General features: G+C 47.8%; 3 protein-coding genes and 1 non-coding gene across 12 annotated transcripts; 1 reads left to right on the top strand and 3 right to left on the bottom strand.

Annotated features, from left to right (window-relative positions):
• Positions 1-36057: 36057 nt before the first annotated feature.
• CWF19L1 (CWF19 like cell cycle control factor 1) lies at positions 36058-104818 on the bottom strand. 8 transcript variants are annotated; one of them, XM_077836349.1, is made up of 14 exons: positions 104713-104818; positions 103363-103447; positions 99592-99670; positions 90260-90361; positions 86517-86731; positions 84243-84361; positions 70155-70239; positions 67376-67516; positions 66506-66617; positions 47758-47837; positions 44873-45082; positions 43970-44089; positions 37626-37723; positions 36058-36368 (listed from the first exon to the last, which is right to left on the bottom strand). In XM_077836349.1, exons 2-14 carry the CDS (start codon positions 103411-103413, stop codon positions 36227-36229), a joined length of 1554 nt encoding a protein of 517 aa, XP_077692475.1. In that variant the 5' UTR covers positions 103414-103447; positions 104713-104818; the 3' UTR covers positions 36058-36226. The 8 variants fall into 8 exon arrangements, 7 of the variants coding, with proteins under 7 accessions (XP_077692475.1, XP_077692474.1, XP_077692477.1 ...); XM_077836348.1 differs by having other exon boundaries at positions 104652-104778; XM_077836351.1 differs by having other exon boundaries at positions 43974-44089; positions 104652-104778.
• Positions 44250-44386, bottom strand: LOC144276744 (small nucleolar RNA SNORA12). The gene has a single exon (XR_013348322.1). It is a non-coding gene; the product is annotated as a small nucleolar RNA SNORA12 (small nucleolar RNA).
• A 5596-nt stretch (positions 104819-110414) lies between the features above and the next one.
• LOC144276688 (fibrinogen-like protein 1-like protein) lies at positions 110415-132100 on the bottom strand. Its single transcript, XM_077836948.1, has 6 exons — positions 132080-132100; positions 131387-131432; positions 130607-130732; positions 112612-112755; positions 112098-112160; positions 110415-111191 (listed from the first exon to the last, which is right to left on the bottom strand). The coding sequence occupies exons 1-6, from the start codon at positions 132098-132100 to the stop codon at positions 110563-110565; spliced, it is 1029 nt and encodes a 342-aa protein (XP_077693074.1). The 3' UTR covers positions 110415-110562.
• On the top strand, positions 118374-124732 carry LOC144276553 (fibrinogen-like protein 1-like protein). Of its 2 annotated transcripts, none has more exons than XM_077836721.1 (3): positions 118374-118826; positions 122287-122397; positions 123852-124732. In XM_077836721.1, the coding sequence occupies exons 1-3, from the start codon at positions 118823-118825 to the stop codon at positions 124529-124531; spliced, it is 795 nt and encodes a 264-aa protein (XP_077692847.1). In that variant the 5' UTR covers positions 118374-118822; the 3' UTR covers positions 124532-124732. The 2 variants fall into 2 exon arrangements, with proteins under 2 accessions (XP_077692847.1, XP_077692846.1); XM_077836720.1 differs by having other exon boundaries at positions 122284-122397.
• Positions 132101-143325: the final 11225 nt, after the last annotated feature.

Below are 143325 nucleotides of genomic sequence, written 5' to 3'. Positions count from 1 at the left end.
ATGCTAAGGAACTTCCTCTGTTATCAGCCTTTGAAGCCCTCCTGGGGAGATATGCATCCACTAGTTCAAAGTGGATTCTCCAGTGATCCACAGACCAAAAAAAAAAATGCTTTTTGGATAAAAAGCATGAGTTTAGGCTGACTCAGGGCCTTGCTTCTTGATCCAACAAACGGACAGGAACCTGGTCCATGGAGGGCCCCAATCCTTAGGGGAGGATTGGAAGGACTTGGTCTACTGAGGTTCATAAGACTGGGTACTTGTTCTGAACTGAAGCTCTGATGAACCTCTAATCACAAGAATGCCCTAGGATGGGGTATTAAAAAGTTGCAGTTGCCAGGGCCCATGTGACAGCTGGTGGGACACTGAGCCAAAAAGCGTTAAGCAACTAACAGGCTAATTGACCCAGATTCAACCTTTAGAGACATATTAGTAGATAATGACTGTGGGGTTTGTGTGTTTATGTATATATTGTTAGAGGCTGACAATATCACTGAACGGATCCTGTCTGTCCCTGTATTCTGTTAATGCAAAGATCAAAAGGAGATGTTAACATTTAGATGAACGGTTGAACTGTAAATGTAGTAATATCATTGTCTTTATTTCTCTTTGAAGTTTGTAGTAAACTACATGTAAAGGGCGGGAGTGGGCAGTTACCTGATGCTAATCTATGCAGCTAATCACCAGTGGTACTTTGGAAATAGGTGGTTTTATTTCAAAGCCACAATGCTTCACCCAAGGAACACCTGCTTACTCTGTTTACTGTCATGAGCCTGCCAAAGAGAACTATAAAAAGAACTCCTGGGCCCTGATCCTGTATCTCAGATCTGCTTCAGCTTTGTCAGGGGAAGTTTGAGTCACAAGACTGAGGTCTCCAGGTCCAGTGTGGATCACCCTGATATTGGACATTAGACTATACTCTATGAAACTAATTCTGAAAGAACTGTTTGCAGCTCTGAAGCTCACTATCTCTCCTATGAAACTGACCTAAGAACTTTATTCATATTTGTGACCGGGATTCCGGGGGGGCCATGCTGAGATTGCTCAATTAGGCAAACTTCAAAGAATGGGGCAGACAATCCCCCAAACTGGTGGTTATTCTAATACTCAGATACACCAAGTGAGCAACAAAACAGCTTCTGTAATACCTTACGGGTTACCCAGAAGCCAGAAATACAGCTCCCTTAAAGCCACCCAGCCTTGAGCTCCCTCCCAGACACCCAAATCAAATATGATGAGGATTACTGAAAATCTTGTTAATCATATAAAAAGTTCTACCAGTCTCAAAGGATCAGACATATTACCCACCAGGTTAATGAATATCTCAGATCTTACCCAAATACACGCTTACAGCCAATTCTCATTAACTAAACTAAGATTTATTAGAAAAGAGAGAGAGTATTAGTTAAAAGATCATTATATATACAGTTATTGTGACACAGGACCAGAAAGGGTTACACAACTAACAGGCTAATTGACCCAGATTCAACTTCAGAGACATATTAGTAGATAATTATTCTATTTTTTGTATGTTTACATATATATTGTTAGAGGTTGACGATGTAACCAAACAGTTCCTGTCTATCGCTGTATTCTGTTCATTCAGAGAGCAAAAGGAGGTGTTAACATTTAGATGAACTGTGAATGTAGTAATATGTTTGTCTTCATTTTCTCTCTATACACTGGCCATAAAACTTGCCCAAAATAATTTTTAGAACAGATCTTTTAGAAAAACATCCAATATTGATTTTAAAATTGTCAGTGATGGAGAATCCACCATGATGCTTGGTAAAACGTTCCAAAGGTCAAGTACTCTCATAGTTTAAAATTATTCCTTATTTCCATTGTGAATTTGTCTAGCTTCAACTTCCTGCCATTGGATCATGTTAGACCTTCTCTGCCAGATTGAAGAGCCCAATATTTTCCCCCATATGTAGATACTATACTAAAGAGATAATCAAGTCACCTCTTTAACCTTCTCTTTGTTAAGCTAAATAGATTGAACTCCTTGAGTCTGTCACTGTAAGGCATGCTTTCTAACCCTTCAGTCACTCTTATGACTCTTCTCTGAACTGTCTCCAATTTATTAACATTTTTCTTGAATTGGGGGATCCAGAACTGGACACAGTATGCCAGCAGTGGTCACACCAATGTCAAATATAGAGGTCAAATAACCTCACTACTCTTACTCAAGATTCCCCCCATTTATGTCTTCCAGGATAGCATTAGCCCTAATGGTCACAGAGTCACATTGGGATCTCATATTCAGCTGATTATCCACCAGGACCTCCAAATCTTTTTCAGACTTACTGCTTCCCAGGGTAAAGTCTCCTATCTTGTAAGTATGGCCTACATTGTTCTTAGATGTATACATTTACATTTAGCCATATTAAAACACATATTTGCTTGCATCCAGTTTACCAAGTGATACACATTGCTCTGAATCAGTGATCTTCTTCATTATTACCATTCCCCCAATTTTTCTGACATCTGCAAACTTCATCAGTGATGACTTCATGTTTCTTCCAGCTCACTGATAAAAATGTGAAATAGCATAGGTCCAAGATAGCTGCCTTCAACTACCTGAACAGGGGCTCCAAAGACGATGGAGCTTGGCTGTCTCAATGGTGGCAGATGACAGAACAAAGAGCAATGGTCTCAGGTTGTAGTGGGGGAGCTCTAGGTTAGATATTAGGAAAACTATTTCACTAGGAGGCTGGTGAAGCACTGGAATGGGTTACCTAAGGAGGTGGTGGAATCTCAATCCGTAGAGGTTTTTAAGGCCCGGCTTGACAAAGCCCTGGCTGGGATGATTTAGTTGGGGATTGGTCCTGCTTTGAGCAGGGGGTTGGACTAGATGACCTCCTGAGGTCTCCTCCAGCTCTGAACTTCTATGATTCTAAGAACAGCTGCCTGTGGAACCCCATTGGACACACAGCTGCTCAATGATTCCCCATTTACAGTAACATTTTGAGACCTATCAAATTGCCAGTTTTTAATCCATTTAATGTATGCTTTGTTTATTTTATATTGTTCTAGCTTTTAAATCAAAATGTCATGTGGTAGTGTGTCAAACACCTTACGGGTATATTATGTCAACACTTTTAACTATATAGACCAAACTTGTAATAAAAAAAGGTATTAGGTTAGACAGGATGTATCTTCCATAAACCCATATTGATTTGAATTAGTTACATTACCCTCCTTTAATTCTTTATTAATCAAGTCCTCTATGAGTTGCTCCATTATCTTGCCCGGGATTAAGCTCAGGCTGACAGGCCTGTAATTATCCTGATCATCCCAATTACGTTTTTACAAATTGGCACATTAGCTTTCTTCCACTGTTCTGGAACTTCCCCAGTGCTCCAAGATATTTTGAAAATCAACATTAACACCTTAGCCAGCTCTTATAAAACTCTTGGATCTGCTGATTTTAAAAAGTCTAAATTTAGTAGCTTCTGTTTAACATCCTCCAGAGCTACTAGTGCAATGGAAAGAGTGTTATCATCTACTCCTGACAGAATTCTGTGCTCCCTCATATGGCCCCTGCACAGAAAAATGCAAAAAAAATCTGCTGGGGGACATGCACCTCTTCCCCAGCAGTCCAGGCAGCATGTCTGTTCCAGTGTGCGTGGATCAGCCTCAGAGATGGGGGATGGGGATTGGGCATGAGTGCCTGCATGGTTAATCATCGTCAAGGGGCTGGGCGTACATGCATGACAACAAACGAGAGAGAGAGAGAGAATCTGTCCCTCTCTCTTGCGACTGCAGCTTGCTGGCACAGAAGAGTAGGGCTTTTTATTATGCACTAGGCAGGCTAGAGGCAGAAGTGTAGCACCCTGCTTGAGTTAATTGATCTCATTCTCTGAGGCACAAATGTAGCAGCCTGACTGTGTAGTAAGGTTGTTAAAGTAGTCGTTGATGGTTAATTGATCTCATTCTCTGAGACAGAAATGCAGCATCTTGCCTACGTAGTAACATTGTTAATGTTCCTATTGTTAGTTAACTGTTTCCATTCTCAGTCATGCTCAGTTATGCTCTCCCAGGAGCATAACACCTGTGAAAGTTTTAAGGCCCCTACATTGCTAGAGTGAGGTAAAGGAGCCTTATTATAAATGACAGCTAGGAAGATAGGATATAAATCCTCAGCTAGGAAGATCTATGCGCTTTCTCACTTTTTTTCCCATGACGAAGTGGCACAATGGGGTTATATTACAGCTCCGGATTTATTTTACTTACTCATTAAAAAATAAGACTTTGAGGGCAAATAAAACATTTACCAAGCAGGCAATAAAATGTCAGGACAGTCAGAACCAAGCACTTCCCAAAGTGCCCAGCCAGATCCAGGACAATGATTAGCAAAACTGTATGACTTTCATGTGTGAAAGTCTGAGCAATTAAAAATGACATTCTACTTTTTTTTTCTGTTAAGTTTTCAGTAATGAAATTTAAATGAAAATCCAGGATTATAACTGGAATGCAGGGCATTAGTTACAAAGTGTTTGCAACTTAACTTTCAGGTGTTTAGGAAATGCTGAATAGTTATTGTGAATTTTTTCTATATTGTAGTTTAAATAAATTACCAAAACAATTGAAACTGGTGTGATTATACTGCATTATTTTGACAAATAAAATATGCAGAATTTTGAATTTTTTGATGCAGAATTTTTAATATTTTGGCACAGAATTTTGAATTTTATGGCACTGTATCATCTGTTTTCCCCCAAATATAGAACAGACATATTTATTGAATAAGTCTGCCTTTTCTGCATTATTATTGATAATTCTATGATTTCCATTTAATAATGGACCAATGCCATTGTCAGGATTCTTTTTGTTCCTAATATAGTTTTAAAAAAACCTCTGCCTTATTGTCCTCAACTCTTTTGGCAATTGTTTCCTCCTTATATCCCTTTGCATCCCTTATCAATTTTCTACAATTCCTAACTTTTGATTTATATTCATTATCCTCAACTTCCTCTTTCTTCCATTTGTTGTTTGTTTATTTATTTATTTATTACCGCTGCCTTCACTTCCCCTCTAAACCAGGCTGGTGTTTTTCCTGCATGGTCTTGTATCTTGGTTACAAGTTTGTGGCTTTTGGGGCATTTAGTAAGATGTTCTTAGATGATTCCCAGTTATAATTAATCTTTTTCCAATGAAATATAATTAATTATTATGAGTTATAATAGTCAACACTAACAAAAATATTGGAAGGGATATAAAACCTTATGCTTCATGGTTTAAACCAATCTCTAACTATTAGGGATTAGGATGAGGACTTCATGGGGGAAGATTATCTCATAATTACACGATAAAATATTTTCCACTTGAAAATGCAATTTCATCAAAACTAAAATGCTTCATGGAAATGTGTTGATTTTTGACTATACTGTTTCCAGAAAAATGTCAAAATTAATCCTTTTTATTTTCTTGTCTCAATTTGATAATGTTGAAACATTTAATTGCAATAAGGTAAAAGTATGTCATTTTGACTTTACTATTTTGATTTGCTTTGTTATTATATTAAAATATGAATGTCAATATATTTTATTTAATCTATGTTAGAGTTAATATTTTATATTATAGTGTTTTGACATTATCTAAATGAAACAATTCAAAATTATAAAAAAAATAGATATTTCCAAATACAATTTGTTCAGAATTTGTGTTCCAGGATGCAAAAGAAAAGGAATACTTGTGGCACCTTAGAGACTAACAAATTTATTTGAGCATAAGCTTTCATGAGCTAGCTTATGCTCAAATAAATTTGTTAGTCTCCAAGTGCCACAAGTACTCCTTTTCTTTTTGTGAATACAGACTAACACGGCTGCTACTCTGAAACCTGTTCCAGGACCACATTAGAAATCCCCATGTTATGTTCCAATTCAGAATGCAAACAAGTTTCAAAATGTCAGAATTTCTCATGGAGTGGAAATTCCATTTTCCAACCAGTTGTACTCATAACTACCTACTGCAGGGTTTCTTGTTCCTTCCTCTGAAGCCTTTGTTCATGGTCTCTGTCAGATATAGGGCCATGGACTAGATGGACCTTGAATCTGGTCCAGTATGGCAACTCCCATGTTTCTACAAATCAGCACAGATATTTTAACTTATTCTTAAACATTTAAATTGACATTTTGAGGGCAAACCGCGTAACTAAAAGCATAAACTGTGAAATGCACTAATTTTAGCAAAAAACAAATACATGCCAGTGCATTTATACTTTCCTTCTGCGTTTTTGCATCATTACACAGGAACATATGAAAAATTAAGAAAATCAAAAAGTAAAAGCCAATAAGTGAAATGTGTTTTACTAGACAAAGATCGCCTCTGTTTTTCTAAAGCTGAACAGAGCATTGTGCAGGAGCATTCTTTTGAAGAGAAGAACATTATGGGGCAGCGAGTAGCCAAACCAGAGTTAAGTTTTGCAACCCAGTTTTTGTTTATAGCTGAATTTTCAATCTGTCCTAAAATCAGCATTGGCAGAATGATTGGCCTAAAAGTTGATTTGCCAGTCCAGGGTCTGTGATAAAGTTTGTGATGTAAATTTCAGGTTGTTTGCTCAAGGAATTCCTAATACTCAACTTCCCCCCAAAAGAACCTGTTGTTAAAATGTCAAGGATTCTTATCACACTTGTTTTGCTGAGAAGTAGAGAAGAAATGTGGGATGAGAATCTACTTTAATGTTACTTCTCTGGAATACCCTCAAGTGACATCTAGTGTCCAATGTCAAGCTCAAAACCCAAAAATTACTCTGATTTTGGGTACACAAAGTGTCAGACTCAGTTGTTGGTGGCTGTCATAAATATAAAGGGAAGGGTAACCACCTTTCTGTATTCAGAACTATAAAATCCCTCCTGGCCAGAGGGAGGCCAGCTGTACAGGCCAACCTGTAAAGGGTTAAGAAGCTGAGATAACCTTGCTGGCACCTGACCAAAATGACCAATGAGGAGACAAGATACTTTCAGAGCTGGAGGGGGCGGGGACAAAGGGTCTGTCTGTGTGTTTGATGCTTTTGCCGGGAACAGAACAGGAATGGAGTATTAGAACTTGTTAGTAAGTAATCTAGCTAGAAATGCATTAGGTTTCCTTTTGTTTAAATGGCTGGTAAAATAGGTTGTGCTGAATGGAATGTATATTCCTGTTTTTGTGTCTTTTTGTAACTTAAGGTTTTACCTAGAGGGATTCTCTATGTTTTGAATCTGATTACCCTATAAGGTATTTACCATCCTGATTTTACAGAGGTGATTCTTTTACTTTTTCTTTAATTAAAATTCTTCTTTTAAGATCCTGATTGATTTTTCATTGTTCTTAAGATCCAAGGGTTTGGGTCTGTGTTCACCAGTACAAATTGGTGAGGATTTTTATCAAGCCTTCCCCAGGAAAGGGGGTGTAGGGCTTGGGGGGATATTTTGGGGGGAAGATGTCTCTAAGTGGCCTTTTTCCCTGTTCTTGGTTTAACATGGTTGGTGGTGGCAGCATAGGGTTCAGGGACAAGGCAAAGTTTGTACCTTGAGGAAGTTTTAACCTAAGCTGGTAAGAATAAGCTTAGGGGGTCTTTCATGCAGGTCCCCACATCTGTACCCTAGAGTTCAGAGTGGGGAAGGAACCTTGACAGTGGCATATCAGCACTATGCAGATTTCTGGCTCGAGCACTCTTGTAGATTACCTTTGTGTGTGACTGCAGCTTAGGTACACATACCCACGATAGCTTTAGCCATCCTACTATGGCTAAAAGTAGCATTGTATATTTGGCGGCACAGGCTTCAGTGCAGGCTGTATAAGCACACTGGGGACCCAGTCCCATTGCTGTTCTGTCACACAGCAGATTGCAGTATAGACATACCTCAAAAGTTGCTGGCAGACCAGGTTCCAGCTCTTGCCAAGGCTTTAGGCCTCAGCTGAGGATTGACAAATTCATTTCTGGAAACCACTCCATCTTACCTTTGTGTTAGTATGGTTAAGATGGGTATTGGACTTATAACAGTGTATTTAGTGTTAGCCTGTGAAATGCTTGTGAGTTGCTACATGTATTAATCCTACTTGTAATGTCTGTATCCTAGTTACACACCTGCCCTACTCTACACAAAACAACCAGTGGAGGAGGTGTTTGTGGTGCTCACCGTCTAACTTTTAGCCCAGTGGCTAGAGCACTTGCCTGAGACGTGGGAGACCCAGGTTCAGGTCTCCACTCTACCTTGGGGGGGAGACAGGATTTGAAGAGAGGTCTCCCACCTCTCAGATGAGTGCTCAAATCACTGACCTATGGAATAGTCTGATGTACGGCTGCCTCAGTCTCTCCCATTGAAACTGTTCCACTGTGGATAAAAACTTAGAGTCATTGAGCCAGTGAGAGTAAAAGTATGAAAATGGTGATATAGGTTGGTGGCTAGGGCACCTACCTAGTATATGAGAGACCCAGGGTTTGCTCCCTCTGCTCCAATCACTCTATTTACTTATACCACGTGGAACCTTAATTTGGCCCCAGTATGCATTATGGTACAGTCTGTAATTACATAATCACATCGTATTTTTTCCACAGGACCATGGCCTCACAGAAGACACACTGAAGAGGACAGCTACCAGATTGGACCCTGCAGGCAAGATAGCTGGAGGAATGCCTAGGATGTGAATCTCATAAGGCTTCATTGTCAGCTATGGTGCTGAGTAGTTCAGTGATATCAGGACTAAGATGGTTTTGTGCATTTTCTCCAGCAGAATTTAGGCACCTACAGGGCTGGATAGCAGGTGCACAGGAATTTTGAGGATCTAAAAGATGGATATAAATACTGTCGAGTAGGGATAGACATGTTTAACTCAGCAGACCCAAATAACTTGCACTGAAGAAGCCTAAAATAGTTGGCTGAAGAGAAGACCTGGGCATAAACTCATCCCATCAGCTTGGACTCTGAGGAGAAGGGGATAAAAATCCCTGGCAAGGAGAAACTAGGTTCTTTTTGCTGCTTGGGCTCTAACAGGGCAAGAATCACTAAGCTTAAGCAAAAGACCCCCAGCTGTTTTGCTTGGGTAGGCCTAAAGGACATATAAAGCTTGCATACTATAGCAGTTGCTATCATCTCTTTGAATCTAAGACTGTAACTCATTTGTGTGTCAGGAGAGTGAGTCTGTGTGTGTATGGGGGTGGGTTTTTGGAGGGGAGTGAGGGAGTGAGAGAACCTGGATTTGTGCAGGAAATGGCCTAACTTCATTATCATGCACATTGTGTAAAGAGTTGTCACTTTGGATGGGCTATCACCAGCAGGAGAGTGAATTTGTGTGAGGGGGTGGAGGGTGAGAAAACCTGGATTTGTGCTGGAAATGGCCTAACCTGACGATTACTTTAGATAAGCTATTACCAGCAGGACAGTGGGGTGGGAGGAGGTATTGTTTCATATTCTCTGTGTATATATAAAGTCTGCTGCAGTTTCCACGGTATGTATCTGATGAAGTGAGCTGTAGCTCACGAAAGCTCATGCTCAAATAAACTGGTTAGTCTCTAAGGTGCCACAAGTACTCCTTTTCTTTTTGCGAATACAGACTAACACGGCTGTTACTCTGAAACCTGTCATTATGCAAGGCACTGCATTTAGCCGTATGGAGTGGAAATCTATCAACTGCATGAAAAAACTTGCACAGATACAGACAGACATCATCTTCCTTTCCAAATGCAAACAGATGGACATCGTACCAAAAGGACTGAAGGTAAAAAATCCATTACAATCTACATACCACACAGACTATGCTGACAGCTTGTGCCACACGCTCTCAAAGAAACTGCGGAATCACCTGATCAACATCCTCTACAGCAAACAGGGAAAGATTAAGAATGAGCTCTCAGAACTGGATACTCTCATAAAAAACCAACCTTCCACACAAACTTCCTCGTGGCTGGATTTTACTAAAACTAGACAAGCCATTTACAACGCACACTTTGCTTCTCTACAAAAGAAAAAGGACACTAAACTTTCTAAACTACTACATGCTACAAGGGGCCACAGCAATGGTTCCCTCAACCCACCTAGCAATATTGTTAACCTATCCAACTATACTCTCAGCCCAGCAGAAGCAGCTGTTCTATCTCGGGGCCTCTCCTTCTGCCCCTCCACCCCCATGAACATGATACAGTTCTGTGGTGACCTAGAATCCTATTTTCGACGTCTCCGACTCAAGGAATATTTCCAAAATACCTCTGAATAACATACTAATCCACAGAGGTCTCCCTACCAACACTACAGAAAGAAGGATTCTAGGTGGACTCCTCCTGAAGGTCGAAACAGCAGACTGGACTTCTACATAGAGTGCTTCCGCCGACGTGCACGGGCTGAAATTGTGGAAAAGCAGCATCACTTGCCCCATAACCTCAGCCATGCGGAACGCAATGCCATCCACAGCCTCAGAAACAACTCTGACATCATAATCAAAAAGGCTGACAAAGGAGGTGCTGTTGTCATCATGAATAGGTCGGAATATGAACAAGAGGCTGCTCGGCAGCTCTCCAACACGAGTTTCTACAAGCCATTACCCTATGATCCCACTGAGAGTTACCAAAAGCAACTACAGCATATGCTCAAGAAACTTCCTGAAAAAGCACAAGATCAAATCCGCACAGACACACCCCTGGAACCCCGACCTGGGATATTCTATCTACTACCCAAGATCCATAAACCTGGAACTCCTGGGCGCCCCATCATTTCAGGCATTGGCACCCTGACAGCAGGATTGTCTGGCTATGTAGACTCCCTCCTCAGGCCCTACGCTACCAGCACTCCCAGCTACCTTCGAGACACCACTGACTTCCTGAGGAAACTTCAATCCATCGGTGATCTTCCTGATAACACCATCCTGGCCACTATGGATGTAGAAGCCCTCTACACCAACATTCCACACAAAGATGGACTACAAGCCGTCAGGAACACTATCCCCGATAATGTCACGGCTAACCTGGTGGCTGAACTTTGTGACTTTGTCCTTACCCATAACTATTTCACATTTGGGGACAATGTATACCTTCAGATCAGCGGCACTGCTATGGGTACCCGCATGGCCCCACAGTATGCCAACATTTTTATGGCTGATTTAGAACAACGCTTCCTCAGCTCTCGTCCCCTAAAGCCCCTACTCTACTTGCGCTATATTGATGACATCTTCATCATCTGGACCCATGGAAAAGAAGCCCTTGAGGAATTCCACCATGATTTCAACAATTTCCATCCCACCATCAACCTCAGCCTGGTCCAGTCCACACAAGAGATCCACTTCCTGGACACTACAGTGCTAATAAACAATGGTCACATAAACACCACCCTATACCGGAAACCTACTGACCGCTATTCCTACCTGCATGCCTCCAGCTTTCACCCTGACCACACCACACGATCCATCGTCTACAGCCAAGCTCTGCGATACAACCGCATTTGCTCCAACCCCTCAGACAGAGACAAACACCTACAAGATCTCTGTCAAGCTTTCTTACAACTACAATACCCACCTGCGGAAGTAAAGAAACAGATTGATAGAGCCAGAAGAGTTCCCAGAAGTTACCTACTACAGGACAGGCCTAACAAAGAAAATAACAGAACGCCACTAGCCGTCACCTTCAGCCCCCAACTAAAACCCCTCCAACGCATTATTAAGGATCTACAACCTATCCTAAAGGATGACCCAACACTCTCACAAATCTTGGGAGACAGGCCAGTCCTTGCCTACAGACAGCCCCGCAACCTGAAGCAAATACTCACCAACAACCACATACCACACAACAGAACCACTAACCCAGGAACTTATCCTTGCAACAAAGCCCGTTGCCAATTGTGCCCACATATCTATTCAGGGGACACCATCACAGGGCCTAATAACATCAGCCACACTATCAGAGGCTCGTTCACCTGCACATCCACCAATGTGATTTATGCCATCATGTGCCAGCAATGCCCCTCTGCCATGTACATTGGTCAAACTGGACAGTCTCTACGTAAAAGAATAAATGGACACAAATCAGATGTCAAGAATTATAACATTCATAAACCAGTCGGAGAACACTTCAATCTCTCTGGTCACGCAATCACAGACATGAAGGTCGCTATCTTAAAACAAAAAAACTTCAAATCCAGACTCCAGCGAGAAACTGCTGAATTGGAATTCATTTGCAAATTGGATACTATTAATTTAGGCTTAAATAGAGACTGGGAGTGGCTAAGTCATTATGCAAGGTAGCCTATTTCCTCTTGTTTTTTCCTCCCCCCCCCCCCCCAGATGCTCTGGTTTAACTTGGATTTAAACTTGGAGAGTGGTCAGTTTGGACGAGCTATTACCAGCAGGAGAGTGAGTCTGTGTGTGTATGGGGGTGGGTTTTTGGAGGGGAGTGAGGGAGTGAGAGAACCTGGATTTGTGCAGGAAATGGCCTAACTTCATTATCATGCACATTGTGTAAAGAGTTGTCACTTTGGATGGGCTATCACCAGCAGGAGAGTGAATTTGTGTGAGGGGGTGGAGGGTGAGAAAACCTGGATTTGTGCTGGAAATGGCCTAACCTGACGATTACTTTAGATAAGCTATTACCAGCAGGACAGTGGGGTGGGAGGAGGTATTGTTTCATATTCTCTGTGTATATATAAAGTCTGCTGCAGTTTCCACGGTATGTATCTGATGAAGTGAGCTGTAGCTCACGAAAGCTCATGCTCAAATAAACTGGTTAGTCTCTAAGGTGCCACAAGTACTCCTTTTCTTTTTGCGAATACAGACTAACACGGCTGTTACTCTGAAACCTGTCATTTGTGTGTGTATGTTATCTGCTTTAACCTTGTCAATAACTCTCATTTCTTTTCTTAGTTAATAAATATTTAGTTAGTTCATTACAGGATTGGCTACAAGCATTCTCTGTACTGACAGATCTGGGGTACAATTGACCTGGGGTAAGTGACTGGTCCTTTGGGTCTGGGAGTAACCTGAATATTGATGTGAGTTTCAGTGTAAGGGACTGTCATAAAAATAAAGGGAAGGGTAACCATCTGTCTGTATACAATACTATAAAATCCCTCCTGGCCAGAGGCACAAAAACCTCTTACCTACAAAGGGTTAAGAAGCTCAAGTAACCTGGCTAGCACCTGACCAAAAGGACCAATAAGGGGACAAGATACTTTCAGATCTGGGTGCGGGGGGGATTTGAACAGGCTTTGTCTTTTCCGTGTGGCTTTTGCCAGAGCCAGAACAAGAAAGCAAGCACTCCAACTCCTCAGTAAGTATTTAGCAAGGAAATGCATTAGATTATCTTTTGTTTTGGCTTGTGATTTTCTCTGTGCTAAGAGGAAGGTGTATTCCTGGTTTTTCTTTTTGTAACTTTAAGGTTTTGCCTAGAGGGAAATTCTCTATGTTTTAATCTAATTGCCCTGTGAGATTATCTCCCATTCTAATTTCACAGAGCTGCTTCTTTTACCTTTTTTCTTTCTAATAAAGTTATGGGGTTTTTTTAGAATCTGATTGTGTTTTTTAGTGTCCTAAAAAACCCAAGGCTGGTCTGTGCTCATCTTGTTTATTCTCAAGCCTCCCCAGGAAAGGTGGGTGTAGGGTTTGGGGGGACATTTTGGGGGAATAGGACTCCAAGTAGTCCTTTCCCTGATTCTTTGTTAAATCACTTGGTGGTGGCAGTATTTACCTAATCTGAGGTACAAGGGAGAATTTGTGCCTTGGGGAACTTTTAACCTAAGCTGGTAGAAATAAGCTTAGGGGGTCTTTCATGTGGGTCCCTACATCTGTACCCTAAAGTTCAGAGTGGGAAGGGAACCATGACAGGAACCATCTATCACAAAGACAAGCTTGCCTGGGTGGAAAGATAGACCACAGTGCCCAACAGGACTGTCTGTGACTCCATATTAAGGAGGGATAACTCAGTGGTTTGAGCATTGGCCTGCTAAACCCAGGGTTGTGAGTTCAATCCTTGAGGGGGCCATTTAGGGATCTGGGGCAAAAATTGGGGATTGGTCCTGCTTTGAGCAGGGGGTTGGACTAGATGACCTCCTGAGGTCCCTTCCAACCCTGTGATTCTGTTATAGTGCTTGTGGAGTTTATGCTTGTTGTTTGGCTGGTGAAATCTAATTGTAGAACAAACAACCAGTTTGGAGTTTGTGCCCTGTTCCTGGACAGTCTACCCTGAGGTTGGCACTCATGTTCATGAGCCACTCCAGACAGCATGACACTTTGAGCTGGAGGTATAAATTCCAACTCAAGGAGATGCACTTCCACTCGCTCCAATCAAACTTGCATACTAAAAATAAAAGTGAGGCCATGGCAGTGGAGGGGCTAGCCACTCTGAGTATTTGCCTAGCATCTTGGACGGGATCTGACTGAGGGTGGCTAATCCATTCTGCTGCTCACACTAATATGGCTATACTGTTTTGGGCACAGTAGCTCAGTCATGGGCATGTCTAGCTGGCCTGGAATTTATACCTGCAGTGTGAAACACAGACATATCCTCTGAAAAAGATACCGGGGTCACAGTGGACAAGCGACTCAACATGAGCTTCCTGTGTCTCGCTATAGCAAAAAGGGCTGTATAAATAGTGGAGTAGCAATTGGAGAACAGAGGTGATTTTACTGCTGTGTATGCAATTGGTGAGACACGTTGAATTACTTTAGATTAAAAAAAAGTCCCAAACAGTCAAAGGTACTAACATAACCCAGTCACTGTCCAAAAAGAAACAGTTTTCAACAAGGTTCAGGGTTTGGTATATAGAGAGCCCAGCCTGCTTAGTCCCATGGCAAGCACACCATTAGACTTTTCTGTATCTTTAATAAAAAATTATAACAAAGAAGGAAAATCAGTTAAAGCATTTGAAATAGAAAATATTAAATAAGGCTTTCATCCGATGAAGTGAGCTGTAGCTAATGAAAGTTTATGCTCTGATAAATTTGTTAGTCTCTAAGGTTCCACAAGTTCTCCTTTTCTTTTTAAAAATAGTTTAAGATCTGGAAAAATGCTTTCCAGATTGAGATTTAGGGCTGGTCTATACTTGAAAGTGTTACTGGTGTAACTATGTTGGTCATGGCTGTGATTCTTTGCTAAAATAATTATATGTATAGAAGCCCTAGAGTAAACACAGCTATAAAGATATAAAGATCCCTTATACCACCATAGCTTACTTCACTTCCTGAATGGGAACAAGCATTTTATACCAATAAAACAAAGAGCTCCCTAGACTAAGAAGTTTAGTTGCTTTAAGAATACCAAAACAGTTAGTGTGGCAAAACTTTTCAGTTAAGATAACCTTGAAAGAGATCAATCTTCTACGTTATGAGAATGAAGATTGAGGGGTAATGAGATTACAGTGGGGAAATATATTAGGTACCAAATAGCTATTTAATCCATTTGAGAATGGCATAAAAAAGAACCAATGTCTGCAAGTTAAAGCCAGACAAACTGAATTAGAAATAAGGCACCAAGTTTTAGCTATGACTACGGTTTTGAACTATGGCTCACAAACTACCAAGAGAAGTGATGAAGTCTACAAACTCTTGATGTCTTCAGATCAAGACTGGAAGTCTTTCTGGAAGATATACGCTAGACAAACACAAGTTTGGATGTTGGTAAATTGGAAAGGATTGAGAGAAGAACCATGAAAATGATTAAAGGATTGGAAAACATGCCTTCAGGTGATAGACTCCAGGAGCACAATCTGTTTAGCTTAATAAAGACAAGGCTAATGAGTGACTTGATCCTAATCTATAAATACCTCATGAGGAACAGAATTTTGATAATGGGCTCTTCAGTCTACTACACAAAGGTCTAACAAGATCCAAGGGCTGGACATTGAAGCTAAACAAATTTGGTCTGGAAATAACATGCAAATGTTTTAACGGTGAGGGTAATTAACCTTCAGAAAACTATTCAAGATTTGTGATGAATCTCCATTGCTGACCATTTTTATATCAAGATTGGATGTTTTTTAAATGATCTGCTCTAGTTCAAACAGGAATTAATTCAGGAAAGTCTTATGGCCTCTGTTATACTGGATGTTAGGCAGGGAGGGATAGCTCAGTGGTTTGAGCATTGGCCTGCTAAACCCAGGGTTGTGAGTTCAATCCTTGAGGGGGCCATTTAGGGATCTGGGGCAAAAATTGGGGATTGGTCCTGCTTTGAGCAGGGTTGGGTCCTGAGGTCCCTTCCAACCCTGATATTCTATTATTCTATGTTCACTGTGGTCCCCTCTGGCCTTATAATTTATGAATCCATGAGACTGAGTGAGGGGATATAGTGCCCTCCCCGAGGGACCTCTGAGAGAAGGGATCTAATGGCCTTAAAAATGTAAAATTTCTTCTGCATTGTCCCAGCTCTGCTGTTCTTCACCCTCCCTGCTGTCCTCCACACATCTCCGGGGAGAGACTGAGGCTCCCCTTATGATGGGGATCAAAGGGAGCAGAGTTCAGGTTCAACCTTCATGCTTCAGGGCATAAACCAACCCCTAATGCCCCTGTGACCAGTTTATTCTCTTATGGAGTTTCTTGTTCCTTCCCTTGAAGCAGTTGGTGCTGGCCAGCGTCAGAGACACGATACTGGACTAGATGAACCCTGGGTCTGACCCCGTCTGGCAATTCTCATTTGGTTCTGTGATTCTGGACAGTGACATTTTAATTTTGAGTCATAAGAAAATGTATAAAGTCTAAACACCAGGGAAGGGTTTCACTTTCTTCCACCCAGTATCCAGTAACGAGACAGGTTGGCAAGTAACCTGTATGTTCAGCATTGTTTGCCTTAGGCCTTTTAGAGTTATATGATCCAACTCTGTGTAAACAGGAAAGAGCAAAACTGTCATTGAGATAGAGTGTGATTGATGTGTGCTACTCTGAACTGATAAGCCAGGCTTTCCCAACCACCTACTAATCAAATACCCTTATTGATATGATGAAGTGAAGGAAATACAGAGAAATTAATGAGGAAGCGGATATAAGGAGTGAAGACAATAGGCTGGGCACCTCTGTTAAACCAGGGCAAATATTACGATGAGTCAAAGTACAGGTCGAGTTTTCAGAGCATGACCTTGTGCACATTTTTTGTTGGTGTTTTTCCAGAAATAATGATTGAATGGAAACTGGAAGTAAGCTTCAAACATTTAAGCTGCTTCTGAGCACCCACTCTATTACTAAATCTAGTCATTCTGGATCTTTTTATATTCTAATTGGATTTATTAATCACTTTTGCTCTAGGAATGTTGCTAATTAAAGAATGAATTTTATTGTGACTCTGAACAGTCAAAGGCAGCAGTGGGGTATTTCTATTTTCTTATATTTTTTAGTTTATTGTTTGTATTACGGTTGCACCTATGGGACAGCCTGCCGATATTGCACTAGGTGCTGTACAAACAAACAGCAACAGACAGTTTAGGTCCAGCTCAAGAAAGATATTTAGGTATGTAAGGTCACTATTTTGGTACCACTGACATTGTCAAAACCAGCATTTAGCTGCCACCTAACCCTATACATGCCTCGGACTCCACTGGCCTGAATTCACCAAGCGCTCCAAGCACTGGCTCTGCCCTATAGTTAGGAAAACTCTCAGTGCCCTAGCAGCCCTGACGCTGGATTCTCAAACTAGGCAGGGGAAAGCTTATCTCAGCAGCCGGGCCCAAGCCTACAGCCATGCTCTGAGCACCCGTTACACCTGTTACCTGTCAGACCCTGTGTCAGGATAGCCAAATGAAGGTCCCCTAATAGGTGAAGGGCAGCATAGCACCCAGGAGTGAGCAGGCAGGGTATATTTCAATGTGTGTGTCCCCCGGCGATTAGGGCATTCACCTGGGATGTGGGAGAGTCAAGTCCAAATCCCTCCTGTGCCTTGTTCAGACAAGGGAGGTGAGCCCAGGCCTCCCATGCCCGAGGTGTGCGCTCCAACCACCAGGGTTTGGGCTATTCTGGTTGCGCTCTCTCTCGGTATATTTTTGTGAAAAATGTCTACAGGTCTCAGTTTCATCCAAAAGAGCTTAAACTGCTGTAGCAGGAGCTAGCTAAGGAGTTGACCTGGCTTGGACAGCTAACTCCAGGAGGGTTCACAATTGAGGATCCCAAGTGGAGGGAGGTGTCTTTCTCTGGCCCAACAACCTCGTGCATCAAATCAGCTGCTTAGGTGCCTAGTCCCATCACTTCTCTCTGCCCCTCTCTTTGGCATTTCCTACTGGTTAGCTTAGGGAACTCCCCACTCCCCAGGCCTTGCGAGGGGCAGAGGGTCCACTGGGCAGCAGGCTGCTTAAGGGCTAGGTGTTGCAGTGCTGAGTGGAGCCGCACCTGTGCACCTTTGAGGATCTGAGCCTTACAGGCAGCATGGACAGCTTTGGGGAAAGGCAGTGTTGCTAATTCTTGTGATTTCTTCATGAGCCACGTGAGTTTGGTCAGGGCTGGAGCCTGTTTGGTAATGGCAGAAGAAACTCGAGCATTTTCATGAATTTTAACTCTGTCTCTGGGAAAACACCTTCTGATCGGTTGCTTTTCCTACTGATCCACCTTCTGAGTAAGAATAGCCAATCAGAGCTGCTGCAGGAGGCAGGACGCGTTCTCTCCGCTTTCCCTCAGCAACCTGCTACCATTCTCCCAGGTCGGGGTAAGGAAGAAGGGAGCTGAAGAGCCCAGTTGCTCAGGGTGGCTCCATTCTCTCCTTCCCCCTCCCCACCTGCTGCCAACCAAGAGGACAGGATTAAGAGGAAAGGATTAAGAGGAAAGAACGTGACCACCAGGACAAGGCAGAGGAAGAGACTAGCTAATGAAGGAGAAATAGGGATGAGGAACAGATTTGCTTCACTGGAGAATGAGGAGGAGAAGCCAGCAGAAGAGGTGATGGTAAGAAAGAATAAAAGGGAAGCTAGTCGCAGAAGAAAAGAGTTAACGGAGATAGCCAGGGAGCATAGCCCTAGAAAAGATGATGAAGATGTATAGGGGATGGCAAGGGAGAACAGAAGACAGATCTGTGTGCTGAAGAAAGAACAAATGGGAGGGAAGTTGAGTGTAATGCCAACAGCAGTAAGAGCCAAGTCTGTTTTACTGGGAACTCCTTATTAAGAAGACTTGACAGGTCTGTCACCAGAGTGAATCCAAAGAACAGAAGGGTGTTCTGTCTCTCATGGGCAAGGATAAAAGATGTGAACCTGAGTCTAAAAAGGATCCTAATGGGAACAGGAGCAAATCCTCTGAGTGTTCTTCATGTTGGGACAAATGATATTGTCAGACCCCCTTTGGGTCAAATCAAAAACGTTCTACACCAGACGGGAAGATGCTCAAAGAAGACAAAGTTCACATGATCTTCAGTGGAATTCTTCTGCTCCCTCGAGAAGGAGAGTGGAGATGGGACAAGATAATGAAAATCAACAGATAGCTCAAGGATTGGTGCTAAGTGGAAGGTTTCAGGATATTTGGAAACACGACTCTTCCCCCTGGATGGAATCCACCTGAGTACCTGGGATACTAACCCTTTGGTACTGAGGCTGACATGACTGATTAAGAAGAGCTTTAAACTAGGGGGAAATGTGGGGGAGAAGGTTGGCAAACATTAATGCAATCTGCATGCCTGGTTTTACTGCATAGGAAAAGGAAAATCAAGTAAACGAGGATGTAGTAATGGGTAAGAGAATACCAGAGGATAGGAGTGTGAACAGCTAAAGGAAACCAGATAAGATCAGAGACAAACCACTGAGAAACAACAGTCAACAGAATTCATCCTTTGCATCCAAATAGCTGGATCTGTCCTGTCTAAGTCAAAATTCTGCCCCACACTTTCAATAATGGAATTGCTTTCAGCATCCACATCTTTAACAGTTGCAATAGCAACCAAGGGCAACTTTCTGTCCCAGAATCAAAGACTCCGGCACCCAAAAAGCCTAACACACCCAAATCAATGTCCTCAGTAGTTAAGGAAGGCTCAGAAGTGAGAGTGACAGAATCATCCACAGATTGTTCACCGGGAACATAGTTGAACTTTGTATGTTTCAAGAAAATTTGTAGAACACTTGTTTTTCTGGCCTTTTTTCCCCACAGACCTGTTGCACCTTTCGTTTTTGAACACCACTCATTCTTTTCGATAATCATGGCGGAAATTATGGTTGACTGTAAGAAGTCATCCACTAAGCTAGTCATGAATGAATTGCTAGGTTTGGCATGACTGTGGTAGTGGGTGAAAGATCTAATTGATATCTGTGAAAGAGATGAAAAATTATGATCGGTCCCCATTAGGATAGATTGGAAAAGAGCTGCTGTCTCAAGTCTTAGCTGGACGTATTAGCTAATGAGCCTTATCTCCACGAAGGACATTCCTACCATCCTCTTTCACTACCCTTGCATCAGAGACAGGAAGTTGCATGCCTGAAGGTCACTTTAAGATCACTTTTGTCACCACAGTCTCTCGTCCATTCCTCCATCGATGCCACACCATTCTGTTTTGTTGTGAGCACGTCCTTTCCATTTCTGGCCAAAGAGTTTTGTCCTGGGATCGGCCCAGGGTGATCCCTCGGGATCCAGTCACTGATGCACGTTGTCCACCTATTTTCTTGTCTGCAGAATACATGACCCATCCTTCCCTGCTTTGTGTCGTACATCGCCTGCACTACATCGGTCACCTCTCTACGCCTTCTGATCGCTTCATTTAGTATATGATCACAGAGCGATATCTTGCATGTTCACCTTTCCATTCCTCTCTGGATGACAGCAAAGTTTTCTTTGTCCGTTTTCACTGCTGACCAGCTTTCCACTCCATATATTACTGCTGTCAGAACAGTGGAGTTAAACAGTTCTTTCCTTTCATCATGGGCAGTTCATCATCTGTTAGAGATGTCTTTATTTTGTTGAAACTTTCCCACCCCGCCTTTCTCCTCCTACTCCATTCCCTTCTAGTCCTACGATTCTAAGATTTCCAGGATTAATTCCATCCTGCTGTAATATTGCACCTTATTAACTGCTCCTCTTCCATGCCATTCCCTGGTAGTAATTACAAATGCACATTCTTACAATGCTGTGAAGTTCCCTCATTTTCACTGGTTGGTGGAAATTACCAATATCCTGCTCTAGCTTCCAGTGTCACAGCTCAGAAATCTCCTAGATTCATAAGTCTCCAAACTCCACCAACCGCATAAAAACTAAGCTCCTGCATTTGTTGCTGGGCAGCATAACTGTCCTGTTCCACAAGAGCCCTAGCTGTAAATTTGTCACTCTGATATTGCCTTATTTTACCTCAGGCTTCCTTCTCTTAATTTCATTTGTAACTTTAGTGCACATGTGGCCAAGATGGAATCCGCTCTCCAGGCATGTCTGGCCAAGAGCAGGCGCATTCAGGAATGTGGCAGGGAAAGTTCCTTTCATGCCAGTGGCACCGGTTCCAACCCCGTCCCCCGTCCGCACCAGAGTCAACACAAACACACCGGAAAAGTATAATCAATATAGGAAAGGGAAATATTTATTTACACAGGGGTGAAAGGAGAAAAACAACAGGGGGAAATAAAGGGGAAGTGGTAAAACAAGGTTGCTTTCAACACAGGGCCCCACAGGTCCCACTGGTAACACAGTCTGAAAGGGCAGACACCGAGCAATGTGCCTGCAAACAGCATTCAGGAATCCTGGGCAAAGTTCCAGTCAAGTGGTGAGTCTTGTAGGCCCCTGGCCATCTTCAGCATCAGTAAACTTTCCCCAACAAACTCCTCCTGTGCCTTCTTCTGATGCTGTCTGCAAAGCCACGGAGAGCGACCACCTCCCCACGTAACTAGCTAACAGCCTCCTCCTTATTCCCAATGCAAAGTCACAAGCCCCAGTACTCACAGGCCCATGCAGCTTTGGCAGCAGTGACACTGGGTCCAGCTCTGGTTTGTCCTTCTCGGTTGATTCCTCCCTGCCACAGTGCTCGTACTGGTTCCTGGTGAGGGGGTGTCCCCGGTCGGCCACCCTGTGCCTGCCAGGCTTCGGGCAGGTTCTTGGCTGCTTCACTCTGTGAGGGCCTGCTCTCTGCAGCCCTTCTGGCTGGAGTTCCAGACATACACCCCTATTGCTCTCCCCACTCTCTGTGCTTCCCCTCCCAACAGCACTTCCTCATTCTGGAACAATCAGCACGTCCCACCTGAGGAAAAATATCCTACTACGGTTAATTTTGCTGTCGTCTTGCAGTACATCAAAAGGTTATTATTAGTCTTTACAGTGAATTTGGCTCCATCGAGGTAGTCATGGAACCTCTTTGTCAGAGCCCACTTTAATACCAGAAACTCAACTTGATAGGCAGGGTAGTTTCTCTTAGGTTGCGTGAGGCCTCGACTTGCAAAAGCTACTGGTTGCCCTCACGTTCTTGGCTCCTACACCAGTGTAGCGTCCTTGACGTGAAGTTCATATGGCTCGGTGGGATCGGCATACACCAAAGCAGGTGCTTGAGTGAGATGTTGAATGACTTTAACGAAAGTTTCTTCACATTCAGCAGTCCACCGCTTTTCTAAAGGTGAACCCACAATAAAGTACTGATGCTGGGGTGGCTTTCCCTTTTTCTTATTTTTGGGGTGGGCTATCCATTGGTGAACTCTGTGAGTGCATGCATGATGTGTGAAAAATTCTTTATGAACCTGTGTTGATAGCTGTAGAAGCCCAGATATGACTGTAATTCCTTGAGACTTGTGGGCCTCGGAGAGGTGGTTAGCACCTTCACCCTCTCTGGGTCTGTAGTTATACCACCTGCAGACACTATGTGGTCCACATACCGCGTGGATGTCTGGCAGAAGATGCACTTGTCTAAGGATAACTTGAGGCCAGCCTCTTGTAAATGATCCAGGAATTTGCATAACTGAATCTCATGGTTTTTTAAAGTGCGCTCGAACGCCACAATGTCATCCAGGTACAGCAGACACTTTAACAGGTGGATGTCCGCTATCACCCACTCCAGGGGTCGCTGAAATCTGGCTGGAGCCCCAGACACTCCTTGGGGCATGCAATTAAATTGGTAAAACCCCAAAGGGCAGATGAACGCTGTCTTCTCCGGGTCCTTTTGTGCCATGGGTACTTGATAGTATTCACTGCGGAGATCAAGGACAGAGAACCGGCAGCTGCCATTCAGGCTATCCAAGTCATCATTCACCCAGAGCATTGTGTATTGGTTGGGGATCGTCCGCCGGTTCAGAGTGTGATAGTCGATGTACATTCTCACATTGCCACTTTTCTTTCGTACTACAAGGATCGGCGATGCGTAGGGGCTTGCACCAGCTGCTGTAGGTGCTGCCTCACATCTTCAATATCAGCAGGGACTAAACGTCATGACCTCTTCCAAAAAGGCCGAAAGGCCGACCATCCTGCATTTTGATATGGTTTGCCACATTGTGAGCACACCCAACTTCCCCCTTGTGTGTAGAGAAAACAGTCTTCCTCATGACTAACTTCTCATACGTCCTTCCACTCGGCAGGAATGGGGGACTCCCCAAACTGGAAACTATCCCTCCCAAAAGGTCTAGCCTTGGTCTCCTCTTGGGATGGGGGCCCGTCACTCACTGGTAGGAGGCTTTACAGAAAGCATACATTGGCAGCTCCTGCAGAAAGTTGTTCTCTGCCATCTCACATCACTGTTGTGCCAATCTCTGGAACAGCTGTGCATCTGGGGAGCGCACCGCCAACATTTTTAGTTTCTGGGTTACCCCTGCAACGTTCTTTGGAAACTGGACTTTCAACAGGATATATCCCCAATAAGGGCAGGAGTCAGCCAATTTCCCAGATGGACAGGGGACGCAGGGTAAATGGCGCAGGTGTTCTTCGATTTATAAAGTATGGTGACCTGCGATCTGCTGTCCAGCAATGCCTCACACAATCGTCCTTCTATACAAACGGATACTACAGCCTAGGGATCTACCAGGTGACCCCTGTTTGTGGTTCTTGTTGGGGAGCCTTGGAATTTTAGGGTCTTGGGTTGCTCCTTCCCCAAGCCCCCTTGATGGTTCCCTGAAGCTCCCAAATGGGTTGCTGCAAGGTCTGAGATACCCTTGCAAGGCTTGTCTTGTTTTGGCCGTCCAAGGAATAGTTTCCATCTCTCCTACAGTTGTACCAGAAACCTTCTCACAAGCTATCACCCCTCCTGCTACTCTGCCCTCTTGCAGAAGGCAGTCTGTCCCTAAGCCTTCATCGTGGCCACTTGGGCCAAATCTCTCAGCGCCGATGCCACTGACGGGGCCTTTTCCATCTCTCTGAGCACTGTGATAGTGTAACTCCCTGCCTTCTTTGGCTGCACCACTGGGTCTACTGCAAAAACTGCTCCTCCTTGTCATGTATCTCTTGAATGAGATCATGATATGGGGAGGGCTTTAGGCCCACTCCCTCAGCTGTAGTTGCTACTACATCAACCCATCTTCTTGGGTGCCCCCAAAGGATCTGGTTCAACCTAGCAGAATCAATGCACTTGGTGGGGATTTCTTCATTCCTCACTACCTGCTATAGCAAATCCTCAAGTCTCCTGATGAAATCTGACAACCATTCATGGGGCTCCTGATAGGTATGGCAGAAACGATAATACACGTTTTCACCTCGATCAATAGCACTGTAGACACTCTCAAGAGCAGCTAAATAGCAGCTGGTTGGGAGTCTTTCAGGGTTCAGACCATTCATACGGCAGTCCCCTCAGATTCTCGAGCAGGTTTCTGGTTCTTAGCATCAGAGCAGTCCCACTCTTGGACAAGAGGCACCGCAAAATTCCTCCAGGACTCATAATCATCCTTCCCGGAGGGTATGGGTGACACCTTCAAGAAAGACTGTAACCGTTTGTATGGTGCACTTTCATATGCTGGATACAATGCACGTTTGAGCTTTTTCCAGCTCTTTGGCCCACTCCACCAGGCTGGATGCTGCAGGTGATGGAGCCCCTCCTCATGCTAAAATTAATTCCTTTCATGTCCGCTTCTGATTCACCATCGGAACATGCAGTTTCTGCGCCAATGAATCCATCTCAAGTGACACTGGCAGACTAGTAGGGATGGGGTATCCAACCGTCTAATTGCACAAATCCAAACACCCTTGCCCCCCCAGCCCTTCCCCGGCCCCTCTTTTCCAAGGCACCCCCCCAGTTCACTCCAGCCCTCCTCCCTCCTTTGCTCACGCTCCCCCACCCTCACTCATTTTCACCAGGCTGGGGCAGGGGATTGGGTTGTGGGCTGGGCTGGGGAAGTGGGGACAAGGGGTTCAGAATGCGGAATCCAAGAGAGTGCGGGAGGGGGCTCAGGGCCTGGGGCAGGGCGTTGGGGTGCAGGAGGAGGCTTGGGGTGCTGGCTCTGGGAGGGAGTTTAGGTGTGGGAGGGGGCTGGGACAGGGGGTTGGCGGGGGGTAGAGGGGGTTGGGGATGCAGGCTCTGGCCAGGCGGTCAGCTCCCAGACTGCTGTGCTGGGCATCACAACATGGGGAATAGATGGCCAGCCCTCTGTGGAGAAAGAGGTGGTTAGGGACTATTTAGAAAAACTGGACGTGCACAAGTCCATGGGGCTGGATGAGTTGCATCCGAGAGTGCTAAAGGAACTGGCGGCTGTGATTGCAGAGCCATTGGCCATTATCTTTGAAAACTCGTGGCGAACGGGGGAAGTCCCGGATGACTGGAAAAAGGCTAATGTAGTGCCAATCTTTAAAAAAGGGAAGAAGGAGGATCCTGGGAACTACAGGCCAGTAAGCCTCACTTCAGTCCCCGGAAAAATCATGGAGCAGGTCCTCAAAGAATCAATCCTGAAGCACTTACATGAGAGGAAAGTGATCAGGAACAGTCAGCATGGATTCACCAAGGGAAGGTCATGCCTGACTAATCTAATCGCCTTCTATGATGAGATTACTGGTTCTGTGGATGAAGGGAAAGCAGTGGATGTATTGTATCTTGACTTTAGCAAAGCTTTTGACACAGTCTCCCACAGTATTCTTGTCAGCAAGTTAAGGAAGTATGGGCTGGATGAATGCACTATAAGGTGGGTAGAAAGTTGGCTAGATTGTCGGGCTCAACGGGTAGTGATCAATGGCTCCATGTCTAGTTGGCAGCCAGTGTCAAGTGGAGTGCCCCAGGGGTCGGTCCTGGGGCCGGTTTTGTTCAATATCTTCATAAATGATCTGAAGGATGGTGTGGATTGCACTCTCAGCAAATTTGCAGATGATACTAAACTGGGAGGAGTGGTAGATACGCTGGAGGGCAGGGATAGGATACAGAGGGACCTAGACAAATTGGAGGATTAGGCCAAAAGAAATCTGATGAGGTTCAATAAGGATAAGTGCAGGGTCCTGCACTTAAAGGACGGAAGAACCCAATGCACAACTACAGACTAGGGACCGAATGGCTAGGCAGCAGTTCTGCGGAAAAGGACCTAGGGGTGACAGTGGACGAGAAGCTGGATATGAGACAGCAGTGTGCCCTTGTTGCCAAGAAGGCCAATGGCATTTTGGGATGCATAAGTAGGGGCATAGCGAGCAGATCGAGGGACGTGATCGTCCCCCTCTATTCGACATTGGTGAGGCCTCATCTGGAGTACTGTGTCCAGTTTTGGGCCCCACACTACAAGAAGGATGTGGATAAATTGGAGAGAGTCCAGCGAAGGGCAACAAAAATGATTAGGGGTCTGGAACACATGAGTTATGAGGAGAGGCTGAGGGAACTGGGATTGTTTAGTCTGCAGAAGAGAAGAATGAGGGGGGATTTGATAGCTGCTTTCAACTACCTGAGAGGTAGTTCCAGAGAGGATGGTTCTAGACTATTCTCAGTGGTGGAAGAGGACAGGACAAGGAGTAATGGTCTCAAGTTGCAGTGGGGGAGGTTTAGGTTGGATATTAGGAAAAACTTTTTCACTAGGAGGGTGGTGAAACACTGGAATGCGTTGCCTAGGGAGGTGGTGGAATCTCCTTCCTTAGAAGTTTTTAAGGTCAGGCTTGACAAAGCCCTGGCTGGGATGATTTAATTGGGTATGGGTCCTGCTTTTGAGCAGGGGGTTGGACTAGATGACCTCCTGAGGTCCCTTCCAACCCTGATATTCTATGATTCTATGATTACCAGCTCCCGGAAGTGACAGCATGTCCAGCAGGAAGTCCTAGGCTCATGGGTGGCCAGGTGCCTCTGCACACTGCCCTTGCCTGCAAGCACCACCCCCTCAGCTCCCATTGGCTCCCAGGTCCCTATTCCCAGCCAATGGGAGATGCAGAGTTGTACTTGGGGTGGGGGCAGTGTGCAGAGCCTGCCTGCCTTAGCCCCGCTGCACCACCAGACTTTTAGTGGCATAAAATCTCCTGGATTGGTGTCAATAGCCTCTGAGAGATCGAGCCCGATTCCAGGAGACTCCCAGCCAATCCAGGAGGGTTCGCAGCCATAAGTAGGGGACCGCTCTGGCCCCAGAGTTGTTCAGGGAGTACCTCCCACTTGCATCTCTTTGGGCACCTTATCAATATTTGCTTCCTTGGAGTGAGTATGTAGTGCTACCATGCTCTTCACTTTGCAGCTGTAAATGCGGGTGTGGATCTTCACTCTCCCCAGTATTTCTGATTAATCTAGGCTCTTCTCAATTTCACTTGGTTCCAGCTCTTTCAGGAACCCCAGTACTAGTTGCAGCAACTAGTTCAGGCCTTCCCCACCATGTTATTGACCCCCTCCCCCCGGGACAAACTAGACGAGTATGTCACCACATCGCCACCCTCCCAGGCCAAAATGTCCGTGACAACCACTGGCCTCTGCCGAAGACGTGGGATGCTGTCCGAAAAGAGCCCTCTGATCTGCTGGACTTGGGAGGAGTAGAAGAATCACAGCGCAAGCGGAGAAGTCCGATTGTGCTGGTTCTGAAGGCAGATGAGACCATACGATTCTGCATAGACTTTTGAAAAGTGAATGTGATCCTTCGATTAGATGCTTATGCCATGCCATGGGTAGACAAGTTATTTGAGCGGCTGAGTATGCCAATTTCATCTCAACCCTGGACCTGACAAAGGGGTATTGGCAGATCCCTTTGATCCCGGCTCCCCATGAGAAGACAGCTTTTCCTACTCAATTTGGATTATACCACTTCATTACCATGCCTTTTGGTCTACCTGGGGCTGCTGCCACATTCCAATGACTCATGGGTCACCTATGGCAACCCCACCGCCAATATGCAGCAGCCTACATGGACGATATAGTAGTGTACAGGCATTCGTGCGAGGAACCCTTATGGCACCCCAAGGCCATGCTACAAGCCTCAGGAAAGCCGGACTCATGGTAAACAGGCCAAATGTCATCTCGGATGACCAGAAGTAATGTGCCTGGGATACACCATGGGGTGAGGAACCCTACATCCACTTGTGGACAATGTACAAGTTCTGCTGGGCTGCCCGATGCACATGACAAAGAGACAGGTACGCCAATTCTTGGGCGTGACAGGGTACTACCGCCTCTTTGTGCCAGATTTCGCAACACTCACTTCACCCTTGTCAGACCTAACTAAGAGCTCCCAACCCCCAAAGATCTGGTTAGCAGAATGTGAGAGAGCCTTCCAAGACCCAAAGAATTGACTAACTAGGTCACCAGTCCTATTTCACCCCTACTTTGCGAAGCCCTTTGTACTTCAGCCAGATGCATCTGAAGTGGGGCTGGGAGCAGTATTGTCCCAGGAGATCAAGGGAGAAGAACATCCAGTTCTCTTTTCAGACAAAAGTTGTTTCTCTACGAAAAAGACGTATTCAACCATAGAGAAGGAGGCCCTGATGGTAAAGTGGGCGATCAATGCACTAAGATACTACCTGCTGGGGAACGCTTTCCAGCTAGTCACAGATCGCGCACCACTCCGATGGTTCAACAGCATGAAAGATACCAATGCTCAAATTATGAGGTGGAACCTATCACTCCAGGCCTATGACTTCAAGGTCGCCCATCAACCAGGAAGGGCACAGGGAAACGTGGACTTTTCCTCCTGGCTGAGAGGTGAGGAAGGAAAACCAACAGCCACCCTCTTGAAGGGGTGCATGTGACGGGGCACATTTTCCCCACACTGGTACTGTGGGGGTTAACTCTACTCACTGGGCCAAGGACGCCACGCCATCACGGCCCTGCTCCAGCTGGAGATTAGGTATAAAAGGGAGCAGCTGCGCTCATTCAGGGCTGACCACCAGAGGGAGGACACACACTGAGAGCTTCAGCCTGGGAACTGTGGAAGTCCCACACGGCAGAAGCTGGGGATGCTGAGATTCCGGAGGATGCCCAAGGAGTGACGGAGCTGTTGGGAGCCGCACTGACTGAGGAGCCAGGAGATGCTGGAACCACTGCATCAGAAACAGAGTCGGAAGTAGCTCAGGGGGACTAGTTATTGTGCTGAGTGGCTCAGTGTGTTTCAGGCAGATTCCCAGCTGACCCAGTGGTAGGAATACTTGCCACTGATGGGACTGTGAGGTGGGATCCAGTGGAGCCTGGGTCCCCTTACTCGGCTGCTATCCACCCCAGGGTGGCGGCCCACTCCCATGGCAGGCCACTAGGCCAGGCAGCCCTACGGAAGGGGCAATAATACTGACTCTGGCCATTGGACCACACAGCCCTGACAGAAGGTGGCCCTACAGACTCAGGAGTGGACCGTTAGACTGACTATGGCCATTGGGTCATGCAGCCCTGAGAGTACAGCACTATGAATGCTTGTCGCTAGGCCATACCACCTTGCTGAGGCAGGCGGCCACACTGACTTCTAGGCTATACACCCCAGCCAAACCGGGCAGCCATACTGACTCGGGTCATTAGGTCCCACAGCCCTGGGGGAAGGGGCTGTCTCCTAATTCTGGCCATCAGACCACACAACCTTGAGAGAGTGAGAGGCCATATTGACTTTTACCAGTAGGCCACACTACCACAAGACAAGGGGTGGTCATAAATATGTGACCGCGGCGAAGTAATTACCCCAACCCACCCCAAGAGGTGCGCTTTCCCACAGCAGTACCCAAGGCACTTTGACAATAGCTGACACTTGCACCGTTGTCTGCGAGGAGATTTTGGCAAACCAGCAAAGTGCCTGAAACCACTGTTGCGTATTGCTAAAAGCAGCCAAGTCAGCAGGCCGTAAAGTGACCATGCAGCAGGCCTTAGCTTAACCAAGGAAGGAGGGGAGGGTGTTTTGGATGCCACAGAAAGGGCAGTTTGGCCCCGCTTCCTTCCTGATAAGAATTTTGTTGAAGTTGCTGATACATACATTTCAGAAGAGCAGGATGTGATCTTAGGAATGCTTCTAACAGGGTCTCAAGGCTGTAAACTCTGGGGAAAAACACACCTGGTTAATCAATAATCAGAAGGAAACCTCTTGCTTGACAGTTGAAATTGCTGGCTTAACAAGTTTTCTTTGAGGGACATGTCATTGTATTACTATGTATAAATAAAGGGGGAAAGTTTGAGGTAGTTGGACTGGTCTCTCCCTCTGGATACATCCTTTGGTCCGCACTGGCAGACGGGCTGCTGCTGTGCCACTCGAGAGCCACATTCAGCTTTGGTAATTTATCGAGGGTTGGGGGTGTTTTACTAAACTGTTGTGGACGTGTGTAAGTGCTTAAGACTAAGTAAAGTTTAGCTTTAAGTGAAAGCACTCTTGTGTTCTCCTGTTTGTGCCAGCCATCTATTGGTCGGACGGCCGTGTCTCCCCTGGTTTATTTCCTGACACCACCTCGTACCGAGTAAAAGATACCAAGAGCTTTGCGTTGAAAGAACCCCGGGTAACAGCCTCTGCCGAACTTCTGCAGATGGTCTCAAGACTGGTAGCACGGTGTACATAGCTGAACCTTGAGTTGCACTGATGTCCCAACTGCAGCTCCAACTCTGACCTGTGCCCTTCCTGATGCTGAATTATCAGGAGTGCAGCTGAGAGCTCAGCTAAGGCAGCTGTACACTGCAAGCCAGTTACCATAGCCATATTGGGACCCAGGAAGTGGGCTGCGAAGCCCACCCACTGCTAAAGGAAAAGATCTTTGGAGGATGATTCCATGAGGTACTAATTACTTGCACTTTTCAGTAATAACTGGCTCCTTTGTAGTAAGTTTCACTGACCAATATTCACCAAATCCTCAGGAGAGAATCATTATGGCTTTCTTGGATGACTCCATGAGAAATTTATTAGAAGCCCTGAGAAGGCATTACTTTCTCATTCTTCAGTAAATTTCATGAACAGAGCTGCACCTTTGACCGGAAGTGAATCCTACGGGCTCTCCAGACGATTTCTTGAGAAAGTTATCGGTCGCACACATTGATGATGAATTTCTCATGTTTTGAAATTTTCACGAACCCATTACTTCCAAATCATCATCAGAGACTGGAAAAGAGTGTTGTGTGAAAGTAGAATAAATTATATGGAAATTATAATTCATGAAAGAAATGCTGCTTGAAGGGTTTGTTGAAATATAGTTGTCAGGAAGAGAAACATTAAGGAGTGTGAGACAATGGGTCCTCAAACGAATTAACTTAGAGCTCCTACTGAGCTAGGAGATTGGTAAACGTTAGTATGCAAATAAGATATGTATGTATATTTGTCAGTTTCCGCTTCCTTTTCTCTCCTATGTTAAATTGGCTTTGGCTTATCTATATAAATAAGTTAGCTTGAGCTTTTGCAGGAGGCTCACATATATCTGGGTGCATTGGCAAAGCGTTTTGCTAATGAACAGAATGGTCTGACAAATTCAGTGAGTCTTGAATCTGACTTTGACAGCTGGAAGATGATTGCTGGAGTCTTTATAACTAGTACTTGTAAAGAATGATTTCCTCATTTTTAGTAATTTTCACGAAGCGAGCTTTACCAAATCCTGAAGAGATAATACAATTGGTTTTGGTGCATGATTGCATGAGAAATATATCAGGAGACCTGAGGAGGAATAACTTTCTGATATTAATTTTCACGAACTGATCTGTAACATAGCGTAAGAAGTGAATCCCCGGGCTTTCAGGAAGATTCCCTCTCAAATTTATCTGTCGCACAGCTTAAAGACGAATTTCTCATTTTTAGTATATTTCAAGGACCGATTTCTTCCAAATCACCAGCAGAGAATCGAAAAGCATTTTGGCGAATCATTCGAGGAGAAATTTATCGCTAGTACTTGTCAATAATGTATGTCTCATTATGAGTAATTTTCTTGAACAGATCTCTACCAAATGATCAGGCGAGAATCCGAATGGCTTTTCAAGGACGAGTGCATGAGACCTCAACGGCTACATCTGATTTGTAATGAATGTCTCATTTTTAGCAATGTACACTACCCATCTCTACCAAATGACCAGGAGAGTATCTAAAAGGTCTTTGGAGGATGATTCCATGAGGTACTAATTACTAGCAGTGATCAGTAATAAGTGTTTGATTTTTTAGTAATTTTCATGAACCAAGCTCTACAAACTCACCAGGAGAGAATCTGGATTGCTGGAGTCTTTACCACTAGGTACTTGTAAATAATGATTTTCTTACTTTGAGTAATTTGCACAAACCGATCTGTTCCAACGCACCAAGAGAGAATGCAATTGCTTTTCTGGTGGATGAGTCCATGGGAAATGTATCAGAAAACGGATGAGGAATGAATTTTCTCATTCCTAGGAATTTTCACAAACCGATTTTTATTCGAAATCACCAGGAGCTAATTATCAAAGGATTTCGGAGGATGATTCCATGTGTATTAATTACTAACATTGATCAGTAATAACTGTCTCATTTTTAGTAATTTCCACCAAATCATGAACTGATAGCTACCAAATCACAAGGAGCGAATCTGAAAGGCTTTTGGAGGATGATTCCATTTGTAATTGACTTATAGCATTGATCAGTTATAACTTTCTCATTTTAAGCAATTTTCACGATAAATCTCTACTAAATGCCTAAGAGATACTAGACTTGGTTTTTGGTGGATGGTTCCATGAGAAATAGATCAGGATACCTGATTACGAATGACTTTCTCATCTTGAGTAATTTTCACGAACTGCTCTGTAGCATATGACGAGAAGTGCATCCTCGGGGCTTTCAGGAAGATGCCTTCTCAAATTTATCTGTCACACACATCAAAGATGAATTTCTCATTTTTAGTATATTTCAGGAACTGATTTCTTCCAAGTCAACAGGAGCGAATTGGAATGTACTAAGGAGGAACATTATGTGAGGAATGAATGACTACCACTAAGCCGTTAAGAATTTCTCATTTTTCGGAATTTTCGAGACTCGATCTCTAACAAATCACCAGAAGCAAATCTGAAAGGATTCTGGAGGATAATTCCATATGGAGTTAATGACTAGCAGTGATCAGTAATAACTATCTCAATTTTAGTAATTTTCATGAACCGATCTCTACCAAAGGATCGGGAGAGAATCCGAATGGCTTTTCGATGAAGAGTGCATGAGACATCTATGGCTATAGCGGATTAGTAATGAATGTCTCATTTTTAGTAATTTACACAAACCTGTAAAACCACAGGACCTGTAAAACCAAACAATTACGGGGGACAACTAATGAATAACAGGGTCAGGAGTGTGGTCAAAGGGTCAAACGAAGGGAACCGGACAGGGACACCGAGCAGAGAACCCCACTGCTCCTCAAAGGCGTCAACGGAGTCAGTAGACGCCACCCAGAGGAACTCTGCCCGGAGGCGTGAACAGACGGAGGATCAGAAATAGACCCAAAGTTACCATAGCAGATGGAAAGTACTCTATCCCTCCAGGAAGGGCTAACGACTTTCCAAGTTTCAAATTAGAGACCTTCTTGTGCCCTGCATTACACCTCAGCCAGGGAGCTCAGCTATAGATAAGGTTCACTGTTACCCTCCCCATTGGACTTTTCCTTACCCGTGAGCAAGAATGTGCGAGAAGACTTTTAGAATCAGTTTGATTTCAAAATTTTCCCATAATCTACTTTTGTCTCAGCTTTCAAGCTGATCTGACTTTTTGGTGAACTTTAGAAGGGCTGCAAAATGCACAAACAGAACCTTCGCTGTCACCTTAACTATGGAGCAACTATTGGCACACCATAGTTCTACCAGGAATTTTGCAAAAGCAATTTCAGCAGCAACAGTAGCACCTCTAATCTAGGGATCTAACATGGCTCGTATTAATGTAAACAAACAATTATCATAGAATATCAGGGTTGGAAGGGACCTCAGGAGGTCATTAGTCCAACCCCCTGCTCAAAGCAGGACCGATCCCCAACTAAATAATCCCAGCCAGGGCTTTGTCAAGCCTGACCTTAAAAACCTCATAAGAAGGAGATTCCACCACCTCCCTAAGTAACCCATTCCAGTGCTTCATCACCCTCCAAGTGAAAAAGTTTTTCCTAATATCCAACCTAAACCTCCCCCACTGCAACTTGAGACCATTACTCCTTGTCCTGTCATCTGCTACCACTGAGAATAGTCTAGATGCATCCTCTTTCGAACCCCCTTTCAGGTAGTTGAAAGCAGCCATCAAATCCCCACTCATTCTTCTCTTCTGCAGACTAAACAATCCCAGTTCCCTCAGCCTCTCCTCATAAGTCATGTATTCCAGTACCCTAATAATTTTTATTATCCTCCGCTGGACGCTTTCCAATTTTTCCACATCCTTCTTGTAGCTTGGGGCCCAAAACTGGACACAGTACTCCAGATGAGGCCTCACCAATGTTGAACAGAGGGGAACAATCATGTCCCTCGATCTGCTGGCAATGCCCCTACATATACATCCCAAAATGCCATTGGCCTTCTTGACAACAAGAGCACACTGTTGACTCATATCCAGCTTCTCGTCCACTGTCACCCCTAGGTCCTTTTCTGCAGAACTGCTGCTGAGCCACTCAGTCCCTAGTCTGTAGCAGTGCATGGGATTCTTCCATCCTAAATGCAGGACTCTGCACTTGTCCTTGTTGAACCTCATCAGATTTCTTTTGGCCCAATCCTCTAATTTGTCTAGGGCCCTCTGGATCCTAGCCCTACCCTCCAGGGCATCTACCTCTCCTCCCAGTTTAGTATCTTGTGCAAACTTGCTGAGGGTGCAATCCACACCATCCTCCAGATAATTTATGAAGATATTGAACAAAACCGGCCGAAGGACCGACCCTTGGGGCACTCCACTTGATAGCGGCTGCCAACTAGACATGGAGCCATTGATCACTACCCGTTGAGCCCGACAATCTAGCCAGCTTTCTATCCACCTTATAGACCATTCATCCAGCCCATACTTCTTTAACTTGCTGGCAAGAATACTGTAGGAGACTGTCAAAAGCTTTGCTAAACTCAAGGAACAACACGTCCACTGCTTTCCCTTCATCCACAGAACCAGTTTTCTCACCATAGAAGGCCATTAGATTAGTCAGGCATGACTTGCCCTTGGCTGACTGTTCCTGATCACTTTCCTCTCCTCTAAGTGCTTCAGAATTGATTCCTTGAGGACCTGCTCCATGATTTTTCCAGGGACTGAGGTGAGGCTGACTGGCCTGTAGTTCCCAGGATCCTCCTTCTTCCCTTTTTTAAAGATGGGCACTACATTAGCCTTTTTCCAGTCGTCCGGGACTTCACCCAATCGCCATGAGTTTTCAAAGATAATGGCCCTCCCTGGAGGGCTGGGGGAAGGAGTGGGATGGGTTTAAAAGTGGGTCATGATACTGGAGATCACTATGATTTATCAGGGGCCTCTTTGGTCTGGGGGCAGTTATTAGGGGTTCAGAGGTGGTCAGAGTAGTCAGGGGTCACTGCAATCACAGAGATAGGGAATGCTGTGGGGGGGAGGGTGCACAATGGGAACTTACCAAGGAGGTATGTGTGGGGCCAGAATTAGGTCAATGGGGAGCTGTTAGCAGCAGTAGGGGGGTATCAAGACAACAGCATCGGGGTGCAGGGGAGTTTACCAGGCTGTTAGCAGTCGGGGTCTGGGGGATTATTGGGGGTTCTGGAGCTGTTTGCACTGGTGGTCAGGGTTACTGGAGTCCTTGGGAGTATTACTGGGGGCTGCTATCAGGGGTCGGGGTGTATTAGCAGTGGAGTGGGGTTGTCCCGCAGGGGTGTAGTGTGTGTTGGAACCAACAGCCCCGCTCCCACCATGCTTACTGCTTCCAGGCAGAGTTGCCCCCATTCAGACCAGTCCTTGCCCCCCACCTCCCTAAGACCAGGCTCTCCCTTGCAAAGCACTAAATCAGTGACACAGAAAAGTAGAAAGTTTATTGCAGGGGTAAAGTTGCATGCACCCTGCCTGGCCCCTTGCCCCAGCATGGATTGAGTTCAGCTGCGTGCCCAGCCCAGGGCAAGGGCAGCTGCGCTGACGAAGCAGGAAGAAGGGTCCGTGAGTCTGCAGGGTCCGCAGCATTACTACAGCTCAGAAAAATCAAAAGGCTGGAAGTCTTCCCTGAAGGCCTTGGCAGCGGCCTCTGCCTCATCCCGGCTGGCCGTACACTGTTGCCAGTCCGCTCGCCCTGGAACATTCAGAATGGCTTCGCTTGCCAACACTTCCCTGCCAGAAAATCAAAACACAGCATCCCCCGAGTCAATGCCTGGAATATTTTAAATTGCAAATAGATTACTTGAAATAATTAGGTTACAGATTTGGCATATAAACTCTGCTGTCACAGAGGCTTTGTTATATCAAAGCACAAGCTCTGTTCATGCTGAATACAGCAGGAAAACTCCCGTTGAGTTCAAAGGGAGTAGATCTACTAAGTCACACTCATAAATAACCTTGGATTTGATTTTTATTGGTAAATGTCAATTTCACGAATTACACACAAAGCTATGAAAAAACATTTCCATCAGTTATTATCAAAAATTACAGATAAGAAAAGAAAGAAAAATGCTGCTTGAGTTTTATTTCAGGATATTTACTTTGTATATTTTGACATGTGATGTTGACAATTTGTATTTTAATAGTTTTAAAGTACTTTTTGAATTTATATCTACTGGCATTAAACAACTGTCTGAACCCTCACCCTATAATTTCCTGAAACTAAAAATTTAAATAGATAAAAAATTACAAACATTTAAAAATAAACATTGATGTCTGTCATTACTAAAAAAAATAAAAATCAAATTTTACCACGCCTACTTATAAACAGACAGAATTCCTAGCCAAAAACTTCAGTAAGCTGCTACTCAGATGAACCACCCATCTTTCATGTTTTAAAAAGGCATTTTACTATGGAAAACGAAATGTAAACCACAGAGAATGCCTTTATAAGGGATATCATACATACATGATTTTGCATCACTACATTAACCTCTTCATTTGAAGTACTATGATTTTATGATCTGAAGGTGGGTAGGAATTTGGACACACTAGCTCTGGAGCTAGTAGCACATAACTAACTGGAGACACATGGAATTTTTACAAACAAGTATGAAACTCCAGACTCCATTCCTCAAATAGAGGAGAGAAAGGATGGTGGGCCATCTAAAGCACATTCTATTCTTTGTTCTGCCACCATGCTACTGCATGGCCTTACACAAATGACTTCATATCTCTGTCTCTCACTTTCCCCATCTTTAAATACTTATTCCTCTTTTGTAAGTGACTGAGCTCTACAGATGAAATAAGTTCTTAAGAAGTTTAGGGTTATTTCGTTTTACAATGGTAGTAATTCCCCACCTTTCTAGGTCATTAGCCTAAGTACCCTCAGCTCCCCTCTGAACTGCTGTAGGGCAGCATTTTTTATATTGTATAGTGTATATTTTATTCTACTAAACATGATAAAATTAAATAGGAGGAAAAACAAACCTTCCAAACTGCAAGGGAAATTTTTTCTTAATACGGTGAAAGAGCTTCTCTCCTGTATCCAGTTCAACGTAAAAATAAGGTGTCCCCGGCTGTGCAATCTAGAAGAGGGGGAATAAAGGTGATGCTGAAACATTAACCAGCATTTCACACAGTGGGAAAACCTGGATTCCCTGAGCCAAGTCTGAAAAGCACAATAATGTGACTATTAATCATTTGCAGAAAGTGAGCAGAGCAGCTGATTTCTAAATACATACAGTGTAAAATGTTCAGATATAAAATCCCCATAAAAGAACTGAAAACTTAGAAACAGCTTGTAACATAAGTGATTTTGTTGCAACTGCCAGCCAGCGGGGGGGGGTGGAGGGGGGGGATGGGACCAGCATAACTTTGCCAATGTGGGGTCAAGTGTCTTCTGCTGCTGGGATACACTGTGCACTCAAGATAACACTGATACAGACGTTATGTTTCTGTATGGCTAACGTTGTGAAATCGATCAACAAAAGCCAGCAAATTAAGTTCTGGGTTAACTCAACTTGTTATTGTAGAAAAAATGTTCAAGGGCAGAAGCATAGCTGCTTTTATCTTTGCTTTTGTCACCTCGTGCCACAGCATGGGGAATTAGTGACTAGGCTGGAAATTAGAAGTCCTACAAAACACACTGGGAGCAACAATCTCTGCCAGCCATCAGCACATGCGAAAAGAGACTTAACTGAAGTTTTTGATTGAAAATCTGTGATATTTGGTTTAACTTTAAACATCTGTCTGTTGATGTGTAACACAAGTCTAGTCTGTGTGCGTCCAGATTGAGGGAATATATATACCATAGTAGTAGCATGTGTTCTTTTCCCTTACAAAACCACACACCTGATTAGCAGCAGCTAAGGTAGTAACACAGGACAAAATGGAGTTTGCTTAGGCCAATTTGGGCCTGCATTCATAGCTTTCAACGTTTCTGTACAACCTTAGGTGTGCAGCAAGGTTTGTATTCTCACCACTGCACTACCCCGTCAAGCTATCAACTGGGAACAAGGACTTTGTGGCTCCACATGTCAGAATCAAGGTTGGTCAAGAGGTATTCACTGATAAAGAGTATGCCTATGACACTGTGGAGAAGCCAAAGATTTTTAGCCCTGCCCTTCAAAGTTTCCACAATGCACCCAAACAATGGGATTGAATGTCTCCTGGAAGAAGACCAAGGTCCAGAACCTTGAAGTTGGGTCACCAGAACCCTGGTGCAGGTAGGGATGAGCACTCTGGAGAGCACTGATGAATTCAAATGGTTGCAGCAAACTGGTCATCTTCTGAAGAATAGGTCTCGTTGTCTCCTGCATGAAGTCCATGTCTCTCCTATGGACGCAAAAACGTCTCTGTGCGAAGACAAAGTTCAGGATCTATCAGATCTGTGTACTGTCTACACTGCTATATGGGTCATAAACCTGGACCTTCCTACAAGCAGACTTGGAGCAACTGGAGGCATTCCACATGCGCCATCATCGCCAAATCCTGAGCATAAAACTGTTTGTGTGAAATGGCATAATCTTGCAGTGATTTGGCCTTCCTCCAATTGCTCACTACATTCAAAAGGGGCAGTGCGTGCTCTTCGGCCATGTCACTAGGAAGGACAAAAACACCCAGCTCACTGTGCTCGCAGACTGATGTGCAAAGGGTGCCACACTTGACCCAACCTGGCATTGCCTGAGGGTCTGCCTAGAGATTCAAAGATTTGCAGGACTGAGCCAGATCTGGGAACGTCACTCTGTGATGTCTGGTACGATGCCATCATCCATTGTCACTCTGGCTGGAGCAATGGTTCTTGGTACACTATGTGCATTTGATGATGAGGATGAAGATGATGAATTTATAGAACACTGAAGGGAAAACAGTGTACGTCTGAAATGTGTTACCAACTCATTGGGCCTGTTTTGCAGTACATTCACATGAATACTTTGCATGCACACCCCCACTTTCTGCACACACACAGCGAGACAGGCAGCTAGCGTACTATACATGTATGTCAAGTCCCAAGTTGGGTGGCTTCTGTCATGCAGGCCTTCATCATTTCAAGATTCATAGAATCATAGGACTGGAAGAGACCTCAAGAGGTCATCTAGTACAGTCCCCTGCACTCATGGCAGGACGAAGTATTATCTAGCCCAGGGGTGGGCAAACTTTTTGGGCCAAGGGCCACATCTGGGTGGGGAAATTGTATGCAGGGCCAGGGCAGGAGGTTGGGGTGTGGGAGGGAGTGTGGGGTGTGGGAGGGGTTGCGGTGTGCAGGAACAGGCTCAGGGCAAGGGACTGGGGCAGAGGAGGGGTGCGGAGTGTATGAGTGGGCTCAGGGAAGGGGGTTGGGGTCCAGGAGGGGGCTCAGGGCAGGGGTGCAGACTGTGGGAGGGAGTTCAGGGCAGGGGGTTGGGGTACATGGGGGTGCAGGGTGCAGCAGGGAGCTCAGGGCAGGGAGTTGGGGGGGCGGGGTGCAGAAGGGGTTCGGGCTCCGGCCCAACACTGCTTATCTAAAGCGGCTCTAGGGTGGCAGCGGCTCGCACTGGGGCCAGGACAGGCTCCCTGCCTGCCTGCCCGCCCTGGCCCCATGCCACAGCGCTCCGGGAAGCTGCCAGAACCACATCCCTGCGTGGCCCCTAGGGGAGGGGGAACACAGGGCTCTGCACGCTGCCCTTGCCACCCCTCCAGCTACCTCCCCCGAAGCTCCCACTGGCCACCGTTCCCTGTTCCTAGCAAATGGGAGCTGCAAGGGTGTGGTGCCTGGAGGCAAGGACAACGCAAGGAGCCCTCTGCCCACCCACCCACCCCACCCCCACAGGGCCCCAGGGACATGGTGCCGGCTGCTTCTGAGAGCGGTGTGGGGCCTGCAGCACCATGGGAGGCAATCCCACGGTCCAGATCCAAAGCCCTGATGGGCCGGATCCAGCCCATGGACCATAGTTTGCCCATCCCTGATCTAGCCCATAAGAACAGCCAAAGGTCTGTCAGGGTCAGGCGAAAGGTCCATTGAGTCCAATATCCTGTCCTCTAACAGTGGCCAAAGGCAGGTGCCCAAAGGGAATGAACAGACAGGTTATCATCAAGTGATCCATGCCCTGTCACCCAATCCCAGTTTCTGGCAATGAATCTATCTAGCTCCCTTTTGAACCCTGTTATAGTATTGGTCTCCACAACACCCTCTGGCAAGGAGTTCCAGAGGTTGACAGTGCGTTGCATGAAAAAATACTTTCTTGTGTTTGTTTTAAACCTGCTACCTATTGATTTCATTTGGTGGCCCCTTGTTCTTGTATTATGAGGAGTAAATAACACTTCCTTATTTACCTTCTCTATACCACTCATGATTTTATAGACCTCTATCATATCCTCCCTTAGTCTCCTCTTTTCCCAGCTGAAAAGTCCCAGTCTTAATAATCTCTCCTCATACAGAAGCCGTTCCATACCCCTAATCATTTTTGTTGCCCTTATCTGAACCTTTTCCAATTCCAATATATCTTTTTTGAGATGGGGCGACCACATCTGCATGAAGTATTCAAAGTGTGGGCATACCATGGATTTATATAGAGGCAATATGATATTTTCTGTCTTCTTGTCTATCCCTTTCTTGATGATTCCCAGGTGACAGATGTTTGTCTAACCTTTTCTTTAAAATCTCCAATGATGGAGATTCCACAACCTCCCTAAGCAATTTATTCCAGTGCTTAACCACCCTGACAGGAACTTTTTCCTAATGTCCAACCTAAACCTCCCTTGCTGCAATTTAAGCCCATTGCTTCTTGTCCTATCCCCAGAGGTTAGAAACAACAATTTTTCTCCCTCCTCCGTGTAACAACCTTTTATGTACTTGAAAACTGTTATCACGTCCCCTCTCGGTCTTCTCTTCTCCAGACTAAACAAACTAATTTTTTTCAATCTTCCATCATAGGGTCATGTTTTCTAGACCTTTAATCATTTTTGTTGCTCTTCTCTGGACTTTCTCCTATTTCTCCACATCTTTCCTGAAATGTGGCGCCCAGAACTGGACACAATACTCCAGCTGAGGCCTAATCGGCACGGAGTAGAGTGGACGAATTACTTTTTGTGTCTTGCTTACAACACTCCTGCTAATACATCCCAGAAGGATGTTTGTTTTTGCAACAGTGTTTCGCTGTTGACTCATATTTAGCTTGTGGTCCACTATGACCCCCAGATCCCTTTCCACAGTACTCCTTCCTAGGCAGTCATTTCCCATTTTGTATGTGTGCAACTTCCTTCCTTCCTAAGTGGAGTACTTTGCATTTGTCCTTATTGAATTTCATCCTATTTACTTCAGACCATTTCTCCAGTTTGTCCAGATCATTTTGATTTATAATCCTATCCTCCAAAGCACTTGCAACCCCTCCCAGCTTGGTATCGTCCACAAACTTTATGAGTGTACTCTCTATGCCATTATCTAAATCATTGATGAAGATCCTGAACAGAACTGGCCCCAGAACTGATCCCCGTGGGACCCCACTCGTTAAAATTACACTAGGGCAACATGGGGCTACAGTGCCGTAAGTCCATTTGGAAACTAAAGCTGCTGAAAAACAAATAGAGTATCTTGCCAGTAGCTCCTAATACTAATACTCTGATCTGCACTTGCGCTGCCCATTAGCTTGTGGGTGGAGGTTCAGCGCCTATTCTGACTTATGAAGCCCGACATGGCTTGGGGCTTGCCTGCTTGTGATGCCTCCCCCTTGCGAGATACTGACATAAGATCAATGGAAGTGCTCAAAGTGCAGCCTCTTTGGTTTACCAGAGAGGATGCTGATAGTAGGACAGGAGGCCTCAACTTAGAAATTCATTCCCTCTGCTCTGAAACCCCCCCAAATAAGCTCACCATTAGTGCATGGTGAAAAGCATTTGGAGGATGCTGAGATTTTTAAAGCACATGTTGTGTTTGGGGTTCTGCAGGACCCAAATCAGGAGACATTCACCTCATGCTGATGTCTGGTTTTGTGCACAGCAAGGCAGCTGGTTTGGCTAATGTTGCTTTTGTCTCAGTTTACCACTGTCATGCAGCAATTGCAGCCCAATCCTGTCTTACACCACTACCTGCAATGTCTGCCAACGAGCCTGTGCTCAAGGATCAGATTCCTCAGTCACCAAAGGAACCATGAAAAATAAAACCTGTGAAAGATCAACCTCGACTTCGAGAGATCACCGAAAACGAGTGTAGTTTTAATTTGTCAAGGCTCCTACAGACCAGCATAAAGCATCTTTATGTTTATATGTTGAAACCAAACTAAAATAATAATTAATTTCCACAGCCCAGCATGCTGAAAATCAAGGCCTTATACTTTTGGACATAGAGAGGGTATTATTAAACCTTTGCATTGCCTTACATAGTAATACAAACACATCTGTGTTATTTATTGAGCAGAAGCTAGCCAGTCAACTCCTCTGGAGCATGAAGAGCTATACAGAAGAGCTCGTAATACTCCTTGTGGAAAGTGATCTGGTTTTATTCATGGCATCTAGCGGCTTTACAAAGTTAAGTAGTTTTGTACCCATATCCTAACAGAAGCTTTCTCTGAGCAAGCCTGAGGAAAGCCTCAGCTTTGCTTGAGATGAATCTCCGTGTGTCAGAGTTAAAAGAAAAAGTTGGGACCTAATTTTTGGCTTGTTGCTACTTTGGCTGCAAATGTGGTTTCCAAGGGATAATGGGCCCAAAGGACACAGCAAGCTAGACTGCTGTTGGTTATTACTCACTGATCCAGCAAGAAGGGCAAGTGCTTTCTAAACTCTGGCCAGGCAAGTGCTCCAAGAGTCAACCACTTGGCATAAACTGGCACTTTTCCACTGAAGCAAATGGAGCCGCACCTGCTCTTGTCAGCAGTGAATTTGGCCAGCCATCTCCACATGACTAGCATGCCAGATGGAGACTTATTTCTTATATCCCCTCACCTCAGACATTTCTGGCTTCTGAGCTTTATTTACAGCCACTATAACAGAGAGAGGACTACTCTACAAAACGTAAAGGGTTTGGTTTTTTTATATAAATTCAATCATGCAGAAAACTGCAGTGAAAACTGCACTGACGTATGGGAACCTCAGGGGTTTTATTCAAATAAAAGGTCATATTAGGAATGTTTAATTAAAGGCTACCCCAGATAGTCAGCCTACAGCAATTATTCATACAGGGCTTAATGTTAGAGATGCAGACCACCTGCAACTCACAATATTTTCACCTCAAGAGGTAAATCAGGCCTGCAGTGTATCACAACTCCTGACTGCTTAATCTGGTCATGTGAGGCTACTGCTGGATGAAATGCCAAACCAGAAAGGATAAGTAAATGAGAGGTGACAGTCTTTTTTCATACTTGCTTGATATCCGAGTGCTCTGGGATTTCTAATAATTCAATCTCCTGTTCTTGTGCTTGTAAAATAAAGGACTCTTTAATGTCTTCAGTAGCACAACAGCTGAGTGGTACAGGAATCACCTGGAGATGATGGACACAAGAAAAAGACACAAACCATACTATTCACTTAGATAAGGCAATAAATCCGTCACGGGGGTTTGCACATCTCTCAGTACTGCTTGTCATCATGTGAGACACATGATACTTGTTTCTATAGACTTAAACATATGAGGCAGGTCTGTCTTGTAGGAGCGGGAAGAATAACTGAAAACTAAAAGTTCTTGAAATGTTTTCACGAGTGTCCTCCAATACTCTCTGTGGTAGATTAAGGCCACTCTGAAACTGTCACAGATCCACCAGGTAGAAAACCACCCAATGCACCCTTCCATAATCCATGCAGCAGAAACTGGTCACTGAGCATCAATGTTTTCAGACACTGACCAAAGCTTTGTATGTTACAGCACACATTTGTAAGCTTTCCTGCCTAGCTCAGTACCTTGAACAGTAACCCACTGCACATGCCAACGAGAGCTGTTAAAACCAAAGCAGGACGAAAGCCTTCTGGTCTTTATCAGTTGAAGATAATAAATGTTCCAGTCTATTGACACTGGCCTTCAGTAAACTCAACTCTCAGCACTTCCTGTAACAGGAAAAATTAAACATACTCAAATGGCCATTTAAGTGGTCACAGGGGTTTTACCTTTGTCCTGCTTCCCAGCGGCTGGTCGCACGATTATTTACAATTTGGGATGCCAAGATGGAAAAACAGAGAAGGGAGTTGGCCTGCACTTAGGTTGAAATGTGAGCTGTTCCCTTTCAAAGCAGCTTTGGTTGTGTTCTTCCACGGGTGTGTTATAACCCTACCTGCAACTGTAGGTGCTGACTCCTGTAATTTCTTTCAAACAACACATATCTTTTTCCTTTGCTTCTGAAAAACTTCTTCAGTGAAGATTTGTACTTGTCTATTTCTTCCATTGCCTCTGAAGAAAGTTCAACCACTGACTGGTAATGCCCAACAGGTAAAATCAGGACATGATCATCTGATAAGCCACCCTTGGCAAGGGCAAGATAGCACTAGAATGGAACAACAGGTCAGAAAATACATATGAAGCTATTCACAGCAAACTAACTCAGACCTTGCCATGATAACTCCCCCATGGCTAACCCGGCTCACAGCTGCAAGATTCAAAAGATAAAAATCAACAAAATACCCCAGGCTCTACTTCAAGAAGATTTTGTAGCAGGCTGTCAATTATCAGCTGACTTAGAAAAGGGTAAGAAACTGCAAAAAATTAATTTGGAGGCAGGGCAATGTGCCACCAGCAAGGAGACAGTTGAGCTGGGCTTCAGTCAGGGTGGCAATAAATGGGATTTCTGCATATGACGCAGCTTGAAAGAAAATCCACATGGGAATTTATGGTTGGGTTTAAAATAAAAAAATAATTAATTTGATCCTATAATAGTTCATAATCAGCTCAAATTTTGGGTTAAACTCCACAGCAGCAGCAGTTTTAGGCAAAGTGGAACAGCCAGCTATCAACACTGTTTAACCCACAGGAGGTCACTGAATCAGGGCTCAGGTGTTCTTACACAAGACATAATGGTCTCCAACTAGATAGAAAGTTATCCAGAGAAAAAGATCACCAAAGACTTATAAACAAGAACATTTAATCATTAAGAAATGCATTTGATTCTCATGATTTGAGCTGGAATTTTACTGAGAGCTGAAGTAAGTTCCCATCTCAGGACAGTCTTAGACCAGATCTGCACTAGAAAAGGTTTGTTAATGTAGCTTACGACAAACTGGGAATTTTAAAAAAATAAATAATTTTTTTTTTTTTTTTGGACACCTATGTGTGACGCAGTTTCCCCCATACTTTGTTCTGCTACCCGGGGTACGGGTGGGCGGAAATGGATTCCAAATTTGCTCTCAGGGCAAACTAAGAGACATAAGTGTGTGGGTGTGTAGACTAGCTGTCTGAGCAGACTGAACGGGTCATTAAAAAGATTGGCCAAGGCCAACCGTATCAGTGGAAAATCTGAGAAGACAATGGAAAATCCAGTCACCAGGACACTGACATCTAGCAACCAATGCCCCAAAGGGAGGAGAATTAAGCTGAGCAGAGACCTCCAGCTTGAGAGCAAAGGACTGAGAGGTATAAGGCAGGGGAATAAACATGGGCTCTTTCACCTGGGAACTGCCTAAGGAAGGAAGTCAGAGACACCGAGCCTGAAAATAGGAGTTCCCTACAGCTTGGCTAGTGAATTGCTCTGGGTTGACTAGCATGGACTACGCTTTAATGTTTATGGCTCTATGCTAACCTAAGGAATTCCAATGCTATATTCCAGCAGACTGAGACTAATACAGCCTACTGTTTTGAAAATGCTGCTTGACTGTCACTTCAAATACTGCGTGAAGTGCATTAGTCCCTGAAGAGTGTACAAGTCTCTAACCAAGAGTCTTGCTCAGCTGGACTTGGCAAGCAGAGCTCACAGTGTGAAGCCTGAGTGCTGAAGACCTAGAGGTTCAGTCTCAGGAGGCAGTGAGGCCATGTAGCCTACCCTGAAGGAAGAGTGAGATCCCTTTGGGACTCTGGCACATTGAAGGAATTCCTCCAAGAGACTATTCTAAAGCTGGGGCGTAGCACTGATTCTGTGGATTTGTGACACAGAATGGCAAACTCTCCTAATGCGGTCATGCCTTATACTAGCAAAAAACCCAACAATGTGATTTTGTCCATACAGCTACACTGATTTATCACACAGAATAAACGATACTGCTAGAAACACTTTTTTGCCAATATAACTGCATTCATACGAGGGCTTTTGAAGGTATAGAAATATCATTAAAGAAAAATCACCCTAACTGACATTACTATACTGGCAAATCTTTCTAGTGCAGAACTGGCCTTACCATTGTTCCCTGACCATAAAGAAAGATAAGAAAAGTTATCTAACTGCAGAGTAGAATAAACTGTCCTGCTGGGAGATCTTTTACCTACTTAGGGACATGATTTAAGTTTGATTCACATAATTCCTGGGTTAGTGGTTGTGGTTGCTGGGGAGTATTTGCTTCAGGTTGGGGGGCTGTCTGTAAGCAAGGTCTGGCCTGTCTCCCAAGATCTGTGAGAGTGATGGGTCGTCCTTCAGTAGGTTGTAGGTCCTTGATGATGCGTTGGAGAGGTTTTAGTTGGGGGCTGAAGGTGATGGCTAGGCTTCAGTAGAGACTGGGAGTAGATTGGTCATTACACAAAGTAAAACTATTTCCCCATGTTTATTCCTCTCCCTTCCCCTGCCGTTCCTCAGACGTTCTTGTCAACTGCTGGAAATGGCCCACCTTGATTATCACTACAAAAGGTTGCCCCCCACCCCCGCTCTCCTGCTGGTAATAGCTCACCTTACCTGATCACTCTCGTTACAGTGTGTATGGTAACACCCATTGTTTCATGTTCTGTGTGTATATAAATCTCCCCACTGTATTTTCCACTGAATGCATCCGATGAAGTGAGCTGTAGCTCATGAAAGCTTATGCTCAAATAAATTTGTTAGCCTCTAAGGTGCCACAAGTCCTCCTTTTCTTTTTGCGGATACAGACTAACATGGCTGCTACTCTGAAACTTTTCTGTATAGTTTAGGATATTTTTGATTGCAGTTTAAAGTCAAGTGTTAAAAAGAAAGTGGCTTTAAATTATAAGCATCAATACAACATTGCACTTTTCTATGAGAAGAATGTGCTAAGAAGTACTCACGTGTGTGCCGATACTAACAACCAAATGTTTCTCAACTTCAGGGCTGGAAAGACAGAACCAGCAAGGGCCAGTTGGCTGATCTTTATTGGGAGAAAAAAAACAACAAAAAAAACCCCTGTTACCATAAACATTCTTTTCACAGAGAAAACAGAATCACAGCTAAGCACTCAAAGGTCAGCATATGCATGTTAATGTAAATGTACTTATTTTTGGTGTAAGAACTGGTTGGAAGGCCAGGGCTATGTTTTCCAGTGCCCCGTCTCTTTAAGAATGTCAGAACAGCCATACTGGGTCTACCAATAGTCCATCTAGTGCACTATCCTGCCTTCTAACAGTGGCCACAACCAGATGCTTCAAATGGAATGAACAAAACGGGGCAATTTCAAATGATCTATCTTTGTCCAGTCCCAGCTTCTGGCAGGTTAAGGTTTAAGGTCACTCAGAACATGGGTTGTGTCCCCGGCCATTTTGGCTAAAAGCCATTGATGGACTTATCCTCTAGAAACGTACCCAATTCTTTTTTTTAACTCAGTTATACTTTTGGCCTTGGCAAGGAGTTCCAGGGGCTGACTGCACATTGTGTGACTATGTAATTGCTTTTGTTTTAAACCTGCTGCCTATTAATTTCATAGGTGACCCCTAGTTCGTGCGTGATGTGAGTGGATAAATGACATTTCCCTGTTCACTTTCTCTGCGCCAGCCAGGATTTTATAGCCCTCTAGCATATGCCCCCCTAGTCGTCGCTCTTCTAAGCTGAACAGTCTCCATCTTTTTAACCGCTTCTTGTGTGGAGCCTGTCCCAGGCCCCTCATCGTTTGTGTTGCCCTTCTCCGCACCTTCTCCAATTCTCATGTATCTTTTTTGAGATGGGATGACCAGAACTGCAACCAGTATTCAAGCTGTGGGTGAAACGTGGATTTATACAGCAGCACTATGATAGATAATAAAACAAAAAATAGCTCTTTCCTATTGGTTCCTAACATTCTGTTAGGACTGAAAGTGAATGGCATAACCATGTCTGATTACTTGAAGGACCCATCGTTTTCTGGTGCTTGCCATCCAAGCCTCCACGAAATAAGATAGATGGAAACCAAAGTGTGGAGTAAAAGGGTATATATTGATCACTGTAGACAAGCAGATCCTTGAACATCACATCAAAGCTTATATTTCTGTGTCTGACCCAATTGAGCAGCTACAGAATAGCATAGTGGAGTGGATTTCTTCTGAACTCTAGAGCTCTATATAAAATTGTTCAGGTGGTCTCTGGTGTTGATACTATGAAAAACAAGAGGAATACTGAACATTCCTATATCTGGACAATGACTATTGAGGATGGAGTTATTTCTTTTTGAAATAAGGGGAATATAAACCCAATGATCTGAGATTAATCAGTCTTATTACTGAGCAGATTCTGAACCTCAAATGGCAATTATTCAATAGTTGCTTGCTCTTCTTTTTGTAAACCTGAGGCAGATAACCATGAATGCTGCATCACAATATCTGTATTTTCAAATCAATTCAATTTTATTAAATCACATATGACATTGCCTTTTGTGAATGCAAAGAAAAACATACACAATCTAAAAGAAGAGCAGCATCCATATAATACATTAAAATATCCATCAGAACCTAATAAAACCTCTTATTTGGCACAATACTAAAAGGCCAAAAATTGCCACCAATTTAATTACAACAGGGGATTGAGACAATACCAAAACCATTATCTTTTGATATGGTGATATTCTTTTTTATAGAAAAAAGAGGTAAAATCCAGTGTGCTCTCAGAAGCTAGACAGTTCTACAATTGGGCAAAAACAAAGATGTGAAGGAACTTTTCTACATCTACCTTGAAGGACAGCAGTTTCCATGGTTTGGAATCTTAAGTGAGTATATGCCCTACATAAATGAGAATTTGATAACTCATTCAAATGCAGTTCAAAAACATGAGCTGTCTTCAAAGTAGAAAACCAAAAAGTAAATTTAGAATCACAGACAGAGCTTGTTGTTGGGTAACATCTCAGTTTCCGTCTGAGTAATTGATTATGTTGAGTAAAAAATATCAACAATAAGTAACAGAAAAACCCAGTGTTGCAATAATAAATTGAAGAGTTTTATACCATGGAAATAAGGAATACACAGGTTATTCTTCCATTTTCCTGAAGGCAAAGATGTGGCAATCTATCATTGGGAAGAGTGCAGATCTTAGACCCATATTTAAGAAAAGCAAGACAAGCTCTACTTCTTACCGAAAAAAACCCTCACCTTGGCATGTAAAAACAAGGCCAAGGGAAAACTTGAGAGAATTAAAAGTCTCCTCAAAAAATTATTTTGAACAATCTCTAAGGCTGAAATTTGGCCCCTAAACCAAACTTCGGCTAAAAATTATTAATGCTGGAGCAACTCTGTTCCCACCTCTGTTCTCACCTTAGCCATATTGCCCTGGTGTAGAGCAACCAAGACATGCAAAAGTCTTAGACCAAATACCCATCCTTAACTTTGCCCAACGACTGTCTCAGCTAATTGAATCAAATGCCATCTTTAGATCTATGAAAGGAGCATATGATCTAGTACCCTTAACCACAGTGTATTTATAAATTATATAGAATAAAACAATTATCAATTGTGGATCTTCCAGCCCTAAAGCTGGACTGATCTTCATGTAATAAAATAACCTCCAAAGCCCATTTTCAAGTTTAGATAGCAAAAATCTGGAATAATTTTTCCCTGCCACATCTAACATATTAATAGGTCTTTATGAAGCAGGATTCTTTGTCCCCCTTTTAAAAAAATAGGACCTATGATGCTAGACTTCCAGCCAGACAGAATGCATGCAGTATAATTAATAACAGTAAAATATTTTAGCCAAGACTGGGGACCACCAATTAAGTTTTTCCTGAAAAACTTCCCCTGGAGTTTTTTCTGTTGTTGAGCTAAAATAAATGACAGTATTTCACTGTCCATTACTGAAGACCAGAGAGGTAAATCAAAATGCATACCCTATCATTGTATCAACTATGGTTACAGTACCTGTAGCCACCAAACAAGCACCAGAATCAGAAGCATTTCATCCATCTTAAAGAGAAGCTTTAGCAATAAGCTTTCTTCGTATAGCCATTGGAACTGAAATGCTGGGTAGGTAAGTGGTGTAGGGGAAGACGAGGCTGTATATGGCCTCCACCTCAGGAAAAAGGAACCAGTTCCTTCACTATTGCAGAGTCCCATGACGGGAATGCCGAAGCAGAGGGGAAGAGGGCAGGTTATGTAGCACCATAGGGACACACATTGAGAAGAACCATCGTTACTACACAAGGGAGTAACTTCCTTTTCTTCTTCAAGTATAGGAACTCCTCACTTAACATCGTCCCGGTTAACGTTGTTTCGTTATGTTACTGATCACTTAGAGAACGTGCTCGTTTAAAGTTGCGCAATGCTCCCTTATAACGTTGTTTGGCAGTCACCTGCTTTGCCCACTACTTGCAGAAAGAGCAGCCTGTTGGAGCTCCCTGGTGGGGGCTTGGAACCAGGGTGGGCCAGCAGCCCCCAGGAGCTCCTCTAAGTTCCCTGTGTGGCAGCCGCCCAGCAGGCTATCAATTGCCGGACAGTTCAGGTGTCCTTTCCCCCACTGCCACGTACTGCTCTTGCCCACTGCCTTGGAACTGCTCCTAGTAGCCTCCTGCTTGCTGTGCAGGGGAGGGGGAGGAAGAGGGGTGCTGATGTCAGGGTATCCCCCTCCCCCAGCTCTACAGAGCAGGGCGCGACAGGACAGGGCGCAGGACAGAGGGAGCTTGCCAGCAGCAGCTGCTGGCTCAACTTGCTTATCTACAGTACTTAAAAAGGCAGTGTACTCAGAGTGGGGTCAGCATACTTAAAGGGGAAATGCGTCTCTATCTCTCTCACACACACACACACAATCTCCCTCTCTGTCTCTCATACACACTGTGTGCATGTGTCTATCTTGCACACACCCCCAGCACTTTGGAAAGTGGAGGGAGTGGTGCACTCCAGTGGGATAGTGTGGGTTCATCATCACGTTCAGTTTCCACAGAGAATGTTTGCAGCCATTGCCATGTTGGGTCTCCTCCCTCCATTTGTGCTGCCTTGTAGAGTGTGAGGCTACATTAACAACGTGCTATCCCTGGAGGGGTCAGCCGAGCGCTAGGTCATCATTTAGCAGTAAGGCATTCCCTGGGAAATAGCCCACCCTGTGACTCCACCACCTTTACCAAGCTTCACAATCATCATGGTTGTGTACAGTATTAAATAGTTTAAAACTTATACGGGTGTAGGTGTGTATGTGTGGTGTCTTATCTGGCGGAAAAAAATCCCCTAACCCCCCATTTACATTAATTCTTATGGGGAAATTGGATTCTCTTAACATCTTTTCGCTTGAAGTAGCATTTTTCAAGACCATAACTACAACGTTAAGCAAGGAGTTACTGTAGTGTCCCTATGGGTGCTCCACTGTAGAGGACTCCACAGCATTATGCCCCATGGAGAGCTGGGGCTTCAGAGTGGAGCCTATTACTGATAGCACAGTGGAGCTGAAGACAGCATCAGAATCTGAGTCTTGGGTAATTACATAGTGTTCTGTGAAAGTATGGGCAGAGGCCCATGCTGCTGCCCTGGAGATTTCAGAGATAGGGACTGTGACGGGATCCCCAAGGTACAACCTGGAACTGTAGGACCACTGTGCCCCCTTAGCTCTCCAGCCTGGGCTGTCTCTCACAATGGGTTTGCTAGTGACAAGCAGCAAACCCCTCCGGGCGCTGTGATCACTCAACACAACAGCATATGGAGCCCCACACCCAGCTAATTGCAAGAATGCTCCCTGAGCCACTCATGAATCGCCCAGAGAAAGGCACCAGCAAATCTCCCAAGGCCCCAGCCTTTGCACCCCAGGAATATACCATCTTGCACCACTCCAGACCCCTTCTTGAGCAATGCAAGTTTTTTAATTAGTTTACCACTTCATCAAAGGAAAGTGGACACGTACCAGCGTTTGTAAGATGTGCAGATTTCCTAAATACTTTAGACAAACTCACTGGTAAGGATAAAACATTAAAATAAGTTTAACTACTGAAAGATAGATTTTAAGTGATTATAAGTGGTAGGCACAAAAAGTACCAAAGAAAATAAAAGGTAAGTACGCAGTCTAAATCCTAAACCTTATTAGACTAAGCAATATTTGGATTCAGCAGCTTTTCTCACCCCACTGAATGTTGCAGGTAGACCATACTGACACCTTATGCGCCCTTAAGCATAGCATCTTCACACACACAACACCCACACACGCACACATACCCCGTCCACAGCTGGCTTTCGTGTTTTCCATTAAAAAAAATGAAACTTTTAACCCACTTTTAACTTTTAGGCACTCCTAGAATGCGAGCGCCCTTAGGTATGTGCCTACTGTGCCTAACTGGAAATCCGGCCCTGGTAGTAGGTAGGTTACAGTCCTTTATACACAGGCTTTCCCTTTAAGCCTGGGACCAGTCTCCTCAGTTTAGGTCTTAGTCTTCCCAGCATTCTTGTTGCTTCCAGCGTAGGTGGAGGAGGAGAAAGGTAAAAGCATGATGCCACTATCCCTTATTTTATACCCTCAGTTCATGTGCCTGGAAAATTCTAGCCCAGACATGCACTGGTGGGCCTTGCTGAGTTACAGAGTTGAGTAATCCTCCTATTGTGTGATGCTTGTGCAACTCTCTTATAGAACTGTATATCCCTTGTTTACAACTCCGCTACTGATTAATGGTCATTTAACGCCTGCCTGGGTGTTGGTCACCTCCTTTGTTGTCACTGGAGAACTAGCAATGGATGACTCCCAAACTTACAACATATTTCGATAATAGCCATACAGCAAAGCCTCATAACTTTATACACACTAATGAGAACACATTTTGACAGAACAATGGTTTTCAACAGGTCATAACTTTTCCTATGAGATCTTACATAGCATGCTTTGAATGAAATATCACAACCATACACGAATGATGAATATGGGGGTTACAATGTGCTACTTTGAGGTACAGTATGTCACAGGGACATCTTTAACAAACACAACCGAGGTGGAAACATATCTTGTAGAATGCATGCTACAGCAAGACACCTCCTTCATCTCGTCAGATTTAGCACTTCCTCCTCTGGTGGTGATGGGCCTGAGGTAAATCAGCCCTACTCTGGGCAGTGTTTGTCTCCCCTCTCTGTGCTCCTTTCATCATATTTTCAGGGTAGCTCTCGGTGTTGGCCTAAGGGGTGATCCTCCACTGAACAAAAAGGAAAGTCTCACAAACACACAAATAAAGGGGGATACTTTTCCCTGTCTCCTCGCTGGGTTGTCCTGTTATTTTTCCAGGGGTGTCAGTCCTTTCCCTAGCAGGCACTCAGGTTTGGCTGTTTCCCCTCTGGGAAGAAGCACAGCCTCTCAACCTGGATAAGCTTATTTCCCTGCTGCCACTAACCTGGCAGCAGCTTGTCTCTCTCTCCCCCCTTTCTCTCACCAGAGGAGGGGTTTTAAAAGATCTCAGCCAACCCTTAAAAAGATTCCAGTGTCCCCAATTGACCTGAGGTAACCTCTTCTCTACTTGTAGGAAAAAGGGCCTTTGACATTCTAGGACTAACATATCAGCCTTCCAGCACCCTCTTGAAGCCGTCCAGCCTGACTTTGTCACATATTCTCCCCCCTCTCAACACCATGGGCTTGGGCTACTTGGGTCAAAAAACAGTGCATCGTTGACAGGCCTCAGCATTGCCATGCTTGGTCCCTGACCGGTGTTGCACTCTGAAGTGGAAGGGTTGTAACAAGAACTCTCTCGTTATCATCCTGGCATTTCTTTCTTTGTTCCAGTGCATCCATTTCAGGGGAAGCATGGTCAGTGATGAGGGTACACCTCCGTCCAAGTAGGCAGTATCGGAGGACTTCCATGGCCCACTTTACCATAAGGCATTCCTTCTCTACCACAGAATACTTTTGTTCTCTGCGTAGGAGCTTCCTATTAAGGAACAGGACTGGGTATTCTTCCTTTCCTACGATTTGAGAAAGTACGGCTCCTAACCCAACCTTGGAGACATCGGTTTGTAGTATAAACTCTTTCTCAAAGTCTGGGGCTACTAGTACTGGATTACTGCAGAGGCCGGTCCTCAGATCGGCAAAAGCTTCTTCAGTTGCGCTGGTCCATTTCACTATGTCTGGGCCCTAAGCCTTTATCAGATCCGTCAAAGGGTACGCTCTGGTAGAAAAGTGGGGAATGATTCGCCTGTAGTACCCAACTAGCCCCAGGAATGCTCTGACCTGTTTCTTCCGGATCAGTCGGGGCCAACTTTGTATCACCTCTACCTTGTTCAGTTGGGGGCGGGCTTTACAATGCCCATCCCCATGATTTACCCAAGGTATTCGGTTTCTGATAGCCCTATTTCACATTTGGAGGGATTCACAGTGAAACCTGCCTTCCTCATTTTCCAATACTGCTTCCACCTTTTCTAGGTGAGTCTCCCAGTCTGGGCTACGTATGATGACATCAGCAAGGTAAGCAGTTGCATACTTGTCATGTCGATGTAACAGCTTATCTATGAGCTGCTGGAAGGTCGCAGGAGCCCCACGTAACCCAAAAGGGAGGACAGTGTACTGGTAAATCCTTCTGGTGTAGAAAAAGCAGTCTTCTCTTTGGCTTCCTTGGCCAGAGGAATGTGCCAATTACCTTTGGTCAGGTCAAGGACAAAAATAGAGTTTTTCCCAATCACTCAATTAGCTTGTCTAGCCGCGGTATAGGGTAAGCACTGAACTGGGACACCTCATTTTATTTTCAGAAGTCATTGCAGAATCTCATGCTGCCATCTGGCTTAGGTACCAGGACGACTGGACTGGACCATTAACTATGAGACTCCTCAATGACTCCTAGCTCTAGCATTCTCCTAACTTCGGTCCTGATCTCCTCTATTTTTGCCTCTAGGATTTTGTATGTCTTAACATTCACCTTTACTCCAGGATCTGTGATGATGGACTTCTGTAGTGCTGCTTGGCTTCTCCGAGAACACGTGGTGGTTTTGTTCAATCATATTGGTAACTTCTGCTTGTTGTTCAGGGGTCAATTCGGGGGATATTCCAGCCTGTCCCTAATGTTTATTTTCTTGGCGTGGTGTCTCTAGGATGACCAGATGAGCTTCCCTGTCTTGCCCAGGGCTTCAATAGGTTGACATGGTAGATCTCTTCAGGCGATCAGGCTGTCAAACCTTATAGTTGACCTCCCCAATGGATTCTATCACTTCATATGGTCCCTGCCATCTAGCCAGGAGTTTGCTCTTAGTTGTGGGAACCTGCACCACTACCCAATCTTCCACCTGGAATTTCCAGACCATTGCTTAGCGCTTGTAATAGGTCTTTTGGGCCCATATGTTCCTGCACTATGGGGGTGACTTGGACTATTCTGTCCCTCATCTGCATCACATGCTCAATGATGTTTCTTCCCTGGTTAGGCTGTTCTTTCTACCCCTCCTGGGCAATGTCCAGTATGCCACGGGGGTGGCAACCAACTAAGAGCTCAAAAGGGGAAAAGCCGGTTGAAGACTGGGGAACCTCCCTTATAGCAAACATCAGGTAAGGTAGTAAGATAACCCAATTTTTCCCATTCTGGCTCACCACTTTCCATATCGTGTTCTTCAATGTCCTATTAAGACGTTAGACAAGGCCATCAGTCTGTGACTGATAGACTGACATTTTTAGGTCCGTATGTGGAGCGTCACACACAAGTCCCTCATCAACTTTGACAAAAAGGGGATTCCTTGATCAGTCAAAATCTCTTTGGGTATCCCCACCCTGGAGAAAATTTGAATGAATTCCTTAGCTATCGTCTCGGACATGGTGTTTTGTAGGGGTACAGCTTCTAGGTATCAGGTGGCATAGTCCAGAACAACGAGCACACACTGATGGCCATGGGATACCTTCTCCAGTGGGCCTATCAAGTCCACGGCTATCCTCAAATGGGACTTCAATAATTGGCAGAGGTACTAAGTGTGGTCAGGGCCTTAAGTGTGTCAGGGCCATGTAACTGGCATTCTGGACAGAAGGCGCAATATCATCAGACCTCCATATAAATTCCTGGCCAAAAAAACCTCCCATAGGATTCGACTGAGGGTCTTATCTACCCCTAGATGTCCTCCAAACAAATGACTATGAGCTAGGTCCAGCACTGCCCTCTGGCGCCTTCAAGGTACCAAGAGCTGCTCCACTTCTTCCTCTTGCATTCGGACTACTCTATATAATAGGTCCCTTTTTATCACGAAGTATGGCCTTTGGTTTCCCCCTCCACTGGGACCTCATTCACCTCAACTATCTCTTTTCTAACATCATCATATAGTGGATCATTGGCCTGATCCTGCCCAAAAACTTCTCAAAGGAGGTTCCAATATGCCCAAATTCAAGGGGACCTATTTCTGTTTCCCTCCCAGAATTGGTCTCCATGGAATTGGATCCAGCTTCCGGCTCGTCAACTATCTGAGTGGCCCCCCTGCCAGCTGTACAAGATTTCTTCCCTACGAGTGCAGCCTTTTGGTTCTGGGCCAAGATCCTGGTTCCCAACTTTTTGTCTGCCTTCCTCGCTCATCTAGTTTTCCAGGGCTTCCTAGTTGTAGAGAATAAACCCTCTTGACCCAGCACAACTCTTCCGCAGTAGTCCGAGAAAGTTCTTTGGCCACTCTTTGGTCTCTACCCGAGGGCGGGGAACTTGTCATAGGAGGAGGGGTTATTTTGGTGGACCCATCCTCATAGGTCTGGCGGTAGTCCTCTCATGAACCTGTCCAACACTACGACTTCCATAATATTCTCCACACTGTGGATCTCGGGGTGCAGCCATTTCCGCATTAGATGCATCAGGTCGAACAACTGGGACCTCAGTGCTTTGCCATCCCGGTACCTCCACTTGTGGAACCTCTGGGCCCTTATCGCAGTCGTCACCCCAGACCTCACCAGGATCTCAGTCTTCAACTGGGGGTAGTCTGTAGCCGCTTCCGCAGCCATGTCATAGTAGGCCTTCTGGGCCTCCTGACACAGGAAAGGGGCGAGGATGCTGGCCCACTGGTCTTGGGCCAGGCCTCATGTCGGGCCATTCTCTCGAAGGCAAGAAGATATGTCTCCACATCATCTTCCACTGTCATCTTCTGTAGGTAACTCCTTGCCCTTAGGGATCATGTCCTGTCATGGCCATTTGTCAGAACTTCTGCTGGTTCACGACCTCCTGCAGGTTGGCTCGATCTGGGGTGCCTGGCTCACCAGTAGTTGATTCATTTCCTGCTGTAGCCGTACTGACTCCTGTTGGGTGGCCATCTGGACCGGATAGCCTCTTGTTGTGCTGCCGTAGCCTGTACCAGTGCCCTCACTATGGCGTCCATTTTGTGGGGAGGGCTGATTTACCTTGCAGCAGGTTGGTTTGCCACAAAGTCAAATCCCACTTCTCACACCATGTGTGGCAAGGCATTTCCTTTGTCTTGCCAGACTTAGCACCTTCCCCTCTGGCACGGACAGGCCTGGGGTAAATCAGCCCCACTCTGGGCAGTGTTTATCTCCCCTCTCTGTGCTCCTTTCATCATATTTTCAGGGTAGCCCTTGGGGCTTGCCTAAGGAGTGATCCTCCACCAAACAAAAAGGAAACAGTCTCACAAACGCAAAAATAAAGGGGGATACCTTTTCCTACCTCCTCGCTGTCCTGTTTGCACCGTGGTGTCAGTCCTTCCCCTAGCAGGCACTCAGGTTTGGCTGTTTCCCCTATGGAAAGGAGCACAGCCTCTCACCCTGGAAAAGCTTATTTCCCTGCTGCCACTAGCCTGGCAGCAGCTTGTCTCTTTCTTGTCCCTCTTTCTCTCACCAGAGGAAGGATTTTAAAAGATCTGAGGCAGCCCTTAAATAGCTTCAGGTGTCCCCAACTGACCTGAGGTAACCCCTTCTCGGCTTGTAAGAAAAAGGGCCTGTAACATTCTAGGGCTAACATATCGATCTTCCAGCGCTCTCTTGCAGCCGTCTGGCCTGACTTTGTCACAGTGCAAATTCCTGACAGGAGCAGCAGATTCTGAGCACAGTAACAGTGATAATGCAACTGGAGATCCATTTAAAGAGTCTTTAGAAAGTCTCCCACGCTCTTCCTTTCATTTGCGGACAGATTCAAAGGCTGCACAATATCAACTCTCAAGTCCTTAGTCATAGAATCATAGCATATCAGGGTTAGAAGGGACCTCAGGAGGTCATCTAGTCCAACCCCCTGCTCAAAGCAGGACTGTCATAAATATAAAGGGAAGGGTAAACACCTTTAAAATCCCTCCTGGCCAGAGGAAAAACCCTTTCACCTGTAAAGGGTTAAGAAGCTAGGATAACCTCGCTGACACCTGACCAAAATGACCAATGAGGAGACAAGATACTTTCAAAAGCTGGGGGCAGAGGAAAAAAAAAGCCTCTCTTTTTCTGTGTGATGCTTTTGCCGGGGACAGAACAGGAATGGAGTCTTAGAACTTAGTAAGTAATCTAGCTAGATATGCGTTAGATTCTGATTTCTTTAAATGGCTGAGAAAATAAGCTGTGCTGAATGGAATGGATATTCCTGTTTTTGTGTCTTTTTGTAACTTGAGGTTTTGCCTAGAGGGATTCTCTATGTTTTGAATCTGATTATCCTGCAAGATATTTACCATTCTGATTTTACAGAGGAGATTCTTTTACTTTTTCTTCTATTAAAATTCTTCTTTTAAGAAACTGAATGCTTTTTCATTGTTCTTAAGATCCAAGGGTTTGGGTCTGTGGTCACCTATGCAAATTGGTGAGGATTTTTATCAAACCTTCCCCAGGAAAGGGGGTGTAAGATAAGGGAGGATTTTGGGGGGAAAGACGTTTCCAAACAGACTTGTTCCCAGTAACCGGTGTTAGACGTTTGGTGTGGCAGCGTAAGTCCAAGGGCAAAAGGTAAAATAGTTTGTACCTTGGGGAAGTTTTAACCTAAGCTGGTAAAAGTAAGCTTAGGAGGTTTTCATGCAGGTCCCCACATCTGTACCCTAGAGTTCAGAGTGGGGAAGGAACCTTGACAAGGACCAATCCCCAACTAAATCATCCCAGCCGGGGCTTTGTCAAGCCTGATCTTAAAAACCTCAAAGGAAGGAGATTCCACCACCTCTCTAGGTAAGCCATTCCAGTGCTTCATCACCCTCCAAGTGAAGAAGTTTTTCCTAATATCCAACCTAAACCTCCCCCACTGCAACTTGAGACCATTACTCCTTATTCTGTTATCTGCTACCACCGAGAACAGTCTAGATACATCCTCTTTCGAACCCCCTTTCAGGTAGTTGAAAGCAGCCATCAAATCCCCACTCATTCTTCTCTTCTGCAGACTAAACAATCCCAGTTCCCTCAGCCTCTCCTAAGTCATGTATTCCAGTCCCCTAATAATTTTTATTACCCTCCACTGGACGCTTTCCAATTTTTCCACATCCTTCTTGTAGCGTGGGGCCCAAAACTGGACACAGTACTCCAGATAAGGCCTTACCAATGTTGAACAGAGGGGAACAATCACGTCCCTCGATCTGCTGGCAATGCCCCTACGTATACATCTCAAAATGCCATTAGCCTTCTTGGCAACAAGGGCACACTGTTGGCTCATATCCAGCTTCTCGTCCACTGGAAACACTAGGTCCTTCTCTGCAGGACTGCTGCCTAGCCATTTGGTCCCTAGTCTGTAGCGGTGCATTGGATTCTTCCATCCTAAGTGCAGGACTCTGCACTTGTCCTTGTTGAACCTCATCAGATTTCTTCTGGCCCAATCCTCCAATTTGTCTAGGTCCCTCTGTATCCTATCCCTACCCTCCAGCGTATCTACCACTCCTCCCAGTTTAGCGTCATCCGCAAACTTGCTGAGGGTGCAATCCTTAATGAAGACATTGAACAAAACCGGCCCCAGGACCGACCCTTAGGGCACTCCGCTTGATACCGGCTGCCAACTAGACATGGAGCCATGATCACTATCCTTTGAGCCTGACAATTTAGCCAGCTTTCTATCCACCTGAAAGTCCATTCATCCAGCCCATACTTCTTTAACTTGCTGGCAAGAATACTGTGGGAAACCATGCCAAAAGCTTTGCTAAAGTCAAGGAATAACATGGCCACTGCTTTCCCCTCATCCACAGAGCCAGTTATCTCGTCATAGAAGGCAATTAGATTAGTCAGGCATGACTTGCCCTTGGTGAATCCATGCTGACTGTTCCTGATCACTTTCCTCTCCTCTAAGTGCTTCAGAATTGATTCCTTGAGGACCTGCTCCATGATTTTTCCAGGGACTGCGGTGAGGCTGACTGGTCTTTAGTTCCCCAGATTCTCCCTCTTCCCTTTTTTAAAGATGGGCACTACATTAGTCTTTTTCCAGTCATCTCGGACCTCCCCCATCGCCATGAGTTTTCAAAGATAATGAACAATGGCTCTGCAATCACATCCGCCAACTCCTTGTGCTTGTGCTTGTCCAGCTTTTCTAAATAGTCCCGAACCACTTCTTTCTCCACAGAGGGCTAGTCACCTCCTTCCCATGCTGTGCTGCTCAGTGCAGTAGTCTGGGAGCTGACCTTGTTCGTGAAGACAGAGGCAAAAAAAGCATTGAGTACATTAGCTTTTTCCACATCCTCTGTCACTAGGTTGCCTCCCCCATTCCGTAAGGGGCCCACACTTGCCCTGATCTCCTTCCTGTTGCTAACATACCTGAAGAAACCCTTCTTGTTACTTTTAACATCTCTTGCTAGCTGCAAATCCAGGTGTGATTTGGCCTTCCTGATTTCACTCCTGCATGCCTGAGCAATATTTTTATACTCCTCCCTGGTCATTTGTCCAAATCTACCACTTCTTGTAAGCTTCTTTTTTGTGTTTAAGATCAGCAAGGATTTCACTGTTAAGCCAACCTGGTCGCCTGCCATATTTACTATTCTTTCTACACATCGGGATGGTTTGTCCCTGTAACCTCAATAAAGATTCTTTAAAATACAGCCAGCTCTCCTGGACTCCTTTCTCCCTCATGTTATTCTCCCAGGAGATCTTGCCCATCAGTTCCCTGAGGGAGTCAAAGTCTGCTTTTCTGAAGTCCAGGGTCCGTATTCTGCTGCTCTCCTTTCTTCTTTGTGTCAGGATCCTGAACTCGACCATCTCATGGTCACTGCCTCCCAGATTCCCATCCACTTTTGCTTCCCCTACTAATTCTTCTTGGTTTGTGAGCAGCAGGTCAAGAAGAGCTCTGCCCCCAGTTGGTTCTTCCAGCACTTGCACCAGGAAATTGTCCCCTACACTTTCCAACACCTTCCTGGATTGTCTGTGCAGTGCTGTATTGCTCTCCCAGCAGATATCAGGGTGATTGAAGTCTCCCATGAGAACCGTTAGTTGCCGGAAGAAAGCTTCGTCCACCTCATCCCCCTGGTCTGGTGGTCTATAGCAGACTCCCATCACAATATCACCCTTGATGCCCACGCTTCTAAACTTAATTCAGAGACTCAGGTTTTTCTGCAGTTTCATACCGGAGCTCTGGAGCAGTCATACTGCTCTCTTACATACAAAACAACTCCCCCACCTTTTCTGCCCTGCCTGTCCTTCCTGAATAGTTTATATCCATCCATGACAGTACTCCAGTCATGTGAGTTATCCCACTAAGTCTCTGTTATTCCAATCACATCATAATTCCTTGACTATGTCAGGACTTCCAGTTCTCCCTGCTTGTTTCCCAGGCTTCTTGCATTTGTGTATAGGCACTTGAGATAACTCGCTGATCATCCCTCTTTCTCAGTATGAGGCAGGAGCCCTCCCCTCTCACGGGCTCCTGCTTGTGCTTCCTCCCGGTATCCCACTTCCCCACTTACCTCAGGGCTTTGGTCTCCTTCCCCCGGTGAACCTAGTTTAAAGCCCTCCTCACTAGGTTAACCAGCCTGCTTGCGAAGATGCTCTTCCCTCTCTTCGTTAGGTGGAGCCCGTCTCTGCCTAGCACTCCTCCTTCTTAGAACACCACCCCATGGTCAAAGAATCCAAAGCCTTCTCTCCGACACCACCTGCGTAGCCATTCCTTGACTTCCACAATTCGATGGTCTCTACCGGGCCTTTTCCTTCCACAGGGAGGATGGACAAGAACACCACTTGTGCCTCATATTCCTTTAGTCCTAAGTAGAATGATAGGGCTCTCCTAACATCCAGCATATGTAGCATTGCCTCTCTATTGTTATTATGTGGTTTTGGAAAAAAACAGAGAGATGAATTAGCCGATTCATATGGAAGGACAAGGTCACCTTTGGAAGGAACTTATGGTGTGTCCTCAAGGTGACTTTGTCCCCAAATTAAGACCGTGAATGGCGGAGGTGCCTTGAATGCTGCTATCTCTCCTATCCTTTGAGGTGAAGTAATGGCCACCAGGAATGCCATCTTAATGGATAGGTGTAATAGGGAGCAAGCAGCCATCAGCTCAAAGCGTGATCTGGTCAGGGTTCTTAGAACTAGATTTAGGTCTCAGGCTGGAGTGGGTGATCTAATATGCAGGAATAGGATTCCCATGCCTTTAAACATGCCTTTAATGAATCTGCATGGTTGTTGGATGGTCGAACACTGAGTATCCGTCCATCGGATGGTGGAAGGCTGTTACAGTCACTAGATGAACTAAGTGAGCTAAGAAAAAGCCTGGACCATTTGAGGTCTAGAGAATATAGTCCAGAATCAACAGGAGGAAAATGACTGGCCCACTTGCTTGGAATCACACAAAACTTGGAATTGTTTCCACTTTTGAAGGTGGGTATGATGAGTTTCTGATTTCCTACTGTGCAGTAACATTTCTTTAACCCACTCAAAGCATTCACTCTCTAGGTGTTGGAATCAAAAAGGAGTCAGGCGTGAAGCCAGAGGATCTGCATATTGGGGAGAAGGACCCTTCCGTTGTTCTAAGAGAGCAGATGAGGAAGGGGCAGAAGAGGAATCGGAGGACATACTGGAACCAAACTTGTCTCGGCCAGGAGGGGGCAATCAAAGTAACTTTCACCTTCTCTCTCTGTATTTTCAGCAAGACCCTGGATAACAGAGGAAATGGAGGAAAGGTGTACAGTAGATCCCCACTCCATGGGAAGACAAGGGTGCTCTCCAGGGACCGTCTCCCCAATCCAGCTCTGGAGCAATAGCAAGGACTTTTCCTGTTACAGCAAGTGCTAAAAAGGTCTACTGTCAGGGTCCCCTATAGGTTGAATATGTTGTGAAGCACAGCAAGGTTCATTTCCCATTTGTGATCATGGGAGAAGTTTCAACTAGGGCTGTCAGCAGTCACACTCTGTCTCCATGGCAAGTAAGCAGCTGAGATGAGCATCAATTAAAAGTTGTAGTGCTTCTGCACAAAGGGAGAGTGGTCTGGTGCCCACTTGGTGCAGAACATGCAGGTCACATTGTCCATCATGACCTTTGCGTGAGTATCCCTGATGAATGGGACAAAGAGCACACAGGCATTTCTGACAGCTCTTAGTTCCAAGAGATTGCTGTGGAGGACCACTTCTGAGGGAGACCGCTTGCCCTAGACCTTGTGGTTGTTCAGATGGGCTCCCCGGCCTACCAGGGGGCGCCTGTTGTTAAGGTCAACATTGGTAGAGGTTTGACCCTGGAGAACATCAACAGGGGCTTGTCTAACCCATCCCTGTTCGGGGAGTAGACAGATCTGAACCACATCTGCAGACATCTCATGAATAGCCAGGCATTTAGCATCACGAATGTACATGCCACCATGTACCCAGGAGCTGGAGACAATCCCTGGCTGTTTGTGGGCCAGCTTGGACTGTCTCTATGAGGCTCAACAGAGTGTTGAATCCATGCAAGAGGAGGAATGCTCTCACTACACCAAGTCGAGTTCAGCCCCAGAGAAGCAAGTCATCCAGTTATGGGTAGATGACAATACCCAACATTTGTAGGTGTGCCGCTACAATGGCAAGGACCTTGGAGACCATCCTAGGTGTGGCTGAAAGGAAGCACCCTGTACTGGATAATGGTTTTGCCCAAAGGTGAATCAAAGAAATCTCCTGTGAGATGGTTAGATGGAAATATGTAAGTAGGCATCCTATAGGTGAAGGGCCAAAAACCAATTTCCTTGCTCCAGAGATGGAATAATAGCTGCTAGAGTGACCATCTTGAACTTCTGAGCTCTCACATATCTGTTTAGTGCCTGTAGATCTAGTATGGGTCTCCAATCTCCCTTTGACTTGGGTATCAGGAAATACCTGGAGTAAAAAAACCTTGCCCCTGAGGTGAGTGGGGACTGATTCTATGGCCCCTAGGAGGAGCAGGTGATCTATTTCCTGAGGCAATAGTGTCTCGTGAAAAGGGTCCCTGAACAGGGACGGGGAGGGAGGAGGCACATGAAGTAGATAGAGTAGCCCTTTGAAATTATCTCCAAAACCCATTTATTAGAGGTGATGTTCTTCCAATTCCATAAGAAATGAGTCAGGTAACTACCAAATGGGCATAGAAGCATTGTATCTGGCAGCTTATGGCATGGCAAGGAGTGGTCATTCACGGCCTCGACCAAGGAGTCAAAATTGGTGTTTAGAAGACAAGAGTTGAGAGATCGAGCGCTGGGAAGTTGACGACTTGCTCCTCTGCAGCCGGGTTCTCTTGTGCTGTGGTTTATAGTAGTGCTGTGATGGAGGGAACTGAGGTAATCAGGATCTGTGAGGTGGATGTGATGTAAATTTCCTCTTCTGTCTTGGTGTCCAGGACACTATCCAGGAAGCATAGTGTGGCCCTCAAGTCTTTCAGGATGACATGGTTGTCTTGTCAGCAAATAGTTTGGGCCCTTTGAAAAGGAGATCTTCAACCACTGCCTGCACCTCTTTGGGCAACCATGAGAGGTGTGACCAGGATGCCCGACTCACTACCACTGCCATCAAGACTGAGCAGGCTGCTGTGTCTGCCACATCCATTGCAGTTTGTAGCACTGTTCTTACTAGTAATTGGCCCTCTTTGATGATGGCCTGAAATTGTTCTTTTTGTGCTTCCAGTAAGTGGTCAATAAAAGTACTCAGTTTTCAGTAGTTCATGAAATCATATTTGGCCATTAGGGCCTCATGTCAGGCCCTGAATTGCAGTGTCACAGACAAGTATGCTTTTTCTCCAAGGAGGTCTAGCCTCTTCCAGTCTCTATCGTAAGGGGTGGATTTGGAGTGATATTGCTTTCCCCGAGCATTGACTGCATCCACCACAACAGAGTTTGGCTGAGGGTGGGTGAAGAGGAAGTCCACCTCCTTAGGGTGAACGTAATACTTTTTATCAGCCCTTTTGGATGTTGATGCAACAGAGGCTGGTGTCTGCCATATGACCTTAGCCAGGTCCAGAGGAACCTTGGTGACTGGGATGGTGATTCTAGAAGAGGAGGAAGTGTGTAATATATCCAATAGTTTATGCTAACACTATGATGCAGTGAAGTAGACAACAGAACTGCTGTACTTTCCGTTCAAGACCAAAGGCAGTTGAGAAGCAACTGAGCGCGGTTTGCTCGCACAGCGCTACATAGCCTTGAGGCAGACCATGAGGGAAGAAGAGCGCCTTTGGGGGCCGAACAGACACGGCTACCTATCATCTCTGATCAGAGACGCCGGGACACAGATACACCCACAGTGGTGCACCGATAGGGACACTACTCAAAGAACTACAACAACTACGCAGGAATATTTTGCTGTCTTATTTTTCTAGGGTAGCTTCCAGGGAGTTCACCAAAAGCACCAATGGCCTGGTACTCACGGATTTTCTTAGGCTGCTTGAGCTGGGAATGCTGTCCCCCCTTTCCATCTGATGGCCGCTTCTTTCCATGCCGTTTGCTCAAATCAAAGAAAAACTGACAAGCTGGTTCTTCCTGGTCAGAAAAATAAAACCAAAGTCAATTGTTCTCTGTCTATATGATGAAGCCCCACCTAATGTACAAAGAGGTTCTTCTGAAAAGGCTGTTTGTTACTCAGCAGATAAGTGACGTAATGGTTTGATGTTCTCTGCTACTAATGCAATGAAGCCCATCTGCCCAGTAACCACATCCCCAGCCTGGGAGACTTGTCTAAAACAGTTATCCCCCTTCCCTATTAAACTGTCCCTCTTACTTTCAGAGCTGTTGCGTTTTATGAATTATTCAGAAGGCACAGAAGCACTTATGGGAGAAGGAAAGAAAGAATGCATGGAGGAAATGGAACTGGTAGAGTGCAGGGCTGCACTGACAATTTACCAGGACTCTAAGGGCTATATCCTAACTGACATAAAACCCAAGCTAACCGCAGTCACTCTAGCTTAACTGTGGAGGCCTGCCCTACATGGCCTAGCATGCAAAGAAACCCATGGAGAATAGGTCCCAACAAGCAGCCTAGTCACTCCAATTGATTTGGAGCATGGCCTGAAGTATCTACACACTGTTAAAGGCAGGCAGCAGCTATGTCCTACACTACAGAATACCATTGGCCACACCAAGGCTGTTCCTGAGATTGTCCATCAACTCAAACCGTCCCTCAGAAATTCAAAGCACTGTGGATGGAAACACTCAAGGTTACAAACCCAAGGACTGTTTTATGCTGCAGAAGAAAGCAGCAGCTCTCACACACACACACACAAAGGCTGAACATATTGTACCTCTGCACCTGAGAGCATCTTTGGCTTATGTGCCTCTTTCCCAGATTTCTGATATGGGTTTTCAGTGACATCCTGTGGCTGTTTCACTAGCTCTGCAGGGTCCATTGAGCGCATCGGGAGAATACTAAATGCATAGAGATACTGGAAAAAACAAAAAGGACTCAATGACTCAGATTCAGCAACCCAAGAGGCACTGAGACGCTAACTCTGAAAATGAACAACTAGCTTCACAAGAATTCAATTCATTCTACATTTCCGTTTTTTAGGACCTTTTTGAAAAGCAGCAACATATCTGGAAGTAGTGCCCATTAAATGGATTAGAGAAAATAACAGGGAAAAGTGATAAATCTCTTTCTTCTATTATTCTGATGACACTTGTTCACAATTACACCCCTCACCCCCCTAAAATTTTCCCTCCCTAAGGTTCCTTGGACCCCAGGTCCCAACACCTCCAAAAGACCAACTACCCTTTCAGCAGCAATTTGTTCCCAGTAGCAAGTTTTAATTCACTCTTTTATGAAAACAATATTTGGAATATCAACCAGCTCCCCACTTAGCTTTGGCCACAGGAAAGATGAGGCTAATCTGGGAGGAAGACCAATATACAGCAGGTTGGTACTTTGGGCAGAAGGCAGTCTCAAACCACCACCTCTGCTGAAGGCCCTCACTCTTCCCACCCACTGCCTCTCTGCACTTCAGCCTCCACAATGAGCTTCATTAACAAAACTACAGAGGGTAGTTTGGAGAATTGGAGAATTATTTTTTAACTGGTGCCATTGTGGCACTCTGTACCTTAAAGCAGCATCCTGGAACCCTAGATTTACCCCATCATATAATGATGATCTATTTCATACAAAGCATGCCACGTAGGATATCATATGAAAGATCATGATCTGCTGAAACCCATTTTTCTATCAAAATATGTACATCATTAGTGTGTATGAAGTTGTGAGATGTTGCTGTATGGCTGAAATATGTTGTAAATTCTCCAATGACAACGACAAAGGAGGTGACCAACACCCGGGCAGGTGTTGAACAATCATCACCGGTCATTGACCAGTAGGGGAATAGTACACAAGGGATTTACAATTCAATGACAGTTGTGCAAGCGCCACACAATACAATAGGGACTGCTCAACTCTGACTCAGTTGCACTGAGCACTTCTGAAAAATCTGTCCAGACGCTTTTACTGCAGATGGTTTCATCAAATTTCTATTCTCTAGCTTTCCTCCTTCTGCCCCTCACAAACAACCAGAAAGCCCACAATATTTTCAGTGAATTGTAAGGGTTTCCATGACATTTCAGTTCATAAAGAAGCTGGACTTCAGGAGGGCAAAAGTGGAAAGTAGATGTGAGGAAGGCAGGGATGAGAGGCAATACGGCAGAGGAAGTAGGTTACAATTAACCGTCTTTCCCACTAAAATATTTAAGAATTTTTTTTAAAATTACTTTAACCTTGTGGGAGTGTGTGACAAACTGTACCCCTGTATTCACCCCAGCCCACTATTGTAATAATCTTTGTACAAAGTATGCTTTGTGAGATATCATTTCAAAACTCTATTTGCTGGTCATTATTGTCCTTGTAAAATATGTGTAGCAACATTGTTAAAGTTACAAGATTCCAGTATATGCTGTTACTAAAACTTGTTCCAAGTAGTCTGGGGAGTGGCCAAGCCAGTTTTTTAGAGACAAAGGGCAAGCTGCCACCTTAGCCAGGTGTAAACAAGGTCAATGGGTCATTTACCTGCCAAGTGGCTATTCTTTAGCAGTAAAGGGGGCAGGGGAGAAAAATCTACATTTTAGTAAAGAAATAGAAGGGAGTTCCCATCCACACCGTCTGCCTATCACCATGCTCCCAGCTGGAAATGCTTCTGAAAGGGAAGACAAGACTATAAAAAGAAGGGGCAGAAACACTCCCCTTCCCCCACAATCAATTCACTGCATGAAAAGGAACAAAGGAATCAGTCATTAAACAGAAAAATGGGTCCTGGCTAAGAAGTTTGGCCAGTAAGACTGTTGAGAGCATGTGGTGAGAAAAACTTTACTCTTGAGTTTACCATCGTTTGTTAAGTTTTATCTTTTTTTTTTCCCACTTACAAATTTATTAACTACAAAGAAATAGGTTTTCTTACGTCATTCAGTGTGTTTGAACTGAAGTGTTTGGGAAACTCCATTTGGGGTAGCAAGTTATGTGCATATCATTTCAATTCATCAAATGACATACTTTATATAAGCTGGTATTGCCCCGGAGAGGGCCAGGCAGTACAAGATATACATTTCTGGGGGGAAATCTAAGACTGGGAATAAGCTGGGTATAAACATGGCTGGTAAGAGCCTAGATGTGGCTGGCTGCAGCTCACACACAGACCAAACTGGGAGTGACCTACATGCTAAAGGCTGTTGTTGGTAAGCAGTTCAGGACTGCAGGCTACAGCAACAAAGCAATGTAAAGGGCACCCAGGTTAGAGGACAGGATGACAAAGGTACTCATTAATATGGATTGTACCCTGGATATGACACAGAGGGAAGCAGACATGATTTTAAAAAAAATTCTCTATTTTTACCTTCACCTATCAAACATTACGGGATATTACTTGAGTGATGAGATTCCAACTTTGCTCTGTTGTAAGTCTGTATGTAGCTGTGATATCAGAAAGGCCCCATAAGCCAATCAGTGACCCCAACCACACTCTAAAAGTAAATTAGGTGTCCTAAGACATGCTTGTTTCCACAATATCTATATTTGATAGAAGAAAATAACCAAGCATTTGTCATTACCTTTTTCTTGCTTGTATTGCCAACATTGGCAAGAGCTATAAATCTGCTCACATGCTGTGCATTCTCCTGTAGGACCACATGGTTTCTTTGGAAAAACAAAGATTTTAAATATATTTTTGACAAAGTTATTACAGCAGAAGCTACTGTTTGCTGACCACTACCACTAAGAACCAATACTCCTGAGGGAACACTGTGCATACACAGAATTTATGTCCCCCACAGATTTATTTGCTTCCCCACAGAAAAATGACTTTCTGATGGGGAAGCAAAGAGAAGCCACAAGAGCGGTCATGCAACCCTCCCCAGCACTACGTTTCAGGTGCCCAGGGCAGCCAGCAGAGAGGTAAATCACTGTGGGGCAGGAGGCAGGACTAGGGAAGACCCAGCCAGTGGCTCCTACCCTGCGCCAGGCTCATCTGCTAGTCCTGGGTGGCTAGGGGGAACAGGACTTCCTCTTTCCCAGCATGGCATCTGGGGCTGGGTCAGACCCACCCCCAGATTTCTCCCCCAGCTGCAGGAAGCACAGAAACCCGCCCCCCCCTTTCCACACCCATTGTTTCTTAACTGCAGGGGGAGGGATCTGCTCCCCCATCCACCCAACCCACCCCCATGCATCCAGACCCCCTCATACTCAGACCCTCCTGCCGAGCCTCCCCCACTTCCCCAGAAACCCTCTGATGAGCTCCACTCCCCTTGCATCTGGACCACCCAGACGAACCACCTGCACCTGGATCCCCACCCCACTCCCCCAGCATCTGGACCCCACACTTATCCCCCACACCCAGACCCCCCTGCACAGAGCCCCAACTACTTTCACCTGGACCCCCCTGCAGAGTCCCATTACCGTTGCACTCAGAAGCCCCCCGACAAGCCCCTGTGCATCCAGATCCTCCCTGCACCCCACCCAGATTACCCCACACAGAACCCTCTCAACCCACACATGGATTCCCACACATTAAGCCTCTCCACACTTGGATTCTGCCTTGCTGAGGCTGCCTGCCCACACAGAGGGGCAGGGCCCTGAGGTGTTTCTGGAGCAGGCCGGGTCCTTGTGCCGTGTCAGGGTTGGGTGCAGCCTCACAGCTAAGTCTGTGTCCTGGGGAGGAGCTGCACAGTGATCTCGCATCTCTGTGCAGCCAGTGGCCTGTGCTCCACAATGCCATGCTGGAGCCTCTGCATTTATTTGACAAATAAAATTTGCAGAATTTTAAAATACTGTGCGCAGAATTTTTAATCTTTTGGCACAGAATGCCCTCAGGAGTAAACCAGCCAGGGAATCAAATATACCGCTTGTTGCAACTGTTGCTGGATTTTCTTCAAAGTAAGTTGCCTGAGTAATGGCATAAAGATGTGGGTATGTGGAGCTCAATTCTACATAGTGTTGAATCAGAGTGAAAATGCTCAGCAAAGTACTTATGCCTTTGCTTAAAGTTAAGCATACTTCCACTGGAATGAATAAAATTACTCACATGGTTAAAGTTAAGCACATTCTTAAATGCTGTGCTGGATTAGGGCCAAAATGCTTAGCATGCTACAGAATTAAACCTGAGTCCACAGATGAGAAGTTCTGATGGCAGAAGCTAATCAGACCTGAACATTTTAATAAAAACCACTTTTGACTGCAGAAATAAAGGATATTTAAGTATTTTAAAACCTACAACTTGAGGATGCTTCCTGCTGGTTTGGCAATAACTCAATCCTGGGCAAACACACTGGCCTTAGACTTTGCTTCATTTTTATTTACAGGTCAAATTATTACACTGGAGACAGAAAACAGCCTCAAATATTGTTTCATTATTAATTATAATTATTAAAACAATTCTGACTCAGGGTTTCTGTAATGGTTCGTAGATATTAAGGCTAGGAAGGCCCATTGTGATCATCTAGTCTGACGTCCTGTGTCCAGGCCACAGAAAAATACCCAATTTTGATTTAAAAATTTTCAGTGACAGAGAATCCACCACGACCCTGGGTAAATTGTTCCAGTGATTGGTTACTCTCACCATGAAAAGTGTATGACTTATTCCAGTCTGAATTTGTTTAGATTCAGCTTCCAACCATTGCACTGTGTTATACCATTGTCTGCTAGATTGAAAAGCTCATTATTAAATATTTGTTCCCTCTTGTAGGTACTTATAGACTATAATCAAGTCACCCCTTAAACTTCTCTTCATTAAGCTAAATGAACTGAGCTCCTTGAGTCGATCACTACCTGGAATGTTTTCTAATCTTTAATCAGTCTTCTAGTTATTCTCTGAACCCTCACCAATTTATCAGCATCCCTCTTGAATTTTGGGCACCAAAACTGGACCTCTCTGCTCCTACTCAAGATTCCCTAGTTCATGTATCCCAGGATTGAATTCGTTCTTTTGGACACTGTCAAGGTTCCTCCCCCACTCTGAACTCTAGGGTACAGATGTGGGGACCTGCATGAAAAACCTCCTAAGCTTATCTTTACCAGCTTAAGTCAAAACTTCCCCACGGTACAAAGTATTCCACCCGTGGTCCTTGGAATGGCCGCTACCACCACCAAACTAATACTGGTTACTGGGGAAGAGCTGTTTGGACGCGTCTTTCCCCCCAAAATACTTCCCAAAACCCTGCACCCCACTTCCTGGACAAGGTTTGGTAAAAAGCCTCACCAATTTGCCTAGGTGACTACAGACCCAGACCCTTGGATCTTAAGAACAATGAACAATCCTCCCAACACTTGCACCCCCCCTTTCCTGGGAAATGTTGGATAAAAAGCCTCACCAATTTGCATAGGTGACCACAGACCCAAACCCTTGGATCTGAGAACAATGAAAAAGCATTCAGTCTTTTACAAGAAGACTTTTAATAGAAAATAGAAGTAAATAGAAATGAAGAAATCCCCCCTGTAAAATCAGGATGGTAGATATCTTACAGGGTAATTAGATTAGAAAACATAGAGAACCCCTCTAGGCAAAACCTTAAGTTACAAAAAAGATACACAGACAGAAATAGTTATTCTATTCAGCACAATTCTTTTCTCAGCCATTTAAAGAAATCATAACCTAACACATACCTAGCTAGATTACTTACTAAAAGTTCTAAGACTCCATTCCTGTTCTGTCCCTGGCAAAAGCAGCACACAGACAGACTCAGACCCTTTGTTTCTCTCCCTCCTCCCAGCTTTTGAAAGTATCTTGTCTCCTCATTGGTCATTTTGGTCAGGTGCCAGCGAGGTTACCTTTAGCTTCTTAACCCTTTACAGGTGAGAGGAGCTTTCCCCTGGCCAGGAGGAATTTCAAAGGGGTTTACCCTTCCCCTTATATTTATGACACGCCCCCCAAATCTCAGCTAGGGTGAAACACTGGCTGGGATTTCTTCCTGGAGCTCTAGGAAAAACAGAGTTAATAAGACACATGCATCTCTAAATATACTACCAAGTACATAAAGACTAACAATATTTTCCACATCTTAAGGACGATTTTAACCAGTTGATTCTGGGAAACTTTCACGGGAGAGTGCATCAGCCACTTTGTTAGAAGCTCCTGAGATGTGTTGGATGTCGAAATCAAAATCTTGGAGAGCTAAACTCCACCGAAGAAGTTTTTTGTTAGTTTCTTTGACGGTGTGAAGCCACTTCAGTGCAGCATGGTCGGTTTGCAGGTGGAAACGCCGTCCCCAAACATATGGGCGTAGCTTTTCCAGAGCGTAGACAATGGCATAACATTCTTTTTCAGTGACTGACCAGTTGCTTTCCCTCTCAGACAGTTTTTTGCTGAGAAACACTACAGGGTGGAATTCTTGATCAGGTCCTTTCTGCATTAAAACTGCTCCCACACCACGCTCGGATGCATCTGTGGTTACTAGGAACGGTTTGTCAAAGTCTGGGGCCCTTAGTACAGGGTCAGACATGAGTGTCGCTTTAAGCTTGTTAAAGGCCTTCTGACACTTTCCGGTCCACTGAACAGCATTTGGCTGTTTCTTTTTGGTTAGGTCTGTCAGTGGGGCAGCGATTTGGCTGTAGTGCGGTACAAATCGTCTGTAATAACCAGCCAAGCCTAAGAAGGATTGAACCTGTTTCTTTGACTTTGGGACAGGCCACTTTTGGATAGCATCCACTTTGGCCTGTAGGGGGCTGATAGTTCCTTGACCCACCTGGTGTCCAAGGTAAGTCACTCTGTTTAGGCCTATTTGACACTTCTTAGCCTTAACAGTTAGTCCTGCCTCCCTTATGCGCTCAAGGACTTTTTGTAGATGTTCCAGGTGGTCTGCCCAGGAATCCGAAAATATGGCCACATCATCAAGGTAGGCGACTGCATATTCTCCTAATCCCGCTAGGAGACCATCTACAAGTCTTTGGAAAGTGGCGGGTGCATTTCGCAGCCCGAAAGGGAGTACATTAAATTCATACAGCCCGAGATGTGTGATGAAGGCTGACCTTTCCTTGGCAGATTCATCTAGCGGTACCTGCCAGTACCCCTTTGTTAAGTCCAAGGTAGAGATGAACTGGGCCCGTCCCAGTTTCTCTAACAGTTCATCTGTGCGTGGCATTGGATAGTTGTCTGGGCGAGTTACAGCATTTAGCTTACGGTAGTCCACGCAAAAACGTATTTCCCCATCTGGTTTGGGAACTAGAATCACTGGAGATGCCCATGCACTTTCAGAGGGGCGGATTACACCCATCTGTAACATATCCTGGATCTCCCGTTCTATAGCAGTTTTAGCTTGAGGAGACACCCGGTAAGGTTGGACCCTAATTGGGTGAGCATTACCTGTGTCAATGGAGTGGTATGCCCGTTCAGTCAGTCCTGGGGTGGCTGAGAACGTTGGCGCGTAGCTAGTGCACAGCTCCTGGATCTGCTGTCGCTGCATACGCCCAAGGGTCATGGAGAGGTTCACCTCTTCCACACCACCAGCACATTTCCCTTCGTAGTAGACACCTTCAGGCCACTCAGCATCATCTTCTCCCTGGGCTGTAAACTGACAAACCTTTAATTCTCTGGAATAAAAGGGCTTTAGAGAATTAATATGGTACACCTTAGGCTTTCGGTTGGAGGTGGGGAATGCTATGAGATAATTAACAGCTCCCAGGCGCTCCTGGACCGTGAATGGCCCTTCCCACGATGCTTCCATTTTATGGGCCTGGAGCGCCCTTAAGACCATGACCTGGTCTCCTACTTTGAAGGAACGCTCTCTGGCATGTTTATCATACCAGGCTTTTTGCTCTTTTTGAGCATCCTGTAAGTTTTCTTTAGCAAGGGCTAAAGAGGTTCGGAGGGTGTTTTGTAGGTTGGTTACAAAGTCCAGAATGTTAGTTCCTGGAGAAGGTGTAAATCCCTCCCATTGCTGCTTCACCAACTGCAATGGCCCCTTAACCTCACGGCCATATACAAGTTCAAATGGGGAAAACCCTAAACTGGGATGTGGTACAGCTCTGTAGGCAAAGAGCAACTGCTGCAACACTAGGTCCCAATCATTGGAGTGCTCATTTACGAATTTACGTATCATGGCCCCCAAAGTTCCATTAAACTTCTCCACCATGCCATTTGTTTGATGGTGGTAAGGAGTGGCAACCAAGTGATTTACCCCATGAGCTTCCCAAAGGTTTTTCATAGTTCCTGCCAGGAAATTAGTCCCTGCATCTGTGAGGATGTCGGAGGGCCAACCTACCCTGGCAAAAATGTCTGCTAGTGCCTGGCATACACTTTTAGCCCTGGTGTTGCTTAGAGCTACTGCTTCCGGCCATCGGGTGGCAAAATCCATGAAAGTCAGTATGTACTGCTTTCCTCTGGCTGTCTTTTTCGGAAAAGGACCCAGAATATCCACAGCTACTCGCTGAAATGGAACTTCAATGATGGGGAGTGGTTGTAGAGGGGCTTTGACCTGGTCTTGGGGTTTTCCCACTCTTTGGCACACCTCACAAGACTGGACATAGGTAGAAACATCCTTGCCCATTCCCTCCCAGTGGAATGACCCCCCCAAACGGTCTTTGGTCCTGTTCACCCCAGCATGGCCACTAGGGTGATCGTGGGCTAAGCTCAAGAGCTTGGCCCGGTATTTAGTTGGAACTACCAACTGTCTCTGAGGATGCCAGTCTTCCTGGTGTCCACCAGAAAGAGTTTCCTTGTATAAAAGTCCTCTTTCTACAACAAACCTGGATCGATTAGAAGAGCTGAGAGGCGGTGGGTTGCTCCGTGCCGCTGTCCAAGCTCTCTGGAGGCTTTCATCTGCTTCCTGTTCGGTCTGGAACTGTTCCCTTGATGCTGGAGACATCAGTCCCTCATTGGATTGTGGACCTAGGCTTGGTCCCTCTGGAAGCAATATAGGGGATGGAGCTGTTTCTGTTGACTGTGAACCGCTCTCCGCTGGTGCACTATGTTGGGATTCAGGCTCCGGCTGAGCCTCTTGTGTAGGGTTATCGGCTGCTGCCAGTTCAGGTTCAGTGGGGCCCTCTGGTGTTGAGGTTGCAAGTACTGGATTCAGTGCTGACACAGGGTCTGGTGTTGGTTGTTCGGCTGGTTCCGGTTCTGGGACTGGTTCCGTCTGGGTCTCTGGGACTGGATCCACTACTGCTGTTGCAGACATTGGCCTAAGGTCCAGGTCCATCACCTCTGACTGGGTCCTGATAGCAGTTTCCGGAACAGAGCTAGGCCTCACGGCTTGTTTAGCCTGGCTGCGGGTGACCGTTCCCACCCTCTTGGCCTGCTTCACATGATTGGCCAAGTCTTCCCCCAACAGCATGGGGATGGGATAATCATCATAGACTGCAAAAGTCCACATTCCTGACCAGCCCTTGTACTGGACAGGCAACTTGGCTGTAGGCAAATTGAAAGAGTTGGACTTGAAGGGTTGAATCGTCACTTGGATCTCTGGGTTGATTAAATTGGGGTCCACTAAGGAAGCATGGATAGCTGACACTTGTGCTCCGGTGTCCCTCCACGCGGTGACCTTCTTCCCGCCCACACTCACAGTTTCCCTCCGCTCTAAGGGTATCTGGGAAGTATCTGGGCCTGTGGACCTCTGGTGTGATTCCGGTGCAATGAACTGTAATCTGTTGGGGTTCTTGGGGCAGTTGGCCTTTACATGCCCCAGCTCGTTACATTTAAAACATCGTCCAGCTGACGGGTCACTGGGGCGAGGAGGGTTGCTGGAGAACGGGGTGGCAGGACGATAAGGGGTCTGGAGGGTTCTTTGGGAGGTAGGTGGGGCCTTGGGCGGCCCCCGGTAATAGGGTGTGGTCTGGGGTGGTCCCTTCTGGTCTCCGCTCCAACTGCGACCAGTTTTCTTCTTCTCTGCCACCTCCACCCATCTGGCTCCAATCTCTCCTGCCTCGATTACAGTTTTGGGTTTCCCATCTAGGATGTATCTTTCTATTTCCTCAGGAACACCCTCTAAGAACTGTTCCATTTGCATTAGGAAGGGCAAATTTACTGGAGATTCAACACTTGCTCCTGATATCCAGGCATCCCAATGTTTCACAATGTGGTAGGCATGTCGGGTAAATGACATGTCTGGTTTCCACCTTAGGGCTCTGAACCTCCGACGAGACTGCTCGGGTGTTATCCCCATTCTGACTCTCGCCTTGGATTTAAACAGTTCATACTTGTTCATGTGTTCTTTAGGCATTTCAGCTGCCACCTCAGCTAAGGGTCCACTGAGCTGCGGCCTCAGCTCTACCATGTACTGGTCAGTAGAGATGTTGTACCCAAGGCAGGCCCTTTCGAAGTTTTCTAGGAAGGCCTCAGTATCATCGCCTGCCTTGTAGGTGGGGAACTTTCTGGGATGGGAAGTGGTACTTGGAGAAGGATTACTAGGGTTTGTTGGGATATTCTGCTGAGCCTTTATCTTCTCCATCTCCTCCACATACTTCCTCTCTTTTTCCTTCTCCTCCAGTTCTTTGTCCCTCGCTTCCATAGCTCTCCTGTGAGCAGCCGCTTGGTGTTGTTCTGCCTCCCTTTCTTGTTCCTTCTTCAGCCGCATGAGTTCTATCTGTCTTTCATGTTCCCTTTGTCTTTCCTCAGCCTGAAATTTGGCTAATTCCAGCTGTAGTCGAGCTGAGGATTTGGTCATTCTAACCTCTCTGTTTTTAACTAACTTTACACCCGAGGTTTAGAAATAAACAAACAAAACTTGGCTGTAAAATTTTGCTGTGCTGGAATAGAATACCTATTCTCTGATAGTGATTGTCAGCCTACAGAAAAAGACAATTCCCTTGTCTCTGTTCTGGGCCCAACTTAAAGCAAAAAACCTCCAAACTACTTGGAAACCTGCTTACCCAGCCCAAGAAAAAGCAAATGGGTAGAACACACACCCCCTATTTACTTTTAGGAAGAAAAGAAAAAAAAAAAAACCTCTGGGTTGGAAGACTGTGAATTTCCCTGCAGGAGTTAAGTACCCTGCCTCCAGGCAAAGAAAACCTGCAATTCACAAGATAATCCCCTTTTGTCTCTGCTTGGCCACAAAGCAGGGAAAACCCAAGATGCTTTCAGTTTCAAAGCTGCTTCAAAGCCACAGGAAAAAAAAATTCCTTTTTAAAATCTGTATTTCTAGTTCAAAAAATCTCAACTGGATCTCAAAATGATTTCAGGTTAATCCCACCACTATGCCACCATGTCAAGGTTCCTCCCCCACTCTGAACTCTAGGGTACAGATGTGGGGACCTGCATGAAAAACCTCCTAAGCTTATCTTTACCAGCTTAAGTCAAAACTTCCCCACGGTACAAAGTATTCCACCCGTGGTCCTTGGAATGGCCGCTACCACCACCAAACTAATACTGGTTACTGGGGAAGAGCTGTTTGGACGCGTCTTTCCCCCCAAAATACTTCCCAAAACCCTGCACCCCACTTCCTGGACAAGGTTTGGTAAAAAGCCTCACCAATTTGCCTAGGTGACTACAGACCCAGACCCTTGGATCTTAAGAACAATGAACAATCCTCCCAACACTTGCACCCCCCCTTTCCTGGGAAATGTTGGATAAAAAGCCTCACCAATTTGCATAGGTGACCACAGACCCAAACCCTTGGATCTGAGAACAATGAAAAAGCATTCAGTCTTTTACAAGAAGACTTTTAATAGAAAATAGAAGTAAATAGAAATGAAGAAATCCCCCCTGTAAAATCAGGATGGTAGATATCTTACAGGGTAATTAGATTAGAAAACATAGAGAACCCCTCTAGGCAAAACCTTAAGTTACAAAAAAGATACACAGACAGAAATAGTTATTCTATTCAGCACAATTCTTTTCTCAGCCATTTAAAGAAATCATAACCTAACACATACCTAGCTAGATTACTTACTAAAAGTTCTAAGACTCCATTCCTGTTCTGTCCCTGGCAAAAGCAGCACACAGACAGACTCAGACCCTTTGTTTCTCTCCCTCCTCCCAGCTTTTGAAAGTATCTTGTCTCCTCATTGGTCATTTTGGTCAGGTGCCAGCGAGGTTACCTTTAGCTTCTTAACCCTTTACAGGTGAGAGGAGCTTTCCCCTGGCCAGGAGGAATTTCAAAGGGGTTTACCCTTCCCCTTATATTTATGACAGACACCATCACATCAGGAGCTCATCTTGAGCTGATTGTCTCCCACAACCGCCAAATCATTTTCAGAGTCTTCTTCATTACGTGCCACTCCACCAATTTTTGTGCCATCCGCAAACTTGATCAGTAATGATTTTATGTTTTCTTCCAGGTCACTGACAAAAGTGTTAAATAGCATAGGGCGAAAACCCAATCTCTAGGGACTCTGTTGCACACAAACGTGCTCGATGACCATTCCCCATTTACTATTACATTCTGAGACCTTACCAGTTAAACAGTTTTTAATCCATTTAACGTGTGCCATATTAATTTTATATCATTCTAATTTTTTTAAATCAAAATGTAGTGCAGTACAAAGTCAAACACCCTAGAGAAGTGTAAAGTGTATGATGTCAACATTATCATCTTTAGCAACCAAATTTCTAAGGAGCATAAGAATGTTTAGCATATCTGGCATGTAAATACATTGCAATGCTGGCTACAAAAGTGCCATGCAAATGCCAGTTCTCACTTTTTGGTGACACTGTTAATAAGAAGTGGGCAGTATTATCTCCTGTAAATTTAAACAAACTTGTTTGTCTTAGTGATTTGCTGAACAAGAAGTAGGACTGAATGGGCTTGTAGGCTCTGAAGTTTTACATTGTTTTCTTTTTGAGTGCAGTTATGTAACAAAAAATATATATATATATATATATACACACACACACACCATTTGTAAGTTGGACTTTCACAACAAAGCGATTGCACTACAGTACTTGTATGAGGTGAATTGAAAAATACTATTTCTTTTGTTTATCATTTTTACAGTGCAAATATGTGTAATCAAAAATATACCTTTGATTTCAATTACACCACAGAATACAATACATGTGAAAATGTAAAAAACATCCAAAATATTTAATAAATTTCAATTGGTATTCTATTGTTTAACAGTGTGATTAAAACTGAGATTCATCACGATTAATTTTAAAAAATTAATCGTGTGAGTTAACAGAGATTAATCGACACGCTAGCTATTTGTAATATTTACAAAATCCAAGGACATTTTAGTATTGGTAGCATGAGACCTCCAGCATATGTCACTCAAACTGAAGTCCCCCATAATCACATATTTTTCTCTTCTCTTTACACATTATAGATTGGTCCATGAGGAAGCAATCATCTTATTCCATGTGTGATTTGGTGGCCTGTACCAGAGACGAACTAGTACCCCGTCTTGTTCTTTATCTATTAGGACATAGATCCATAAGCAATCAAGATCTTTTCCTTCTGAGTGATCAGTGATGCAGACAATGGTTATACCATTCCCACCTCCCGACCCCCCAGAGTGCTACTCGCATTCCCCTTTTGTTCGCACGATCCTCCCAAATAGGTTACAACCACTGGTTTTAACATTCCATTTTGGGAATCATCCAACCAGGTTTCATTTATATCAGCTAGATCAAATTTATGCTCATAAATGAGCAATCCCAGTTCCTCTTGTGTGTTACTCAGGCTCCAAGAATTAGAAGAATTTCAAGAATTCAACTCAAAAATTTCTCCTCTTCATGTCATTTGGCTCCTTCCCTAATTTTGCTCTCAACATCTCAGTTTTTAAGCACTCATATCTTCCATCTTTTTACCATCCCCTTTTACTATTAGTTTAACTCCCTCCTGGCTACTTAGCCAACCCAACCCTCCAGGAGATTGGAGGTGAAGGCTATACAAAATACACAGATCCCTCTACCTGTAGAACATGGACCAACATTCCACAAAACCAAAGCTCTCCTACCCAGCAATTCACATCCAGACTCTTCTGCCTTCCTTTGCTCATGGGACATGAAGTATCTCAAAGAAGATTGTTTGGACACTTCTTCAGCATGCTTCAAGTTCACTGAGTTCATCTACCATCTCCGAGATATCTCCCAACACTGTGCTGTTACTGCCAATTTGAATCATCACCAATGGATCCTTCCCCATAGACTTAAAAAGCTTATTCAATCTTGGATTAACATCTCATGTCTTAAAAAGAAAAGGAGTACTTGTGGCACCTTAGAGACTAACAAATGTATTTGAGCATAAGCTTTCGTGAGCTACAGCTCACTTCATCGGATGCGTACTGTGGAAAGTGTAGAAGATCTTTTTATAAACACACAAAGCATGAAAAAATACTTCCTCCAACCCCACTCTCCTGCTGCTAATAGCTTATCTAAAGTGGGGAAATAATTTTACTTTGTGTAATGACCCATGCACTCCCAGTCTCTATTCAAGCCTAAGTTAATAGTATCCAGTTTGCAAATTAATTCCAATTCAGTAGTCTCTCGTTGGAGTCTGTTTTTGAAGTTTTTTTGTTGAAGAATTGCCACTTTTAGGACTATAATCGAGTGACCAGAGAGATTGAAGTGTCCTCCGACTGGTTTTTTAATGTTCTAATTCTTGATGTCTGACTTGTGTCCATTTATTCTTTTACGTAGAGACTGTCCAGTCTGACCAACGTACATGGCAGAGGGGCATTGCTGGCACATGATGGCATATATCACATTGGTAGATGTGCAGGTGAACGAGCCTCTGATAGTGTGGCTGATGTGATTAGGCCCTATGATGGTGTCCCCTGAATAGATATGTGGACACAGCTGGCAACAGGATTTGTTGCAAGGATAGGTTCCTGGGTTAGTGTTTTTGTTGTGTGGTTGCTGGTGAGTATTTGCTTCAGGTTGGGGGGCTGTCTGTAAGCAAGGACTGGCCTGTCTCCCAAGATTTGTGAGAGTGATGGGTCGTCCTTCAGGATAGGTTGTAGACCTTTGATGATGCGTTGGAGAGGTTTTAGTTGGGGGCTGAAGGTGATGGCTAGTGGCGTTCTGTTATTTTCTTTGTTGGGCCTGTCCTGTAGTAGGTGACTTCTGGGGACTCTTCTGGCTCTGTCAATCTGTTTCTTCACTTCAGCAGGTGGGTATTGTAGTTGTAAGAATGCTTGATAGAGATCTTGTAGACGTTTGTCTCTGTCTGAGGGGTTGGAGCAAATGCGGTTGTATCGTAGAGCTTGGCTGTAGACAATGGATCGTGTGGTGTGGTCTGGGTGAAAGCTGGAGGCATGTAGGTAGGAATAGGGGTCAGCAGGTTTCCAATATAGGGTGGTGTTTATGTGACCCCCCCGCCACTCTCCTGCTGGTAATAGCTCACCTTAAGTGACTGCTGTTGTTACAGCGTGTATAGTAACACCCATTGTTTCATGTTCTCTATGTATATAAATCTCCCCACTGTATTTTCCACTGCATGCATCCGATGAAGTGAGCTGTAGCTCACGAAAGCTCATGCTCAAATACATTTGTTAGTCTCTAAGGTGCCACTAGTCCTCCTTTTCTTTTTGCGAATACAGACTAACACGGCTGCTCCTCTGAAACATCTCATGTCTTGGCTCTGGAAAAGTAGCACACATTTTGGTTGTCCTCCTGTCCTTTGCAGAACACTATTTCAGTTCTTCTTAGTATTGAATCCCCAACAAGGACTGTCTGTCTTCCTTGGAAAACTGGAGAACACTCTGCCGGTAAGCTTGATTTTCTCATAGGTTGGGCCAAGCTGCCACCCATACATATGTCCCATACACAGAATCATAGAAGATTAGAGTTGGAAGAGACCTCAGGAGGTCATCTAGTCCAACCCCCTGCTCAAAGCAGGACCAACACCAACTAAATCATCCCAGCCAGGGCTTTGTCAAGCTGGGCCTTAAAAACCGCTAAGGATGGAGATTCCACCACCTCCCTAGGTAACGCATTCCAGTGTTTCACCACCTTCCTAGTGAAATAGTTTTTTCCTAATATCCAACATAGACCTCCCCCACTGCAACTTGAGATCATTACTCCTTGTTTTGTCATCTGCCACCACTTTGAACAGCCTAGCTCCAACCTCTTTGGAACCCCACTTCAGGTAGTTGAAGGCTACTCTCAAATCCCCCCTCACTCTTCTCTTCTGCAGACTAAATAAGCCCAGTTCCCTCAGCGTCTCCTAATAAGTCATGTGCCCCATCCCCCTAATCATTTTCATTGCCCTCCACTAGACTCTCTCCAATTTGTCCACATCCTTTCTGTAGTGGGGGGCCCAAAACTGGATGCAATACTCCAGATATGGCCTCACCAGTGCTGAATACATCTCTCCCTTTCCTTTGTGGAAATTCCAGCAGGTCCAATGAGGACCTGGTATCGATAGGAAACTTCCAGGTGTGTGGAATTCCTCCTGCTTCTCTTCCCTGTAGTGGCCAGTCTACCTAACTTCATCTGTCTCCAACCATGTAGAATACTGCCGTGACCTCTTGGTGAGGAAATGTGTTTTGTGAAATCCACAGTAGCAGTTATTCTACTTGCAACATAAGTTTGTGGGGATGTATTGCTGACATCTATTATCAGCAATGGGTCAACTTCCTAGTGCAGATGGCAGTTATGGCCACAAAATATGCTTGAGATGAAGTCAGGGAGTACACTGGAATAAATTAAGGTATTTACAAACTATAATGTGGGTTTAGTACATTATAATTTTAGAATTCCTTCCCATATGCACTAGAAAACCAAACTTTCTTATAAAATAAGAGTGGTTACTCAAGGTCCTACATACCTATAAGGAAGTCTTTCATAATAGGTCTTCTCCAATGCAGCAAAGTGATATCTTGGCTTCAGACTTGTGGCTAGATTAGATATTAACACAGATCCACATCTCTTAGTATCCATTTCTCCCTATGAAATGCAAATAAAGCATTATTCTAAAATCCTGTGGGTTTGCAATGCAGAGAAAAATGGTTCAGCACAGAGTTTCTTTGTTCCGTGTATTTTAGCAATGTAGTGCTTTGTACCTCTGCTGAACAGCAGCACGTTCAAGCCAGAGTTCTCCCATAGATATGGCTTGCAGTGGGGCTTCAAAAGCTCAGCTACTGAGCCAGCTCTTCCCGCTACCAGAGATCGTACTTTTTAAACACAGGGAAAGCTCTGGCACAGAGCTCAGAAGCCCTGGCAGTGAGTGGCTAGATATAATCTCCAGATACACACACTCTTCCATATCCCCCCCTAGTTAGCTGCCCCCCAGCCCCTCCTCTCTTCCCCCACTCAGCCCTGTTCTCCAGGACACCCTCCATGAACAAACAAGAGACTGGGGAATATCTATGCTCCCCCTTCTTATCCCCATCCATGAGAGCTCCCCAGCCCCCACAAATGTCCTCGCCCCATGCCCTCCCCATCACTCCCACAAGCACCAGCCCAAATAACCATCTAGGTAAGTCAGGCTGGGACTCTCTGCCAGCAAACCATTTGTGGGGCCACAGATTAAAAATGCAAACCTTTAAAAATAGTAAATCAAACTATTTCTTCAAACCTTGATTACTTTGTTAATATAAACGAGATCTCCAAATACAACAAGTACAAAGTTTCTGGTTTTAGACTTTAAGTGTTCAGAGAGAAAAATCTGTGTTTAGAACATATGGGGGAAATTATTTTCCCCATGTTCACTTAATACAAATCTGAACACTTTTGCTCAAATGTTCGTCCTCCACTTCCAATAGCCTCCATCACCACACCCATTCTTTAACCAACACCAACCATGAAATTTCCCCCACCAAAATGTGTTTGAAAACAAGAACAGGAACTGAAAATGGGAGCTTGACTGGAAGTTGGAACTCAACTCTATAGTGGATGCTTCCTGCATTGACTACAGACATGTAACGGAAAAGTCAGCAGGGCAGGAAAAACGTGTTGAGTGACAATTAATGACCTTTACTCAGGGTAAGAGGTATATAAACTTCAGTAGCATCACAGGGTGAGCTAGCCCTTTAAGAGTCTTTGTGTCCAGCCTCACCTGTGCCTAGTTTACCACCCAGATCATTGCACAGTGTCCGGAGACCATGTGATTGACAGCCAGGCCTGCTGGGACTTATAAAAAGCAGTTTGTGCTCAGCGAAAAGAAAGCTAGCAGGAGCAGCACTATGCTAGCTGGTTCTCCAGGAAGTGGGGCCTGGGAAAGGACCAACAGAGACTCCACTGACCTCCACACAGCAGAGAAGAGACCATGGGAGCAGGAGGTGCTGAGAGAGAGCAGAGTGAGACTCTCCAGAGGCAGCAGACTGACAAACAACAGGTCATGCAGGAAACGGCTGAGGGAAAGTGAAGCAGGTGGTTAGGGCCACAACCCAGAGCAGAAGAGTCCTACCTGTGGGTGGCGGGTATATACTCCTGCACTGACGACAAAAAGTCAAAAGTGCCCTAAGAAGGATAAGGGACTATTGAGCTCTTGGAGGAGGCAAAGAACTATTCAGAGCCCAGAGAGGTCTGGAAGGTCTTATTTGTTTAGTTGGACTTTTGGCTGTCCCCAGAAGAGAGACTAACTTTTAACCAGAGGGTCAAGAGCACCACAGCAATGTTGCCCATAGAAGACCACTGATAGTGGAGAAACTGAGGTAGCAGATGTGCCTCATCACTAGGGAAAGGTAAGCTGCTGTTACAAGGAGTCTGAAAGAGGCCTGTGGGTGAAATCAGATTATTCAGCACATTTCAGACACATGAAACTAAAGAAATTACAAGATCTGCAAGTCAGCTAGTAAAAGATTCAAAGGATTAATTGGAATTAAAAATGGCTCAAATTTGTACCACAAACAATCCTAGTGTGGAAAACAATCAGTCAACGGGAAAGATAGACAGCTTATTGTCTGAACTCAAGAACACACTATGGGCCCTACTTACCCAATTCAAGAGTCAAGATAAGCATCCTAAGAACAGAAACCAGTCAGACAAACCATTTTTAAAGTTGTTTTTTTTTTCAGTCTACAAACAGCTACAATGAGTGGAAGTCAGAGTATTAGTTAACTGCACATTTAATCCATTTCAACTGAATTTGAATACTTACAGGTTTATTTCCAAAATTCCCTACACCTCTGGACCAGGGGGATGTCAGCAAGATATCAACACCTTTGAATTTTGGAGTAGATAATAAAGATATTTTCAGTTCTGACACATCCTTGGAGCTGAAACTGTAGGCAGGAGCTGGCTCACTCAGGGATTCTGTACCACTCAAGTAGGCAATCTGCAGTCCTGAGGTGCCACTGAAAATACCCTTACGACCTGTAGTAAAACACAAATGAAATTAAGTATTGTAAGAAACTACTAAAATGTGTCATGCTAACAGGAGGCCAAGTTTTGCAGTCCTTGCTTATTTATTCAGTCTTTTGTTTATGAGGAAACTGACTGGCTCTGGTAATGCATTAATTGCAGTCAGGACTCCAGGATTTGGCTCAATGACTAGAAACCCTTCCCATTTAAAATGTTCAGGGGGATTAAAGAGGTGACAAAAATAGAAAACACAATAACAATGGGGGATTCCAACAACCCCCATACCCATGTAGTATATGTCAGCTTAGGGTGGGATGCAGAGATAAAATTTCTAGACACCATCAATGACTGCTTCTTGGAGCAGCTAGTTCTGGAACCCACAAGGGGAGAGGCAATTCATGATACAGTCCTAAGAAGCACATGGGATCTGATCCAAGAGGTTTTGGAACGAATGATAAATTCAGCAGTAATAAGTCACCAGGACCAAAAGGTATTCACCCAAGAGTTCTGAAGAAACTCAAATATGAAACGGTAGAACTACAATATTAGCTCTGGTATGTAACCTATTGCTTAAATCATCCTCTGTACAAGATGACTGGAGAGTAGCTAACGTAATGCCAACTGTTTTTAAAAGGCTCCAGAGGTGGATCCTTGCAGTTACATAGACCAGTAAGCCTAACTTCAGTACTGGACAAATTGATTGAAATTATACTAAAACAACAGAAATGTCAGTCACACAGATGAACATGATTTGTTGGGGAAAGTCAACCCAGCTTTTGTAAAGGAAAATCATGCCTCACCAATCTATTAGAATTGTTTGAGGGGGTCAAACATGTGGAGAAAGGTAATCCAGTGGATATAGTATACTTGGCTTAGAAAAAGCCTTTGACAAGATCCCTCAACAAAGGCTCATAAGCAAAGCAAGCAGTCTTGGGATAAGAGGGAAGGTCCTCTCCTGGATTGGTTAAAAGACAGGAAACAAAAGAGTAGCAATAATCAGTTTTCACAGTGGCAAGAGATAAATAGAGGGGTTCCCAAGGGTCTGTACTGAGACCAGTGCTGTTCAACATATTCATAAATGATCTGGAACAAGAGGTAAACATAAGGTGGCAAAGTTTGCAGAGGATACAAAATTACCCAAGGTAATCAGGTCCAAAGCAGACAGTGAAGAATTACAAAGGGATCACATAAGACTGGGTGACTGGGCAACAAAATGGCAGATGAACTTCAGTGTTGATAAATACAAACTAATGCACTTTGGAAAACATAATCCCAACTATGCAAACAAAATGATGGGGTATAAATTAGCTGTTACCCCTGAGGAAAGAGATATTGGAGTCACTGTGCATAGTTCTCTGAAAACATTTGCTCAATGCGCAGCCTCAGTTAAAAAAAGCTAACAGAATGTTTGGAAACGTTAGGAAATGGATAGATAAGAAGACAGAAAATGTCATACCACCACTATATAAAGCCATGGAACACCCATACCCTGAATACTGCATACAGTTCTGGTTGTCCCCTCTCAAAAAATATATATTAGAATTGGAAACGGTACATAGAAAAGGAACAAAAATGATTAAGGGTGTGGAATGGCTTCCATATAAGCAGAGATTAAAAAAACTGGTATTGTTCAGATTGGAAAAGAGACAACTAAGGGGTGATATTATAGAGGTTTATTCAATCATGAGTGGTGCGGAGAAAGTGAAAAAGGAAATGTTATTTACCCCTTCTGTCAAGGTTCCTCCCCCACTCTGAACTCTAGGGTACAGATGTGGGGACCTGCATGAAAACCTCCTAAGCTTACTTTCACCAGCTTAGGTTAAAACTTCCCCAAGGCACAAATTAATTTTATCCTTTGTCCCTGGATCTCCACTGCCACCACCAAACTTGAACTGGATTTACTGGGAAATGTAGTTTGGACACATCTTTCCCCCCAAAATCCTCCCAACCCTTGCACCCCACTTCCTGGGGAAGGTTTGGTAAAAATCCGCACCGATTTGCATAGGTGACTACAGACCCAAACCCTTGGATCTAAGAACAACGAAAAAGCATTCAGTTTTCTTACAAGAAGACTTTTAATAGAAGTAAAGGAATCCCCTCTGTAAAATCAGGATGGTAGATACCTTACAGGGTAATTAGATTCAAAACATAGAGAATCCCTCTAGGCAAAACCTTAAGTTACAAAAATAGTCAAACAGACAGGAATAGTCATTCTATTCAGCACAGTTCTTTTCTCAGCCATTTAAAGAAATCATAATCTAACACATACCTAGCTAGATTACTTACTAAAGTTCTAAGACTCCATTCCTGGTCTATCCCCAGCAAAAGCAGCATACAGACAGACACAGACCCTTTGTTTCTCTCCCTCCTCCCAGCTTTTGAAAGTATCTTGTCTCCTCATTGGTCATTTTGGTCAGGTGCCAGCGAGGTTACCTTTAGCTTCTTAACCCTTTACAGGTGAGAGGAGTTTTCCTCTGGCCAGGAGGGATTTTAAAGGGGCTTACTCTTCCCTTTATATTTATGACACCTTCACATAACACAAGAACAGGGGTCAGAGGATGTTGAGAAAGCCAAAAGTATAACTCGGTTCAAAAAAGAATTAGGTAAATTCACGGATGATAAATCCGCCAATGGCTATTAGCCAAGACGATCAGGGACGCAACCCCATGTTCTGGGTATCACTAAGCCTCTGACTGCTAGATGCTTGAACTGGACAACAGTGGACGGATCACTCAATAATTGTCCTGTTCTGTTCATTCCCTCTAAAGCATCTGGCACTGGCCACCGTATTACCCAGTATGGCCATTCTTATCTTCTGTATATGGACTAGCCTACCTGAACTAGCTTGAATCCAGCTAGCCTGGGTAACAACAGCAGTGAAAACAGTGCAGGGCAAGCTCCAGTAGAGATAGTACAAGCCCAGTTTGGCCCGAGGTAAGTAGCCTGACTGGTAGCCCACTCTGAAGTCTATGCTGCATTGTCTTCACAGGTGTTGTAGTTCACACTAGCTGGATTCATGCTAGCTGTGGTAGACTAACTCTTGCACAGTTCTGTTGCATGAACATACAATAAATGCATAGCTGAATTAGGAAGGAAAATTCATACTGCATAAATGCAATGCATACTGTTCTTTTGCCATTAACTTGTTTCCCAACAATTTTTTCCCCAAAGTTGACGACTTCATTGAAACTTGCCCAACAAGCTCAGGTTGACAACCCAAACAGCTCTGTTGAGCTCATAAAAAGTTGAAAATGTTGTAAAAGTACAAAAGATGTCTTTTTATGTTGCTCATCTAAAAAAAAAGCAGAATAGATTTTACTAAGGTTTCAAAAACAATTCATCTTGGGCCTGAGACTCAGTACGAGAGATTCGCTGAAATGATTTCTGAAGGAAGGTATCAACAAGTGAAGAAATGATCAAGTGAAGTTTGGAATGAAAGGGCCATCACAACCTAAATTAAGGTACTACTAAGCAACATTTTAATACTCTCATAAAGAGCACATCGGATTCACAACACAGAAATAAAATCTATACCATTACCTAAGTATGTAATGTTCTCAGCTAGTTCACAGCCATTGACATCTGGAAAATAATGTACGGTTTCCGGGTTATTGGCACCCAAGACATACGTTGGAATAGGAGCTGGAGAAGAAACACACAATTAGTTCACTTGTTTCAGAACTGTGACATTTATTCAATTCTGTATTTACTATTATGAAGTAAAGACTCACTACAGAGGAAATGTACTATAGTTTTGGACCCAGAAATTGAGTTTATTAGGTCCTGCCCGTTTCACTGAAATTTATTAATCACCGGTTAAAAAAACAAACAAAAAAGCAAACACCTAAATTGAACATTATAGTACAGACTAGTAGAGTATATTTAAGTACAGATTTTTTTTTTAAATTGGGTAGATTTCAAGTTGACTGTGTCCCTTAAGAACATTTTCACGGATAATGCCAACAAGATTAAATGATTCTCAAATCCCTTACCCCATCAACTGTAATCTCCCCCATCAAGAAAAGCCAGTGTAAATAATCAAGACTTGCATGACACCTAGGAGCTCATTAAGCTTTGGCCCTGAAGAACTAAAAGCTTGCCTATACACACACAACTTGCACCAGTTTCACCTACATGTGTTTAGTTAAAACAGTGCAATTTGTGTGTGGACTCATCAGTTTAGCTTTCACCTACAAAAATGTACCGCCATAAGCTAAACAGATAAACCAGGTTTAAACCACTGTAAATGTCCAGAGTGAACAAAGTTGCGTCACTTCACCTACTGAAAATAAAATGACACCTTTACTTATATCCACACAACTGTGTGTGTTGGCCAGGTCTAACAGTGAATGGGGGTAAGTCAGTCCAGATCTGAGGTTCCTCTGCTGAGATCTCCCTGCCCTCAGAAGACTGAGTTTAACCTCTCCATAACACGTGAATGGTGAAGACTCAATCTCTTCCAATACTGCTGCTAACCTCTTTAGCAAGGTTTGATGTGAAAAGGGTCAATCACCATCTTTCCCAGCTTAGAAAAAATGATCAATATATTATGGAAGCACCCAGGAAATCCAATCAAGAACAAACCCCTCTGTGATTGTTACTTGCCTGTACAAGCCTTAAGAAGAGAGTTCCTACTCCAGAGACTACAACTTACACACTAGAGAGGACAGAGAGATGAAGCAGAACAGAGTGGGGCTGGATCAAGGAAATGAGGTAACAACAGAACAAAGTTTAGCTGGAAGGCAAAACTCTCAGCTGTCTCAGCCAATGGGAGCAGCGGAGCCAGCACTTGGGGCGGGGGCAGCACACAAAGCCATCTGCCGTGCCTCCTCCGAGGATTACCCCGGACAGGTCGCCCCTGCCCCCCCCTCCCGGATGCAGCACCCCGAAACTCCTGCCCAACCCCTTGCCCTGAGCCCCCTCCCACACCCAAACTCCCTCCCCCTTAGTTAACCGGCATTTTTCACTTACTGGCATGCCCCATTCCTGCAACATCCTAGATAAAAAAGCTTATACTGTACATGCCTAACAAAGTGGATAGCCACTTTAAAAAAATAAACTGGATTTTATTTAAATCAGATTAAAATTAAATCTGAAACTGACAGCCTATGTTAAGGTCAAAATTTATCAATCTATTAAAATAATTTAAATTAAATACCAAAAATAAGCAGTGCATAATTTCTCCCAAGTTATAAAGAACATTAAACTACTGAACTGGTGGGAGTCACTGGCTAAGCACCTGGAACTTGCTAAAATGCTAAATCAGCTTCTCACAGCAGTAGCCACTTCTGCAGGTGCAGAGGTTCTTCATTTCAGTTCATTCAAATAGCTCAATTCAATGACAAGTTCAATGAAACCTACTGGGAGATGAAAAAGCGGGAAAGCTTGTTTCCCCTCTTCCAATCTATTAATAAAAACTACCTAGGTGTGAGAGGATGAGAACTACCAGTTCCAAAACCTTGAAGGACAAACTGACCAGAAATAATCAGTTCCATTCAATAACTACTTATAATTCTTCCTTTGTATAATCAGTTTTGAATCCAAAACATGTTCTGACAATTTTTGTACATATTCAGCAAGTTTCAGGTAGTTTTATTTAATAAAAAAAAATGCAGTTTTTGTGAATTTCTAATTTAATCTGAATTTCAATCCAAACAGATTGACAAATCACAAGTTAAAAAAAATCACCATCTTCTAACAAAACAAACAAAAAAAATGTAAAAACTTGAATAAATGTAAGTTAGGCTATACAATTGCATAGGTGTGACACCCTACTATTCACCACTGCCATGTAATTAGGATATGCCTTATACAAAGTATGCCTTGGGAGGTGTCATTCTAAAAGTCTTGATCTGCTAGACAGTAATCTCATTGGATTGTGTGTGCTACCGCTGTATGTGAAGTTATTAAGTTTGGCTAGTATGTGTTACTGGAACATGTCATGAGGTTGAAAACACCAACAAGCAGCCTTTCAGATACGACAGTAAAAAGGCCAAACAATGTTAATGGCTTATTGAGGAAATGCACACAAGCACACGGATTACCCTAGGAACTGTGTACAATAGAAACCTCTCAAGAGACAGCACTACACAATGGAAACTGTTTGACCCAGGGAACAGCAAGAGAGCTTTCCAGGAAGTGGGAAGAAGATATAGAAGGGGGTAAATGACATCACAGGGGGACCTCACTCTCCCCGCAACCACACACCTGGAAACACCTGAGGAACAAAGACTGAACTGTGGGAAGCGATGGTCCCAAGCTAGAAGGATTTTTAGCCTGTGTGTGAAAACCCGGGAAAGCCAAGGCAACTTGTACCTTAAGAATCTGCCAGTCTGTTTATCACTCAGGGTGAAAATTTGCTAATTTATATCCTACCTATCTAATGTGTTAAACTCAGTTTGCGTTTTTTGTTAATTTACTAAGGTAATCTGCTTTGATCTGTTTGCTATCACTTCTAATCACTTAAAATATATCTTTTGTATTTAGTAAATTTGTTTTGTCTCTTAAACCAGTGTGGAACTCATATTTGGGGCGGAAAGCTGTTAATCATAGAATCATAGACTTTAAGGTCAGAAGGGACCATTATGACCATCTAGTCTGACCTCCTGCTCAACGCAAGTCATGGAATCTCATCCACTAACTCCTGTAACAAACCCCTAACGTATGTCTGAGCTACTGAAGTCCTCAAATCGTGGTTTCAAGGTGCAGAGAATCCTCCAGCAAGTGACCCATGCCCCATGCTGCAGAGGAAGGCAAAAAACCCCCAGGGCCTCTGCCAATCTGCCCTGGGGGGAAATTTCTTCCCGACCTCCAATATGGTGGTTCAGCTAAACCCTAAGCATGTGGGCAAGACTCACCAGCCAGACACCCAGGAAAGAATTCTCTGTAGTAATTCAGATCCCACCCCATCTAACATCCATCACAGGCCATTGGGCATATCTACTGCTTGTAGTCAAAGATCAATTAATTGCCAAAATTAGGCTATCCCATCATATCACCTTCTCCATAAACTTATCAAGCTTTGTCTTGAAGCCAGATATGTTGTTTGCCCCCACTGCTTCCCTTGGAAGGCTGTTCCAGAACGTCACTCCTCCGATGGTTAGAAACCTTTGTCTAATTTCAAGTCTAAACTTCCTGATGGCCAGTTTATATCCATTTGTTCTTGTGTCCACATTGGTACTGAGTTTAAATAATTCTTCTCCCTCCATGGTATTTATCCCTCTGATATATTTATAGATAGCAATCATATCTCCCCTCAACCTTCTTTTAGTTAGGCTAAACAAGCCAAGTCCCTTGAGTCTCCTTTCATAAGACAGGTTTTCCATTCCTTGGATGATCCTAGTAGCCCTTCTCTGTACCAGTTCCAGTTTGAATTCATCCTTCTTAAACATGGGAGACCAGAACTGCACATAGTATTCCAGTTGAGGTCTCACCAGTGCCTTGTATAAAGGTACTAACACCTCCTTATCTCTACTGGAAATACCTCGCCTAATGCATCCCAAGGCCGCATTAGCTTTTTCGACAGCCATATCACATTGGCGGCTCATAGTCATCCTGTGATCGACCAATACTCCAAGGTCCTTCTCCTCCTCTGTTACTTCCAAGTAATGCATCCCCAGTTTATAACAGAAATTCTTGTTATAAATCACTAAATGCATGACCTTGCATTTTTCACTATTAAATTTCATCCTATTACTATTACTCCAGTTTACAAGGTCATCCAGACCTTCCTGTATGATATCCCGGTCCTTCTCTGAAGTTGGCAATACTGCCCAGCTTTCTGTCATCCGCAAACTTCATTAGCACATTCCCACTTTTTGTGCCAAGGTCAGTAATAAAAAGTTCCTTATCCACCTTTCAATTTTCATATTGAACCCCATCTTTTCCAATTTAGCTAATAATTCTCCATGTGGAACCGTATCAAATGCCTTACTGAAATCGATCTACTGCGTTCTCTTTTTGTCTAACAAATCTGTTACCTTCTCAAAGAAAGAGATCAGGTTGGTTTGACACAATCTACCTTTTGTAAAGTCATGTTGTATTTTGTCCCAATTACCATTGACCTCAATGTCCTTAACTACTTTCTCCTTCAAAATTTTTTCCAAGACCTTTCATGCTATAGATGTCAAACTAACAGGCCTGTAGTTACCTGGATCGCTTTTTTTACTTTTCTTAAAAATAGGAACTATGTTAGCAATTCTCCAGTCATACAGTACAACCCCTGAGTTTACAGATTCATTAAAAATTCTTGCTAACAGGCTTGCAATTTCTTGTTCCAGTTCCATTAATATTCTTGGATGAAGATTATCCGGGCCCCCTGATTTAGTCCCATTAAACTGTTTGAGTTCGGTTTCTACCTCAGATGTGGTAATATCTACCTCCATTTCCTCATTCCCATTTGTCATCCTACCATTATCCCTAAGCTCCTCATTAGCCTCGTTAAAGACTGAGGCAAAGTATTTGTTTAGATATTGGCCCATGCCTAGATTATCCTTAACCTCCACTCCATCCTCAGTGTTAAGCAGTCCCACTTCTTTCTTTGTTTTCTTCTTATTTATATGGCTATAGAACCTTTTACTATTGCTTTTAATTCCCTTTGCAAGGTCCAACTCTGCATGGCTTTTGTCCTTTCTCACTTTGTCCCTACATGTTCTGACCTCAGTAAGGTAGCTTTCCTTGCTAATCCCTCCCATATTCCACTCCTTGTAGGCTTTCTGCTTTTTCTTAATCACCTCTCTGAGATGCTTGCTCATCCAGCTTGGTCTACAACTCCTGCCTATGAATTTTTTCCCCTTTCTTGGGATGCAGGCTTCTGATAGTTTCTGCAACTTTGACTTGAAGTAATTCCAGGCCTCCTCCGCCTTTAGATCTACAAGTTTTTCAATCCAATCCACTTCCCTAACTAATTTCCTTAATTTTTTAAAGTTAGCCTTTTTGAAATAAAAAACCCTAGACACAGATCTATTTTTCTTTATCCTTCTATTTAGTTTGAACTGAATTAGCTCATGATCGCTGGAATCAAGGTTGTCCCCCTACAATCATTTCTTCTATGAGGTCCCCACTGCTCACCAAAACCAAATCAAAAAATGGCATCCCCTCTTGTTGATTCAGCAACTACTTGGTGAAGGAATCCATCAGCTATCGCATCCAGAAAAATCTGAGCCCTATTATTATTACTAGCACTTGTCCTCCAGTCTATATCTGGGAAGTTAATGTTTTTAAAGAAGTAAATACTAATGGCAATTGTGTGCTCATGGGAGACTTTAAAGAGGTCTCTATCTATATCCACATTGGATCCTGGTGGTCTATAGCACACCCCAAGCACTATCCCAGGGCAGGCTCTAGTAGCTTTCTTCCCCAATGTGATTTTTGCCCAGACAGGCTCGGTCTTATCCATTCCATCACTTCTTATTTATTTACAGTCTACCTCATCATTGATATACAATGCTACTCCACCACCTTTGCCTTTATTTCTATCTTTCCTAATATCCTTCAATACCTAATACTAATATCCTTCCTGCACCAGTAGCTCTAGTTCCTCCATTTTATTACCTAGGCTCCTCGCATTAGTGTACAAACATCTTAATTTTTGCCGTTTGCTCACATTCTTTACCCAATTGGGCACAGACATTCTACCGCCAATATTACCTATTAGATTGGTATGTACACTGCCCTTCCTTCTTATGTCCATTCTCCTACCCACGGCTGTATATCCTTTCTTACTTCATTTTCTTCCCTCTCAAAGAGAATAACTGGCATGGAGATAACCCGGACATCTCCCAACCATCTCCCCCGAACTCCTAGTTTAAAGCTCTTGATCAGTTGTGCCATCCTCCACCCTAGAAGTCTATTTCCCTCCTTACTCAGGTGAAGTCCATCCCGAGAGAACAGTCCTCTGTCCAAGAATGCTTCCCAGTGGCCATACATCTCAAAGCCCTCCTTATAGCACCACTGCCTAAGTCATCTGTTGAGCATCATAATCTTGTCACACCTTTGTTGCCCTTCTCTAAGAACAGGCAGAATCCCACAGAAGATCACCTGAGCCTCGATTTCCTTTAGCGTCTTCCCTAGCCTGGCATAATCTCCCTTGATACGTTCCAGCAAGAATCTAACCGTATCATTTGTTCCCACATGAAGGATAATCAATGGATTCTTTCCCGCTCCTGTTAGGATCCTCTTCAGCCTCAGGTCCACATCCCATATCTTAGCACCCGGCAGACAGCACACCCTTCTGTTCTCTGGATCAGCTCTTGTTACAGACCAGTCTATTCTGCTCAGTAATGAGTCCCCAATCACGTAGACCTGCCTTTTCCTGGCGATGGTGCGATCTCCAGTCTATCCCCTGTTCCATCTGGCCACGATTCCTGTTGTCCCTTGAAATCCTCTACAACCCATCCCATATCCTCCTGGGGCTCATCTTTGGTGTTATCTCCATTGACTCTTGCCCTCTTCCAATAGGACTAGCTGCTCTTCTTTTTTTCCTTGCCCTCTCACCTTCAGTGATCACCTGCTGTGCCCCTTCTTCGTTTTCCAACTCTGCAAACCTGTTCCTGAGCTCTATTTCTTCTTCACTGCCCTGTCTTTTCCTCTGCCTGGTTCTCCTAGTCATATGCTTCCACTGTCCACTTTCCTCACCGAGCAGCATCCCCTCAGAGTTCTTCGGTCCTGCTTCCATCTGCAAGTCTGAGCTTTTCCCTTCAGCCTCCTCACGTCTTTGCTCCATCATCCACTCGAACCCCCTTCTAAACTCGACTAGAGTCTCCACCTGCATCTCCAATCCTAGGATCTTCTCTTCCATCAGCTCTACCAGGCGGCACTTCATGCAGACGAAATTCTTTACAGGTACCCCCTCTAGGATCATGTTCATGCCACAGCTTCTACATCCAGTCATCTTCATAGTGTCTTCCACTACTTGGGTCACAGTAGGCTGCCTCTGTGTCTGTCATAGCCTTCTCACCTAAGTCCTGTCAGTCTGGGAAAAACAAAACAAACAAAAACCCCCACCCACAGCAAAACAAACCCCCAACGAGCACGAAAACACTACCAGAACACCACAGACTCCCTTCACTAGCCTGTCTGTTCCTCTGCCGGGCTTAGTCTTCCCCACAAACTCCCCTGTTTACAGCTGTTTGCTGGCTCCTGTGCCGCTTCCTGACTGGCTGGCTACCTTTATAGGTAGCATATGTTGCATATCTCTCTCCACATTGAGGGAGAGGGTGAATTTTATGAGCTTCGGCTGTATAGTTCTCTGTGCAGCACAAAACAATACAGTTTGGGGTTTACACTCCAGAGGGGTTGTGCACTGGTGTGCTGGGCAATTCTTTAGCTGAGCTCTCCCATGCAGAGCTGGCCTCAGTATCTGTGTGAATATAGCTGCAGCTGGGTATGTCTCTACCTGCGTGTGTGCTTGAAGGGAGCTTGAGAGCCTGTCACAGCAGCACAGAGTAAAGGGAACACAGGCTAGTGGGACAGGCAGGCTCAGTGGTATCCCAGTTCCAAGTGGCATCCTGGGGGGGGGGAACCCATCACAATAGGCTATACTTAGTTGAAAGTCAACATGTTTTAATAGTTACCAACCACTGGGAATCAATGTTTCTTTTGGAAAATAACTAAAAAGTACAAATGTAAAACACCATTAAAATCCATGATTTAAATCAAGATTTCCTGTTTGCTGACAAAAAATTGGTGATTTTAAATCAATACACCCTGGTGCCCAACGTCTCAAGCAGGTACATAGCCCCTCCTGTCAGTCACATTACATCATCTATATTTTTAGTGAGCTTGCTTAATCAGAGCTAATGCAGATTGTGTCTACAAGCCGGGAATTGCACCCTCAGCCTGAAGTAGACACACTCGAAGAAAAAACAAAGGTGGCAGCTTTACAGATTTTCACAGATAAGCTTCTCTCATAAATGTGGTGATGGGACCTGAGAGGAGCAGGGAGAGGGACCAGGGAATAAGGGAACGGATAATTTCTCTTACACAGGTGGAGAAGGGGTCTATGCTGGAGTAATGAGAGGCTCAAAGAGAAGCCCATGCTCAGTAAATCACAAGGCATACTTCGAAATATTTTGGTAGAACAGCTGCATGGAAACAGAATCCTCTTGTGCCTCTGTTCTGGGCACAGAGCATTCAAAGCGCTCTTGGCCCTTTATTATGCACTCCTGGCCATGACAGAAACCTGTGCAAGTGAAATACACCAATGAACACATCTCAAGATTGGAAGGCCAAGAGAAAAAGGCTTTAACACTAATTCTTTTCACTGCTTGTTCATTAATTTTCAAAGGACAGATCACTGTTGCTGTCTGGTGCAGCTTCCAGAGGGAAAAGATGGGGCAACAGGGAATAGATGTGACCAACTACATGAGTTGATAATTAACAGCTTGAGCTGCCCCCAGATCAATGGCAGAGAGGAGACAACCCAGTATTGTATACTACTGGAGAAATTACACAGATAGCAGCAAGCTACACATCATACAGACCTAACACTCCATTGAGTGCTAAGCAGCAGGGCCTAGTTAATATAATATTACACATTGCAATCCACAGACAGCTTACAAGCTCTTTCCATACACACAGACATTTGCAGCAGGCACCAAAGGCACACACTGATCCTTTCTGTACCAGCAGCAGCAAGCAGTGCTGAGCACATTGCCTTCAGCTTCCATAAAACATAGCTGAATGGATCCGACGCTCACCACAGCCCTTGCCCTAGCCATCCCTCTGTTTAGTTCAGGGTCGTACGCTGAAAAATTTAATAAAGCAACACAGGAATGATGTATGGTGAAGATATTGTTCATCAAATTCAAAGCCACGTGTGCAGCCACATCCCACTGGGTTATAGTCATCTAATATACAGGCCCTTTCCTTACCTTTCTTGGCACATGTCCGGTATTCCTCCCACTCTGTCTCTGAAGTAGAGCCAAAGAAGTTCCCAACACACAAAAGCAGCTAAAATCATTAAAAAAAAAAAAAACACAAGAGAACCATTGTAAGAAGGGGGAAAGGTTTACGATGTAAAAATACCTAGGCTGTCCTTTTCATTACTTTCTTACTGTCACAGCATTAACAGTGATTTGGGTTCAGTGGTTTATTGCCTGAGATTTAGTTTCATTTGATGTATGTAAAACGAGAAATTCCTTAGCAGTTATTAAGCGCACACACAAAAAAAATCCAGGGGAAAACAGCTGAAATTACAAGATCAAGTACATCTTCATTGTGAGAAACTCCCTTATTCCTTCTCTATGTACAGAGTCTTTTCCAGGAGAAAACACTTCCTAGCAACCTCTCCAATAGCATCCCACCATTGTTGCAAGCATCCTTTTAAGTCATGATGTGCAGAGACCAATATCTCAAGATGCACAGAGTGGGAGAAAGGTTTTCAGAACTTTACCATGACCTGTTACATGAAATTAAGTGAAAGCTAGAATCAAAGAGAGTGGTACAAACTGAGTGTGTTTAATCGAACTGTGATAAGGAGTCTCAAAAGACTCCTGGAGTGTGCATAAAGTTGTTATAACAACAAATTAAAAGTTGCTAGGACACCATGAAGTGCTGATAACTGCAATCCACCAGAAGTGTATTTGTTTGGTTCATTTTGATGGGGGCAAGGCGTTCCTTTTCTGGAGGGGCAATATCACTTGGTTACTGGCTTGAGCTTGCAGCCTGGACAGCTTGCAGGGGAGGGACAGAAGGAGCTTCACCATCAGAGCTACCACCACCCACTGGGACCTCAGGATCTACTATCATTTTTTCAACAATTTCCTGGTGTATTTTAATGGTGGTTGTTACAACAGAAGAAAGGGCCAGAACCTATTCTACCTGAACTCCAGACCACATTTAACGGTTTACTGTTACAACACTAATTAAGGGTTTTAAAACACCTTAGACTCCTTTATAACAGCATCAGTCTGAGCTCTCAGGTTCTTTTAAAATCTCATACTGTGTTTCCCCAAGACAGTCACATAAAAGAAGAGTGAAAAGAACAGCGAGAGAGATAGGAAAAGGCAGCTTTTGTCTCTTGTCCAGCAACTGAACTGCAGTCAACTGAAGGCAAAGCATACATCTTAAGCGCCTGACTTCAATCCTCTGGTTTCAACTTTCCACTCTCCAAAGCAAAACTAGCAAAAGCTGTGGGAGGCAAAAATGCAGCCAAGGATCAGATGCATTGGCAGAGGCAACTTAAACTTTCTCAGATTTCTATCACAACTTCAACAACCACCGTTAAACTCTCTCTGGAGAACTCCCACAGTAGCATGAACTTCCTAGACACCCCAAGCAGCTTCAGCAATGAACCCCTACAGACTATATACAAGAAACCCAGGGATCAGCACACCTACCTTCACAGATCCTGTAGCCATCACAAACACACCAAGACATCTGTTATCTACAACCAGGCACTCAGATACGACAGAATACTCTCCAAAGAGAAAGTCCAGAATAAACACTATTATACACTTAAAAACCACCTTCACCAAACAAGGACACTCCATCAGAGAAGTAGATCACATAATGGAACGAGTCACCCAAATACCCCAAGAAAACCTGCTTCAGTACAGAAGTAAACCCACACCAACTAAACACTCCTAGTTGTCACCTATCACCCAACACTGCTACCTATACAGAGTATCATCAAACAAGCACAACCCATATAGAATGGGGACCCCATTGTGAAAAGTCTTTCCTGACTTCTGGCCTTCAAATAACCCCCCAGCCTCTCCAAGCACATCATCAGAAGCAAGCTCCTCATAGACCAGGACACCTCAACTCGAAGCAGCACCAGACCCTGCCAGAACAGAAGATGCAAAACATGCAGACATATCTCCACTGCTACAATGATCAATACCCACCCACAACACATCTTTCAAGATCCATGGGTCCTACACATGATTATCACAACATGTGGCGGACCTCATCCAGTGCATTAAATGCTCCAGTAACAACTATGTAGATGAAACCAGATCATCACGATGCTCTTGAATGAACTCACAGGAAAACGATGAAAAACAAAATCACCATATCACCAGTGGGTGAACACTTTTCACAGAGCGATCACTCCATATCTGACCTATCAGTCCTCAATCTCATAGGAGACCTCCACGACACTTTCAAAAGACAAAGCTGAAAGCGTAAATTCATAACTTTGCTAGACACTAGATTCGTGGCTTATTACAACAATCAATAACGCACTAACAACTTCCCCCTCAGCTGCTTCTCCATCCTTTCCTATGACTGGAGAGGAGTTAACTGGCCACTTCACTTTGTTTAACGTAAGTAGTTAACATATATTTGAAGGGATCATTCAATCGGTCACACCTTGTATTTAGATGTGACACACTGAATAAGGGCAGGTCTACACTACAAACCTCTGGTGAAGATGCTCTAAGTCCATGGCAGACAGCTCTCCTGTCAGCTTAATAACTCCACCTCTGCAAGAGTTGACAGCTATGTTGGTGGAAGCTCTCCCACCAACACAGCACGGTCTACACGGGGTTTAAGGTCGGTATAACTAAGTTGCTCAGTGATGTGGATTTTTCACACCCTGAGCAACACAGCTATACCTAAGTACGTACGTAGTGAACACCTGGCCTAAGTTTCCCAGGCCTGAAGAAAGGGTCTGTGTAAGCTTGAAAGCTTGTTTCTCTCACCAACAGAAGTTGGTCCAATAAAAGATATTACCTCCCCTACCTTCTCTCTCTAACATCCTGGGACCAAAACGGCTCTAACGCTGCAGGGAACACCACTCGTCAGTTAGCTCACTTTTTTAAATAACAAATGTAACTTATAAAATGTTTTCCAGTAAAGACCGGCTTGCTTTCACCCTCTTCAATTCAGAGAATTTTTTAAAAACTCAGAAATGTCTAGGTTTTAAGAAAAATAGTTTCCCCGGTATCTTTGTATCAATTTTCAGTCAGAAATCAAAAATCAATTTTGGCAAAATAATCCAAGTTCTACATTTTGATTAATGTACAATGATCATGGGGCTAAAAGCAAAATTCCTGGTTTTATTTCTGGCTCTGCCACTCATTGAGGCCTGGTCTACACTTAAAATTTAGGTTGACATAGCTATGTCACTCAGGGGTGCAAAAAATCCACCCCTACCCCCTGAGTGCCATAGCTATGCCAACCTAATCCCCGGTGTAGATGTTGCTTGGGGAGATAGTTTTCTTACAACAAAGGAAATACCCTTACGCCAGCATAGGCTAGGTCTATACTACAGGGTTATGCCAGCATAGCAACAGTGCCATAGCTATGCTGGGATAGTCTCCGTAGTGTAGACATACCCTCAGTGAGAGACTTTGAGCAAGTCACTGCATCTCTTTGCTTCAGTTTTCCACCTGTAAATATAAGGATAAGACGACTTATCTGTGGTACCAACTTTAAAGAGGTGCTGTGAGTATTAGTATTTGTTCAATGTTTTAAAGACGCAAAGCACTATGTAAATACTAAACACTGTGCTTCTAATTCACATTATGTACAAATATTCTTTTCACATAACATTTAGAGGAGTCTAACAATGAGCATTTGGCTTCATGTAGCATTATTATAGGTCAATTTTTTTCACTTGCCAATGGCAGGCATTATACAATGGAACACTTCTAATCTAACAGACCACGGTGCAGAAGCAGAAACATAAATCTTACATCAAATTCTCCACTTTTCTTCTGAACAGCTTGCACTCTATTGAACAACATATCAAATTTTCCTTCAACATCCCCACAGGCCAGTCTAGGGAGAGAAATAAGGACATGACAACACCCATAATGAGTTTGTGTATCTTTAGTATTTGAATTGGTAACATGAAAAATTGTAAGAAAGACAGGGTCCCAGCCAAGGATTCATACACACACTTCACCCATGATGTTGTGGAAAATCCTGCCTAAAATATAACTACTGTCTAAATACTGTTTAACTCAGATTCCTGTTCTGGGAAAATGTGTTTTAGGACTTACCAGGAGACAGATGGCCTGCAACCTCTAAGGACTGGGAAAAAACAAGTGCTGCCTTATGCACATCTCTCCATAACTGACAGTATTTTTCTACAGCCTTCATTATATTGTACTATATGATACATAAGACCATGTAATTAAAACTTGTATTGAAATGCACACACAAAAGGCTGAGTTAGGATTGCACAGGCAGCTAAAGCAAGCATTTATTGACTTTTATTTGTTTAAACCATGGAATACTAATGCTCTCTTTACCATTTTTTTCTGAAATGTCCTACATTTTTAGTCTTATTTTAAAAAATAGAAAAAAGTGTGAGAGACCACTTCTGCACACCATTTCCACTACAAGCTATGGAGCCCTTAAAACACCTTCACGCTTGGTCCAGAGCTAAGAACCTAACAGCCCTAAAAACAGTAGAATTACATTAGCAATGCACACTGCAATTTTCTAAGAGCTATTAAAAAACAAAACACTGAACGAGCTTTTCAGACACCAAAATCAGGGTTAAGATTGGAAGCACTCAGACAACTTTAGCTCTTGACAGAGGTCATTACCACTCTAGTTATTGTCCTAGAGGAGCACGGTGGAAATCGCAACGCTATTTCCACTAAAACCCCTGCTTCCACGCAACTGTCCTGCAGCGCGCGGGCCAGCTCTCGAGCCCCTCGAGCCCAGGGCCTCAGCCACTCGCGTGAGAAGAAAACGCGTCACAACGCGCGAAGACTGGGGCCGCCTGGCTCGGCAGCAGGCAGCACAAGCGGGGCCCGAGCCACGGCCCAGCTCCCCCCGTCCCGCCCAGACAGGCCCGGCCCCAGCGGCGACGTTGCAGCTCGATCGAGGGCCCGGCGCCGGCCTGGAGCACGGGCCCCACAGGCCCAGAGACCCCCCGAGTCCGGCCCCGCCGCGGCGCCCGGCAGACACCCGCCCGCCGGCCCGCCCGCTCCCCCCGCAGCGCGACAGCAGGGCCGCGCCCCCGCCTCACACTCTCAGAGGTTTTCCAGCCATTTCAACGCCGGAGAAGGGAACAAAACTCCCCAACTTGCCGTGCGGCCCCTAACCCCGCCCCGGCCGGAAACGAGAGCCGCGCTCGCTCGGTACGACACCCAAACCCTCCCCGGCCGGAAACGAGAGCCCTGCTCGCTCGGTAGTCACCCAACCCCGCCCCGGCCGGAAACGAGAGCCCTGCTCGCTCGGTACGTCACCCAAACCCTCCCCGGCCGGAAACGAGAGCCCTGCTCGCTCGGTACGTCACCCAAACCCTCCCCGGCCGGAAACGAGAGCCCTGCTCGCTCGGTTGTCACCCAACCCCGCCCCGACCGGAAACAAGAGCCCTGCTCGCTCGGTACGACACCCAAACCCTCCCCGGCCGGAAACGAGAGCCCTGCTCGCTCGGTACGTCACCCAAACCCTCCCCGGCCGGAAACGAGAGCCCTGCTCGCTCGGTAGTCACCCAACCCCTCCCCGACCGGAAACGAGTTCCCTGCTCGCTCGGTACGTCACCCAAACCCTCCCCGGCCGGAAACGAGAGCCGCGCTCGCTCGGTACGACACCCAACCCCTTCCCGGCCGGAAACGAGAGCCCTGCTCGCTCGGTACGTCACCCAACCCCTCCCCGGCCGGAAATGAGAGCCCTGCTCGCTCGGTACGTCACCCAAACCCTCCCCGGCCGGAAACGAGAGCGCTGCTCGCTCGGTAGTCACCCAACCCCTCCCCGACCGGAAACGAGAGCGCTGCTCGCTCGGTAGTCACCCAACCCCTCCCCGACCGGAAACGAGAGCCCTGCTCGCTCGGTACGTCACCCAACCCCTCCCCGGCCGGAAAGGAGAGCGCTGCTCGCTCGGTAGTCACCCAACCCCTCCCCGGCCGGAAAGGAGAGCCGCGCTCGCTCGGTACGTCACCCAACCCCTCCCCGGCCGGAAACGAGAGCCCTGCTCGCTCGGTACGTCACCCAACCCCTCCCCGGCCGGAAACGAGAGCCCTGCTCGCTCGGTACGTCGCCCAAACCCTCCCCGGCCGGAAACGAGAGCCCTGCTCGCTCGGTACGTCACCCAAACCCTCCCCGGCCGGAAACGAGAGCCGCGCTCGCTCGGTACGTCACCCAACCCCTCCCCGGCCGGAAACGAGTGCCCTGCTCGCTCTGTAGTCACCCAACCCCTCCCCGACCGGAAACGAGTTCCCTGCTCGCTCGGTACGTCACCCAACCCCTCCCCGGCCGGAAACGAGAGCGCTGCTCGCTCGGTACGTCACCCGAGCCCGGCGTGACGCACGCTGCATGCCCTTCTCGTCAGCAAGCCAGGGCGGGGCGCCTAGGTGAAGTGTCCGAAAGGCGGGCCCCGGTTTCGCAGACCGGACGCCAGGAATCGCTGTCAGGGGCTTGCAGTCTCGCTGGGGCCTGTAGCGAGGGTCCCGCGCGGGCCCGCGTGTCTCCCGTGCCCCACCCTGGGCAGTGGCGGGCTGAGTCTGGGGTTACGCCGGCTCGCGGAGTGGATATGCGCCAGCGGTGTCCGGCAGCTGCGGAAAAGGCTAATATCCTTCTGGGGCGGAAGATCCAAGGCGTGGGAGTTAATTGTCCCGCTCTTCTATTTCGGGAGCCCGGGAACTGATACAGTGCGAACCATCGCAACCATTTCCTGCCCCCCACCCCCTTCTTCTGACGCTCGTTTATAAAGCCACAGCAATTCTCGGCGGGGAGGTTGTTACCCAGCAACGCCGCCTGGGGCCGGAGACAGAGGAGGAGCTCCGTTGCCAGTACCAGGGTGAACGTTCAGGCGCCAGGCCAGCCCTGCCCTGCTCAGGGTTTTCCAGGGGGGATGGGACGCAGCAGCGGGGGCAGAGAGAGGGCTCAGAGTGGCAGTTTGTGGTTAGCGAGAGAGAAACCCAGGCTGCAAACTCTGTTAGTGCCTGCGACTGGAGTTCCCAGAGTGGCGTGTGGAACCAGCGGGAGCTGGGCTGAGGCAAGGCCTGCTGAATGCATCGGGCATCAAGAGGATCCTTCTGCTTGGCCAGGGCCCATTCGCACATGCGCGGGGCAGCTCCCTGGGTCAAGCTCCCAGCCCTGAGGTCGGGCTCCCCTGGGCCCTGCTGTGTCCCTGCGGGGCAGCACATGTCTCCCCAACAGCCCCTTCTCGAAGGGTGGGAGAAGGGGTGGCAGCAGCTGGCAGAGGCAGGATTTCCTGCCAGCTCTCCAGCCAGCCAGGGCTCTGGGGGACAGGGCAGGAGGTCAGCTTCTGTGTGCCCACCCCCGGCTAATCAGGGCTATGAAGGCAGGGCCAGCCTCAAAGTACTGTTGTTGGTCTGTCTACTAGGGTGTCACACCTTAGACTAACCCAGGCTCCCCCTGGCTGCTCTACCTGTCTCCTGGCTCACCCCTCTGCAGCCCAGGCTCCCTGGGCAGCTCTTACCATGGGCCAGCTTCTGGCCAGGTCAGGGGTGGTGCCTTGGGGGAAGGGGAGGAACAGGGGACGGGGGCCCCTGGCTAGGAGAGTGGGGAGACCAAATGTTCTTAGAAAGGCACATCGGAGGCAGGAGCCTGGAGGGACGAGGGAAGGGTAGTGCACAGAAGGAGGGGTTGTGTGGGCATAAATACAGAACAGTTTAGTTAACGGCCCCTAAATGCACTTTGTGCAATTTGGGGCTTGGGAAGCTGCAGTAGTTCTGTGCAGAAAGTCTGGAAATGGACAATTCAGGGATTCGCTCAGTTCTCCCTGGTCATATCACCGCTGTCACTCCACAGGCTTAGCCTGACTGCTCTGCCTCAGCTCTGCCCCTGGCCAGACTGCCCATTGGCCTGTGAACAGCCCTGGAAACGGGGTGGGATGCAAGGTTGGACAAGGGACGTCTTTAAGAAGATCTGCAGGGCAGGTTGCAGTGCAATGGGAGTTGAGGCAAGGTGCCGTTCTACGTCTGGAAACTAGCTGGACGTGTTGTCAGTTTCAGGGGACAAAGTTGAGTGGCCAGCCTCAGACTGTTGGAGTGGAAGGTCCTAGACCAGTGGGGCAGTGCCGGGTTCCTTTCATTGACAGAACAAGGAGTAATGGTCTCAAGTTGCAGTGGGGGAGGTTTAGGTTGGATATTAGGAAAAACTTTTTCACTAGGAGGGTGGTGAAGCACTGGAATGAGTTACCTAGGGAGGTGGTGGAATCTCCTTCCTTAGAGGTTTTTAAGGCCTGGCTTGAGAAAGCCCTGGCTGGGATGATTTAGTTGGGGATTGGTCCTGCTTTGAGCAGGGGGTTGGACTAGATGACTTCCTGTGGTCCCTGCCAACCTTGATATTCTATGATTCTATGATTGTCCATCTCCAGACTTCCTCACGTTCGGTGTCTAAAGGTCTCATTGTTTTGTACAGAAAATGTAGCAATTGCTTTGGACAGTAGATCGATCCCCTGACACACTTTCCGCATTAACTCTTCTTATGGGTTGTGGTGAGGGATTGCCGAACAGTTTAGATTCCCTTCTCTAGAGAACAAACAAGACAATCCCCAGAGCAGAGCAGCTCCATTCTCCTGTGTTTCTCTGTTGTGCTGTGTGTACATGAGCAAACGGCTTGTTCATCTCTTGTGCTGTCCCCTCTCCTGCAGTATTTGCCATTTCAACAAAGCTGACTTTTTCCCACAGAAAATTTTGCTTTCCCTGAAACCATATTTCTGATGAGAAAAGTTTTGCCCAGCTGGAGCAATTTCCTTGGTTCACCTGGTCACTCCTGGAAATAAGAAATAAACATTCTTGGGTGACAGAAAGCTTATGCTCAAATAAATTGGTTAATCTCTAAGGTGCCACAAGTACTCCTTTTATTCTTGGCATTAGGGAAAATGGCGCCCTCGGCGAATTTAGCAGGGCGTGGGGCGGGTCCAAGAGATTGACAATGACCCTCGTCCCCACCCGACCCCAAAGGGCTGTTATCCTACAGCACTCAGGGTGCTGTGACGGGGTGAGGGGCTGGTTAGCATGGAGAGGCTGGATTAGGGGGGCAGCTCAGGGAGGTGCGAGGCCCCAGCACTCACCTCCAGAAAGGTTCCCTTCATGTACATCATGCACAGAGATGTTTTCCTGCAATCTCCATCCCCCAGGATCAAGACCTTCAGCTCTGGGCTCTCGCTCTCCTTGGTGGTCCGGGGGCTCACGCTGGGGATGGACTCGTTTGCTACCGCCATGTGTGAGGTGGGCAGACAGACCCCGGCGTGGGGGCGGGGGTGTGAGCTCCCTCTACAGCAGCAGCAGCAGCCCTGGGGGAGCAGGCAGCATCTCTGTCAGGTCAACTCCCGCTGAGGCTCCTGCTGTGGCTGGGGGTTGCTGCTCTCTGGGGCACAGGGCTGAGGAGGGCAGGAAAGGGGCCAAACTGGTCTGGCTCCCAGCTCAGCCGGAGATTGGCTGAGGTGAACATGCTTGAGCTGCCTTCCGCAGCTGCCCCAGCTCCGCTCCCTGCAGAAGGGTGACAAGACACCCTACCATGCCACCCTTCCTTCTGCGCTGCTGCTGGTGGCGGCTCTGCCTTCAGAACTGGGTGCCTGGCCAGCAGCCGCCACCCTCCGAGTGCCCAATCCTCCTCCCCACACATGGATCCCATGGGCATGGACAGCCCCCTGACCATGGAGCCACCCTGACCACTGCACCCTGGGTTGTTGCCCACCCACAAATCCAGCCCTGCTCACTGACTTTCAATGAGTTCTGTGCTCCTATGAAACTTGTGACCTTCGGAAAATCCCTTCCCCACATTTTTGCTTATTTCCATGTGAGTGTCTGACTCCAGTCCAGCAAGCAACAGCCCTTAAAGGAGACAGCCCTGGGTCTGTGTCCTCTTCACCGAAGCACGTGGCCAGGGAGAGCTGCGGGCAGAGCCCTGATTCTCAGGCTGAGGAGTGGCTTCGCCTGCTGTGGGAGCGGAATAGACCCCTGCCTCACAGGCTCTCTCTCTGGGTATTGTATCAATAGCAGGTAGCCCATAGTCTCCTCTCCCAGCATCCCAGCCTCTCCGCCACGAAACATGAGAAAGGACTGGTGGCCCAAAGAGTTATTTTTGGTGCAATTGACAGCAATGGGCCCATGCCAACAACCCTATGCTAGGGCCCTGATCCAGCACCCACTGAAGTCAATGGAAGATTGTCTGTTATCAACTGGCTTTGGACTAGGACCTACTTGCACATGTGGACAGTAATCCAAGGTACTGATTAAAGGGCCCCTCAGGCCACTGCTGCAGCTACCCAGGTGTCTTCAGACATACAGGCCTGGCTTTTAAATCCTGCTAGGCCATTGCCGAAAATTCCCTCATAGGAACCTGCAGACCCCTAAGACTGTGGGGCAATGAACCAGGCCAGGTCTGGCAGCCCAACTCCCCAAGGCAGGAAGGCTGAGAATACTGGGAATGGATCTACACAGTACGGTGCCCATGGGAGCACAGCAGAGAGTAAGTGGCACAGAACAGAAAGATACCAACTGTGGCCACCACTTTTTAATATGCCTTTTTACTCCAAAGCTTTAATCCCTGCTAATGAGCAGTAGAGTGGGTGTTTATAAAAATCCTTCTGGATTTCTCCAACTCTCTGACCTCTGGAACTGTGCATGAGTCTAAGAGTAAAACACACTGAAAAGTTAATACGGATCTGAGGCATTTATTCTCCCCGGAGCTGCTACATCTGGATACTGCAGATTTTGCAAATGATTGTTCTATTATGAATATAACTAAATAAAGTCAACACAAAGCATGAGTGCCTAGCAGAGATTAGCTCAGAAAGTGCATGGAAAAAAAGAAAAGAGGAAGTTGTCCTATTTTGGATAAACATGATACTTCCCCCTCCGAGCTGGGTGTGAAGTTTGGCCATGACACACTCAGACCCTTTTCCCTCCCTTTGTGGAGCAGGGGTTGGCCTCACTGCAGACGGGAGGGTGGGGAAGGGGTGACTAACAGTAAGTTGCTGGTTTGATGAGGATGGCAGAGGCTTGGCAGTTTCCATTACAGAAACTACCCCAAGTGATGCTCCCTTTGACGTTCAGTCGAGCAGAATAACAAGCCGAGTACCACCAGCCCCCACCATAGCTAGATGCACAATTCCCACCATAAGTGTCTTGATCCAGGTCTTTAGCCGTGAACTTCATGTTGTCATGCACAGTGCTAGGATTGTTTGAAGTCATGGCATCCCCTGCAGTCCCAGTGTAAGAGCCCAGCCTCAGCCTGTAGCCTTTGGACTCGTCTTCCAGACCGAAGAGGTTGTAGTCTGCGTATTTCATGGTGCCGGATGAATCATGGATGACAAACCTGACCTGGTAGACCTTCTGCTTGGCGATCTGATAGATGTACTCCGTCCCCAGCCAGTACTCATTGTGCACGTTGCCAAAGCCATACTTGTAGGTGCTCCAGGACTCAGCCCAGGTGATCTGTGTGTCATGCCGGTTCCGCTGGAGGACTGTCCAGCCCTCGCTGGTGCTGTTCAAGTCACAGTAAACGACAATCTGGTGGAGTCCTGTGGGCTGGATGACGAAGATGCCGCTGACCCTGTTCCAGGTTATCTCGCTGCAGTCCTTGGGCCAGGCTGTGCACAAGAGAGAGAGAGATTGCTTTCAGTGAACCCCGTGGCACAGACCCCTGCTCAGCTCTTCCCACCCTGGGTCAGTAAGAAAGGGCCCCTCCGGTGTGTCAGACATCAGCGTCTGCACTGATCCCCGCATGCTTTGCCAGCCCATTGTCAAAGAGGCTTCAACTCTGGATGCAGACACTGAGTCCGAATCTGCTGGCACAGCCCTGGCGTTAGGTCCTGCCACACGCTCCTGGGCACTTTACTCTCTAACTAGCTACTTTACACGTGCACACATAGGTTTCCCAGGAGACAAACACAGGCCCCTGTTCATACTCTGCAGGGGCTTTTGGGGAGGTGTTTAACACGGCAGCCACGATGTGTGGGACACTGCAAGCTAACAGCACCGTGTGTCCTGTGGGGTGACTGTGTCTTACAGCAGCGGGTTCTGTACCCCTCAGCTCTCAGCAAACTGCTGTGCCAAGGGCTCTTCAACACGGCCTGTGTGCTGAGGCCACGGACACCAGCTGCCAGGGAAAGGAGGGGTCTGCGGCGTCAAGGGATCTTGACTTCAAATTTTGGCTGTAAACTCCCCACACCTGTAGTAGTGAGGGACACAACCCAATGGGTCACAGCCCTCGGTCCTGGATCCCCCACAGTGGTGCCGCTTTTCCTGCAGAAAGATCATGATCCAAAGCTTCTCCTCTGCAGGACACGTTACAGCCTGTGTGTATCAAGCCCTTCCCCCACCCCCCACGCTGAAATCTGCCACCAGAGTTTCTGCCCCTAGGGGCCTGTATAATCCCTCAGACAGTGCATCCCCATGCCTTGGTATGCCCTGCAGGTAGAAGCTGTGTGAATAACTCTTGTTCTTGCATCTCATTTCTGCAGGGCGTGGACAGGTAAAGTGGGGGATACTCTTACCGTGGGCCTCTGGTAACTGCGGGTCACTGTCTCGGCTGTGCCGCAGGCTCCCTTTCCCCTGATCTGTAGGGACAGGAATTGCGAGATCTGAGTGACATGAGGGGTTTTCAGAGACTCTCCTGAGCACCAGCTCCACAGCGGAGAGTGTTACCAGTGCATTTGGCTCCCCTTCTCATCCCACCCGCCCCCTGCCCCGCTCGGGCCCGCGCTGCACCAGTTCCACTCCTCCATGCCCCTCAGCTGCCCAAGGCAACCAGCACCTCCTGGCTTTGTCCTGCTGCTCCCTGCACTGCAATGGCCCAGCCCCTGCGCGCCCCCCAACCACCCTCCCCCCTCCAACTGCCAAAGAGCTCAGCGTGGTTTGAATGTAGAGCTACGGCTGGATGTAATTTCTCCCAGTGGCTTCAGGCCTCCATAATCCCCAGGCAGCCAGTGAGTGAAGTTCTGGGGCCCCAGGGCTGGCAGGACCCCTAGGGCCAGGGGTGAGAGCTTTAAAAGCAGACACATGACACACCTGCCTTCAGATTCTTTGGGTGGATGTTCCGGATTGCACGGGTGGGTCCCTTTAAGATGTTCAGATTGTGTATTTCCAGGGTGAAAACTGGGGCTGACAGGGCCAGCAGGCCAGTGAGGAGCAGGAGACGAGGGCACCGGGCAGCTGCAAAAGGGAAGAGTCGGCGAGAAGCTGGGAACACAATCCCGACGTTCAGGAGCCGCGACTCCCAGTTCCTTCTGCCAGGGAACGGCACAACCCAGAGCTGGGACTGCTGGAACCTCCTGCCTCGCCCAGCACAGACTGGCACCTCCGCCCTCGCCTGTCAGTCTGGCTGGGCAGCCGGCCATTGGCCAGGCATGCATGGGGCAGAGAGGTGGCACTAGGAACTGGCCCCATTGGGACAGAAACACCCAGGAGAGGGGCGGATCCAAGGGAGCTTGGGATTCGCCCTGGAGAAATGTTCCCACTCTGCTTGCCGCACAGAGACACCCCTGTACCATGGAAATGACTGGGAGAGTAGGTGAGAAAAAGGGAAAATGGGGATCAGGGTGGGGGGGGGGAGCCCTATAGGGTGGGCACTGGGGAGGCACTGAGCGTCCCAGGGAGGGGGATCATGGGGGTGGGGGCGCTAGGTGGATACTCACCGCCCTGGGAGGTGGGGCTGAGGGGGGGAGACTGGCCAGGGGCACTCAGAGCCCCAGGAGGTGGGTGGGGGAAGGGCGCACAGGATTTCAGGAATTCCCTGGCAGTGAAGAGCTGTTGGCGGCAGGGAGGAGCCAGCCATGACATTCACCAGTTGGGATCCCTGGCTGGGCTAGTGGCTAGGGGGGCCCATGGCCAAGCTGCAGTGGAAGGTGACCTGCAGGAAATGCCTTGGCCTCTGCCTCCTGCTCGGAAGGGCCTGGGCCAGACAACGACCCCCAGCGCAGTGTCCCAGCTCCCTGCCCCGCACCTGCACGGCATGGCCCCTCCTCTATAGGGCGGTCGGCATGGACGTTAGTGCTGCTTCCTCCATCCCCAAAGGCCTCTAACCCAGCTGGCAACCCCTGCCGTTCAGTAGGCCACATTGCCCTGCTGTGACATACCGGGGGGGGGGGCCTGTCACACAGCTGGGGAGTTTAACCCGGCTGCCATAGACTCTGTCTCCCTGGAGTCTCTGCTCCTCTGAGTCTCAGCCCAGGTGTCTCTCTGCCCTTCCCCCTAGTCGCCCCCAGGCGAGGTGGGAGCGCCCCGCGTTGAGTTCCAGCCCCACATTCGGACCCACAAGTGCTGGTGGGTTCCAATCCCAGCTGAACACGTCCACTCAGCCCGAGGGCGGAGCAGAAGGGCCCTGTGCTGCCCCACAGACCCTCTGGCTCTCTGAGCCCACTCTCACCCATCGCCTCCCCGCAGCACGGCTGTCCCAGGCTGAAAGCTGCTGCTCTGTGCAGATGGGCCGTCTAGATGGAGGCAGCACATGGCTGGCACTTATAGCTCCTGCCGAAGGAGGGGCAGGTGCTGCTACGGACTGCTCCCCCAAGCCCTGTCCTGCTGCGCGCTGGGGATGCTGCCTGCTGTGGAGCTGTCAGGTGTCTTGAACTGGAATTTGTTTGGAGAGAAACTGTGCTAAGGAGCCTTATCAGCCGAGCAGAGAGTACCTGGGAGCCTGCCTGGTCGGGCGGGTCTGGTACAGCCTCTCCCCAGATAAGGCTCTTCCCTGGACCTGGAACGATTCCCTCCGAGGTAACACACGGGGCAGCCAGGGCAGGGCACGGCCTGCTCCCCTGGAGCGTTAGGGCTTTCAGGAGTCAGAGGTGCCAGGGGAGCAGGTTGTGGTTGTACGTTAAAGCAGCAAAGAAAGTTGGGGGGCAGAGGAATTGGGTGCTGTGGTCCCCTCACGTCTTGGGCCTGTTTGGAGGCAGAAGTCACTGTCCCTTTTATCCATGGAGTGCTCAATACCCCCTTCTCATGTAGTCCTTGGCGTTGGGAGAGGGAGCATGTTCCCAGCTGTAGGGTGTTCAGCCAGGACTCATGGACCCCTATTCCAGGATGGGGGAGTGAGCTGGGAGAGAGGTCTCCATGTAGCCTGCAATTGTCAGTGGCTTCTAGATTCCTCTGGGAAAGGGTTAACCAGGGGGTTAGTTTCGTCCACACTTGGCTTTCTTGGCAGTGCTGGACTCTGCTGGCGGGGAGGAGTCCAGCTCGCACCCTTTCACCTGGCAGGGAAAGTGCCCCAAAGGTTAGGATGTTCTCACAGGCTGTCGTAGTTACTGTGACCTTGGCAGGGAGGATTGGTGGCTTGTGGGGCATCGGATACCCCCCTTCCTCCTAGAGCTGTGCCGTAACCAGAACATCGCCCCGGGGGAGAGGGCTTTGGGAGCCCTGGACGCCTTGGAGCCAGGGCTTCTCTCAGCAGCCTGGAAGCCCAGGTGACCCATCAGCCTGTTGGAGAGGTGGGCAGGCGGGTGAGCTGGCCTAATCCCCAAATTGTCCAAATCGACGTGTTCCCGCGAAACGTTTGGATTTTGACACGCTGCCAACTTCTGAGGCAGAAACGGCTCCACTGGCACATTCTGACCAGCGCTTCTCCCGACCGCAGAGCTGCCCCTGCATGTTTGCTGAGTGTGGAATCAGAACGGACTTGACACAGGCGTTTGTACTCTGGGACGCCATCTCAGGCCAGCTCCCCCAGTGTCCCCACGCTCACATTCTCCTCGTGGTGACGTCTGACCCTGGGGAAATGAAAGGCCTCTGCGGGTTGTTTCCAGCAGCGTGAGCTTTAGCTGCAGGCTTCTGTCCCCAGCCATGCCACGAAGGAATCTGTCTAGCTAGGCTGGGCGTCCTCCCTCGTATGTGGCCAGAGGTCACACAGGCCCTGCCAGTGACTAGGTGGCAGTATCTTGCCCTGGGAAAAAACAGACACCTACCGTGTGCTGACCCCAGAGATGTCTTTCTTTCTGCAAACTGAAGAGGCCTCTCTCCTGTAGCCGCAGCAGAGGCTGTGAGGAGGCCAGCAGGCCCTGTGGTCCCTCTCAGATTGGGGGAGGGCCTGACCAGTAGCTCTAAAGGCCAGAAGACCCCACAGAACAGGTGGGGAACAGGACTGGGACGCTCCGTTGCTGTTCCATGGTTCCTTTGTCCTCAGCTGAAGAAGAAACTAAGCTCTGAAGCAAGGCTGCAGACTGCCCTGGCCATGGGGCTGACCCAGTGTTCACCAGAGGGGGGAGAAGGAACAGTCACACTGGTGGGCTCCTTCTTCTAAAAAGAAAAAAATCAGAGCATGTTTTCACATTTGACTTTTGACTCCCCAGCCAATGGGTGTAAAAAGTCAGCCTAGAATGCCCGGCTCCTGCTGGCTGCTCCGATGGAGACTCCACTTCCCCTCTCCTCCCCGTAAGGCAGGGGAACTGCCAGCCACTGCCTGTTACTCTCTGCATCCAGCAGCAACACTCCTCTGCTTCCTGCTGCCCTCTCCTCTGCTGAGGTCCCACATCCCCTGCTCTGGGATCCTCTCTGCTATGGGGCCAGATATGAGGGGAGGTCTGTGCCCTCAGACCCTGGGGCTCTCACACAGAGCTGGGGGAGCTGCCATGATTCCCCCCATCTGCCAGCCCCAGCACTGTCCCCTGTGCACAAACCCCAGCCTCCAACATCTCCCTGAGCCTCCCTCCTGCCCCTCTTAGCCTCCTTCCTGTTCCCATCCCCTGTACCGCCCTCAGCCGCCCTTGGCCCCCCATACTCCCTGCCCCCTCAACCTTCCCCCACATTCTCCTGCCGCCGGCCCCCACATGCCCCTGCAACTCCCTAAGCCACTCTCATGTCCCACATGATCACCTGCCAACCCCTCAGTCTCCCCCCGGCCACATCCCCTCCCAGTTCCCAGTCCCCATGCGCCGTCCAGCCCCCTGAACCATGGCGTCAGCCAGGCTGCCTGTGGGCTCAGCTTCAGCCTCCTCGAGCCCCGCGTGAGGTGGCAGCCAGCGTCAGGAGGGTAGCCTGCCTGCCTCGTGCAGACAGAGCATGGGCATGTGGCGGCCCTCGCACAGGCCTCAGCCCCCTGGCAGCAGTGGGAGATGGCGGCCGTTTTGATGAAGGGACAATTGGTGAGTTGGTGCCTTTGGCCATGTTTCCATGGGACAGGTGAGAAGCCCCCACAATCCCGAGTCACCATCAGAGCGCGAGGGCGGCCGCTGCTGCCCCTGCTGTGCATGCGGTCGGCCCAGCACGCCCAGCTCACCCCCCATCTCCTGGCCCCTCCTGGCCCAGGGCTCTGTCTCCATGCCCCAAGGGGCAGGCGTGGAGGGCCCAGGAGCCCAGCAGCAGCAGCAGGCGTGTGTCCCCTGCTCAGCCAACTGCAATCAGCCAGGGCAATCAGCCAGAATCCATTGGAAGCTGCTTTACTTGTTTGTTGGGGCAGCCAGAGTTAATGGGGCAGGCTGCAGCTGGCATTCGGGGTGTGCGGGAAGGGGGCAGCATGAATTGCACGCGGGAGAGTCGTTTGTTGTTTGCTTGAGGGCACAAACTCCCCTTCACCCCAAAACCTGGTCCCCAAATGATCAGACTGGAGCACATCGCACTAAGCAAACTGGTGCGACATGCAACGAAATAAAGGTGTCCCATCTCGTGTCCGTTGTCACACTTTTCAATGGATTGTGCCCTGTGCTGGCAGGTTGCAAGGTCGAGAGGCGTGCATCCAGGTGAACCGTCTGGGTGCTTTTTTCCAGAACTATATGGACATGGAGCTGCTCCCTCCAATGCACCAGTTCCTGCCCCCTGCATCCCAGCCAGAGAGCTGGGACACAGAAAGCAACTGCCTTGACAGTCACTGAACGAATCCAGTTTGATCCTCTTCCCTGTGGTCCAGATGCAGCAACAGCACAGTCTCGCTCCAGCCTACCCCACTCAGGTATCTTCTCACCTGGCTGTGACCTGTAGGGACAATTGCGGGGGTGGGGGGGCAGGGGAGGGAGTGTGTTCAGTCTCTGTAACCCCACGTGCAAAGCAGGGGGTTAGTGATACCAAATGGAACTGAAAGTCCGAGGGGGGCGGGGAGAGGGGTTCCCACCTGGTGTGTGGGTTTGCTGAAAGGCGCCTACAAAACATTGGACCTACCCAGGGCTTAAAGACAGAGCTGGAAGTCCTGGGTTCTTCTCCCTAGAGCTGAAAACACTGTGAAACTGGCATCGGTGGGCACCATAGAGCTGGTGCTGTGGGTGGTGAAAGACAGCGTACAGGGTGCAGCAGCCCCCTAGCCAGTGAAGTCACTAAGAGCTGGACTCACTCCGGGCTGGAGGCCCCTCAGAGCATGGCATCGCAGAGCATGGAACAGCAGCGGTGCTGAGCAGAGGCAGAGGCATCCCTGGCCTGCCCCTTCTTTCCCTGGCGAACCCCCCCCCTTCCCCCACAACACTCCCTGGATTCTCGAACTCTGCAGAGCTTGGCCAGTAAACCGGGTGTGGGGACAGCAGAGGGAAAATGGAAGGGGTGCGCCAAAGGGGCATTTGTCCATTGGACTCTCACCCCAAGGTGGGAAACTGAGGCAAGGGGCTGCTGCCCAATGTATTGTAGGGCAGGCGTTTCACTCAGTTCACAGACTGCTGAGTCATTCTTGTGGTGATTTCGCCAATTCATGCTGCGTTTCTTTCTCCTCTAAATAAAAGTTCTCATGTGTTAGACACAGACTCAGATCTTGCGATGCGGGAAGAGCTGCCTGTTAGGGGCGTGGTGGTCAGTTTCCCAGATTTCTGGGTGGGGTGGTCCAGCTGGTTCTGGTTTGCAATGCTAAGAGGAGCCCCGAGATCCTGACTCCAGTCCTTGTCGCTGCCAATACCACCTGGCACAAGCGTTACACCCCCATCACGTTCTGCACAACCCCCGTTCCTGCCATTTCCTCTGGTTTGATCCTCTCCATTTAGTGCGTCCTTTGTCTGGAAGGCCGATGCAGAGTCGTGCTGATAAATTAAATCCCTGGCTCACACCTGCCCAACTTCAGAAACATTGGCGTCCTCAGGAAGGAGGGAGGGAGCCCAAGAAGTCTGGTATCTGCAGTAAATAAAGAATGGGCAGACGTTCCGTTGGGGCTCCCTCCCTGCCCACAGGCCAGGCTTGAGGCCAGCAGCTGAAAAAGCAAGATAAGCTGGGGTGTGGAGTGGCTCTTTCTCCATAAAGGGATGGAGCCCTGGCTCTGGTTTCTGATGTGGAAGTGGGATGCTTCAGGTTGCTAACTCGTCCGCTCAGCTGCAGCCTCGGGATGGGTGAGTTTTATTGAAATGCCCAGCATTTCACGCAGCCTGGAGATATAGGGCCAGAGCCCGGTGGCGGGCACCAGAGGGCCAGGCGGTGCGGGTACGTGGGGGAGGTGCAGTGGGCAGGGCATTCTGTCCTGCCCCTGTGGGACACCATGTGCCCTGAGTGCCTGGGCACAGGAAGGAACGTACCCATACAGACGCAGTAACTACCGCACAGAAAGGGGCAGCCTGCACTCCTCTCAGTGCCGCCCCTGAGCCCGGGCAGGTGCACAACGGGGAGGGGAGTCCTGGTGCATCCTCTGCTTTCCTGATCCTGGCTGGCCGAGGCACAAGGGACGGGGCACAGTGAAGTACACGCTGCTTTTCTTTTGAAACGGAGCAGCATTTCCCCCAGCAAGTGCATGCTGCAGCATGAGCCTGGCTAGCTAGGAGTCTGGCAGTGCCTCCTGGTTGGTAAAGAGTGCCCCTGGGGTTATGGGGTACCAGGAGCCTGGCAGGGATCCCTTGCTCAGCACTCTGCTGGACCCTAGGCAGGCATTCTCTCTCCATGCCCCAGGTACCTTTGGGCATTGGGGCCAAAGTACTTTAGAACAAAAAGGAACTAACATAAGCCATGTTTTAAAAATGGGGAAACTGAGGTTTGAGCAGAGTAATGAGGTTTCCAAGGCACAGATAGAACTCAGGCCCTCTCTGTCTTAGACCAGCATCCCTCCCCTCCCACCGCACCGCACTGCCCGTCTACTATTACACTGTGTTAACGACTGCTAGCTGGTAGCGTCCCCTCTCCTCTGGGTCGTCAGGAGTAGGTGAGGCGTGTTTTCAAGGATGAGTGACTCCAGATTGTTATTTCACTTCAATTCTAAACGTAATTCTGGCTTGTCAGACTCACTGAAATCCTTCTCCACTAAAGCTTTAACCCTTTGCCTGCCATGGGGTTACGCATCTCTCTTCTTTCTCATAATGATGCCTGAGATTGCTAGCAGCGTGTCACTTGGGCTGTGACATTGTCTGAAGAATTTGGGTTCCATCTCCAGAAAGACGGTGTTTCCAATTAAATCTGTCTGTGGATCATGTCTGGGCAAAGTGACAGGTTTCAGAGTAGCAGCCGTGTTAGTCTGTATCTGCAAAAAGAAAAGGAGTACTTGTGGCACCTTAGAGACTAACAAATTTATTTGAGCATACAAGCTGTCAGCATAGTCTGTGTGATATGTAGATTGTAATAGATTTTTTACCTTCAGTCCTTCTGGTATGATGTCCATCTGTTTGCATTTGGAAAGGAAGATGATGTCTGTCTGTATCTGTACGAGTTTTTTCATGAAGTTTCATGAAGTTTATTTCATGCTCAAATAAATTTGTTAGTCTCTAAGGTGCCACAAGTCCTCCTTTTCCTTCTGGGCAAAGTGTTTCCATTGGAACAGTGTATTTCTGCTTGTTGTTTACACTTTGTTCTCTAATTCATTTGCACGTTTGTATCACGGTCACGTGTGGGGTTAGTTTGGTCACTTGTGGGGTTAGTTGTGGACTTTCTGACTTTGCAACACCACATGAATACAATGGTGACTAACAGAAAGCACTGTGCCAGACTCCGGTGTGGCTTTAGCCTGTTCTGGTTTGACCCCCCACCCCTCCCCGCACCTGCCCTGCCTCACCCGACAAAAAAACTGCCATTTTGCAACTGTAATGGGCCAGCAGCAGCCCTGATGAAACTTGGGACCTCTGGAGCTTAACACATAAGCCTCTGCTGTAGGGTTCTCAACCTATTTGCCATTGGGGGCTGCATATGCAGCTCTCTGTGTTATGTGGGCTGTGGCCACACAATATGTAATACATGGGCCCATGATAGGTATACTTGGCCTGCGGGGTGAATCAACCAGTTTCTCTCCAAGAATCTGGATGACTCTGGGCTGCTGATCCCTGCAAGATCATTGTGAATCCCTGCGCTCAGTGCTGAAAGTGGCCTGGGAAAAGCACATGCAGGGAGGGGGGTTCTATGATAATCTCAGCTGAAATAAATGGCCATGCACTTGGTAGGGCGGCTCTTACAGTGCACCCCTCAGTGAGTTGGCTCCATTTTTAACTCTTTTTGGCTGGGACGGTGGCCCCCGGCGACTCTGCCAACTTTAAGCCTGGCCTGAGCTGGGCACACAGAACAGCTGCAGTGTCAGCAGCGTGTCCCCCTCTGGGCTGCTGGGCTGCAGTGCAGGGGGCAGCATGCCTGGTGTGGGGCCCACAGCAGCTCTGTGCCCTGGACACCTCTTACCTGCTGGAGCCTGCCCAGCTGCTCTCTCTGTGCGTGGGTGAGCGGGCCCTGCCCTCCGGCTGGTGGTAGTGACTGTGGACAGGGTGCAGCTGGGACAGAGGGGGTTGCTCCGAGCTTCGCTCAGTGCAGCAGGCACCAGGATCATGCACTCAGCCACACATGGGGCTTAACACTGGGGCCTCTCCAGGCCAGCGAGGGTCACTGCTGCGGAGGTCACTGGAGCCCTGGAGCAGAGAGTGCACGGGACGGGGAGAGGGCTGCTCCCCACCCTGCTGTGACTGCCCTGTCAGGCATGTGTCCCTCCATGCCAGCTCCCAGACAGTCAGGGGCAGGGGAGATCCCATTCCCCAAAGCCATGGGAGACCCTGGTTGGGAACCTGCCCATGGGACAAATTTCCACCTTGCACCAGCTGTTGCGTACAAATAATGGTACAAATGTAATGCAGTGACTTCCAGGGCAGCCTCCTGCTCTGGCTGTGAGCTCTGGGTCCTGGCCAGCGGCGACGGACAGGTGGGTGCTGTCTGCTGCAGGAAGCCCAGGGCACTGCAGCCTGGACTATGCTCATCCCCCTCAGAGGCTAGTGGGGGGCATGTCCCCCCATTGCTCCGGATGCCTCGGGCGCGGACGCCCAGCAGGGAGGAGGCAGCACTCCCCCTGCAGTGGTGCTCTGAGTGTATCCCTGCAGCGTGGAGAGAGAGGAGGCAGCTGGCTGCTGGCTGAGCTCTTTCCCCACCACAGGGGGCTGCTTCGCCTGCTCTGCTGGCAGGGAGCACTCCAGCCGGCCCTGCCCGGGACCCGGGAGCCAGGCAATCGGAGCCGCAATCTTTGAATGTTTTTTAGCATTCAGCTGGGTCCCAGCTGTGTGCTAATTGGGCCTACTGCAGAGACGGAGACAGTGGCTGGGCCAGGGGAGAGGTGTGTGTGGGCAAAGTGAATGGTGGGCTTCACCCCGTCTCCAGAGACTTGGGCCAGTACCCCCGAGGCTGAGCCCCTTTGAACATCCAATCATTTCCTGCAGTGCGTACCTGGGAGCTGAGCTCTTGTGAAAATCTGGCCCAGTTGTTGAGCCCTCTGAAAACTCTGGGTAACATTTTCAAGAGTGGCTAAGTCACTTAAATGTCTAAATCCCGGTGACTTGTAGTGGGATTTAGGCACTTGTGAAACTCTCTCCTGGTCTCATGTCCAGCGGTTTCTGTCCCCAGCAGGGTTCCAGTCCAGCTCTCTCCTGCTTCTGTCTGTCCTGTCCATGACGGCACTCCTTTCTGTAGCCCCCGTGCAGGGCAACGGGACCCTGGCCCACAGGAAGGTCGAGAGGGGTGAGTAGAGAACCCGTCAGAGAGCTTCTAACATCTGCCATATTCGAGATCAGGGTATCGTGGGCCTGATTCTGCACCTCTCCCCCATGCCAGTGTCACCCCCATATGCACTTATCCACTGAATGCACCTTCCAGCCACCCCCTCTGCCAGCACTGGGCCCAGAGAGACACCGAGTTCTCCGAAGGGTCAGCAAGGCCGGCCTGGCCTAGTGAGCTCATTACTGTACTCCCATTCGGAGGCCTCCAGCGCCTGGGGATGGGCCAGCGGGGTGGGGAAGGTGCTGCTCAACTGGCTGTTTGCTTTACACAGCTTCATTATCCCTTTCTCCAGTAAAGGCTGCCAAGCCGCCGGCAGAGACTGAAGAGCGTTGGTACCAACCACAGGGCAGAGTGTGGGAACCAGGCACACACTCCAAATTGGCTGGGAGTTCTACACTTAAATCTCACCAACTTCTGTGCTAAGCAAGCTCTATCTGTCCTTTAGGGCTAGCCCAGGCTCACAGCTGGGAATCTCTTGCTCGTGCCTAGAAGCCTTGCCCCTAGAGTCCAGGCAGCGCTGAGCGCCAGTTCCTCCCTCTTAGGGGTTTTCATTCCCTTCTCCCCACACCTCCATCGGCTCTGAGAGCTGCTCAGGGGCTTTCCCAGGCAGGCCGGGGGCTGAGCCAGCTCCCGAAGTGGCACTGAGCCCCTGCCCCCTGCAGTGCTCAGCAGCTCGGCTCAGGAAGGAGGCTTAGCTATGGGGGAGGGGGCCAGAGCTGGTGGGGCACACAGGGGGATTGTCTGGTGGGTATGGGAGCTGAGGGACTCAGGCTCAAGGGAGGACCCTGGGGAGGGGAGGGGCAGTTATACCAGTATAACCACAATGCTATCATTCTACCAGGATAGTTCAGGACAATTTCCCCCCCCCAAGATAAGCCCCTCGATAGGATGTTGTCTGGAATTTTCAGAGGCGTCACAGGGAGTTGGGTGCCTAAATCCCACTGAATTCCAACTGCAGTCGGGTGTCAAACTCCCTTAGGCTCTTTGAAAAATCCCATTTAAATTGTCACCTGTGGGTTTCATAATTAACATTCGCTGAGATGGATCTGGCAGTGTCTCCCCCACCCTCCCCAAACTATTTCTTCAGCATTACAGACTCAGGAACGATACAGAGCTTTGGTTTCCACTTGATTCATCTCTTCAAGGTTTCTTCAAAAGCAGCAGAGCAAGAAACTATTATTTTTATTTTATTTATTTTTTTGGTAAAATGAAAGTGTAAGATCTGAAGCCAGATTCTGTGGCCAGGAATGGCCGGGGCAGATTCTGTTTCTGTGGAATTGTGAAATACACAGGACCTGCCTCTAAAAACCCAGGCTCCAGTTACCCCTGACTGATTTGCTCGAGCTAGCTAGCATGCTCTCTCTCTCTCTCCCCACTCCCCCGGCTCCCTTAACCTGCCTTATATGGTATTGCAGGGTTCCCCAGAGACTGCAGCTACATTCCCAGGGACAGCCCCAGCGGGATCCATGTCATCCAGCCGGCAGGCTCTCCCCCTCGGGTGGTGTGGTGTGACATGGACACCGAAGGCAAAGGCTGGACCGTTGTCCAGAGAAATTCTTACAACACAGAGATCACCTGGAAGGAGTCCTGGAGCACCTACAAGTATGGCTTTGGGAACGTGCAGGAGGATTACTGGCTGGGCAATGAGTACCTGTCCCTGCTCACGCGGCAGAACACCTACAAGGTCCGCTTTGTCGTGGAGGACAAATCCAACAACACCCGCTACGCGGAGTACGACATCTTCAGCGTTGAGGATGAGCCCAGCGGGTACCCGCTGAGGCTGGGCAGGTACTCTGGGGACGGCGAGGACTATCTCACCACCTACCACTCCGGCCTGGGGGGCATACACGACAACATGAAGTTCAGCACAACTGACAAGGATCAGGACCAGGCCAGTGGGAATTGCGCAAGTAGCTACGGAGGCTGGTGGTACGACAAGTGTCAGAACATCCTGCTCAATGCGAAAGGCTACATCTACTGGGCAGGGTTCTGTAAGAGCGGGGAGTGCAAGTCTTCCCTCATCCTGGTTAAGCCAACAGATGTGTGCTGGGTCTGGCAGAAGGAGCCCATCCTCCCTGGGAGCCGGCGCCGCTGAGAAGAGGAGACAATATTAGATCAGACACGGAGCTCCATCTCCCACCTAATCAGTGCAGTCCCTGCAATGCCTCCATTCTGCTCACCCTGTTCCCTGTTGGCTTCTTCACAATAAATCCCCTGGAATAAACTCTGAGAGCTGACCCTGCCAGGACTTTACATCTGAATCTTGCATGTATTAGGGGTGGTGAGTTTGGGTTCAAAAACCTGGCCTCTGCCTTTTTAATAAATATGGTTATTACATGAGAAAACATTGCAACAGTAATTAATTGCCGATAAACCACTGACAGATTAGCTAGACATGCAACAAAACCACGAGATAAAGATATTGGTGTCCCTCATCAACCCAAGAGGCTAGTCAAAGTTTGGGGCCCTGGGGATGTTCCAGTGAGGAGCAGACATTGGCAATAGAGTCTGGTAATTTCTTTGATGTCTTGTTTATTTACAAGGCACACACAGAGTCCTGCTTCTCCAAACACAGTGGGTGGCAGTAACAGAGAAGAGCCTCCCTGCTTTCAGCTCCAAGCTCCTTTAGCCAGCACCTGGCCCAAAAGCTCTTTATACTCCTCCCAAGATCACACCCTGCTTACAGGCTCTGGTTGGCTTTCCTGCTCTGTCTCCATCCCTTGGCTGCACTGGCCATCTTGTCTTTTTCACACACGCACCTGGTCAGAACGATACTTGGTGGCATCCTCTACCCACCTGGTGCTAGTTTCTGGGCACATGCCATCATGGCTTGTTCTACATGAGGCCCCCTTACCTGTTGCTTCCAGCTGTCTTAAATGAGGAGTGCATCCTCACAGCCGTGTCACTGAGATTCTAACTCCACCCATAACAAGGTATAATCCAGCTCCTAGCAATGTGTTGATCTGTCAGGCTGACATCCTCTCAGCATCTCTGAGCACTTCCTGCCTGTGTGGCTTCAGTCTTCACTTTAATAAAAGTTAATTGTGACCAGATGCTGAACACCATTAACGCTAACAGCCAGGGGCAGGCACACCACCCCGAACAGGGAAAGGATGGGCTAAAGAATAACTAGATATATTCAAGTCAGCTGGGCCTGATGAAGTTCACCCTAGGGCAGGGCTCCCAAATTGTGGGCTGCAGCCCAAAGATGGGCCACTGGCAGTGGTGAAGATGGGGGGCATGTGAAGGGGCGTTGTCCGAACCCCCCGCAAACTGCATCTTTCCATTTCCCTCCTGACCATGGCCCTTCAGTGCAGCCCCAGGACACACAGCCCTGTCTACTTGGCCTTCCTGACAAAGCCTGCATGGAGAGTGTGCATAGGTGGGTATTTGTGGGGCAGGTTTGGAAAGAGGGATTTTTTCAGGAGGAGGGAAGCTGAGAGCATCTGACGTGCAGATGGCGGGGATGGGGTTGCTATTTTGCGGTTGGGAGTATCAGGGACCCCTCCCCGCCCCCGTGCACTGAGCTGTCCCCTCCATCTCAGTTGCTGGTGGTGAGGGGGGGCTGTGCTGTTTTGCAGTGAGGGATCGGGGTATCCCCCTCCCCAGGGCACTGATCTCTCCCCTTCCTGCCTCCCATCTCTGCTGTCTATGCTGGGAGCTACCCCCACCCTGCCCATTACAGGCTGCGCTCGGTGCCCTCCCCAGCCAGCCGTCCCTCTCCAGGCTGGAGCATGACACTGCCAGCAGGGCCATCCTCAGCCTGACCCCGGGCAGCCGGCTCGCCCAGCCGTTTTGCTGACTGGGGGCTCCCCTGCCAAACCCAGGGTTCCCCTGCACCATTCCCCACAGCTTGGGGTCCCACCCACACCCTAACCCCCCCCCATGGCTACCCCTCTCCTTCCAAAACACCCTGAACTCTTCATAGCCACAGCCCATCTGCTCCCCCTCCCCATGAGCCACCTGTCAGCAGTACCCTCCATATTGGACCAAACTGCTCTAGGTCTCACCCCCACTGCCCCAGGGCCAGGCTGGCGCTCTCTGGGGCTGGACCCCAGCTGTGACTGGGGTAACGGGGTCTGCTCCTTTCTCTGCCCTGTCTCTCCCCAGCTGGAGGGAGCTGCAGGAGAACCAGGCCCTGGCGCTGTGGCAATTCCAAGGCTGCATGGAATGTGCTGCTCCTGCCCCTGGGGACGGGCAGCACCAAGGGACCTCAGCCACCTCCCACCAGTGCCCCTGCTTTGGCTCGATCTGGGGGGTGAGGCCAGGGCTTTCGCGGCCCCTGGCTCTGCAAGGGAACAGGTGCTGGGAATTACAGACCAGTCAGCCCAACTTCGAGGCCTCGGAAGCTACTGACCCAACGTAGCGAACAAGCCCCTGGAGGAGAACAGGCTGATGAGCAGGGCTGTGGGTCTACAGTGTATAGTGCCCCAGCCTGGGTCTTTCCCCACCTGCCCTCTCCCTCCCCCCACCCCCGCCCCATATGCTCCAGGCTCCTCAGCCCTCATCGGTGGCCAGTGAATACACTGGGGGCGGGAGGGAGGAAACGGCCAGGCTCTGCTGCCCAGTGTGCATGGGTCGCTGGTTTTGTCCCGGACCGGGGTGGAGGAGAGGCCTCAGGAGTGGGGGGATCGGAGGGTGAGCTCCCCTCGCACCCTGAGGCAGCGGCTCCTGTCCTGCAGGGCTGGGCCCCGCTCCAGCCCCTGGCGCTTGCGGCTTGAAGACTTGATGTGGTGGGTTACTCTGAATGGGGTGGGGTGGGGGGGGGTAGCCATCTGATCACTCCAAGAAGACAAGGGGGAAGGGACACTGGCGGGTCCCCAGCCCTGAGTAACACTCCAAAGTGCAGATGGGATGCTGCTGCCAGGGCCAAAAGGGTGAGGGGCCCGGGGGGTGGAGGGGGGCTTGTTCCTGGGGGAGCCATAGGGGAGTGGAGCAATTGAGGACGGAAGAAGGGGGTTGGTGGAGCTGGGAGCCTTTGGGCTGCTCAGTAGGGTAAATGGACATGGGTGTTGGGGGCAGCAGAAGAGGGGTGGTGAAGTGGCAGGGGGCACAGGGCAGGGGTGAAGAAGGGGGTGAGGGGAAGGAAGTGGTTGGGGATGGTGAGGAGTGGGAGGGTTAAGAGGTGGGGTTATTGGGGAATAGGGCAGGGGAGGGTGTGGGGGCTGTGAGACTTTGGTGAGTGGGGGAGGGTGTGGGGAGGGTGATGTTTTATGGGGGTGTTTGGGGGATTGTGCAATGGGTTGGTTTTTTGGGGAGCTGGGGTTGGAGTGGTGAGGAGATGTGACGGGAGGGAGGGGGTCTGACAGGAGGTTTGGGGGGTTGGATTTATTTGGGGTTTTGGGGTGAGTTTAGTTAGAGAGGGGGTGGCGGGGTTGGATGGATTGAAGTGGGTGGCTGGGGGGTTATTTGGGGATTAGATGGGGCGGTGGGAGGGGGTTTAAGCAGAGGTGGGTGGGAGTTGGGCAGATGGGTTGGGGGACTATAGCAGGGGTTGACTGGGGGCGGAGGGAGTGGGCCATTTGGGGGCCCGTGGTGGGGGGGTTGGGTGTGCACTGAGGAGGGGGGTTAATTGGGCGTCTGTACGGGGTTGGGTGTGGGCTGAGGAGGGGTTGGGGGGGTCTGTTTTTGGGGGTTGGCTCTGGGCTGAGAAGGGGGGTTATTCGGGGGTCTGTGGAGAGAGTCCAGAGGAGAGCAACAAAACTGATCAAAGGCCCTGTGAGGAAAGGTTAAAAAGACTGGACGTGTTTAGTCCCACGAAAAGCAGGCTGAGGGGGAACCCGACAACGATCTGCAGACACAGTCAGGGCTGTTGGAAGGAGGAGGGGGACTGGGTGTTCTCCATGGCCACAGAAGGCAGGACAAGAAATAATGGGCTGAATCTGCAGCAGAGGAGGCTTAGGCTCGATATTGGGGAACTCTGTAACTCTAAGGACAGGGACGTGTCAAACAGGTCGCCAAGGGAGGCGGTGGAGTCCCCGTCGCTGGAGGTGTTTAAGGACAGGTTGGACGCTTGAGCTTTACTTGGGCCTGCCTCAGTGCAGGGAACTGGACTAGACGACGTCTCCAGGACCCATCGAGCCCCATAGGTCTACACTTCTCTTTCAGGAGCTAGGGGATTGAGCATCAGAACCATTTCCTGCCCCCCACCCCCTTCTTCTGTCGCTCGTTTATAAAGCCACAGCAATTCTCGGCGGGGAGGTTGTTACCCAGCAACGCCGCCTGGGGCCGGAGACAGAACAGGAGCTCCGTTGCCAGTACCAGGGTGAACGTTCAGGCTCCAGGCCAGCCCTGCCCTGCTCAGGGTTTTCCAGGGGGGATGGGACGCAGCAGCGGGGGCAGAGAGAGGGCTCAGAGTGGCAGTTTGTGGTTAGCGAGAGATGAACTCTGCCTGTGCAGCAGGGTGCTCATGTGGCCCAGAACTGTTCCTGAAGCCGTCTGGCCCAGGGTGGGGTTTAAACACCCCATCAAAGGGGGTTGCTGTTGCCTTTGGAATGCCCCAGATGACGCCAAATAACAGGATTTTCAAAAATCTACCTGGTAAAGACTCTTCAGCTGCTCCTGCCATGGGGCATCTTCCCTCCCCTCTGCAACACCCCCAGGGCCCCTGCACCTGCTTTATTCCTTCTCTGCCATCTCAGCATGTTCCTCCCAATGGCACCAAGCCTGTGCATTGCTGAGCACCCTTAAATCCTACTAGCTTCAGTGACTTTGGTGGGAGCTGAGGGTGCTCAGCTCCTTGCAGGAATCACTCAGCACTGTTTTGGGCACGAGTCAATAAGTGTGGCCCAGCACCTTTGCACCTGCCACTCAAGCCCTGCTGATGCTGAATTTCCATAGCGCAGAGGTTCAGCCGGGACATCCAAAACATTGATACTTGTTTCAAGATAAGTAGGTGTGGTTGGGCTGGAAATTGTATAAGGTCAGCCCTCGTAACCTGGTGTATCTGCAGTTTGGCCTTAATGGAAACCCTGGGAGAAAGCCTCATGCTACGAACCAGGAAGTACAGGACCATAGTTCATAAGAGCAGCTCCAAAGATAATTTTCGCTGAGCCCAGCTCTGCACAGATTTCCGGTTTAGGTTTGAATTTTTAGCAAAAGTTCATGTTGGTTATTTTCTCCCAAACCCTTCGTGCCTCCATAATAGCCAGCCATCCCGTCAGTCGCACCCTGGGGAGCTCCAGGGATGGAGTGAGGGATAGAGGAGCAGATATATGACACACCAGCCTTCAGGTCCTTTGGGTGGACGTTCCTGATTGCATGTATGAGTCCCGTTCAGATGGGTGGGTTTCGTGTGTCTGTGGTGAGAACTGGGGCTGTCAGGGCCAGCAGGCAGGTGGGGAGCAGGAGATGAGTGCGCGGGGCAGCTGAAAAGGGATGAGCCAGAGTGAAGCTGAAAACACAAATGCAGGGGCCAAGAATCCCAGTTCCCCCATCCTGGACAGAAGGCGTCAAATTCTCACTGATGGACAATTGGTTCAGATTCTGGGACTGGTTCCTTGTGCAGCAAATGAAATTAAATGCACCTCAGAGCCATGACAGAGCCATGACAGAGCACTGTATAACCAGGGTCTAGTGACCATCTCTCACCCTGGGCTCTCCCCAGCATAGGCTGTTGTTCGCACTAGTAAAATGATGTTAAAACACTGAGAAGGAGCAGGGAAGAGGCACAAAAATGACTTGTGGCCTGGCCAGCACGCCTTCGAGCAGGTGACCGGAGGGGCTGCAGCTAGTCAGCTTGACTAAGAGCAGTTCAGAGGTCTGTCGATAAGGTCTGTAATCACCGAGCAGGAGGAGGTAGCCTGCATTTCAGGTTTTTGCTCTAGCAGACAAAGGAGTAACGAGAGCTAGTGAAGCTGATGTTAGAAACATTGAAATTGGAAATCAAATGTCAGTGTAGAAGAGTGAGGGGACATCACTCGCCGGAACCAGCCGTGCGGGGACGTGGGAATTCACTCTCATCTGGCCTCTGGGGACAGAGGCAGCACGTGGCTGGCACTTATAGCTCCTGCCGAAGGAGGGGCAGGTGCTGCTACGGACTGCTCCCCCAAGCCCTGTCCTGCTGCGCGCTGGGGATGCTGCCTGCTGTGGAGCTGTCAGGTGTCTTGAACTGGAATTTGTTTGGAGAGAAACTGTGCTAAGGAGCCTTATCAGCCCGAGCAGAGAGTACCTGGGAGCCTGCCTGGTCGGGCGGGTCTGGTACAGCATCTCCCCAGATAAGGCTCTTCCCTGGACCTGGAACGATTCCCTCCGAGGTAACACACGGGGCAGCCAGGGCAGGGCACGGCCTGCTCCCCTGGAGCGTTAGGGCTTTCAGGAGTCAGAGGTGCCAGGGGAGCAGGTTGTGGTTGTACGTTAAAGCAGCGAAGAAAGCTGGGGGGCAGAGGAATTGGGTGCTGTGGCCATTGCACTTGATCAGCTCAATTTGGAAATGTCTTTCAAAGGAAATCCGGATGGACATGTGACTGGGGTACACGTACACTCACACGTGCACACATACATTCACACACGTGTACACCGACATACGTACACGTGTACACCCACACGCGCACGCACTGTCCCTGGAGCTCCCCAGGATGCGGCTGACGGGATGGCTGCCTATTATGGAGGCACGAAGTGGTTGGAGAAAATAATCAGCAAGAACTTTTTGCTAAAAATGCCTACCTGAGCTGGAAATCTGTGCAGGGCTGGGCTCAGCGAAAATGGTTTTCTTAGCTGCTCTTTTTAACCGTGGTCCTGTACTTCCTGGTTTGTGTCGGACCCAGGCAGGAGACCTGGCAGCTCTCAGCTGTAGAAGCCGTCAGAATGAGCCAGGTTGGAATGAGCCAGGCCCTCAGATCCTTCAGGAGGAAAAGTGAAACCCACTTCTGCCACCAATCGCCCCAATGGTCACTGAGCAACACCAAACCACGTCCTTCCAGTCAGGCAGTTTCATATGCACACGTCAAACCCTTGGTTTGCCACTCAGATTCCACGGTGATGGTCACAGTAAGGACCTAGAGAAGTTAAACAGGCAGACAGACAAGGAAACAGTGGCCCTGGCTACAGCTGTGGTGCAAACAGATGAACACCAATTGCTGGCTGAAGGCACAACCTTAATTCCTGCATCTCCTGTCTGTCAGCTATCAGCTATCATTCACTTGGCAGCCTGAGTTCTGATTTCTAACGCAGTGTTTTCCTTTGGCCTATTGTTGTTATCATGTCCAGGGGAACCTTGGCCCTTGGTATCAGGAGCGGTGTTAAGGAGGCTTTTCAAAGGTCTCTAAGTAGGGTTGCCAACTTTCTAATTGCACAAAACCAGACACCCTTGACCCAACCCCGTCATGCCCCTTCCCCGAGGCCCCACCCCCACTCACTCCAGCCCACCTCCCTCAGTCACCCGCTCTCTCACACCCTCACTCACTTTCACTGGGCTGGGGCTGGGGGTTGGAATGCGGGAGGGGGTGAGGGCTCCAGCTGGGGGGTGTTGGCTCTGGGGTGGGGCCACAAATGAGGGGTTCAGGGTATGGGCGGGAGCTCAGGGCTGGGACAGCAGACTGGGGTGCGGGTGGGGTGTGAGGTCTGGGATGGAGGTAGGGTGCGGGAGGGGGTTCCGACCTGGGGCAGGGTCTCTGGGTGCGGGCTCTCGCCCGGCGGCACTTACCTCAGCCAGCTCCCGGTCCATGGCGCAGCGACGCTAAGGCAGGCTCCCTGCCTGCCCTGGCTCTGTGTGGCTCCTGGAAGCGGCTGGCATGTCCCTGCAGCCCCTAGGAGGAGGCATGGCCAGCAGCATTGCGTGCTGCCTGTGCCCGCAGGCCCTGCCCCTGCAGCTCCCATTGGCCACGGTTCCCGGCCAATGGGAGCTGCAGAGCCAGCACTTGGGGTGAGGTCAGCACGCGGGGCTTCCCTGATCACCCCTGCCCTTAGGGGCTGCAGCGACGTGCTGGCCGCTTCTGGGAGCTGCGCAGAGCCAGGGCAGGCAGGGAGCCTGCCTTAGCCCTGCTGCGCCACCGATCGACTGGACTTTTAATGGCCCAGTAGGTGGTGCTGACTGGAGCTGCCAGGGTCCCTTTTCGAGTGGGCGTTCTGGTCGAAAACCAGACACCTGGCAACCCTGTCTCAAAGGCCCTGATTTGTGAGTGAGCTAAGACTCCAGCCTCCTGTGCTAAATGAGCTTCCTTAACCTTTTCCTGCACCCCATCACCATCCCCACCCCTTTTACCTACTTCATCTGCCCGGTGTGGGGTGTTGTGACCCCTAGATCGTGAGTTCCCTTCTTGTCACTGGGGGTGCAGTGCCCAGTCCTAGGCACCCTGCCTCCAGACTGGGTGTGACAAAGTGGGAATGTTCTTCATGGTTTCTCTGAATACTGTGTGGGTGCCTCAGTTTACACCTATGCATTTCTTAAGTATCTAGGTGATGGGATAAGGGTGTGATTGTTGCAGAGCCCTAGAGGGCAGGGGTGTGTAGGGCTCTGCACAGAGAATGGCCGACACCCTGTCTCCTGGCAACTGATGGCCTGGGCCCCTCCCCTGCAAGGTGACAGCTGAAGGTGTTGGAGAACAAAGAGATCAGGTGGCCTCCTTGCCCAAGAAAGAGACAAAGACCAGAGGAGGGACTGGAGGGAGTTTCAGTTTGGATCTGACTGGGGAAACAGAGGGAGGCCCAGCACCTGACTGGGGGGTCCTGTTTTCCGTACCTACAAGCTCTGTTTTGGATTGTGTTCCTGTCATCTAATAAACCTTCTGTTTTACTGGCTAGTTGAGAGTCACCGTGAATTGCAGGAAGTGGCGGGTGCAGGGCCCTGGCTCCTCCACACTCCGTGACACTGGGGCCTCCGGGTAATGCTGCAGTAGGAAGATGTCATGGATTGCTGTTATTACTGTCTGAGTCGTGTTATCATTATCTGTCCTCTGGCCTTTGGGTGGGTCCATGCTGCGGATTTGCTTGTGTCCCACAGGGTCTAATGGCCCCTCTGCTGAGCCCGGGGTTGGAATCCCGCAAGTTTGTTATCCTCGGAGAGTTCAGCTTCTGTGTGACCAGTGCCAGGGACACATGCGCATGTGATCTCCTGTCCCCATGGAGCCCATCCCTGGACCCATCCTGCTCTGGGCACACCCTGGATCTGTCAGCCGAGGGACGAGCACTGGGCATATAACCAATGTTCTGACTTGACCCCAGCTTCATGGCCCAGCGATCCTGGCCTGTCCTTCCCCCCCACCCCCGAGGGGACAGACCCCACAAAGATGGTGGGCTTGGAGGGAGTTTGGCTCCTGTAAGTTTTCAGGAGATGCTGGCAGGGCTGGACCCCAAACCACAGGCCAATGGGGCACTGAAGCACAATCACATGTTGACCACAGCCACAAGCTGCTCCTCATCCCTGCTAGATGAATGATGTCGTGTGAGACACAGAGACAGCGTGTGGGAGCCACAAACTGTCTGCCAGCTGGGCAAAGCTCCCTGCAGGACAGTGCCCCTGTCAAGGTTCCTTCCCCGCTCTGAACTCTAGGGTAGAGATGTGGGGACCTGCATGATAGAGCCCCTAAACTTATTCTTACCAGCTGAGGTTAAAAACTTCCTCAAGGTACAAACTTTGCCTTGTCCTTGAACCATATGCTGCCACCACCAAGCGTTTTAAACAAAGAACAGGGAAAGAGCCCACTTGGAGACGTTTTTCCCCCAAAATATCCCCCCAAGCCCTTCACCCCCTTTCCTGGGGAAGGCTTGATAAGAATCCTCACCAATTTGTACAGGTGAACACAGACCCAAACCCTTAGATCTTAAGAACAATGAAAAATCAATCAAGTTCTTAAAAGAAGAATTTTAATTAAAGAAAAGGTAAAAGAATCACCTCTGTAAAATCAGGATGGTAAATACCTTACAGCGTAATCAGATTCAAAACATAGAGAATCCCTCTAGGCAAAACCTTAAGTAACAAAAAGACACAAAAACAGGAATATACATTCCCTCCAGCACAGCTTATTTTACCAGCCGTTAAACAAAAGGAAATCTAACGCATTTCTAGCTAGATTACTTACTAAGTTAACAGGAGTTGTAAGGCTGAATTCCTGATCTGTTCCCAGCAAAAGCATCACATAGATGGAAGAACCCTTTGTTTCCCCCCACCTCCAGATTTGAAAGTATCTTGTCCCCCCATTGGTCATTTGGGTCAGGTGCCAGCAGAGTTACCTTAGCTTCTTAACCCTTTACAGGTGAAAGGGTGTTGCCTCTGGCCAGGGGGGATTTTGTAGCCCTGTATGCAGACAGGTGGTTACCCCTCCCTTTACAGTTATGTCAACCCCATGGAGCAGCCAGCTAAGAGCACACTCTGCTGTGCCATGGTCACAGCAGCACAGAGGGGAGGGGAGCAGGGGTGCTGGGGAGCCAGGCGGGGTGACTGGGAATGTGGGGCCAAGGTGGTGATCGGGGTAAGGGGAATTATGGAAGAGAAGAGTATTGGGGGAGGAGTGTCTGGGGGACTGGACCAGGGCTGTGGGGGCAGCCTGTGGTTCTGGGGAGCGCCGTGCATGGGTGCTTGAAGCTGCAGCCTCTGTTTGCTGGCACAGCCCTATGGGAAGCCCTAGTTGCCTTGCTGTGGAGACAGTCACTGTTGCCCAGCCCAGACTCCCAGATCAGGCCAATCCCACAGTCAGGCTCCCCCATCCATCCCCCTCACACAGACATCCTCCTCCCGGATTTCCAGAGCCCTGCTTAACCCTGTCTGCCCCCACCCCTGCTCCGCCCATGGCCTGTCTCCCAGGGCCCAGCCCGGGCCCCGTGCTGCCCAGCCAGCACCCCGGCCCCAGTGGCTCTGCAGGGCGCAGAGGTTATCAGACACTGCTGCTGAAGGGGGAAGATGAACGTGCCCCTTTTCCATTGGCAGCTTGCGTGTAACCTCGCGGCCTGGGAACGTGACTGGCATCAGTGCTGGGTGCGGCTTGGGAACAAAGAGCAGGGATTTTGCTGGCCAGACCACTATGTCTAACGTCCCAGGTCCCAGTCCCCCCCTGTGTGGGCTGAGGGGAGTGCGAGAAGCTGCCCGTGGCGACAGGCAGGGGCCAGCCAGGAGCCCTGCCCTGGAAGCGAGCTGGGGAGCTTCAAACCAGAGCATTTTCAAATGTTTCCTGTGAAATGATTGATCGACACAAGCTGAATGATGGTGTTACATGGAGCAGCTCCACGGTGATGCCGAGGAATGGGGTACCGATCCCTTCAGAGAACTGGGCCCTGCTGACTGCAGGGGCAGGACAGATGTGGAGATGAAGAGCCAGGCCCTGTGCCAGGTGGCATGGGAGCACCAGGAGCCTCTTCCCCCGCTCTGCCTGTCTGTGCAGGAGTGGGGCAGGGTTCCTACCTTGGGCCCCAGACAGCACTAAGGAAAAGGACCAGTCCTTGCACCAAGCCTGGGGGCCATCACAGGGGCATTGTCCTCTGCCAAGGGGTGCGGCCAGACTCCTAGCTAACTAGTGTGCAAGCTGCCATGGGAGCATGTGCTAGCTGGGGAAACAGGCTGCATCTTACCACACAAGCAGTGGGGTGCATCCAGCCCAGTGGTCTGGGGCCTCCCCACCCGGTCCCAGCTGCCACATGGCTCCGGCCAGCAGGGTCCTACCCCACGAAGATGCCCTCGGCACCAGCCCCTGGGGACCATTCTTTAATTTAAACGAAGTGCTGCGGAGTCCAGGGACCTGGCCACAGCATTTAGGCCTAGTGTGATAGCCCATAGATGGGGGCTGCCACAGGATGCCCTGGTGTGAGGGAAGCTCCAGCAGCCCCAGTGCCCAGGGGTCTGCCCTTGGCCAGGCAGAGCTGCGGGCAGAGCCTTCAGTCTCAGGCTGAGGAGCGGCTCTGCCTGCGGTGGGAGTGGGATGGACGCTGCCTCTGCCCCACAAGCTCTCTGGATGTGGTCCGGAGGGCAGGGGGCCCAAGGACTCCTCTCTCCCAGCACTAAGGGCCCAAGTCTGTCCTCCCCCTCACATCTCCTCCTTCTTCTCCCCCAGAAAATCCCTCTGGCACCAGTCTCTCCTTCTCTCCCCCACCCCCAAAACAGAAGGGCTGGTGGCCTGCAGACTTACTCTTGGTGAAGCGGGGAGCAAAGGGCCCGTCCCAGCAGCCCTGCACGCCCTGTCTGTGAATCTGGTAATGCCAGGCATGCTCTCCAGCAGTGTGGTGCCCATGGGAGCACCCAGAGAGATAGTGACAGTGGGGCACAGAGTTACCAGCTGCAGCTCTCACTGCTTAGAAGTGTGTGTTTATTGCAAAGCCTGGATCCCCAGGCAGGGCCATGCAGAGGGTGTTTGTGAAGCTCCCGCCGTGCTTGGGATTTTGCCTTTCCAGCGATCTCTAGGCCTGCTCATTGCATCGCTGAGCTAAAATGACCCAGAAGAGTCACTCCAGGCTGAATGCTGGTGCACGGGAGTCAGCCCAGCGGAGAAAGGCCCAGCGGAGAAGAGCTCAGAAAGTCTGCAGGGAGGGAGAGGAGAAGGAAAGTGGCCTCGTTTCCTGGGTAACCCTGATACTTCCCCCAAGCAAGGCCTGTGAGGGCAGGCAGGAGGTTTGGCCATGACACACTATGACCCTTTTCCATCCCTTCGTGGAGCAGGGGTTGGCCTCACTGCAGACGGGAGGGTGGGGAAGGGGTGACTAACAGTAAGATGCTGGTTTGATGAGGATGGCAGAGGCTTGGCAGTTTCCATTACAGAAACTACCCCAAGTGATGCTCCCTTTGACGTTCAGTCGAGCAGAATAACAAGCCGAGTACCACCAGCCCCCACCATAGCTAGATGCACAGTTCCCACTGTAAGTGTCCTGATCCAGGTCTTTAGTGGAGAACTTCATGTTGTCATGCACAGTGCTAGGATTGTATGAAGTCATGGCATCCCCTGCAGTCCCAGTGTAAGAGCCCAGCCTCAGCCTGTAGCCTTTGGACTCGTCTTCCAGACCGAAGAGGTTGTAGTCTGCGTATTTCATGGTGCCGGATGAATCATGGATGACAAACCTGACCTGGTAGACCTTCTGCTTGGCGATCTGATAGATGTACTCCGTCCCCAGCCAGTACTCATTGTGCACGTTGCCAAAGCCATACTTGTAGGTGCTCCAGGACTCAGCCCAGGTGATCTGTGTGTCACGCCGGTTCCGCTGGAGGACCGTCCAGCCCTCGCTGGTGCTGTTCAAGTCACAGTAGACCTCGAATTGATGGAGTCCTGTGGGCTGGATGACGAAGACGCCACTGACCCTGTTCCAGGTTATCTCGCTGCAGTCCTTGGGCCAGGCTGTGGGCAAAACGAGACAAGTTGTAGAGAACAAAACCCCACTCAGAGACTCAGCTCAGAGTTATGATCACAATGGAGTTTCCATAAAACCTTTCCTTGGCCTCCTTTCCAACTCCTCCACCGAGGAATAGCACCCTGCATCTTGGCCAGATCAGGCTGGGTGGAGGGGTCCTGGAGGTGAGCTCAGTGTGTGTGTGTGTGTGTGTGTGTCCAAGCTACCTGCATGGGCCACCAGTTGTGTGAACAACCCCTGGGATGTTCTTGGCTCTCACCCCTGTGAGGCAACCATGCAGAGCGGGATACACTTACAACTTACCCTGGGCTACCTGCATGTCACTGGCTCTGCTACGCCAGAGGCTCCCTTTCCCCTGATCTGGGGGGCGGGGGGGTAGGAGAAATTCAAGTGATGTGAGGGGTTTACAGAGGATATACCCAGCTCCAAAGCTGGGAGTATTCTCAGTGCATTTGCCTCTCTGTCCCTCTGCTGGCCCAGCTGTAGGCCTCAGTTATATGCTGGGCACCGGGGCTCCTCTCCCTGCTGGATTGCTCCAAACTCTGACACCCGCAGAGAGGCAGGAATTCACCCAGAATCCCTCCAGAGCAGAGACCTAGCCTGGTACGCCCCTCAGCCTGGCCACAGCCCCGCGTCACTGCCAAGAACCATCAGCATGTGGGGGCTGGGCACCAATCCCAGAGGATTGATAGACTCTGCCTGCATCAGGCACCAACAGGCTCCTTCCCTTTGGGCCAGGGCCCATTCGCATGTAAGCAGAGTCAGGATGAGCTCCAACCTGACACCTGGTGGTGAGGTGCGGCAAGTTGTGGAAAAGAACTTCAGGGGCTGATCTCATGTGCATAGGCACACCCACCCGGCCTAGAATGAGGCCATAGCTGCCCAAATGGTCACTTTGGCTGCTGTGGGATCCCCAGTGTCTCTGTTATTGGGGCAGGAAGAATAAACTGTTATTACCCTGATTATGGGAATCAAGGACAGTGGAACTGTACTTGGCCTTTTGTTATGATGGAGGGACTCGCCATCAACTAAGTAACAATCGCTAGGCAAGGGTCATGGGTTCCAATTCTCTGTGAATTGAGAGAGGCTGGGGACAGGTATTAATACTTGGTGGCATGCCCCCCCCCCCCCCCGAGTGCCTTACATGCTAATTGCACTTCTTCCTCTCTCCACTGTGGAATATCAGAGCTAATTTTGATTCTATTAGGAGTCTAGTTACAGGCTGCTGAGCTGATTTCACTTTGGGCTAATAATGCACCAGCCCTGAGGCTCCCCTACTACAAGCTGAAATTGCAAAGGAGCTGAACTGACTAAGAGCTGAAATCTTTGAGTGTTGTGTTAAGTAGTGGGGGAGCCTGAAGATGAATAGTGGAGCAGAGCGGCTGGTGGAGCAGAGCAGTTTGTCGGATGCCTAGAGCAGCTCATGGGGTGGCTGGCAGAGCGGAGCCCCATGGAGAGGTGGGGCAATCAGCTTTGGACCATGTAAGGTGCCCCTTAAACCCTCCCCCCCTCCCCCGAATCTCCACCCAGGTTGGGAGGTAAAACTCTGCAGACAAACTTTCGAACTCTGGGGCTGCCCTGACCAGGGACAGAGACTTTTGGGTCGTTGGACTTTTGGGACTTTGGGTGATTTTGGGTTGCTGGACTCAAGAACCAAAGGGAAAGAACATGCCCCAATTTGCTTGGGGTGGGTTTTTTGCTCATGGGTTGTATTATGAATCCTGTCGGTGGTGTTTCCCCAACATAATGCCACATTGTTTCTCTGTAATTAAAAGGCTTTTTGCTACACTCAGACTATGCGCTTGCGAGAGGGGAAGTATTGCCTCTTGGAGGCGCCCAGCGGGGGTGGTATACATTTGTCCCAGGTCACTGGGTGGCGGCTCGAGCCGGCTTTGCATTGTCTTATTGGAATGGAACCCCTAGATCCTGAACCCGGCCCTTGTTGCTGCCAACTCTGACAGGCAGAAGGGTTACATCCACATGCACAGGGCAGCTCCCTGGCTCCTGGGCCCGTCTCCCAGCTCCCCGTGTCCCTGCGGGGCAGCACATGTCTCTCCGATAGCCCCTTCTTGAAGGGCAGGAGAAGGGCTGGCAGCAGGCGGCAGAGGCAGGATTTCCTGCCAGCTCTCCAGCCAGCCAGGGCTCTAAGGGACAGGGCGGGAGGTCAGCTTCTCCTGTGTGCCCATCCTGTGTAGCTAATCAGGGCTACAAAGGCAGAGCCAGCTAATCCGTCTAGTGGGGATGTCACACCTTAGACTAACCCAGGCTCCCCCTGGCTGCTCTACCTGGCTCCCGTCTGCTCCCCTCCAGTCTGGCCCGAATGCAGCCACCAACCTCCCCGTCTGCTCCTGTGGCTCTGCCCACATCACCTTGTGGCTTCCAGTCGCTTCCCTGGCTGCACAGCTCCTCCTGCAGCAGCTTCCAGCTCCTGCACCTCCCCTCGAGGGCTGCACAGCCCTGCCCTGCTTAGCTCGAGCTCTGTGTTAATACTGCACCAGTCACCCTGCTGCCTGAGCACCCCCATTCATCCCGCCCGCCCCCTGCCCCGCTCAGGCCCGCGCTGCACCAGTTCCACTCCTCCATGCCCCTCTGCTGCCCAAGGCAACCAGCACCTCCTGGCTTTGTCCTGCTGCTCCCTGCACTGCAACGGCCCAGCCCCTGCGCGCCCCCCAACCTCCCTCCCCCTCCAACCACCAAAATGCTCAGCGTGGTTTGAATGTAGAGCTACGGCTGGATGTAATTTCTCTCATTGGCTTCAGGCCTCCATAATCCCCAGGCAGACAGTGAGTGAAGTTCTGGGGCCCCAGGGCTGGCAGGACCCCTAGGGCCAGGGGTGAGAGCTTTAAAAGCAGACACATGACACACCTGCCTTCAGATTCTTTGGGTGGATGTTCCGGATTGCACGGGTGGGTCCCTTTAAGATGTTCAGATTGTGTATTTCCAAGGTGAAATCTGGGGCTGACAGGGCCAGCAGGCCAGTGAGGAGCAGGAGATGAGGGCACCGGGCAGCTGCAAAAGGGAAGAGTCAGCGAGAAGCTGGGAACACAAACCCGCCATTCAGGAGCCGCGACTCCCAGTTCCCTCTGCCAGGGAACGGCACAACCCAGAGCTGGGACTGCTGGAACCTCCTGCCTCGCCCAGCACAGACTGGCACCTCCGCCCTCGCCTGTCAGTCTGGCTGGGCAGCCGGCCATTGGCCAGGCATGCACGGGGCAGAGAGGAGACACTAGGAACTGGCCCCATTGGGACAGAAACACCCAGGAGGGGGGCGGATCCAAGGGAGCTTGGGATTCGCCCTGGAGAAATGTTCCCACTCTGCTTGCTGCACAGAGACACCCCTGTACCATGGAAATGACCGGGAGAGTAGGTGAGAAAAAGGGAAAATGGGGATCAGGGTGGGGGGGCCTATAGGGTGGTCACTGGGGAGGCACTGAGCATCCCAGGGAGGGGGATCATGGGGGTGGGGGCGCTAGGTGGACACTCACCGCCCCGGGAGGTGGGGCTGAAGGGGGGAGACTGGCCAGGGGCACTCAGAGCCCCAGGAGGTGAGTGGGGGAAGGGCGCACAGGATTTCAGGAATTCCCTGGCAGTGAAGAGCTGTTGGCGGCAGGGAGGAGCCAGCCATGACATTCACCAGTTGGGATCCCTGGCTGGGCTAGTGGCTAAGGGGGCCCATGGCCAAGCTGCAGCGGAAGGTAACCTGCAGGAAATGCCTTGGCCTCTGCCTCCTGCTCGGAAGGGCCTGGGCCAGACAACGACCCCCAGCGCAGTGTCCCAGCTCCCTGCCCCGCACCTGCAGGGCATGGCCCCTCCTCTATAGGGCGGTTGGCATGGACGTTAGTGCTGCTTCCTCCATCCCCAAAGGCCTCTAACCCAGCTGGCAACCCCTGCCGTTCAGTAGGCCACATTGCCCTGCTGTGACATACCGGGGGGGGGGAGGGGGCCTGTCACACAGCTGGGGAGTTTAACCCGGCTGCCATAGACTCTGTCTCCCTGGAGTCTCTGCTCCTCTGAGTCTCAGCCCAGGTGTCTCTCTGCCCTTCCCCCTAGTCGCCCCCAGGCGAGGTGGGAGCACCCCGCGTTGAGTTCCAGCCCCACATTCGGACCCACAAGTGCTGGTGGGTTCCAATCCCAGCTGAACACGTCCACTCAGCCCGAGGGCGGAGCAGAAGGGCCCTGTGCTGCCCCACAGACCCTCTGGCTCTCTGAGCCCACTCTCACCCATCGCCTCCCCGCAGCACGGCTGTCCCAGGCTGAAAGCTGCTGCTCTGTGCAGATGGGCCGTCTAGATGGAGGCAGCACGTGGCTGGCACTTATAGCTCCTGCCGAAGGAGGGGCAGGTGCTGCTACGGACTGCTCCCCCAAGCCCTGTCCTGCTGCGCGCTGGGGATGCTGCCTGCTGTGGAGCTGTCAGGTGTCTTGAACTGGAATTTGTTTGGAGAGAAACTGTGCTAAGGAGCCTTATCAGCCCGAGCAGAGAGTACCTGGGAGCCTGCCTGGTCGGGCGGGTCTGGTACAGCATCTCCCCAGATAAGGCTCTTCCCTGGACCTGGAACGATTCCCTCCGAGGTAACACACGGGGCAGCCAGGGCAGGGCAGAACTCAGGGCGGGCAGCGTCTGGGCCAGGCCAAGGCCCTAACACTCAACCATTATTTCTGCCAATGTGTACCAAAAGGACTGAAGGTAAAAAATCCATTCTGCTACTCTGAAACCTGTCATTATGCAAGGCACTGCATTTAGCCGTATGGAGTGGAAATCTATCAACTTCATGAAAAAACTCATACAGATACAGGCAGACATCATCTTCCTTTCCAAATGCAAACAGATGGACATCATACCAGAAGGACTGAAGGTAAAAAATCCATTACAATCTACACACCACACAGACTATGCTGACAGCTTGTGCCACACACTCTCAAAGAAACTGCGGAATCACCTGATCAACATCCTCTACAGCAAACAGGGAAAGATTAAGAATGAGCTCTCAGAACTGGATACTCTCATAAAAACCCAACCTTCCACACAAACTTCCTCGTGGCTGGACTTTACAAAAACTAGACAAGCCATTTACAACACACACTTTGCTTCTCTACAAAAGAAAAAGGACACTAAACTATCTAAACTACTGCATGCTACAAGAGGCCACAGCAATGGTTCCCTTAACCCACCCAGCAATATTGTTAATCTATCCAACTATATACTCTCAGCCCAGCAGAAGAATCTGTCCTATCTCGGCGCCTCTCCTTCTGCCCCTCCACCCCCACGAACATGATACAGTTCTGTGGTGACCTAGGATCCTATTTTCGACGTCTCCGACTCAAGGAATTTTTCCAACACACCTCTGAACAACATACTAACTCACAGAGACCTTCCTACCAAGACTACAAAAAGAAGGATTCTGGGTGGACTCCTCCTGAAGGTCGAAACAACAGACTGGACTTCTACATAGAGTGCTTCCGCCGACGTGCATGGGCTGAAATTGTGGAAAAGCAGCATCACTTGCCCCATAACCTCAGCCGTGCAGAACACAATGCCATCCACGGCCTCAGAAACAACTCTGACATCATAATCAAAAAGGCTGACAAAGGAGGTGCTGTCGTCATCATGAATAGGTCGGAATATGA

This window comes from Eretmochelys imbricata, chromosome 17 (genome assembly GCF_965152235.1).
Source record: "Eretmochelys imbricata isolate rEreImb1 chromosome 17, rEreImb1.hap1, whole genome shotgun sequence".
In the NCBI taxonomy this organism is placed as follows: domain Eukaryota; kingdom Metazoa; phylum Chordata; order Testudines; family Cheloniidae; genus Eretmochelys; species Eretmochelys imbricata.
This window is presented reverse-complemented; position numbering and strand designations above follow the sequence as displayed.

Excerpts from the sequence above, each read along its gene's own strand:
- LOC144276688 (XM_077836948.1), bottom strand. The coding sequence starts at position 132,100 with ATGGACCGGGAGCTGGCTGAG. Across the intron at positions 131,433-132,079 it reads TGGACCGGGAGCTGGCTGAG|GTCCTTACTGTGACCATCAC; the intron begins GTAAGTGCCGCC and ends TAACTTCTCTAG. Across the intron at positions 112,161-112,611 it reads CCCAAAGAATCTGAAGGCAG|ATCAGGGGAAAGGGAGCCTG; the intron begins GTGTGTCATGTG and ends CTGTCCCTACAG.
- CWF19L1 (XM_077836355.1), bottom strand. The coding sequence starts at position 104,674 with ATGGCTGGAAAACCTCTGAGAGT. Across the intron at positions 45,083-47,757 it reads TTGTTAGTATCGGCACACAC|TGCTATCTTGCCCTTGCCAA; the intron begins GTGAGTACTTCT and ends GTTCCATTCTAG. Across the intron at positions 38,993-43,969 it reads AGCACTCGGATATCAAGCAA|AGACGTTTTTGCGTCCATAG; the intron begins GTATGAAAAAAG and ends GTCTTCGCACAG.
- LOC144276553 (XM_077836720.1), top strand. Across the intron at positions 122,398-123,851 it reads CCACAGGAAGGTCGAGAGGG|GGTTCCCCAGAGACTGCAGC; the intron begins GTGAGTAGAGAA and ends ATGGTATTGCAG.